Source organism: Schistocerca gregaria, chromosome 10, assembly GCF_023897955.1.
Source record: "Schistocerca gregaria isolate iqSchGreg1 chromosome 10, iqSchGreg1.2, whole genome shotgun sequence".
In the NCBI taxonomy this organism is placed as follows: Eukaryota; Metazoa; Arthropoda; class Insecta; order Orthoptera; family Acrididae; genus Schistocerca; species Schistocerca gregaria.
The window spans coordinates 215,023,173-215,167,351 of record NC_064929.1 but is presented as its reverse complement, the minus strand read 5'-3'; the positions used below and the strand labels follow the sequence as shown (position 1 = coordinate 215,167,351).

The 144,179-nt window shown below is 44.0% G+C and overlaps 1 protein-coding gene across 3 annotated transcripts; it reads right to left on the bottom strand.

Moving 5' to 3' along the window:
• Positions 1-73,949: 73,949 nt before the first annotated feature.
• LOC126293692 (synaptic vesicle glycoprotein 2A-like) lies at positions 73,950-143,942 on the bottom strand. Of its 3 annotated transcripts, none has more exons than XM_049986993.1 (12): positions 143,780-143,942; positions 142,493-142,603; positions 135,070-135,231; positions 129,913-130,075; positions 124,600-124,721; positions 116,653-116,894; positions 104,574-104,737; positions 96,404-96,568; positions 91,986-92,236; positions 88,453-88,612; positions 76,021-76,148; positions 73,950-74,145 (listed from the first exon to the last, which is right to left on the bottom strand). In XM_049986993.1, the coding sequence occupies exons 1-12, from the start codon at positions 143,823-143,825 to the stop codon at positions 74,084-74,086; spliced, it is 1,776 nt and encodes a 591-aa protein (XP_049842950.1). In that variant the 5' UTR covers positions 143,826-143,942; the 3' UTR covers positions 73,950-74,083. The 3 variants fall into 3 exon arrangements, with proteins under 3 accessions (XP_049842950.1, XP_049842949.1, XP_049842951.1); XM_049986992.1 differs by having other exon boundaries at positions 129,913-130,138; positions 143,780-143,889; XM_049986994.1 differs by lacking the exons at positions 124,600-124,721; positions 129,913-130,075 and having other exon boundaries at positions 143,780-143,889.
• Positions 143,943-144,179: the final 237 nt, after the last annotated feature.

Sequence of the window (144,179 nt, the reverse complement as noted above, 5' to 3'; positions counted from 1 at the left end):
GCTCGGCCTGACACTGACCGACTGCCTCGACTCCTACCGCAGTTTGGACCCCAACGCTGTGTACAAGGCATGTCTGCAGAGGAATTTTGGCCAGCTGGCTTTTCCTTCTTTTACAGATTTTACTGTCCTAGCATTAAGTATTTAAATTTTATTAATAATTACATGAATTATTGAAAGTCAAATATTTCTTGCCCCTATGCTGCATTTGGTACTAGGTTCTGGGATAGCATTTTAATAATATACAAGGCGGAATCCAAAATTTTCGGGACTGGTGCTGCCATCTGGAAAGTAGGAGTAGTAGATCTTTACACCGCTAGGTGGCGAGAGCTGCATATCTGATGAGTCAGTGTGCGGTGTGGCATTCAGCTGGGAGGACGTGGTGTTTGGTGTGTGGCGATTTTGCAGTGGATCCGCGAACAGAACAGCATGTGTGTATCAAATTCTGTGCGAATCTCGGAAAAAGTGCTACGGAGACCCTTGCAGTGATTCCTCAAGTGTTTGGAGGATGACCCAGAGACAAAGGAACAATCGCCCCAGTGGAAGAGCCCGGGCTCTCCAAGACAGGTGAAGAACATTATTATTGTTTTCTTTGATACCGAGGGAATTGTGCACAAAGAATTCGTCCCACCTGACCAAACAGTGAATTCCACGCACTACTGCGATGTTTTGCGACGTCTCCATGAAAACGTGCGGCGACGACGGCCCAAACTTTGGGGTCAAGGGAACTGGCTGCCGCATCACGACAACGCGCCGTTACATGTCCTTGCTCACCAGGACTTTTCTCGCAAAAATCAATTTGGCAGTTGTACCCTACCCTCTGTACTTGCCATATTTGGCACCTTACGATTTAGAAACTCGAGTCAAAAGTATGTCAGTTCGACACTCTAGAGAGGATTCCATAACCGTCACTGGCAGTGATAAACACCCTCAAAGAACAGGACTTATAGAAGATGTTAGATCAGTGGCAGAAGTGCTGGGACCAGTGTGTACATACGGATGGGAACTACGTCGAGGTCGATGGTGACCGTTAGTCCAAAGGCAAGGTTTTCAACAGATGGCAGCACCAGTCCTGAAAATTTTGGATAGCACCTCGTAGATATCAGCAGCCCTCTTAAGAATCTTTTAAATGCTTAGGTTTGTCAGAGCAGACCGTGTTTTAGTGTCCTGTGCACATCTGGTCTGCAGTATTCAGTTCACATTTACACCTCCCAACCACAATGCAGTTTTTGCACAGTCACGAATTGGCAGTCCGAGAGAGCACAGTATTTCCTTGCTGTGACCAAGTAAGTAAATATGCTTGTGAGATAATTATTCTGTCTCGTAGTGTTACTTTGGCAGTTATAAAAGGAAAAAGATCAGCAGGAGAAGATGGGTAAAAGAATGGTTTCTAAAACAAATAACTCTTCTCGAATGAGAAGTGATGCTGAAATGAGAAAATCAGTAAGTGCTAATCAGATACTTTTAGTAACATTGAGGTGCACAGCAAATCGCATAAACAGTGCTTTTCTGAAATATTCTGCTGTAAGATCACCTTCATCGGTGAGCCTCGTAATTTTGGAAACATGTCGTGCCAGTTATGAAGTAATGAAACACTTCATCAGGTCCACACATCCAGTCTGTATCGATTCGAGTGCCGTCAGACTTCACACGAGCCAAAAACAAACAGTAATGCAGACCAATTTTTCATTCGCATGCAACAATTATGCTGTGCAGACACTGTCTGTCAAGACGAGCTGGTGCAAATATCTAAGTGTGTAAAGGGCATTATAGTTTTCTGCAGATAATTCTTTTGTTTACTGTCTAGTAATGTCATTACAAGACCAGAATGATCTGTAAAATGATTCAGACAAGATATCTGTGTGGACTGAAAAGTGATAGTTCACTCGAAACAATAAGAATTGGAGGTCTTTCAAATGAGTAACACAAAAAAAGTCACGGGGAATGTGAACCAAAGACTGCATTGGCAGGATACTTAGAAGGTGCAAGAAATCTACTAAAAAAAAAGAATGCTTACAGTACTCTTTTTAATCCTCCTCCGGACTATAGCTGCACTCCAAGGGATCGCTACCAGATAGGATTGATGGAGGACACGGTAAAAAGGTTCAGAGGTTGGCAGCTCGTGTTGTAGTACCACAAAATGGGGGAGAGATTTGATAAGCTAGTAGGATCGGCAGTCATTAAAATGGAGGCATTTTTTGTTGCGGTGATTTTTTCACAAAATTTCGATCACCAACTTTCTTCTCCAAATACAAAAATAATTGTGTCAGTGCCCACCTACACAGAGAGAAATGACTCTCGAATAAAGTAAGAGAAATCAGAGCTGACACAGAAGAATTTTAGAATAGAGCGAGAGAGAAATAGTCTGAAAGTGTTGTATGAACCCTCTGGCAAGCACTTAATACTTAATTGTGATTTCCAGAGTAGTTATACAGGTGAGGGCTGAGGCTCACGTTCTGTCCGGGCGTCCTGACTTACATTTGCTGTGGTTTCCCTAAATCCCATCAGATGTGAGCTGAGGTGGTTCTATCAACAAGGCCACAGTAAACCACTTGTCCCTCCCTCAGTGAGTAAGTATGTCTGTACATTCAACTTCTACCACCACCACCACCACCACCACCACATGATGACATTTGCAGCACAACATCTGGTATTGCTTGTGTGTCCACAGGTCAGACGAAGAGAGTCCCGACGTGCTGTACCTCACAGCAGATGCCACCGCCAGCTCTGAGGACACGAACCCGTGGCCCGGGCGACGGGAACCGGAGCAAGCCGCTCCAGTAACTGCCGACTCCACCGGCCAGAGCAGACTCGACGTGGAGTCGGCCAGAGTGGCCGCTCCCATGAGACACACGAGTGGCGCACTGCAGTACAGCGCCACCTCTCACGCCAGGAGCTCCGCGCTCGGCCTGACACTGACCGACTGCCTCGACTCCTTCCGCAGTTTGGACCCCAACACTGTGTACAAGGCATGTCTGCAGAGGAATTTTGGCCAGCTGGCTTTTCCTTCTTTTACAGATTTTACTGTCCTAGCATTAAGTATTTAAATTTTATTAATAATTACATGAATTATTGAAAGTCAAATATTTCTTGCCCCTATGCTGCATTTGGTACTAGGTTCTGGGATAGCATTTTAATAATATACAAGGCGGAATCCAAAATTTTCGGGACTGGTGCTGCCATCTGGAAAGTAGGAGTAGTAGATCTTTACACCGCTAGGTGGCGAGAGCTGCATATCTGATGAGTCAGTGTGCGGTGTGGCATTCAGCTGGGAGGACGTGGTGTTTGGTGTGTGGTGATTTTGCAGTGGATCCGCGAACAGAACAGCATGTGTGTATCAAATTCTGTGCGAATCTCGGAAAAAGTGCTACGGAGACCCTTGCAGTGATTCCTCAAGTGTTTGGGGGATGACCCAGAGACAAAGGAACAATCGCCCCAGTGGAAGAGCCCGGGCTCTCCAAGACAGGTGAAGAACATTATTATTGTTTTCTTTGATACCGAGGGAATTGTGCACAAAGAATTCGTCCCACCTGACCAAACAGTGAATTCCACGCACTACTGCGACGTTTTGCGACGTCTCCATGAAAACGTGCGGCGACAACGGCCCAAACTTTGGCGTCAAGGGAACTGGCTGCCGCATCACGACAACGCGCCCTGTTACATGTCCTTGCTCACCAGGCCTTTTCTCGCAAAAATCAACATGGCAGTTGTACCCTACCCTCTGTACTTGCCAGATTTGGCACCTTACGATTTAGAAACTCGAGTCAAAAGTATGTCAGTTCGACACTCTAGAGAGTATTCCATAACCGTCACTGGCAGTGATAAACACCCTGAAAGAACAGGACTTACAGAAGATGTTAGACCAGTGGCAGAAGTGCTGGGACCAGTGTGTACATACGGATGGGAACTACGTCGAGGTCGATGGTGACCGTTAGTCCAAAGGCAAGGTTTTCAACAGATGGCAGCACCAGTCCTGAAAATTTTGGATAGCACCTCGTAGATATCAGCAGCCCTCTTAAGAATCTTTTAAATGCTTAGGTTTGTCAGAGCAGACCGTGTTTTAGTGTCCTGTGCACATCTGGTCTGCAGTATTCAGTTCACATTTACACCTCCCAACCACAATGCAGTTTTTGCACAGTCTCGAATTGGCAGTCCGAGAGAGCACAGTATATCCTTGCTGTGACCAAGTAAGTAAATATGCTTGTGAGATAATTATTCTATCTCGTAGTGTTACTTTGGCAGTTATAAAAGGAAAAAGATCAGCAGGAGAAGATGGGTAAAAGAATGGTTTCTAAAACAAATAACTCTTCTCGAATGAGAAGTGATGCTGAAATGAGAAAATCAGTAAGTGCTAATCAGATACTTTTAGTAACATTGAGGTGCACAGCAAATCGCATAAACAGTGCTTTTCTGAAATATTCTGCTGTAAGATCACCTTCATCGGTGAGCCTCGTAATTTTGGAAACACGTCGTGCCAGTTATGAAGTAATGAAACACTTCATCAGGTCCACACATCCAGTCTGTATCGATTCGAGTGCCGTCAGACTTCACACGAGCCAAAAACAAACAGTAATGCAGACCAATTTTTCATTCGCATGCAACAATTATGCTGTGCAGACACTGTCTGTCAAGACGAGCTGGTGCAAATATCTAAGTGTGTAAAGGGCATTATAGTTTTCTGCAGATAATTCTTTTGTTTACTGTCTAGTAATGTCATTACAAGACCAGAATGATCTGTAAAATGATTCAGACAAGATATCTGTGTGGACTGAAAAGTGATAGTTCACTCGAAACAATAAGAATTGGAGGTCTTTCAAATGAGTAACACAAAAAAAGTCACGGGGAATGTGAACCAAAGACTGCATTGGCAGGACACTTAGAAGGTGCAAGAAATCTACTAAAAAAAAAGAATGCTTACAGTACTCTTTTTAATCCTCCTCCGGACTATAGCTGCACTCCAGGGGATCGCTACCAGATAGGATTGATGGAGGACACGGTAAAAAGGTTCAGAGGTTGGCAGCTCGTGTTGTAGTACCACAAAATGGGGGAGAGATTTGATAAGCTAGTCGGATCGGCAGTCATTAAAATGGAGGCATTTTTTGTTGCGGTGATTTTTTCACAAAATTTCGATCACCAACTTTCTTCTCCAAATACAAAAATAATTGTGTCAGTGCCCACCTACACAGAGAGAAATGACTCTCGAATAAAGTAAGAGAAATCAGAGCTGACACAGAAGAATTTTAGAATAGAGCGAGAGAGAAATAGTCTGAAAGTGTTGTATGAACCCTCTGGCAAGCACTTAATACTTAATTGTGATTTCCAGAGTAGTTATACAGGTGAGGGCTGAGGCTCACGTTCTGTCCGGGCGTCCTGACTTACATTTGCTGTGGTTTCCCTAAATCCCATCAGATGTGAGCTGAGGTGGTTCTATCAACAAGGCCACAGTAAACCACTTGTCCCTCCCTCAGTGAGTAAGTATGTCTGTACATTCTACTTCTACCACCACCACCACCACCACCACCATCACATGATGACATTTGCAGCACAACATCTGGTATTGCTTGTGTGTCCACAGGTCAGACGAAGAGAGTCCCGACGTGCTGTACCTCACAGCAGATGCCACCGCCAGCTCTGAGGACACGAACCCGTGGCCCGGGCGACGGGAACCGGAGCAAGCCGCTCCAGTAACTGCCGACTCCACCGGCCAGAGCAGACCCGACGTGGAGTCGGCCAGAGTGGCCGCTCCCACGAGACACACGAGTGGCGCACTGCAGTACAGCGCCACCTCTCACGCCAGGAGCTCCGCGCTCGGCCTGACACTGACCGACTGCCTCGACTCCTTCCGCAGTTTGGACCCCAACACTGTGTACAAGGCATGTCTGCAGAGGAATTTTGGCCAGCTGGCTTTTCCTTCTTTTACAGATTTTACTGTCCTAGCATTAAGTATTTAAATTTTATTAATAATTACATGAATTATTGAAAGTCAAATATTTCTTGCCTCTATGCTGCATTTGGTACTAGGTTCTGGGATAGCATTTTAATAATATACAAGGCGGAATCCAAAATTTTCGGGACTGGTGCTGCCATCTGGAAAGTAGGAGTAGTAGATCTTTACACCGCTAGGTGGCGAGAGCTGCATATCTGATGAGTCAGTGTGCGGTGTGGCATTCAGCTGGGAGGACGTGGTGTTTGGTGTGTGGTGATTTTGCAGTGGATCCGCGAACAGAACAGCATGTGTGTATCAAATTCTGTGCGAATCTCGGAAAAAGTGCTACGGAGACCCTTGCAGTGATTCCTCAAGTGTTTGGGGGATGACCCAGAGACAAAGGAACAATCGCCCCAGTGGAAGAGCCCGGGCTCTCCAAGACAGGTGAAGAACATTATTATTGTTTTCTTTGATACCGAGGGAATTGTGCACAAAGAATTCGTCCCACCTGACCAAACAGTGAATTCCACGCACTACTGCGACGTTTTGCGACGTCTCCATGAAAACGTGCGGCGACAACGGCCCAAACTTTGGCGTCAAGGGAACTGGCTGCCGCATCACGACAACGCGCCCTGTTACATGTCCTTGCTCACCAGGCCTTTTCTCGCAAAAATCAACATGGCAGTTGTACCCTACCCTCTGTACTTGCCAGATTTGGCACCTTACGATTTAGAAACTCGAGTCAAAAGTATGTCAGTTCGACACTCTAGAGAGGATTCCATAACCGTCACTGGCAGTGATAAACACCCTCAAAGAACAGGACTTACAGAAGATGTTAGACCAGTGGCAGAAGTGCTGGGACCAGTGTGTACATACGGATGGGAACTACGTCGAGGTCGATGGTGACCGTTAGTCCAAAGGCAAGGTTTTCAACAGATGGCAGCACCAGTCCTGAAAATTTTGGATAGCACCTCGTAGATATCAGCAGCCCTCTTAAGAATCTTTTAAATGCTTAGGTTTGTCAGAGCAGACCGTGTTTTAGTGTCCTGTGCACATCTGGTCTGCAGTATTCAGTTCACATTTACACCTCCCAACCACAATGCAGTTTTTGCACAGTCTCGAATTGGCAGTCCGAGAGAGCACAGTATATCCTTGCTGTGACCAAGTAAGTAAATATGCTTGTGAGATAATTATTCTATCTCGTAGTGTTACTTTGGCAGTTATAAAAGGAAAAAGATCAGCAGGAGAAGATGGGTAAAAGAATGGTTTCTAAAAGAAATAACTCTTCTCGAATGAGAAGTGATGCTGAAATGAGAAAATCAGTAAGTGCTAATCAAATACTTTTAGTAACATTGAGGTGCACAGCAAATCGCATAAACAGTGCTTTTCTGAAATATTCTGCTGTAAGATCACCTTCATCGGTGAGCCTCGTAATTTTGGAAACACGTCGTGCCAGTTATGAAGTAATGAAACACTTCATCAGGTCCACACATCCAGTCTGTATCGATTCGAGTGCCGTCAGACTTCACACGAGCCAAAAACAAACAGTAATGCAGACCAATTTTTCATTCGCATGCAACAATTATGCTGTGCAGACACTGTCTGTCAAGACGAGCTGGTGCAAATATCTAAGTGTGTAAAGGGCATTATAGTTTTCTGCAGATAATTCTTTTGTTTACTGTCTAGTAATGTCATTACAAGACCAGAATGATCTGTAAAATGATTCAGACAAGATATCTGTGTGGACTGAAAAGTGATAGTTCACTCGAAACAATAAGAATTGGAGGTCTTTCAAATGAGTAACACAAAAAAAGTCACGGGGAATGTGAACCAAAGACTGCATTGGCAGGACACTTAGAAGGTGCAAGAAATCTACTAAAAAAAAAAAGAATGCTTACAGTACTCTTTTTAATCCTCCTCCGGACTATAGCTGCACTCCAGGGGATCGCTACCAGATAGGATTGATGGAGGACACGGTAAAAAGGTTCAGAGGTTGGCAGCTCGTGTTGTAGTACCACAAAATGGGGGAGAGATTTGATAAGCTAGTCGGATCGGCAGTCATTAAAATGGAGGCATTTTTTGTTGCGGTGATTTTTTCACAAAATTTCGATCACCAACTTTCTTCTCCAAATACAAAAATAATTGTGTCAGTGCCCACCTACACAGAGAGAAATGACTCTCGAATAAAGTACGAGAAATCAGAGCTGACACAGAAGAATTTTAGAATAGAGCGAGAGAGAAATAGTCTGAAAGTGTTGTATGAACCCTCTGGCAAGCACTTAATACTTAATTGTGATTTCCAGAGTAGTTATACAGGTGAGGGCTGAGGCTCACGTTCTGTCCGGGCGTCCTGACTTACATTTGCTGTGGTTTCCCTAAATCCCATCAGATGTGAGCTGAGGTGGTTCTATCAACAAGGCCACAGTAAACCACTTGTCCCTCCCTCAGTGAGTAAGTATGTCTGTACATTCAACTTGTGCCACCACCACCACCACCACCACCACCACCATCACATGATGACATTTGCAGCACAACATCTGGTATTGCTTGTGTGTCCACAGGTCAGACGAAGAGAGCCCCGACGTGCTGTACCTCACAGCAGATGCCACCGCCAGCTCTGAGGACACGAACCCGTGGCCCGGGCGACGGGAACCGGAGCAAGCCGCTCCAGTAACTGCCGACTCCACTGGCCGGAGCAGACCCGACGTGGAGTCGGCCAGAGTGGCCGCTCCCACGATCACACGAGTGGCGCACTGCAGTACAGCGCCACCTCTCACGCCAGGAGCTCCGCGCTCGGCCTGACACTGACCGATTGCCTCGACTCCTTCCGCAGTTTGGACCCCAACGCTGTGTACAAGGCATGTCTGCAGAGGAATTTTGGCCAGCTGGCTTTTCCTTCTTTTACAGATTTTACTGTCCTAGCATTAAGTATTTAAATTTTATTAATAATTACATGAATTATTGAAAGTCAAATATTTCTTGCCCCTATGCTGCATTTGGTACTAGGTTCTGGGATAGCATTTTAATAATATACAAGGCGGAATCCAAAATTTTCGGGACTGGTGCTGCCATCTGGAAAGTAGGAGTAGTAGATCTTTACACCGCTAGGTGGCGAGAGCTGCATATCTGATGAGTCAGTGTGCGGTGTGGCATTCAGCTGGGAGGACGTGGTGTTTGGTGTGTGGCGATTTTGCAGTGGATCCGCGAACAGAACAGCATGTGTGTATCAAATTCTGTGCGAATCTCGGAAAAAGTGCTACGGAGACCCTTGCAGTGATTCCTCAAGTGTTTGGGGGATGACCCAGAGACAAAGGAACAATCGCCCCAGTGGAAGAGCCCGGGCTCTCCAAGACAGGTGAAGAACATTATTATTGTTTTCTTTGATACCGAGGGAATTGTGCACAAAGAATTCGTCCCACCTGACCAAACAGTGAATTCCACGCACTACTGCGATGTTTTGCGACGTCTCCATGAAAACGTGCGGCGACGACGGCCCAAACTTTGGGGTCAAGGGAACTGGCTGCCGCATCACGACAACGCGCCCTGTTACATGTCCTTGCTCACCAGGACTTTTCTCGCAAAAATCAATTTGGCAGTTGTACCCTACCCTCTGTACTTGCCATATTTGGCACCTTACGATTTAGAAACTCGAGTCAAAAGTATGTCAGTTCGACACTCTAGAGAGGATTCCATAACCGTCACTGGCAGTGATAAACACCCTCAAAGAACAGGACTTATAGAAGATGTTAGATCAGTGGCAGAAGTGCTGGGACCAGTGTGTACATACGGATGGGAACTACGTCGAGGTCGATGGTGACCGTTAGTCCAAAGGCAAGGTTTTCAACAGATGGCAGCACCAGTCCTGAAAATTTTGGATAGCACCTCGTAGATATCAGCAGCCCTCTTAAGAATCTTTTAAATGCTTAGGTTTGTCAGAGCAGACCGTGTTTTAGTGTCCTGTGCACATCTGGTCTGCAGTATTCAGTTCACATTTACACCTCCCAACCACAATGCAGTTTTTGCACAGTCACGAATTGGCAGTCCGAGAGAGCACAGTATTTCCTTGCTGTGACCAAGTAAGTAAATATGCTTGTGAGATAATTATTCTGTCTCGTAGTGTTACTTTGGCAGTTATAAAAGGAAAAAGATCAGCAGGAGAAGATGGGTAAAAGAATGGTTTCTAAAACGAATAACTCTTCTCGAATGAGAAGTGATGCTGAAATGAGAAAATCAGTAAGTGCTAATCAGATACTTTTAGTAACATTGAGGTGCACAGCAAATCGCATAAACAGTGCTTTTCTGAAATATTCTGCTGTAAGATCACCTTCATCGGTGAGCCTCGTAATTTTGGAAACATGTCGTGCCAGTTATGAAGTAATGAAACACTTCATCAGGTCCACACATCCAGTCTGTATCGATTCGAGTGCCGTCAGACTTCACACGAGCCAAAAACAAACAGTAATGCAGACCAATTTTTCATTCGCATGCAACAATTATGCTGTGCAGACACTGTCTGTCAAGACGAGCTGGTGCAAATATCTAAGTGTGTAAAGGGCATTATAGTTTTCTGCAGATAATTCTTTTGTTTACTGTCTAGTAATGTCATTACAAGACCAGAATGATCTGTAAAATGATTCAGACAAGATATCTGTGTGGACTGAAAAGTGATAGTTCACTCGAAACAATAAGAATTGGAGGTCTTTCAAATGAGTAACACAAAAAAAGTCACGGGGAATGTGAACCAAAGACTGCATTGGCAGGACACTTAGAAGGTGCAAGAAATCTACTAAAAAAAAAGAATGCTTACAGTACTCTTTTTAATCCTCCTCCGGACTATAGCTGCACTCCAGGGGATCGCTACCAGATAGGATTGATGGAGGACACGGTAAAAAGGTTCAGAGGTTGGCAGCTCGTGTTGTAGTACCACAAAATGGGGGAGAGATTTGATAAGCTAGTAGGATCGGCAGTCATTAAAATGGAGGCATTTTTTGTTGCGGTGATTTTTTCACAAAATTTCGATCACCAACTTTCTTCTCCAAATACAAAAATAATTGTGTCAGTGCCCACCTACACAGAGAGAAATGACTCTCGAATAAAGTAAGAGAAATCAGAGCTGACACAGAAGAATTTTAGAATAGAGCGAGAGAGAAATAGTCTGAAAGTGTTGTATGAACCCTCTGGCAAGCACTTAATACTTAATTGTGATTTCCAGAGTAGTTATACAGGTGAGGGCTGAGGCTCACGTTCTGTCCGGGCGTCCTGACTTACATTTGCTGTGGTTTCCCTAAATCCCATCAGATGTGAGCTGAGGTGGTTCTATCAACAAGGCCACAGTAAACCACTTGTCCCTCCCTCAGTGAGTAAGTATGTCTGTACATTCAACTTCTACCACCACCACCACCACCACCACCACATGATGACATTTGCAGCACAACATCTGGTATTGCTTGTGTGTCCACAGGTCAGACGAAGAGAGTCCCGACGTGCTGTACCTCACAGCAGATGCCACCGCCAGCTCTGAGGACACGAACCCGTGGCCCGGGCGACGGGAACCGGAGCAAGCCGCTCCAGTAACTGCCGACTCCACCGGCCAGAGCAGACTCGACGTGGAGTCGGCCAGAGTGGCCGCTCCCATGAGACACACGAGTGGCGCACTGCAGTACAGCGCCACCTCTCACGCCAGGAGCTCCGCGCTCGGCCTGACACTGACCGACTGCCTCGACTCCTTCCGCAGTTTGGACCCCAACACTGTGTACAAGGCATGTCTGCAGAGGAATTTTGGCCAGCTGGCTTTTCCTTCTTTTACAGATTTTACTGTCCTAGCATTAAGTATTTAAATTTTATTAATAATTACATGAATTATTGAAAGTCAAATATTTCTTGCCCCTATGCTGCATTTGGTACTAGGTTCTGGGATAGCATTTTAATAATATACAAGGCGGAATCCAAAATTTTCGGGACTGGTGCTGCCATCTGGAAAGTAGGAGTAGTAGATCTTTACACCGCTAGGTGGCGAGAGCTGCATATCTGATGAGTCAGTGTGCGGTGTGGCATTCAGCTGGGAGGACGTGGTGTTTGGTGTGTGGTGATTTTGCAGTGGATCCGCGAACAGAACAGCATGTGTGTATCAAATTCTGTGCGAATCTCGGAAAAAGTGCTACGGAGACCCTTGCAGTGATTCCTCAAGTGTTTGGGGGATGACCCAGAGACAAAGGAACAATCGCCCCAGTGGAAGAGCCCGGGCTCTCCAAGACAGGTGAAGAACATTATTATTGTTTTCTTTGATACCGAGGGAATTGTGCACAAAGAATTCGTCCCACCTGACCAAACAGTGAATTCCACGCACTACTGCGACGTTTTGCGACGTCTCCATGAAAACGTGCGGCGACAACGGCCCAAACTTTGGCGTCAAGGGAACTGGCTGCCGCATCACGACAACGCGCCCTGTTACATGTCCTTGCTCACCAGGCCTTTTCTCGCAAAAATCAACATGGCAGTTGTACCCTACCCTCTGTACTTGCCAGATTTGGCACCTTACGATTTAGAAACTCGAGTCAAAAGTATGTCAGTTCGACACTCTAGAGAGTATTCCATAACCGTCACTGGCAGTGATAAACACCCTGAAAGAACAGGACTTACAGAAGATGTTAGACCAGTGGCAGAAGTGCTGGGACCAGTGTGTACATACGGATGGGAACTACGTCGAGGTCGATGGTGACCGTTAGTCCAAAGGCAAGGTTTTCAACAGATGGCAGCACCAGTCCTGAAAATTTTGGATAGCACCTCGTAGATATCAGCAGCCCTCTTAAGAATCTTTTAAATGCTTAGGTTTGTCAGAGCAGACCGTGTTTTAGTGTCCTGTGCACATCTGGTCTGCAGTATTCAGTTCACATTTACACCTCCCAACCACAATGCAGTTTTTGCACAGTCTCGAATTGGCAGTCCGAGAGAGCACAGTATATCCTTGCTGTGACCAAGTAAGTAAATATGCTTGTGAGATAATTATTCTATCTCGTAGTGTTACTTTGGCAGTTATAAAAGGAAAAAGATCAGCAGGAGAAGATGGGTAAAAGAATGGTTTCTAAAACAAATAACTCTTCTCGAATGAGAAGTGATGCTGAAATGAGAAAATCAGTAAGTGCTAATCAGATACTTTTAGTAACATTGAGGTGCACAGCAAATCGCATAAACAGTGCTTTTCTGAAATATTCTGCTGTAAGATCACCTTCATCGGTGAGCCTCGTAATTTTGGAAACACGTCGTGCCAGTTATGAAGTAATGAAACACTTCATCAGGTCCACACATCCAGTCTGTATCGATTTGAGTGCCGTCAGACTTCACACGAGCCAAAAACAAACAGTAATGCAGACCAATTTTTCATTCGCATGCAACAATTATGCTGTGCAGACACTGTCTGTCAAGACGAGCTGGTGCAAATATCTAAGTGTGTAAAGGGCATTATAGTTTTCTGCAGATAATTCTTTTGTTTACTGTCTAGTAATGTCATTACAAGACCAGAATGATCTGTAAAATGATTCAGACAAGATATCTGTGTGGACTGAAAAGTGATAGTTCACTCGAAACAATAAGAATTGGAGGTCTTTCAAATGAGTAACACAAAAAAAGTCACGGGGAATGTGAACCAAAGACTGCATTGGCAGGACACTTAGAAGGTGCAAGAAATCTACTAAAAAAAAAAGAATGCTTACAGTACTCTTTTTAATCCTCCTCCGGACTATAGCTGCACTCCAGGGGATCGCTACCAGATAGGATTGATGGAGGACACGGTAAAAAGGTTCAGAGGTTGGCAGCTCGTGTTGTAGTACCACAAAATGGGGGAGAGATTTGATAAGCTAGTCGGATCGGCAGTCATTAAAATGGAGGCATTTTTTGTTGCGGTGATTTTTTCACAAAATTTCGATCACCAACTTTCTTCTCCAAATACAAAAATAATTGTGTCAGTGCCCACCTACACAGAGAGAAATGACTCTCGAATAAAGTACGAGAAATCAGAGCTGACACAGAAGAATTTTAGAATAGAGCGAGAGAGAAATAGTCTGAAAGTGTTGTATGAACCCTCTGGCAAGCACTTAATACTTAATTGTGATTTCCAGAGTAGTTATACAGGTGAGGGCTGAGGCTCACTTTCTGTCCGGGCGTCCTGACTTACATTTGCTGTGGTTTCCCTAAATCCCATCAGATGTGAGCTGAGGTGGTTCTATCAACAAGGCCACAGTAAACCACTTGTCCCTCCCTCAGTGAGTAAGTATGTCTGTACATTCAACTTGTGCCACCACCACCACCACCACCACCATCACATGATGACATTTGCAGCACAACATCTGGTATTGCTTGTGTGTCCACAGGTCAGACGAAGAGAGTCCCGACGTGCTGTACCTCACAGCAGATGCCACCGCCAGCTCTGAGGACACGAACCCGTGGCCCGGGCGACGGGAACCGGAGCAAGCCGCTCCAGTAACTGCCGACTCCACTGGCCGGAGCAGACCCGACGTGGAGTCGGCCAGAGTGGCCGCTCCCACGAGACACACGAGTGGCGCACTGCAGTACAGCGCCACCTCTCACGCCAGGAGCTCCGCGCTCGGCCTGACACTGACCGACTGCCTCGACTCCTTCCGCAGTTTGGACCCCAACACTGTGTACAAGGCATGTCTGCAGAGGAATTTTGGCCGGCTGGCTTTTCCTTCTTTTACAGATTTTACTGTCCTAGCATTAAGTATTTAAATTTTATTAATAATTACATGAATTATTGAAAGTCAAATATTTCTTGCCCCTATGCTGCATTTGGTACTAGGTTCTGGGATAGCATTTTAATAATATACAAGGCGGAATCCAAAATTTTCGGGACTGGTGCTGCCATCTGGAAAGTAGGAGTAGTAGATCTTTACACCGCTAGGTGGCGAGAGCTGCATATCTGATGAGTCAGTGTGCGGTGTGGCATTCAGCTGGGAGGACGTGGTGTTTGGTGTGTGGTGATTTTGCAGTGGATCCGCGAACAGAACAGCATGTGTGTATCAAATTCTGTGCGAATCTCGGAAAAAGTGCTACGGAGACCCTTGCAGTGATTCCTCAAGTGTTTGGGGGATGACCCAGAGACAAAGGAACAATCGCCCCAGTGGAAGAGCCCGGGCTCTCCAAGACAGGTGAAGAACATTATTATTGTTTTCTTTGATACCGAGGGAATTGTGCACAAAGAATTCGTCCCACCTGACCAAACAGTGAATTCCACGCACTACTGCGATGTTTTGCGACGTCTCCATGAAAACGTGCGGCGACAACGGCCCAAACTTTGGCGTCAAGGGAACTGGCTGCCGCATCACGACAACGCGCCCTGTTACATGTCCTTGCTCACCAGGCCTTTTCTCGCAAAAATCAACATGGCAGTTGTACCCTACCCTCTGTACTTGCCAGATTTGGCACCTTACGATTTAGAAACTCGAGTCAAAAGTATGTCAGTTCGACACTCTAGAGAGTATTCCATAACCGTCACTGGCAGTGATAAACACCCTCAAAGAACAGGACTTACAGAAGATGTTAGACCAGTGGCAGAAGTGCTGGGACCAGTGTGTACATACGGATGGGAACTACGTCGAGGTCGATGGTGACCGTTAGTCCAAAGGCAAGGTTTTCAACAGATGGCAGCACCAGTCCTGAAAATTTTGGATAGCACCTCGTAGATATCAGCAGCCCTCTTAAGAATCTTTTAAATGCTTAGGTTTGTCAGAGCAGACCGTGTTTTAGTGTCCTGTGCACATCTGGTCTGCAGTATTCAGTTCACATTTACACCTCCCAACCACAATGCAGTTTTTGCACAGTCTCGAATTGGCAGTCCGAGAGAGCACAGTATATCCTTGCTGTGACCAAGTAAGTAAATATGCTTGTGAGATAATTATTCTATCTCGTAGTGTTACTTTGGCAGTTATAAAAGGAAAAAGATCAGCAGGAGAAGATGGGTAAAAGAATGGTTTCTAAAACAAATAACTCTTCTCGAATGAGAAGTGATGCTGAAATGAGAAAATCAGTAAGTGCTAATCAGATACTTTTAGTAACATTGAGGTGCACAGCAAATCGCATAAACAGTGCTTTTCTGAAATATTCTGCTGTAAGATCACCTTCATCGGTGAGCCTCGTAATTTTGGAAACACGTCGTGCCAGTTATGAAGTAATGAAACACTTCATCAGGTCCACACATCCAGTCTGTATCGATTCGAGTGCCGTCAGACTTCACACGAGCCAAAAACAAACAGTAATGCAGACCAATTTTTCATTCGCATGCAACAATTATGCTGTGCAGACACTGTCTGTCAAGACGAGCTGGTGCAAATATCTAAGTGTGTAAAGGGCATTATAGTTTTCTGCAGATAATTCTTTTGTTTACTGTCTAGTAATGTCATTACAAGACCAGAATGATCTGTAAAATGATTCAGACAAGATATCTGTGTGGACTGAAAAGTGATAGTTCACTCGAAACAATAAGAATTGGAGGTCTTTCAAATGAGTAACACAAAAAAAGTCACGGGGAATGTGAACCAAAGACTGCATTGGCAGGACACTTAGAAGGTGCAAGAAATCTACTAAAAAAAAAAGAATGCTTACAGTACTCTTTTTAATCCTCCTCCGGACTATAGCTGCACTCCAGGGGATCGCTACCAGATAGGATTGATGGAGGACACGGTAAAAAGGTTCAGAGGTTGGCAGCTCGTGTTGTAGTACCACAAAATGGGGGAGAGATTTGATAAGCTAGTCGGATCGGCAGTCATTAAAATGGAGGCATTTTTTGTTGCGGTGATTTTTTCACAAAATTTCGATCACCAACTTTCTTCTCCAAATACAAAAATAATTGTGTCAGTGCCCACCTACACAGAGAGAAATGACTCTCGAATAAAGTACGAGAAATCAGAGCTGACACAGAAGAATTTTAGAATAGAGCGAGAGAGAAATAGTCTGAAAGTGTTGTATGAACCCTCTGGCAAGCACTTAATACTTAATTGTGATTTCCAGAGTAGTTATACAGGTGAGGGCTGAGGCTCACTTTCTGTCCGGGCGTCCTGACTTACATTTGCTGTGGTTTCCCTAAATCCCATCAGATGTGAGCTGAGGTGGTTCTATCAACAAGGCCACAGTAAACCACTTGTCCCTCCCTCAGTGAGTAAGTATGTCTGTACATTCAACTTGTGCCACCACCACCACCACCACCACCATCACATGATGACATTTGCAGCACAACATCTGGTATTGCTTGTGTGTCCACAGGTCAGACGAAGAGAGTCCCGACGTGCTGTACCTCACAGCAGATGCCACCGCCAGCTCTGAGGACACGAACCCGTGGCCCGGGCGACGGGAACCGGAGCAAGCCGCTCCAGTAACTGCCGACTCCACTGGCCGGAGCAGACCCGACGTGGAGTCGGCCAGAGTGGCCGCTCCCACGAGACACACGAGTGGCGCACTGCAGTACAGCGCCACCTCTCACGCCAGGAGCTCCGCGCTCGGCCTGACACTGACCGACTGCCTCGACTCCTTCCGCAGTTTGGACCCCAACACTGTGTACAAGGCATGTCTGCAGAGGAATTTTGGCCGGCTGGCTTTTCCTTCTTTTACAGATTTTACTGTCCTAGCATTAAGTATTTAAATTTTATTAATAATTACATGAATTATTGAAAGTCAAATATTTCTTGCCCCTATGCTGCATTTGGTACTAGGTTCTGGGATAGCATTTTAATAATATACAAGGCGGAATCCAAAATTTTCGGGACTGGTGCTGCCATCTGGAAAGTAGGAGTAGTAGATCTTTACACCGCTAGGTGGCGAGAGCTGCATATCTGATGAGTCAGTGTGCGGTGTGGCATTCAGCTGGGAGGACGTGGTGTTTGGTGTGTGGTGATTTTGCAGTGGATCCGCGAACAGAACAGCATGTGTGTATCAAATTCTGTGCGAATCTCGGAAAAAGTGCTACGGAGACCCTTGCAGTGATTCCTCAAGTGTTTGGGGGATGACCCAGAGACAAAGGAACAATCGCCCCAGTGGAAGAGCCCGGGCTCTCCAAGACAGGTGAAGAACATTATTATTGTTTTCTTTGATACCGAGGGAATTGTGCACAAAGAATTCGTCCCACCTGACCAAACAGTGAATTCCACGCACTACTGCGACGTTTTGCGACGTCTCCATGAAAACGTGCGGCGACAACGGCCCAAACTTTGGCGTCAAGGGAACTGGCTGCCGCATCACGACAACGCGCCCTGTTACATGTCCTTGCTCACCAGGCCTTTTCTCGCAAAAATCAACATGGCAGTTGTACCCTACCCTCTGTACTTGCCAGATTTGGCACCTTACGATTTAGAAACTCGAGTCAAAAGTATGTCAGTTCGACACTCTAGAGAGTATTCCATAACCGTCACTGGCAGTGATAAACACCCTCAAAGAACAGGACTTACAGAAGATGTTAGACCAGTGGCAGAAGTGCTGGGACCAGTGTGTACATACGGATGGGAACTACGTCGAGGTCGATGGTGACCGTTAGTCCAAAGGCAAGGTTTTCAACAGATGGCAGCACCAGTCCTGAAAATTTTGGATAGCACCTCGTAGATATCAGCAGCCCTCTTAAGAATCTTTTAAATGCTTAGGTTTGTCAGAGCAGACCGTGTTTTAGTGTCCTGTGCACATCTGGTCTGCAGTATTCAGTTCACATTTACACCTCCCAACCACAATGCAGTTTTTGCACAGTCTCGAATTGGCAGTCCGAGAGAGCACAGTATATCCTTGCTGTGACCAAGTAAGTAAATATGCTTGTGAGATAATTATTCTATCTCGTAGTGTTACTTTGGCAGTTATAAAAGGAAAAAGATCAGCAGGAGAAGATGGGTAAAAGAATGGTTTCTAAAACAAATAACTCTTCTCGAATGAGAAGTGATGCTGAAATGAGAAAATCAGTAAGTGCTAATCACATACTTTTAGTAACATTGAGGTGCACAGCAAATCGCATAAACAGTGCTTTTCTGAAATATTCTGCTGTAAGATCACCTTCATCGGTGAGCCTCGTAATTTTGGAAACACGTCGTGCCAGTTATGAAGTAATGAAACACTTCATCAGGTCCACACATCCAGTCTGTATCGATTCGAGTGCCGTCAGACTTCACACGAGCCAAAAACAAACAGTAATGCAGACCAATTTTTCATTCGCATGCAACAATTATGCTGTGCAGACACTGTCTGTCAAGACGAGCTGGTGCAAATATCTAAGTGTGTAAAGGGCATTATAGTTTTCTGCAGATAATTCTTTTGTTTACTGTCTAGTAATGTCATTACAAGACCAGAATGATCTGTAAAATGATTCAGACAAGATATCTGTGTGGACTGAAAAGTGATAGTTCACTCGAAACAATAAGAATTGGAGGTCTTTCAAATGAGTAACACAAAAAAAGTCACGGGGAATGTGAACCAAAGACTGCATTGGCAGGACACTTAGAAGGTGCAAGAAATCTACTAAAAAAAAAGAATGCTTACAGTACTCTTTTTAATCCTCCTCCGGACTATAGCTGCACTCCAGGGGATCGCTACCAGATAGGATTGATGGAGGACACGGTAAAAAGGTTCAGAGGTTGGCAGCTCGTGTTGTAGTACCACAAAATGGGGGAGAGATTTGATAAGCTAGTCGGATCGGCAGTCATTAAAATGGAGGCATTTTTTGTTGCGGTGATTTTTTCACAAAATTTCGATCACCAACTTTCTTCTCCAAATACAAAAATAATTGTGTCAGTGCCCACCTACACAGAGAGAAATGACTCTCGAATAAAGTACGAGAAATCAGAGCTGACACAGAAGAATTTTAGAATAGAGCGAGAGAGAAATAGTCTGAAAGTGTTGTATGAACCCTCTGGCAAGCACTTAATACTTAATTGTGATTTCCAGAGTAGTTATACAGGTGAGGGCTGAGGCTCACTTTCTGTCCGGGCGTCCTGACTTACATTTGCTGTGGTTTCCCTAAATCCCATCAGATGTGAGCTGAGGTGGTTCTATCAACAAGGCCACAGTAAACCACTTGTCCCTCCCTCAGTGAGTAAGTATGTCTGTACATTCAACTTGTGCCACCACCACCACCACCACCACCATCACATGATGACATTTGCAGCACAACATCTGGTATTGCTTGTGTGTCCACAGGTCAGACGAAGAGAGTCCCGACGTGCTGTACCTCACAGCAGATGCCACCGCCAGCTCTGAGGACACGAACCCGTGGCCCGGGCGACGGGAACCGGAGCAAGCCGCTCCAGTAACTGCCGACTCCACTGGCCGGAGCAGACCCGACGTGGAGTCGGCCAGAGTGGCCGCTCCCACGAGACACACGAGTGGCGCACTGCAGTACAGCGCCACCTCTCACGCCAGGAGCTCCGCGCTCGGCCTGACACTGACCGACTGCCTCGACTCCTTCCGCAGTTTGGACCCCAACGCTGTGTACAAGGCATGTCTGCAGAGGAATTTTGGCCAGCTGGCTTTTCCTTCTTTTACAGATTTTACTGTCCTAGCATTAAGTATTTAAATTTTATTAATAATTACATGAATTATTGAAAGTCAAATATTTCTTGCCCCTATGCTGCATTTGGTACTAGGTTCTGGGATAGCATTTTAATAATATACAAGGCGGAATCCAAAATTTTCGGGACTGGTGCTGCCATCTGGAAAGTAGGAGTAGTAGATCTTTACACCGCTAGGTGGCGAGAGCTGCATATCTGATGAGTCAGTGTGCGGTGTGGCATTCAGCTGGGAGGACGTGGTGTTTGGTGTGTGGCGATTTTGCAGTGGATCCGCGAACAGAACAGCATGTGTGTATCAAATTCTGTGCGAATCTCGGAAAAAGTGCTACGGAGACCCTTGCAGTGATTCCTCAAGTGTTTGGGGGATGACCCAGAGACAAAGGAACAATCGCCCCAGTGGAAGAGCCCAGGCTCTCCAAGACAGGTGAAGAACATTATCATTGTTTGATTTGATACCGAGGGAATTGTGCACAAAGAATTCGTCCCACCTGACCAAACAGTGAATTCCACGCACTACTGCGATGTTTTGCGACGTCTCCATGAAAACGTGCGGCGACGACGGCCCAAACTTTGGCGTCAAGGGAACTGGCTGCCGCATCACGACAACGCGCCCTGTTACATGTCCTTGCTCACCAGGACTTTTCTCGCAAAAATCAATTTGGCAGTTGTACCCTACCCTCTGTACTTGCCATATTTGGCACCTTACGATTTAGAAACTCGAGTCAAAAGTATGTCAGTTCGACACTCTAGAGAGGATTCCATAACCGTCACTGGCAGTGATAAACACCCTGAAAGAACAGGACTTACAGAAGATGTTAGATCAGTGGCAGAAGTGCTGGGACCAGTGTGTACATACGGATGGGAACTACGTCGAGGTCGATGGTGACCGTTAGTCCAAAGGCAAGGTTTTCAACAGATGGCAGCACCAGTCCTGAAAATTTTGGATAGCACCTCGTAGATATCAGCAGCCCTCTTAAGAATCTTTTAAATGCTTAGGTTTGTCAGAGCAGACCGTGTTTTAGTGTCCTGTGCACATCTGGTCTGCAGTATTCAGTTCACATTTACACCTCCCAACCACAATGCAGTTTTTGCACAGTCACGAATTGGCAGTCCGAGAGAGCACAGTATTTCCTTGCTGTGACCAAGTAAGTAAATATGCTTGTGAGATAATTATTCTGTCTCGTAGTGTTACTTTGGCAGTTATAAAAGGAAAAAGATCAGCAGGAGAAGATGGGTAAAAGAATTGTTTCTAAAACAAATAACTCTTCTCGAATGAGAAGTGATGCTGAAATGAGAAAATCAGTAAGTGCTAATCAGATACTTTTAGTAACATTGAGGTGCACAGCAAATCGCATAAACAGTGCTTTTCTGAAATATTCTGCTGTAAGATCACCTTCATCGGTGAGCCTCGTAATTTTGGAAACACGTCGTGCCAGTTATGAAGTAATGAAACACTTCATCAGGTCCACACATCCAGTCTGTATCGATTTGAGTGCCGTCAGACTTCACACGAGCCAAAAACAAACAGTAATGCAGACCAATTTTTCATTCGCATGCAACAATTATGCTGTGCAGACACTGTCTGTCAAGACGAGCTGGTGCAAATATCTAAGTGTGTAAAGGGCATTATAGTTTTCTGCAGATAATTCTTTTGTTTACTGTCTAGTAATGTCATTACAAGACCAGAATGATCTGTAAAATGATTCAGACAAGATATCTGTGTGGACTGAAAAGTGATAGTTCACTCGAAACAATAAGAATTGGAGGTCTTTCAAATGAGTAACACAAAAAAAGTCACGGGGAATGTGAACCAAAGACTGCATTGGCAGGACACTTAGAAGGTGCAAGAAATCTACTAAAAAAAAAAGAATGCTTACAGTACTCTTTTTAATCCTCCTCCGGACTATAGCTGCACTCCAGGGGATCGCTACCAGATAGGATTGATGGAGGACACGGTAAAAAGGTTCAGAGGTTGGCAGCTCGTGTTGTAGTACCACAAAATGGGGGAGAGATTTGATAAGCTAGTAGGATCGGCAGTCATTAAAATGGAGGCATTTTTTGTTGCGGTGATTTTTTCACAAAATTTCGATCACCAACTTTCTTCTCCAAATACAAAAATAATTGTGTCAGTGCCCACCTACACAGAGAGAAATGACTCTCGAATAAAGTAAGAGAAATCAGAGCTGACACAGAAGAATTTTAGAATAGAGCAAGAGAGAAATAGTCTGAAAGTGTTGTATGAACCCTCTGGCAAGCACTTAATACTTAATTGTGATTTCCAGAGTAGTTATGCAGGTGAGGGCTGAGGCTCACGTTCTGTCCGGGCTGTGGTTTCCCTAAATCCCATCAGATGTGAGCTGAGGTGGTTCTATCAACAAGGCCACAGTAAACCACTTGTCCCTCCCTCAGTGAGTAAGTATGTCTGTACATTCAACTTCTGCCACCACCACCACCACCACCATCACATGATGACATTTGCAGCACAACATCTGGTATTGCTTGTGTGTCCACAGGTCAGACGAAGAGAGTCCCGACGTGCTGTACCTCACAGCAGATGCCACCGCCAGCTCTGAGGACACGAACCCGTGGCCCGGGCGACGGGAACCGGAGCAAGCCGCTCCAGTAACTGCCGACTCCACTGGCCGGAGCAGACCCGACGTGGAGTCGGCCAGAGTGGCCGCTCCCACGAGACACACGAGTGGCGCACTGCAGTACAGCGCCACCACTCACGCCAGGAGCTCCGCGCTCGGCCTGACACTGACCGACTGCCTCGACTCCTTCCGCAGTTTGGACCCCAACGCTGTGTACAAGGCATGTCTGCAGAGGAATTTTGGCCAGCTGGATTTTCCTTCTTTTACAGATTTTACTGTCCTAGCATTTTTCTGAATAGGGAAAGTACAGAGAGGTTAAATTACCCACCAACCCCTTTACTCACTAAAAGCGACAGCATCACTGCTACGTTAGATGTAGTATGTAAGATGTCAAATATTAGGGTTAGTCATAAAGTTTTAATTATCGCCCCAATAAAATTGAGCTGGTGCCACGAAATGTGCCGATAGTGTGAGTCCTCCCCTAGATTCCTGTATTTTGGCTGCTCGGGAGATATTTCTACTTGAAAATTGTTCATATTCGTACCAGAAATACCTCCCGCACTATGATTTTTTATCCCCGGAGAGAGGAAGAAGTCACTGGGAACCACGTCAGGAGAATATGGGAAGCGAAGCAAAATTCGACAGTCCGAGGGGATTGGCGTCCCGTGTCACTCAGTCTCGACAGCCTCCGATAAACTTGTCAGGTGATTTTGGTACACGCTTCTGTGACGGTTTGCATATTACGAGCATTATCTGCTAGCACCACACAGTGGCAGTCCCAGAAAAAACCTTTTTTTTGGCAGTGGTAAACCCACACGTTCCTGTTGCTCTCTCTGATGTTCGGCTTCGGGGTCACATTAATACACTCGATACTCGTCGACAGAGATTGGATACTCGTCCACACAGATTGGGCGGCTAAATAACTCATCGGGATGTACCCGTCACGGCTGCAAAATTTCCACTGTCGACACTGTTCATTGGGCTTTTCGAGCGTGTGTGAGGTGGCCATCTCTGTCTCATTCGAAACGGCGCGTGAGATGTTTGAAAACTGATCTCAGAGTGATTTCCACACTCCCCACTATCACCTGAGTTGTGACAGGACGGTCTTCGAGCTCTGGGTGCCCTACTTCTCTTCCAGTTTACGGGTCTAGGTGGCCAGGCGGTCTGCCACTCAGTCTTCGGCCGTTCGGGCTCTGACTGCCGTGGAAGTGTCTGCGCTACCTGACCACTGTGTCATATTGCTGCACTCTCCCTATGACTCTACACTGATTGCTGCAGCATAGTTTCCCTCCAAATGCAGAGAACAAATTGCTGCAGGATGCTCCACTGTATCAGTGGTCTGTGCCATTTTGTTTCAGTTTCACTAGTGACACTCTTCAGCACTATAGTGTGAGAATGTCGCTTTGAACAAATAAAAAAATTGACTACGCAACTTCATACTTAAAACTTGATGACTAGCCCTAGTAGATAATTGTTAGTTTATTTTAGTGGCTTTTGTTTTTGTTCTCATGCTATAAAAATCCCTGATAATGAGCAAAAATATTGCAGCATTATAAGTGAAAATGACATATATAGTGAGAGTGGTAGCAGTACAAAACAAAATTCCTCTCATCCCAAATCCAAATTCTGTTGTACATGTATGATGGAGCAGACACTGCACTGTTGTTGATGCAGCAGCTGTAAATATCAAATTTCAAAGGAAAGACCGCTACCAGCCATAATTGGGCGTAGAAATTATTTCACAGTGAACGTAGGAAATGTGTGCCAGACAGGGACTCGAACGCAAATCTTCCACATAAATGCGAATGTTTGCCTTTACTATCTGCGGACACAATTCTCGCCCATTCCAAATTCTCAACTTGTCACATACTAGTAGCGTCTTCTGTCCATTCGGTGAGGCCTGTATTACCGTGAAAGGCTCGGATCTTGTTGTGCATCTGCACTGTCACACATGCAGGTATACTCTGTATGTATATATGTGGGTGTCACATTAAGCAGGAGATCAGGGTTCGAGTACTGGTCCGGCAAAAATTTTCAACTTTCACCATCAAATTATTTTGATGCCCAATTGTAGCTAACGTCGGACTTTCCTTCAAAATTTGATATTTATGGCTGCTGTACCAATGGCAATGTCGTGACTGTTCTGTCAGACATGTCCAACAGAAAACACACACACACACACACACACACACACACACACACACACAGAGAAAGAGAGAGAGAGATGTGTGTGTGAGTAGTAGTAGTAGTAATATATCTCTCAGAGTTGGAGTGTCTTGCTGCAATATAGGACTCAATGTGAGCTTTTGGCCAGTAAGGCCAACATTTCAGCTCTCTAAATCAAACATAAATTCACAAATATAGCTTTCGAACAGTAGGGCCTCTGTCAAAATTAGACGACAAACACACACGTACACACTCACGCATATGTGACCCACACACACGTGACTGCAGTCTCAGGCAACTGAGGCCACATTTGCTCGCAGTGTGGCCCCAGTTCCTGAGACTGCAGTCACGTGTGTGAGTTGCATTTGCTTGTGTGTGTACGTGTGTGTTTGTCGTCTAATTTTGACGGAGGCCTTACTGTTCGAAAGCTATATTTGTGAATTTATGTTTGATTTAGAAAGCTGAAATGTTGCAGTTTATTCAGGTGATGTTTCAGAACACCACAATTACAAAAGAAAGTTCTTTCCTCTATGTACGGTAGATTTACGAACAGGTAGCATTACACAGTGCAACAGGAGATTTTTGTATTATTAACACGAGTCTCTACTAATATTTTTCGGTGCAGAAACAGCGCACTTCCTTATAGCGTTCCTCATTGTCTTTCTAACTGGCACGCATGCTAGAAAATACAGTGAAACAGAGAAGATCATTAACATTTGACTAGCAACTTGACTTTCCAGATCTCTCTTCTATATCTGGGCATTACTTCTGAATCGTTTATTGTGAGTTTCAGTTCGGATGCAAATGTACTTCAGAGTAAATGCGTGTGCCTCAGATAAGATAATTGGCACAGGAGTGTCAGTCGTAGGTAATGCTTTACGCCTCGAAGAATAAAACATTTGTGAGTGCAGAGTCAGCAAATCCACAGTGCTTACTAATTTGTAATTAGTTATTAAAATAGAGGGTGTGTGTTGGAATGGCAGACAACTACGACTCAGAACAATAATTCTTCTGAGAATGCAGACACGAAATGAGTGGTATCCGTGATCTGATTTTAATGATGCACCTGCCTTCTGCAGCTCAACAAATGTGCAGTGGCTGAACATTGTGTTTCCAGTGGCCATTTCCAAAGATGAAGGAAAGGGTGCATACTGGCCACAGCCGTATCGTGTTGGGGTTAAGGGTTCAACAAAGCTGTGAAAATATAATTAGCAGGCAAACTGCTCATTCAAGGCAAGGATGTCCGACACGATAAATAGTGGAAATCTCTCATGTGATATCTTCTCCCTCAGAAGAATTGTTATTAGTCTTCAGTATCTGCCATTGCGACACGTGCCCTTTATTTTAATTATTAACCGTGCAATTCATAATCACTGTGAATGTGCTGACTCAGCACTTGCAAAATTTTTCTCTTAAAGTAACTCATAAAGTTTTGTCTGTGATTGATGCTCTTGTAGCGATCGCCTCATCTGTGACACGTGTGGACTTGCTCCACAATATATTTGTGTCAAATGGTTCGAATTCAGGCACTGATTAATTTCAAAGATGGCTGTATACTTATCAGCCGAAATATCAGAAGAAGAAATAATTTCATACTAAAAGCAAGCATGAGAGATGATTTGGGGATGGGGGGAGGAGTTTGAAACCCCACCCCCCCCACTTCGAGTTCTGTATGTTCTACCAATGAAACAGTGAAGAAAATTCAGTTTTGTTGTCCTCTGAATTGTGTATCATTCTGTTTGTGGATGCTTCACTACTTTCACTGGTGTTCGGTGTAGAACTCATTGTTGCAGGCTTGTGGCCACGAAAGAATATGTTCACATTCATCCCAAACATGTTTTGATGACCCACCCTTGGACACACACACACACACACACACACACACACACACACACACACACACATCTAACAGCTGCCAAGTATATACAACATGCTGTACCCAGTGGTTATAAATAAGGCTGCAATCATTGTATGGCAGTGAAAGTTGATATATATGTTAATGCGTTAATGTGGAACTGATTTACTCTAGGAAGAAATTAGTTCCAATTTTGACCACCAGCTGCAAATCTGGTGCCATATGTATGACATCGACACTCTCATTTGATGAGCCATAACATGAGTGAACAGCTACTAGTGAAACTGTTTTATGTGAACGATAGCAATTACAGTGTTGCGTTGAGAAGGTGACACTGACTGGAAGGTCTGAGGTGTGGCTTGATGTCGTTACAGTAAATGGTTTAAAGAAGATGATAATAAAATTTGAGAACACGGGTGAGTTTGGTGTTGCACCTAGAAGACGGACGTGTCCTATCCCGGTGGAAGTTATTGACGAGGCTGCTTTCGCTCTAAGTGAAAATTCAGCATGTGCCACAGATAGTGTTAGTGCTCGTTCAGCATCCCAAGAGGTCCAACCCGTGGTGAACAGTACGGAAAGTTTTGCGGTCTATTTTACACTGCTACCTGTACAAGCTCCAGAAGATGCAGCATCTGAAACATCATGATCGGCAACAGCATTCCGAATTGGCTCTTCGATTTCTGGCACAGATCAAAGTTGACGACATGTGGCCGGGCAGTACTCTTTGGAGTGACGAGACACATTTTACACTACAGGGTGTTGTAAATACGCAGAACTGACGAATCTGGGGTCCTGTTATACCACGTGTTGTGGACGAGGAGCCATTTCACTCGGTGTAAGTGCCTGTGGTGTGGATCCGCAAACTCCTTTATCCTCAGTCTGCTCTTCTTTGTAGAGAACTACCCAGAGGGAATTCGGCTGTACCACAACATTGGCATCTTTTCGAGACCTCCTCGTACGGCACCCGATTCATGCTTTTTAAGTGTGAACTGTGTGCAAACCACTGGATTTGTGTCGCTCCCCCAGTGAAAGATCTGTTTAATGCATCCTTCCACAAATATGTTTTCTCCAGAGGTTTTTCAGATGTGTGGCCCGCAAGATGTCCGGGTCTTAATGCGTGTGACATTTTACACTGGCGATACCTAAAAGAACACGTATGCCGAGGACATGTTCAGTCTCTACCTGATTTAAAGACCAGTATACAGTAAAACACTGCTCAGGTTCCCCCAGAACTGCTGCAAGCAACTGTCGATCACACCATTTTATGCACGCAGCGTCTCGTCGACGTCTCCAGTAAGTGGCGGTTAATAATGAAATCGACATTACACCTTTCTCTTTTGTTTGAACATTTCTGCCCGTGTGCCATTCCTGCTCCATCATATACGGAATCATTTCTATACTTCTTTCTTGCTTTCACACTGCCAGATTTGCACATGGTTACAAAAATTTGAACTCCCCCCCCCCCCCCCCCCCCCCAGCATAAATCAGTTCCACATTAAATCAAACATATCTGTCGAGTTTCTCTACCGCACAACAGTTACAGCCCAAACTTGACCTCCACGAGTAGATGACTTTAATTGTAATCACCCAGCACCCAGTACAATCACAGATTAAATGTATGAGGTACTTCAATTCTATGTTAATAACAACAGTACTAGTAAAATATGAAATATGTGGAAAATTGTAGGGATTGTTTTTGGTGCAGTGTTTATTTATGTTCATGATACTTTGGTTTAGAAACATTATTAGTGTTACTAATTTCCATAGCGACTGCACAAACACACGAAGTAGAATGAGCATATAAAGTCATTAGTGCGCAACGTGAATGGCCGAGTGAAATTTATAGGAGACATTTGGGGAAGTGTAGCCTGCTTGTACACTGGCGTCACAGGATAGCGATGTGCACACGTCTAGATGGCGGCGGTATCACGTACACGACGTATAAAAGGGCAGTGCATTCGCAGAGCTACCATTTATACTACGTGATGCACGTAAAAAGGTTTCCGATGTGATTATACTTGCACGAGACAAATTGACAGACTTCGAAAACGTAATGGTAGTGGGAGCTAGACGCGTGGGATATTCCATGTCTGAAAAAGGATTCCGATATTCTAAGATTCGCAGTGTGAAGACTGGCTGATAACACCAAATTGCAGACGTTACCTCTCACCACAGACGACACAGTGGCCGACGGTCTCCACTCGACGACCGAGAGCGGCGGCATTTGCGTAGACTCATCATTGCTAAGAGGTGAGCGACACTACGTGAAATAATCGCGGAAATCGGTGTGGGACATATGAAGAACGTATCCGTTAGGACGGTGCAGAGAAATTTGGCACTACTGGGCTACAGTAGCAGATGACCGACGCGAGTACATTTGCTAACGGCACGACGTCGCCTGCAGTGCCTCTCCCGGGCTCTGGACTGTACAAGTGGAACCCTAGATGGTTGGAAAACCGTAGTCCTGTCAGACGAGTCCCAATTTCAGTTGTTATTAGCCAATAGTATGGTTGGAGTGCAGCACAGACCTCTCGAAGCCTCGGAACCGAGTTGTGAACAGTGCACTGCGCAAGCTGGTGGTGCCTCCACAGTGCTGTGGGCCGAGTCTACATGGAATGCACCGGGTCCTCTGATCCGACCTAACTCTACCACTGACGGGAAGTTGTTACGTTCGACTTCTTCGAGACCATTTGTAGCCGTCCACCGATTTCACGTTTCCGAGCGACGACAGAATTTTTACGGATGTCAGTGCGCCACGTCGCTGGGCTGCAGTTGTCTGCAATCGATTGGAAGAACCTTCTGGACGATTCGAGCAAACAGTTTGGCCACCCAGATTGCCCACCGTCAATCCTGTCGAACATTTATACGACGTAATTGAGAGGTCAGTTTGTGCACGACATTCTACACCAGCAACACATTTGCCATTACAGGCCGCTACAGACGTAGCGTGGCTCAGTATAACTGTAGGGCACTTCCGACGACTTGCCCCACCAGGTCAGATAAAGAAGCATAGGTGCAATAGTTTTATCTCACTCACTTTGAGGGAGGACCAGAAAAGAGAATGACTACTGATGGCACAGAGTACCCTCCACGATGAACTGTGCGATGGCTTCTAGAATGTTTACATTGATGTTATTGTAGAACCTCGTCTCGGCTGCCACCTGTTTGTATACATTGAGGATACCTCCTACACTGGTTACCTACATTGTAAGAATATTTTTACTTCTGTTCACTAAAGCACGTGCTCCCCTCGTGGCTCGGCAATACGAATTGATTTTCGAAGGTGACAGTGTGGTGTGCACGTGCGTGCGCCTCGTGACTAAAGTGTATCCCTACCCGTGATTCTACTTCTATCTGTTTCTGTGCGACAAGTGTAATAAAATTATTGTGACACTGTCAGTTAGTTCACCAATCTAGTTTTCAGTTGGCAACTTTAACAGCTTCTAAGAGAATGAATTTAGTTCAAATGCAAAATTTTCTGTGTTTGGTCACAGTACGCAGTTTGCTTGCTGTGAGAATACAGGGTGAACTGAACGAGGAGTGTATGTGAAGCATAGTGGTTAAGTATGTATGAGTGTGAACCTAATGTTGTGGAATCATAGATTGGTATTTGTATTGAAAAAGTAATATCTTTACTCTGGTCTGTGAGTGTAGTCAAGTTTGTGACCACAGGCGTAAAGTAAAGGAAATTTAGAATACTGTCTTTCTTACTACACGCTCTAACACCGCACGGCAGTGTTGTGCGGACTTCACTTAGAGACATTTACTCAGTAATAATAAAGAAACTGTGTAATATTTTTGTGAGTGTAATTAATCACTGTATTCTATACAGCCACTTTAACACGGCAGGTTTAGGCTCGGGGGCTGTACTAGGGTCATGTAAGATACCGAATAATGTCGGGCCTCAGCTGCCACCTTTACAGCAGTGCCGACCTCGGCAAACAGTCGTGCTGTAGGAGTCACGGAATTCTCTGTGTAATCTGCTTTACAATGTGTTATTCGTTGCCCGTTGTTTCTTTTCTTATTTTGAAGTGAGTGAGGAGAATAATCCTGATACGTTGAGAGGTTCGAGTACGGCTGTCATAATACTGGAAGAGATTGACGGTCCTCGGGACCGCACGTGGGTTCTGCCTTTGCAGGAGTGCGGGACACGGACGTGAGCTGCCAGCCCTGTGAGAAGCAGGTCGGGCTCCACTCTCCATCCGTCAGATTGCCCCAGTTCTCGTCTGCTTCCACACACTGCTGACTTGCCACGATATAGTCTCCAAACTGAACCGTGCGAACATTAGGCTGTTGATAAATTCATTACATCCATTGTAAATTGACCACTTATGTAGCTGCACCAGAGTCATAAATATGACAGTGTAATGGCGTAGTGAATCGGTTAGCGCATTTAAGTGACGCGTGGAAGGTTGTAGGTTTTAAGGTCATCAAATGCAGTGAATTTTTTTTATTAATGTAAATCTAGTCAAAAGACTTTAATTATTGTTTTTGTTCACTTACTTGCTTTAAGTGTAATTTTTTGTTTCTAATACAGGGTTGGCAAATGAAAGGTCCCACAGAACAGAGTTCCAGGGTAGAAAGGAACACAGCAGAGGAAAGGAAATACGGTACTAACTAACCTCACTGTAGCAGATGTTGCGAGTGCACTTGCACTTCTGGGCTCTGGTCAGCAAGCTGCTCAAGGTGGATTTAAGCTGGGCTGCTGGAATTGCTGAAGTCTCATCCAAAATGTTCTGGTGCAGTTCTTGAAGACAGTGAAGGTTGTTGCCATACAACTTAAGACTTCATAGCTCCCAACACAAAGTAATCGCACACTGACAGATCGGGTGACGTGGGTGGCGAGCTGGGGCCGTGACTGGACTGACCTCTACTAATGACTCCATCAGGCGTGAAGCTCGTGTAAATGTGTTTCGAGGTTCAGCAGGCTGCACGGGCAGTTGCTCCATCCTGCTGGATGTAACTGTAGGTCTTTTCCTCATCTGTTAATGTCGGCAACACAACGCGCCGAAGTCGGCGTCCGACGGAAGGAGGTGGGACGGGTAATGCGGTGTGCAGACACCGCACGCCGAACCTCAATCCTCCGACTGTGCGGTGGTGTTTTGTGGAAGTTATGCAGATTCTTTGCTGCCCGGAACCTGTCATTCTGTAAGTTGACGTAACCGCTCAGCTGAAACCGGCCTTAATCGGACACAAAGAACAGAGGCTTGTCCGGGCCATTAATTGTTATCTCAGTTAACAGCCACTCACAAATGTGGAGACACTGCGTAACATCTGCCGGTTTTGATGCACGAACAGCAGACACTCGGTGTCAGGTGGAGTATTCGTCTGCACGATCAATGAGATATGCGTCGAGAGGCGTCGGGGTGATTTAGTAGGACTCTGAAGCATTTTCTGGACGAAGTGCGGCCACACTTTCCCGTGTGTGGGCACGTTTTGGAATGTTTTTTGACTAGCTCAAAACGGATCCTGTCTGACACCATTTTTTGACTGAGCGTTGCATTGCACTCTTTGTTGGCACTTTAACACCGTTAAACTTTTCATCAAACAACTGACCACACCGGTTCCACACAATTTCAACAACGAACACGCATTGCTGCACTGTGAGTACTATTGTCCACTTTGCACTGCTCCACTCACGCTGACACAGCCCGCACTACACTCAGAATCTGTGTGGGTCACATAGGTGCACACGTGGTGTGCACGTCAGGGGATGTGGTTATATGCATACGTATGAGTCCGATCGTATTGACTCATCCTGGCCACCTTTATTTGCCCCACCCTGTACCTTGCAGAGTCATTTTCGTCATTGTACTGACTTTTTTTTCTTATTTTCTTTCCTATCATTTCTTTTTTCATTTGTAATTTGCTTGTGTCACCTATAATCTGCGATCGAGTACCAGCAAGGACTGCTCATCGGTCGGTAACACGGCAGCCTGTGTAGCCAGTGCGATAATAGTTTCAGGTAACCGATGAGAGTGAGAAATTACATTTTACTTTCACCACTGAAACTGGTATTCTTCTCTCTCGAGTTTGCTCGTAGAGGTTGGCCTCGAACACCGTGAACAAAGCGATTGTGATTTTAGTTCCAGTACAGAGTGTCGATCGCCATTTTCTCGGATGTGTTGCCTGTCACGAGATTGTGGTTAGGTTAGAATACAAGTTTAAATTCAGGGCTACAAAACACACCATGTGCCACAGTTCAACCATCGGTCACTTAAAATCAACTGTCAGCAGAGTGTCTCCAATTTCTGTCATACATCGTGGCGGCCTTTTACACCATTGCTCCGTGTTATGCGTTAAAAAAATTTGTGAAGTGATCTGCTGTGTATCATCTGTAACCGAACGATAGCCGACATCAGATGTTACAACAGCGAGTGGAAGATGTCAACTGTCGATTAATTTTAATTGGACTATAGTTAATGCTCCAATAAATCGTATTAAGTTAAAAAAAGTGACTGCATAAACTGACAGTATCAGTAAACTGACTTTCTCGTGCTTTCTTGTCAGAAGATCATCAGTTCAATGTAGATACTGAAAGTTTGTTTCATATGTATGAAGGAACTGAAGAATGGAACAGTGGCTCAGAATTAACTTTTGTAGTCTACACTGTATGTCAGAAACGTACATGTTTTTCAATACAGTCTTCCTGTCTGTTTTTCTTCGTGACTTTTCTATTTGAAAATATGGAACAGATATCTTACAGAACACTTCACCATTTAATTAGTGAACCTAGACTCAATGTTCGGAACAAAATTCAGTAGCTTAATAGTTTAGAGGAGGCAGTCCGGAGACACGTAAGATTCAATCAGTTCTCAGAAGTTTTTCTCAGTTTACGTACATTGTGTGTCATCCCAGAAGAGAGAGAGATTCTTGGAGGTTACCGAGGTGAACGAGGGACGAGCCAAAGTGTGTCGGCACTGCCGCACCGTTACGGGTCGTCCGCAGTATGGATCGGGGGACACCGAGAGGGCGGCACAGTAGCAGTCGATCTACCGCTTTGCAGGTCGAGTTCGTCGCACCGATGCCGGCGCGGTTGACGTTTACCAGAGTGGAGGTGCCTGCGCTGCCTCCCCTGCCCCCGCTCTTCCCTTACGGCATCCCCGGGGAGCCCCTGCCGAGGTGCCGTGGCTCCCGTCAGCCCGCCGCCGCCGACCTGGCGCGTCCCGTGGCCTCGGCCAGAGAGACGCGGCCGGGCGTCCGACGGCCCACGAGCGCCACCGGCGACCCGCCCCCGACCCCGACCCAGAGACCTCAGTGCGGGACAGACACGTGGCCCCACGGACCGAACCGGTGTGTACCTCTGCCTTCGGTGCTGCCACCCGCCGTGAAATACGGCAGGGACGCGCAGACCAACACGGTCAGGTGAGTTCCCATTCTGGCGTACTTTTCTGTGGCCGTGGGATTATTTTACCTCGATAATTTGATTTGCCGTGTCCCTTCGAAGTTTTAAATTCACTTGCCTCAGAAATTAATTTTTGGACTTACACACTTCTCATACTCAACAAAATATCAAGACATACTGTCAAGGAAAAAGATGCTGTTGGGGGTGGGGGGGTTATATTTTCAGCAAAAGAACTTTATAACTGTTCAAAAAATTGGGATTGTGTATTCATTATTATTACCATAAAAAAGCTTCATAATATAATACTCTTTTAAAGTGGACGAAAATTTATAAAATAATTTTGGTGTGACTTGCAAAAGTAACCCAAAGTGTGTTATATAGATTTTTGAATCCGTAGTCTCCAGGGCTGCAGAGATGATCAGTGAGGCTGGCCGTAAGAAGGAAAGATTTCAGAGCAGGCTGGGTACATATATGCCTCGCTATCTGAAGAGCATCATAAAGGGAGACAAAAGATGTGGGGCTAAGTTGGATGTCTCTAGAGAAGTGAGGGCCTCACATTAATTTGTGATGTCTGAAGTTATGTACCTTCAGTTGGCAAAATATTTAGTAATGCAAATGGATATGTATAAAAGTAAAAGTACACAAAACTATTCTAACCTTCAAAACAATGACGGTCACTCTAATAAAAGAAATGTACAACGTTTTTTTTTTAAACTCAGGTAATTTGCTCTACACCTTTGCTATTAACAGTGATCGCAGGAACAATATTTCTGCTCGTATTCGAGCTTAATTCGACCTATTTCTGAGAGTCGTGCCGTCGTAGTGTTCCGTCGAGACAGCTAATGTACTCACTGTTTGCCTGAAGTGACGTGCATTACAGATTTCCCGCGTTGTGAAGTTACGGAAGTGGAAAGCATCCACAGGAGGCGTACGGGGACGGTGCTGCTGACTGCAGTGGAATTAGCCGCCTGGTTAGCAGACTGGTGGAAACGGCGATGTGCAGCATATTCACAGTCTGATTGTGACTGACAGATGCGTAATAGTGAATGAACTGCCAGTGCGAGTCATAGTAGGAGAAGCGAGTGTGTGCAGTATATCGAGACAGTTGGAGTCGAAACAGATTTGTGCCAGGTGAGTTCTGAGAATGCTGATGTATCCCCACAAAGAAGGGCAGTATACAGTGTGCAGGAAGCTTCTACAACTGTGCGAGAATTCTGGAGACCATTTTCTGGAGAGAATAGTGATGAGAGATGAGATACAGCCCCATCACTTTGAACTGGGGACAAATCTGCAGTCGATAGAATGGCATTCTGCAAATTTGCCAAAGAAAGAGAAATTCAGAAACGTGCACCTAAAAGCAGGGAAAGTAGCGGCTGCTTTGTTTTTTTTTATTTTAGATCAATTTTGCTCTCAGACATCGTGCCACTCGAAATGACTGTAGATTCTGATGTGTACATAAAACCCTTTAAAAAGTTCACACTGGAACGTGTCACATTTGACATCGGCGAATGTGCGATTGTGCTCGGCCGTGTGTCACTGAGAAAATCACCACCGAGATCACAGAGCTTAGGTGGTCGATATTGAGACCCTTCCTACGGCCTCAATCTGTCACTGTTCTGCTGCCCCCACTTTGATATACTGAAGGAATACTTCATAGAAAGAGATTTAATAATGACGACTCGTGTGTGAAGGCTGCTACACTCCGGCCCGAATGTGCCAGTCCCAACTTAAGCCTTCACGTCTAGAGGTGTCAGTTCTGTTGTGGCATAAAGCAGCTGAAAGAGATGGGGATTATGTGGAAAAGTGATGTATTTTTTAAAAAAGTTATTGGTTTCTTTTGGGGTAAATGTAAATGTCGTGTGACTAGGGCCTCCCGTCAGGTAAACTGTTTGCTGGGTGCAACTCTTTCAACTCGATGCCACTTCGGCGACTTGAACGTCGGTGGGGATGAAATGGTGACGATAAGGGCAACACAACAATCAGTCCCTGAGCAGAGAAAATCTCCGACCCAGCTGGGAATCGAACCCGGGCCCTCGGGATTGACATTCTGTCGCGCTGACCACTCGGCTATCGGGGAAGGACTTGTTTTGGAGTGACCCTCAGAATAATTCCTTCATTAAGGGAGGAGAAAGAGTTAGGTTGAGGAAAATTAAAAAGAAGGGCAGCTCACTCAAATCGCTGGAGGAAGGGTCACCTGTTGTGAGGATGAGGGTAGGCCAATAATTAATTCTCACTTGAATTTTCCTTTTAATGTATTTAATTTGTGGTTAATTTTTTTGTATTTATACCTAAAAAGATGTAAATAATGTTTGTTAACACTAGACAGATTTGATGCTTTATCCTGTCCCTCACAAGATTTCAGCATGTCAATATAGCCCGTAGGGAGTCTATATAGCCTGTAGAGAATGTGCGGTTGTGAAGAATGCTAAATTTCCAGTTATTGTCACAGTGTGTAAATACCTGTATCTAAGCTCAGATACCAGATGCTAGAGGTGTCAACTCTAGACTACCATTCCAGTGCTAGGGGTCTGCATCGAGTAGGAGTGATAGCAGGTGTGGTACGAATTTGGAGGCACCATGCTGGAATTTTAACTGGTGATCACAGTCGACACGAAAGTGTAGCCCCTACGCTCCAAGAATATAACGAGAATGTTGGAAGAGAGACTGTGTTTTCACAACTAAACCCTATCGGATAAACTCTGAGAACTCTTACTCGAGCAAAACTGTGAAAAAATTCAGCTGCAACCGTCTTATATTTCGTGTAGAGACCACGAAAATAAAATGTGAAAGACTGGTGCACGACAGGTTCATTTTTTCCCATTGTTGTTGTTGTCTTCAGTCCTGAGACTGGTTTGATGCAACTCTCCACGCTACTCTATCCTGTGCAAGCTGCTTCATCTCCCAGTACCTACTGCAACCTACATCCTTCTGAATCTGCTTAGTGTACTCATCTCTCGGTCTCCCTCTACGATTTTTACCCTCCACGCTGCCCTCCAATGCTAAATTTGTGATCCCTTGATGCCTCAAAACATGTCCTACCAACCGATCCCTTCTTCTAGTCAAGCTGTGCCACAAACGTCTCTTCTCACCAATCCTATTCAATACCTCCTCATTAGTTACGTGATCTATCCACCTTATCTTCAGTATTCTTCTGTAGCACCACATTTCGAAAGCTTCTATTCTCTTCTTGTCCAAACTAGTTATCGTCCATGTTTCACTTCCATACATGGCTACACTCCAAACAAATACTTTCAGAAACGACTTCCTGATACATAAATCTATATTCGATGTTAACAAATTTCTCTTCTTCAGAAACGCTTTCCTTGCCATTGCCAGTCTACATTTTATATCCTCTCTACTTCGACCATCATCAGATATTTTACTTCCTAAATAGCAAAACTCCTTTACTACTTTAAGTGTCTCATTTCCTAATCTAATTCCCTCAGCATCACCCGATTTAATTTGACTACATTCCATTATCCTCGTTTTGCTTTTGTTAATGTTCATCTTATATCCTCCTTTCAAGACACTGTCCATTCCGTTCAACTGCTCTTCCAAGTCCTTTGCCGTCTCTGACAGAATTACAATGTCATCGGCGAACCTCAAAGTTTTTACTTCGTCTCCATGAACTTTAATACCTACTCCAAATTTTTCTTTTGTTTCCTTTACTGCTTGCTCAATATACAGATTGAATAACATCGGGGAGAGGCTACAACCCTGTCTCACTCCTTTCCCAACCACTGCTTCCCTTTCATGCCCCTCGACTCTTATGACTGCCATCTGGTTTCTGTACAAATTATAAATAGCCTTTCGCTCCCTGTATTTTACCCCTGCCACCTTTAGAATTTGAAAAAGAGTATTCCAGTCAACATTGTCAAAAGCTTTCTCTAAGTCTACAAATGCTAGAAACGTAGGTTTGCCTTTTCTTAATCTTTCTTCTAAGATAAGTCGTAGGGTCAGTATTGCCTCACGTGTTCCAACATTTCGACGGAATCCAAACTGATCCTCCCCGAGGTCTGCATCTACCAGTTTTTCCATTCGCCTGTAAAGAATTCGCGTTAGTATTTTGCAGCCATGGCTTATTAAACTGATAGTTCGGTAATTTTCACATCTGTCAGCACCTGCTTTCTTTGGGATTGGAATTATTATATTCTTCTTGAAGTCTGAGGGTATTTCGCCTGTCTCATACATCTTGCTCACCAGCTGGTAGAGTTTTGTCATGACTGGCTCTCCCAAGGCCGTCAGTAGTTCTGATGGAATGTTGTCTACTCCGGGGGCCTTGTTTCGACTCAGGTCTTTCAGTGCTCTGTCAAACTCTTCACGCAGTATCGTATCTCCCATTTTGTCTTCATCTACATCCTCTTCTATTTCCATAATATTGTCCTCAAGTACATCGCCCTTGTATAAACCTTCTATATACTCCTTCCACCTTTCTGCCTTCCCTTCTATGCTTAGAACTGGGCTGCCATCTGAGCTCTTGATGTTCATACACGTGGTTCTCTTATCTCCAAAGGTCTCTTTAATTTTCCTGTAGGCAGTATCTATCTTACCCCTAGTGAGATAAGCTTCTACATCCTTACATTTGTCCTCTAGCCATCCCTGTTTAGCCATTTTGCACTTCCTGTCGATCTCATTTTTGAGACGTTTGTATTCCTTTTTGCCTGCTTCATTTACTGCATTTTTATATTTTCTCCTTTCATCAATTAAATTCAATATTTCTTCTGTTACCCAAGGATTTCTAGCAGCCCTCGTCTTTGTACCTACTTTATCCTCTGCTGCCGTCACTACTACATCCCTCAGAGCTACCCATTCTTCTTCTACTGTATTTCTTTCCCCCATTCCTGTCAATTGTTCCCTTATGCTCTCTCTGAAACTCTGTACAACCTCTGGTTCTTTCAGTTTATCCAGGTCCCATCTCCTTAATTTCCCACATTTTTGCAGTTTCTTCAGTTTTAATCTACAGGTCATAACCAATAGATTGTGGTCAGAGTCCACATCTGCCCCTGGAAATGTCTTACAACTTAAAACCTGGTTCCTAAATCTCTGTCTTACCATTATATAATCTATCTGATACCTTTTAGTATCTCCAGGGTTCTTCCACGTATACAACCTTCTTTCATGATTCTTAAACCAAGTGTTAGCTATGATTAAGTTGTGCTCTGTGCAAAATTCTACTAGGCGGCTTCCTCTTTCATTTCTTAGCCCCAATCCATATTCACCTACTATGTTTCCTTCTCTCCCTTTTCCTACACTCGAATTCCAGTCACCCATTACCATTAAATTTTCGCCTCCCTTCACTATCTGAATAATTTCTTTTATTTCATCGTACATTTCTTCAATTTCTTCATCATCTGCAGAGCTAGTTGGCATATAAACTTGTACTACTGTAGTAGGTGTGGGCTTCGTATCTATCTTGGCCACAATAATGCGTTCACTATGCTGTTTGTAGTAGCTTACCCGCATTCCTATTTTCCTATTCATTATTAAACCAACTCCTGCATTACCCCTATTTGATTTTGTGTTTATAACCCTGTAGTCACCTGACCAGAAGTCTTGTTCCTCCTGCCACCGAACTTCACTAATTCCCACTATATCTAACTTTAACCTATCCATTTCCCTTTTTAAATTTTCTAACCTACCTGCCCGATTAAGGGATCTGACATTCCACGCTCCGATCCGTAGAACGCCAGTTTTCTTTCTCCTGATAACGACATCCTCCTGAGTAGTCCCCGCCCGGAGATCCGAATGGGGGACTATTTTACCTCCGGAATATTTTACCCAAGAGGATGCCATCGTCATTTAATCATACAGTAAAACTGCATGTCCTCGGGAAAAATTACGGCTGTAGTTTCCCCTTGCTTTCAGCCGTTCGCAGTACCAGCACAGCAAGGCCGTTTTGGTTAATGTTGCAAGGCCAGATCAGTCAATCATCCAGACTGTTGCCCCTGCAACTACTGAAAAGGCTGCTGCCCCTCTTCAGGAACCACACGTTTGTCTGGCCTCTCAACAGATACCCCTCCGTTGTGGTTGCACCTACGGTACGGCCATCTGTATCGCTGAGGCACGCAAGCCTCCCCACCAACGGCAAGGTCCATGGTTCATGGTTTTTTTTTTTTTTTTTTTTTTCCCCCCCCCCATAGAGTAGGCGAACGAAATAGGACAGAAAACTGCAGACGTTGTACGGAGGCTCACAGAGTGTATACATACTTGTAGATATAGATTGGGGTAAGTACATTACTGAAAAATATCTTGCAATCGGGTAGTTTCTCTACAGTGACCACGATTTGTTAAAGGATTTCAATGCAGCACTCTTTTTCTAATATGTTCACGATTAAATGCTTCAGAAAGAACAGCACTGTACAGGGATCGTAAGCTATGTCGAATGCTGTATGTTAACTTACCCAGTGGTAGCTCAGTGCTGTGGGAGAAGAGACATTGCAACCGACTGCAGACGATTGGGAAAGTATTGTCAGCTCACACATCATATCTGTGCCCATTTGTGTGTACTGATTGACACACAGTTTACTGTAGACATAGGGAAGATTTCTAAAATAACTTTTGTGAATAACGGTTCAAACTGAAAGTGGTACTCTGATGTTCTATGGTGTCTATAATTACTCGGCAGTGAGCTGTATACAAGAGACGGACATCGGGAATTGGAGTGGCTACATCAGAATGCCACACGCTGAGTATTTTCCGTTTGCCCGTCACCTTTACGAGGTCGATAACAGTGCCGGTGTCCGCAACCGTAAAGCTGTAACTGCCGGGCTTGAGGGACATTCGAAAGCAGTTGAGTACCTACATTGGTCTGTAGTGCTAGGCACAGAATTCAGGCTGTCGCCGTGGCAGCAGCATCGGTACACGGTACTCAGTACCGATTGTGTAAGTGTTACGGTCAATAACATTTCGCGAGGCTATATCGACAAGTAACTGGCACTCTTATTTTATATCGTGAAATGCTAAAGTGACAGTCAAAATTCCGTCTCGTGTCAATTTTATTCAGCAAAGCTTTCTATTTGTGCCTGTGATTGCTTTAAAAAGAGGCACATTTTTTCGCCGACAGTCTTAAAAACCTGAGAATGTACTGGAAATGTAATTGGCGTATCTGTGTCGACTGTTAAAAAGAGATATGAATAGTGGAACTGAGCTAAATAACAAAAGGAAAATGTAACATTGCCCAAACACAGGACTAAAGAAATCCTATTAGTTGAAGAAAACAAATTGTGTTAAAGCACGAGCTATAATGCAGAAGACAGGTACCGAGACAAACAAACAAATCTGCTGTTAAGAGACATATTCCCATTGAAACACTGTTTGTGAACCTGACGAGCACAATACCAATGTGTACCCATTCACACCAAACGATTACCTACATTTTACAGTCGAATGATGGGAACCCCACTAACTGTGCCATAACATCACTGAAATATGTACTAATAAAAACAGAAAAACAAAAAATTGCATTTTGCTTGAGATAGAATCTTCGAAATATGTTGAATTCCAGTTTGGTGCTTTTGTCAAATCTTCCTGTACACCAGTTGACTACTGTGACAGGTTTCGTTTTACGAAATGACTTGACATCACTGTGCCACAGAAAAGTGTGTTGCAAATTTTATGAATTAACTTTTTTTTCAGCCGGCCGTTGTGGCCGAGCGGTTCTAGACACTTCAGTCTGGAACCGCGCTGCTGCTACGGTCGCAGGTTCGAATCCTGCCTCGGGCATGGAAGTGTGTGATGTCCTTAGGTTGGTTAGGTTTAAGTAGTTCTAAGTTCTAGGGGACTTATGACCTCAGATGTTAAGTCCCATAGTGCTCAGAGCCATTTTTTAACTTTTTTTGGTATTTATAAAACACATTAATCTATTCACTTTTAGGTACAGATTTTCATTTTTGATCACAAATTCCAGCCCACAATTCCACCGATACAACTGTGTACCGGAACCTGACACTCTCGACATGTGCTCTCTGAACGTATAATGTACGACTGTAGTAAAATACAGAGGCACGTGTGAACTGGCTCGAAGTACTGGGGGTGGGTCGCGAGTCGTGTTCTGATAGCTCAGTCGGCTGAGCACTCGTTCACGGATGGCAGAGTCCCGGTCTGACATACAATGTTAATCTACCGTAAAGTTTCAAATTGGTGCACACTCCTCTGTAAAGTGAAAATTAATTCTGTAAAAAACTTGAGTTTCATTTTAAGATTTTTGTGAGATTGTTACAATAATTTGATTTTTGGAAATTAGTTATATAAACTGAAAGAATTTTTTAGAATATTAAAACTACACAATGTGATTTAACACAAATATAAAAATTCACTATGTTGTCGATTTGAGTGTTACAGAAACAAGTGGACAAGCAGGGTTGCCACAAGATCTGGAAATCCGGGAATATCTGGGAATTTCAAACATGTCAGGGAAATATCACGGAAATTTAAAAAACCTGGAAAAATATCATTTTTGTCTCAGTAGATGAAATGGTTTGTTTACTGAGATGCCACGCATCATCGCTGACTGGGTGCTGCGGAGTATGTGGGCCACTTCCCTGCTCCCACATTCTTACTGCTGCTCCCCTTTCTACCTCTCCCATCAGCTTGCAATCAGTGCTGCCACCACTTATTGCCACTAACCTATCAGCCGCCGACGAGAGGCAGGGAGATGTGAGGAGTGGTTTGTTTGGATCTGATACCCGGAGACTGCTGACACAGCGGCCAGAGATAGCGGCCGTGTATGCGTCAGATGTGCCCGAGTGATTGTGTGAATGTTTGAGTGCTCTCATTTTTTGACAAAGGGTATGGCCAAAAATTTTGTTGTGGTAGTGTGACTGTTTTATGTTCCCATGTGTGGCTCAGCGATCATCTTTACGGTGAGTTTCTACGTATCCTGATTCTCAGAGTGTTCTTGCAAGTTATCTGCTGCACGGATCGATCGTCGCAGTCTCATTTCGTTAACACGGTGTCTGTGACACGTGGATAGCTGGCCACACAAGCGGACTTCCATGACGGGCCAAAGCCGCAGGCTCTCCAGGGGCTAGGCATTCCGTTGCCGGGTACGGGCTCGGTCATCCTGGGTTCCCGATCTGAGGATCGGTGAGCACTGTCAGTCCTCTGTTATCAGAAGCTTCGAGCACGCTTCAGTGACCACTACATGGTGCGGCGGTGGAATGTCGCGTCTTTCGGAGAACGGGGACCGCGGCTTCACCACCTGGACCGTGAGGAAGGTACGTGCCTCTGTAAAGAACCCCTCGAACTCGAGGTGTGGTACGTGCTGATGAGGTGAATGGCTGTTGAGGTGAAACAGTCGCTAGCAGCCAACCTCTGGGGCACCTGCCACCTTCCTGTCATTGAAGGCTCACTCGTACACAGAGGGCTCGGCCCAGGTCGTATGTCGAACGAGTAAAACTCTCGGATGCACGATCAACTGCTGTCTCATCCGGCTGCTCGAATCCCGATGTCACTCGAGCTACTCCCAGTACAATTCCACCCTCGACAACTTAATTCTACCGGAGACGGCGATACGGAAGTCCGAAACTGTTTAGTCTGCGTATTTTTTTGTCTCGAAAAAGTGTACGACACAGCTCGTAGGTATAACAACCCTTCCCAACTCCGTGAATGGGGAATGTGTGGATGCCGACCGTTTCTTATCCGATCCTTTCTCGAGAACCGACGTTTTCGATATTGCGTGGTGATACCTTGTCGGATTGCTTTATTCGAGAAAATAGGGGCTCTCGAGGCAGTGTCAGTGTCACATTGTTTGCCATCATTATGAATGGTATTTTCTCCACAGTCAGGATTCCTGTCACATGCCCTTTGTTTGTGGATGACTTTGCAATCTTCTACTCATCGTCTGATCTTACAGTGATCATGAGGCAGCTACAGCTGACTGTTACGAGGCTGGGAACGTGGGCCAGGACAACTGGTTTTCACTTCTCACCATAGAAGACTACACGTGTCAATTTTCACCGTGCTCGTCAAAATTTCAACTGCCAGTATTCAAAATGGGGGGATGTAATTTAAATATTTTCAAGAAACTGTTTGCTATTTGGGTTTATTATTTGACTCAAAATTAATCTGGCTCCCACACCTGAAAGACCTACAGACAAAGGGCTTCCAGTCGCTGAATACTTCGAAATGCCTTAGCGGAAAAGCAAGGGATGCCGACACATCCTGCTTCCTGCAGTTTTGTAGGGCATTTCTTTCAGTCGCGTTTAGATTGTGGCAGCTCAGTCTACTGATCAGCCCATACTTCCTAAATGGCTTCCTAACTGGCCCGATGTGACCCAGCCGTGGATCTGCCAGACATCAAAATACACAGCCAGGGATGGAACAGATTGCCGCTTCGATGTTTTCGGAGCTGCAAAGTGATTTAAGATTGACACAGTACAGGAAAACTTACAACTTGTTTCATCTATTTCAAGTATGTGCCACAGTTTTATCATTGTTTATAGAGATGGATCCTGGCAAGAGACTGTCCTTGGTTGTTCATCTGTTTTGCCCGATAGGGTTTTTAGAGTGAATCTTCTGGAACAATTTACAAATTATTATGTGGAATTATTTCCGACGCGCTTAACATTCTACGAGCACTTCAGCAAATGCATCCCGTAGACCAGCTGATTTAGCTCATCCCTGACTCCTTGCAGTGGCTCCCTGGAAAGGAGGCTATCTTTTGCTGGGTACCTGGCCACATTTAGGATGCAGCGAAACGACACGGCCGACAGAGCCGCCGAGGAAGTGTGTCGGGATGGTGCTGTCCGTCAGTGTCCCAACTCGATGCACACCGTCATCTCATTTTCTGACAGACTCGTCGTGTTTCGGTGGGAGACGGAATGGTTGCAGGTGACAGAAAACAAACTGCGGTCGATGAAATTGACCACACGGGCACGGCAGACTTCACGTCAGCCTCGCCGCTAGAAGCAGGTTCTACTTACCAGACTGTGCATCAGACAGCACATTAATCTGGCTCCCATACCTGAAAGACCTACGGACAAAGGGCTTTCTCCTCTGCTGGGAGGATCCGCCATTCGGTGAAGTTTGCGGCGTGCCAGTTTCAGTTCAGCATATTTTGGCAACGTGTGTTCTGTATACCGATATTTAGGGCAGCCCTCAGTCTCGATGGAGGTCTACTCGCCATTCTCGTAGATGCTGATTCCAGTGTTGCAATAGGTGTTATATTTTGTGCAGGCCTCGTCCCTAAATTGGTGGGAATGTGAGGCAGACTTTCATACATTATTAACTGCTCTGCATTCCAGTACAGACCTCATCCCCACCCGTGAGAGTGGCATGCTGACTTTTCGTCAGTGTGCTGATGACCGTGATGTTGAGCACCCCTCTAATCGAAACATCATCATTATCAACAATAACAAAACTGCAGGCCATTTCTGAGGGCATCGCTAATGGATTGGGCCCGCCTGTCCAAAGCCCCTTGTTTCTCACTAATGTGCAGGCTCTGCCCATCAGATCTAGTCTCACCGATCTGCGGCAGGCTGGGTCTGTTAGTGTGTGGTGTAACACGGGGGATTTTCGTGGTTTATCCACAGACCGAGGGTTGTGGTGCTCGTCATCAGGCCAGAGGCCACGGCGATGGATTTCAGGAATTGCGACTGTCTCACCACAAGTGCATTGTACAGTGCAGCATTTTATGGACATTTTATGTATTCAGTTACATTTTTGATACTTCGAAATTAGTTTATATATTAGAAAGTATGGGTGATAAGAAGAAGAAAATTGTGGCATTCGCTGGTAGTGTGTATGCTGTGTACTCGTGTATTTCTCGAAGAAAAATCACACTATTCTTGTAGAATAATAGACAGAACACAGTGGGTAATAATCGACAATAACAAACGTAGTAAAACCAACATATTATTGGCAGTCACCTACAGTGTTGGTTTACACAGGTCTTCCCTGCCTTATATGCTTCTTTTAAGATGCCTACTTTTTTCTGAGGTTATTTTTGAAATCTGTGAAGCTATTTTAAATCTGTCTTGCAGCTTCAAAGAAATGCGTATTTTTATCACTAAATCTATTTCGTTTTACTGAAAGAAAATAACATTAGTGGACTTAATGAAACATCCACTTAAGTGCCAGAGAAACTGGTACACCTGCCTAATATCGTGTAGATCCCCATAAGCATGCAGAATTGCCACAACATGACTTTGCATGGACTTGAATAATGTCTGAAGTAGTACTGGACAGAATTGACACCACGAATCCTGCAAGGCTGTCCATAAATTTGTAAGAGTACGAGGGGATGGAGATCTCTTCCCAACACCATGTTCCAAAGCATCACAGATATGCTCAACAATGTTCATGTGTGGGGAGTTTGGTGGCCAGCAGAAGTTTTTAATCTCATAAGAGTGTTCCTGGAACCACTCTGTAGTAATTCTGGACATGTGGGGTGTCACATAGTCCTGCTGGAATTACCAAAGTCTGTCAGAGTGCTTAATGGACATGAATGGATGCAGGTGATCAGACAGGGTGCTTACATATGTGTCACCAGGGTGCCTACATACGTGTCATACGTAGATGTATCAGGGGTGCATATCACTGCAAATGCACACCATTACAGAGCCTTCACCGGCTTGAACAGTCCCCTGCTGACATGCAGGGTCCACAGATTCATGAGGTTGTCTCCATAACCGTACACATCCGTCCACTCGATTCAGTTTGAAACAAGATTCGTCTTGTCAACGCAACATGTTTCCAGTCATCAACAGTCCAATATCAGTGTTAACGGGGCCACGTGAGATGTAAAACGTTATGCTGCGCAGCCATCAAGGATTCACAAGTGGGCCTTCGGCTTCGAAAGCCCGTATCGACAATGATTCATCAAGTGGTTCGCATGTTGACCCTTGTTGGTAGTCCTGCATTGAAATCCGAAACAGTTTGTAGAAGGGTTGCATTTCTGTCACGTTGAACAATTCTCTTCAGTTGTTGTCGGTCATATTCTTGGAGGATCTTTTTCCAGATGCAGTGATGTCAGAGATTTGATGTTTTACTGGATACCTGATATTCACAGTACACTTGTGACATGGTCATACGGGAAAATCTCCACTTCTTCACTACCTCAGAGATGCTGTGTCCCATTGCTCGTACGCCGACTGTAACACCATATAACTCATGATAACCTGCAATTGTAGCAGCAGTAACCAATCTAACAACTGCACCACACTTGTCATCTTATATAGGTGTTACTAACTGCAGAACCACATTATACCATTTACATATTCCTGTATTTAAAAATGCTTGCTTATTCCAAGATCTTTGCCAATAGCCTTTTCGCAATGGATACACCGTTTCCCATCAGATCACTAAAGTTAAGTGCTTTCAGGCAGGGCCAGCACTGGGACAGGTGACTACCCGGGCCGCCATGCACTCTTGCCATTTTTCGGTTTACACTCAGCCTCGTGATGCCAATTGAAGAGCTACTCGACCGAATAGTTGTGGCTCTGGTGAAAGAAAACCGTTATAACCTCTGGGAGAGCAGTGTGCTGACCACACACCCCTCCTATCTTCATGCTCAGCTAAGGGTGACACGGCGGTCGGATGGTCCCGATGGGCCACTTGGCCTGAAGACGGAGTGTCACTGTCATACCAGTTTCGTTGGTGTTTCAGTGTATATACTATTTAGCATGCTTTTCCATCTGAAAACAGTTCATTAAATTATGTTGATGTTAGTACGTAGGATTTTTGTTCACATGTTTAGAACTACAGAAGTCCTTACATTTTTTTGTCAACTTATGTCTTTACTTGTCCTTGAGATCTCAAAACTTGTCAGGTAAAAGTGCTAAAACTTGTCTGTAAATCAGGGAAGTATCAGGAAATTTCACTTGGGACAACTCTCGGCAACCCTTTTCTCCGAAAAGGAATCTACATACGATTTACCTGAACTCCATGTCAGAGATGACAAAATGAACTGGCCGATATCACATTGCAGTGACAAATAGGAAGTCGGGTATTCCCATACCTCTCGAAATGTTACAGTGTTTATACATATCGACCAGAGCCACTAAAATGTGAATTGCTGCTGATTTTCTGCACTATTAGAAACTAGAGAGAGAGTTTTTTTTACATGACATTGTTACAGTTGTTATTTACCGGTTTTCCTTCCTCAAATTTTATACCCAGGAGGTAGTTTACAAAGTGGAGTCTCACAGATGCAGTCATAAGTAAGGAACACAGACTTGTGCTGTGACAGAGTGAAGGTGCTTAGTGCTCAAGTAGCTAGAGGGAGGAGGATCAGATTTTTCCCATGTATCACAAACTTAAATTTTCCCAACTTCCCTAAACGATTCAGGCGAATGGCAGTCAGCTCCAGATGTTGCCAATTTTGTGCTTCATTCTCGCCTGACCCGAGTCCGTGACCAGGCTCTGATGACGAGTGGTTGATGCGATGTAAACCTTTACCTCAGTCGGTAGCAGAACTGTTACAGGATAATGTTGGTGTCACATACTAAGAGCTACAGCCCCTTACTGGTATAAAAAATTGAAGCTTCTAAGTACATGCAGTCAAAGGATATGGCTATTTATGTCACATATTTTGATGCTTACAAACTCACTCATCAAAACCTATAATGTTCTTCCTATTGACCTAGAATTGTGAAATTTGCTAAGAAGCAAGGTTCCATAGTTCAACCGAAGGAAAAACCTGAAAATTGTTAATTTATAATTATGTCATTTGCTGTCAGACTGTCTGTCTGTCAGTGTTTTATGACCTTTCTTTTCAGGAAGTGGTAGACGTATCACATTGAAATATGTCACATACTGAGGTCGGTGGTCCATAGACAGTATAATAAATGCTAGCTTCTAAGTCAGTGCAGTGAAGATGTACTACCATTTATGTCACAAATTTTGGTACCCTCAAACTCACTCATTAAAACCTAAAGGGTACTTCCTGTTGATGTAGAATCGTGAAATTTGGCAAGAAGCAAGGTTTCACAGTACAAGTGAAGGAAAAGAATTGGGAAATTTTAATTTGTAATTGTCAAACAATGGAAACTCCAAGTAGGAATATCAACAATTTAGTGAACAACAGATTGCTACTTACTGTAAAGATGCCACAATAAGTTGCAGACAGGCACATTTAAGACACTTACACATAAGCTTTTGGCCACAGCTTAAGGCAGAAGAAGAGAAACACACAGTATCCATTCACATGAATGAGCACACCGCACGGACACGTGGGCGCCAACTCTGGCAGCTCGGGCCAGAATGCAGACTGATGGACTTGTCGGTCGTGCGTGTGGGAGGTGTGAATGAATGGTGCGTGTTTTTGTTTTTCTGACAGAGGCTGTGGCCAAAAGCTTATGTGCAAATATCTGTTAATTGTGCCTGGCTGCAACTTAACATGTTATCTTTACAATAAGTAGCAAACTATCTTTTCCTAATTTGTAATTAGATTACATGAAAGAACTATTCCCTTTGCATTTGTTATGCAACTTCAGAATTAAAATTAAAACATATTCAAAGGCCCCAGATTTCTGAAGACTGATATCTTGTGAGTGTCAGTGCCAGTAACAGGTAGAAATAGTCGAGATTCACGATTCCCGGGTCGGACAAACTGTCCGTATACTTAATGAAATTTGTACGGAACCTCCAGAGCACGTGCCCCGCTCGTACACAGCCAACTTTATTTTTGCTGTGAGTAAGAAGTGGTGCCGTTTTCACCACTGAACAAGAACTATCAGTGGACTCTTTTAATTAAAAGTAGAAAACTGCATCTAGTTTCCAGAAATGTTAGTTGCTGCCCAGGAAGGAAAGGAGGACAGGTTTAGGAAACACGGTCAAGTCACTGAGGTGCCGGGATATGAGGGATGCACCTGTAGTGAGATCGAAGGTAGACAGAGACGGAGGGGGAAGCATCAAAGAGCTTTCGTGGTCAGAGACGGGGCACGAGCAACGTGCCGACTCATCTGGGGCGACTTGAGGGAGCTGAACACCTGCCGCTTCCACACCTCACAGAACACTCGGATGTCCATGCCCGGTACATTGGAGATGGGCCTCGCCCTCCGACACGTCCTTACATCCTGACAATCTCCTTGACTTAATCTCCATTTGGTGCCCCCCTGCCTCCCTCCCCTCTTCCCTTAAATAGTAGTTTTCATTACTTAAGCAGCCCTTAGATCGTCAATATTATGCTTAATATTTCCTGTTGTGCAGTAATATTGAATGTGTGCAGACTAGTTTGAGAGGGTGTGTAATTTTATCGAACATATTAGAAACGTTTGAAATATATCGCACAACACGAGAAATTTCGTGCCATCTGTTAGCGTCTCAATAACATCGTCGGACAGTCACTCTTACGCACTGTTGAAGTACGGTCTCTCGGCTCCTTTGAGTTATCTGTTGTGTTTTATCTACTAAAATAAGTCAAAAACAGAAAGAAAGGTCATTTGCATTAGGCTGTATCAAAATCTGCATATATTTGCCAGTATTACGGAATATGAGGGAAACGAGTTCGTTTGCACTGTAACACAGATGGAATATATGCAGACAAAGATCGAAGCATGAGAGGTGCACCTCTGAAAATCAGTGTCGTAAACAGTACTTACTAAATTACAACATCTGTTGGTTTTAGAATGCTCACTGCTCATAGAAGAGACTTTCGTATGCCAAATGTAAATATGACGAAATGTGGAATGTAACAGAACCAGATTTTTTCAATATCTTGAAAAGCTTAGGTAAGTTACACATACACACAAGACAGTTAACAAGCGACTGCCATCTCGGGCTTCACCAATGATTGTATTATAGATTTTCTTCTGTGTTTACTCTCTATTCATCGAGGGGCAGAGGCCCGAGATGGCAGTCGATTGCTAACTGTCGCTGCTGTATGTGTTAACTCAGCTAAGCTTTTCAAGATGTTGTCAAAATCTGGTCACGTTGCAATCTGCATTTTGTATTCTTACATTTGGTATATGAACATGTCTTCCATGAGAAGTATGCATTTTAAAACCAACAGACATTATAATAAGTACTGTCTATGATGTTGACGTTCAGGGGATCTTTGTGTACAGTACATATTTTGTACTCATTTTTCAGTCTTCCAGCTGATGATGGTTGAAACAACCAAAATCTGTCAAGAACAAATATATTTTTTACAGCTGATTACAAATAAAAATGCTTTTCTATAAATATCTCACAGTTTTAGCCAGTTACCTACACAAGTTTTTAAAAATGTGTTGGTGCATTGGAACTACTGAAGACCTGACAAGGGACTGCCATAAAGCATGGAGACTTTTAAGACATCTGAGCAATGATCCATCCGAGACCACTAAATATTATAACATCACTACCAACGAAATAGCACATCAGCACTGCTAAATGGGAAGGCCATCCGTAGTCGGAAAAATGCCCGAGCCTTGTAAAGAACGTGAAGAGGAGAGTAATGATCTTACAATAGTGTTCACAGAAACAGAGTGAAAAAGAACAATCAGCTCAGCTGAATGATATTTTAAGAGAGAAAATTTCTAACAACAAAGAAATAGTCCTCCAGCTCTTCAAGAACTGTATGAGCAGACACCAAATTCCAAAGATATGGCAGCCATGCTGAAACATGGAAAAAAAGAACACAACCTGAAGAATTTTAGACCAGTTATACTACTGTGTCACCTCTACAAACAGCTAGAAAGATTTATCTTAAATTTCCACATACCTATAATTGACCTGTATTTATACATCACAAAGCTGCGTATTGTCCTGGTAAGACTTGTATTGGACAACTTCTCAATCTCACATAGTTAATAGAAGATGATTTCGAGGCTCATAATGTGGTCAGAGTGGTGTTTGTCAGCTCACTGGCAGCATACGATCCTATCAACTGTCAGCTGCGTGTAACTGAGCTCTGCAGCCTGACTGAGCTCTTCAACCTGACCTGGTTCATCACCATACTTCTGCACAAGTGGAGCACTGATTCAGAAGGCTGTTTACTTGAACAAGTTAATGAATGGTGATGAGTCTTTTAGTGCGATTTACCGTGATGTCCGTTGTGTTGTTATATTGTAAGGCGCCACCTATACTGTTTGTATATGTATACGTGTAATTTGCGTTGTCGTCTCTTCTTTCCCTCGTCAATGTCAGAGCGTGAGAAATGTTTACGTTTGTGTTTACATATTTGTTGTCGACAACACACAACTACTCGGCTTCAGTATCACCTGATTCTGGAACAGGTAGCTTCCTTAGAAAAAGGTAGTGGGTTTCCATGCTGCATTATTTACGTGTGATATTATTCTTCACTTAACCTCTGAGACTTTAAGAACCAGCTACTCTTAATCGGACTGAAAACTCGAGTTGTAACGAGAGCACTTGTGATCAGTCTGTCGCAATATTAATAATACGTAAGTTTCTACACCACTATAAGAAAATATCACTGTTCATGAAATAACAAAATATAAAAATAAACTTCTTTATATTTTCCCTTTGTACGTAATCAAATGCTTTCAAATGTTTATTTCGCACCCACAAATCATCCACTTCTCGATATAGAGTGTAAACTTGTGCATGAAATATAGTACACTGTTTCTGCTGATAACCACATATGAGCTTTTGGCTTGCTAGGCTACTTCGATCAACAGGATTTATATTGGATTTTGAAAATGATGTTCCTATCCAAACTTAGGTCCTCCACTATGGCTCATCAAATATTCTACACTTTTGTGATAATTAAGAATTTGTGTAAATTGTATTTTCGTGAGTTTAAAGCAAACCATCGGCGACACAAAAGCAGTCTTGATACCGCAAAACACTTGCGACGCCTGTCACAAAATTGACCTGCCTACATCTACAACCCATTTCAAGGTCATAATTCGCCCTACACGATTGTGTGCAATTGAACTTCGTCCAATCAATTATTCCTGGAATCGTAATCACTGATCCCGACACTGACCATCCAGAAACGCACAATTAACACTCTTCCCCCCCCCCTCTCTCTCTCTAAGAGTAAAAGAATGACTTCACGTCATCTACATAGTTATTAAAATGTTATTCCAAATTATCTCAAACATTTATCGTCATTACATTTTAACAGTAATCAGAAAAAAATATTATTTATTATCGGAAAGTAACACATAACATATCTCAAATCGCACGTAACTAAATGACAGCTTTGCATAGTGTCAGGACTTAATCACACAAAACTACATTAAATATATGTATATATATATCAATTTCTCAATACCAACTGACAGATCCAAATAAGATATTCAAGACCTCATAGATCAGTCCCGACCTGTAATGTTATACGGCCCTGTAATGTTATAGCGAGTACGGGTTGGTTGGACAGATTCAAAAAACGTCATGGAATCTGTCAGCTAACAATTACTAGAGAGAAGCTTTCTTCTGCCTGTAATGCAGCAAAGGAATACTTGGGTGAGTTTGAAAAAATGATAAGAGAGGGAAAGTACATATTCTCCCCAACTAATTTATAACGCTGTTGAGACTGGCCTTAATTTTAGGGCATTGCCAACAAAGAGCCTGGCACCAAAAGCAGAAGACCATGCTCCTGGTTTTAAAATATGCAAAGACCTTATGAATTTTTTAGTGTGCAGCAATGCTGCTGGTAATCACGAGCTGCCTTTAATGCTGATTGGCAACTGGAGACCATCAACCAATAAGCCAGAGAGCATACCTTGTGTCAGCAACGGAACGTTGAATAATTCGTGACGAGGTAGAGAAAATGATGAAGAAAACATCATTCAGCCTTCGCAGAGCCCATGGTCGTCACCAGTGGTCCTCGTCAGGAAGAAGGATGGCAACTGGTGCTGTTGTGTTGATTATAGGAAGCTTAATAAGATAACTAAAAAGAATGTATACCCTCTTCCATGAATTGACGATACACTAGATTGAATGAACGTGGCTAAGTTTTTCTCAACCATGGACATGTAGTCGGGATACTGGCAAATCGAAGTAAGTGAGGCTGATGGTGAGAACACTGCATTCATCTCCCCTGAGGGCCTGTGTGAGTTTAAGGTTTGTGTAATGCACCAGCGACTTTTGAAGGGATGATAGATAATCTTCTATATCACCTGAAGTGGATGACATTATAGTGTTCTCAGAGACATTTGATGAACATATAAAAATACTGAGGGCCGTTCTTACATGTCTCCAACAAGGCGGGCTGAAACTTAATCCAAGAAAGTGTTTCTTTGGAGCAAAAGAAATCAAAATACGTGGACACCTTGTGTCAAACGAAGGTGTGCAACCAGACCCAGAAAAGGTGAGTTCTATAACGGAATTTCCTATTCCTAAAAGTATTAGAGATGTGAAAAGCTTCCTCGGATTATGTTCTTATTACCGTCTTTGATAAGACTTTTGCATCAAAGCCAGGGCACTCCCAGAGTTGTTAAAAGCTGATGCTAAATTTATATGTGGTGCTCAACAAGATTCTTTCGATGTGCTGCGGAAAGCTCTGACGACTGACTCTGTATTTGGTCTGTATGATGAGAGAGCACCTACAGAACTTCACACGGATGACAGTGGGTATGGGCTTGGTGCTGTTCTTTTGCAAATTTTGGATGGAAAAGAGAAGGTTAATGCTTATGCTTCTAGGACATTTAGGAAAGCCGAGGAAAACTACTCAACTACAGAAAGAGAATGTCTTACTGTGATGTGGCCCCTGTGCAAATTTCGACTGTATCTCTATGGAAGGCCGTTCACAGTTGTTTCAGACCATCATTCACTTTGTTGGTTGACAGGTCTTAAGGGTCCAACAGAACGACTCGCCAGATGGGCTCTATGTCTTCAAGACTATGAAATTACCATAGTGTACAAAAGTGATAGAAAACACCAAGATGCCGACTGTCTCTCAAGAAACCCTGTGCAAGACCATCAGGATTTTGATGAAGATAGTGACTCTCACTGCACTCCAGGATCTCTCTGCTGAGCAGAGGAAGGACGCCAAGATATCTCAAATTATGCTTGCCTTGGATCGGTCAGAGGATGTGAAAGGACAATTTAACGTAGTTAATGGATTACTCTGCAAGAAAAACTTTGATTCGTTCGGAAAGAGTGATTCCTAAACACATGCGCTTAGATGTTCTACAGAAATTCCTTGACACACCTGAGACCGGACATTTAGGATTTATTGAGACGGTAGAATCCGCAAGGGAATTTTCTGGCCAGCTTTATTTGGGAGTGTCCGTCACTATGTGTTGCAGTGTTGAGAATACCACAGGAGAATGGCAGTTCCCCTGGAACCACCTGGCCGACTCATACCAATTCCACCAGCCGAAACGCCGTTCCAGCATATTGGGACTGACCTCCTCGGACGATTTCCAAAGTCTGCCAGTGCCAATAGATGGCTTATTGTTTGCACTGATTATATGACACGCTATGCCAATACAAAAGCCGTGAAACAGCCGAAGCATCCGAGGTAGCCAAATTCATCGTGGAAGACTTTGTATTAAAACACGGTGCCCCAACGTCGTTAATTATAGATCGAGGGAAAGTTTTTCCTTCGAATCTCGTGACAGAGATAAAGTGTCGGTGCAATATTACTCATCAAATGACGACTGCCTACCATCTGCAAACTAACGTGCTTACTGAACGCCTTAATAAGACCTTGGCCGACATACTATTTTTCCTGGTGCATGGGCGTGAGGCGACTACGACGATGGACACCGTGTTTCCATTACATCCTTATGACGTGGACGACGACTACATTCGCAAAGTGTTAACCAGAGCTCCGGAAGCTCGGCAGTTAGCTCGATTCCGCATGCTGCAGCCTCAAGAAAACTGTATCCGAAGGTATGACTCGAGTCACCACCCTGTTGTCTACCAGCCTCGTGAACTCATCTGGATCTTCATTCCTGTTAGGAGAGTTGGTCTCTCAGAGAAGCTCCTCAGGCGCTACTTTGGACCTTATAAGGTTGTAAGACAGCTGTCTGATGTTACTCATGAAGTTGAAGATTTCGACCCCGACACAAGACGACGAAAGATCAGAGATACGGTTTACGTCCTTCTAGTGAAGCCCTATAAGGATCCTGCAACCCAGGGTAAATTCGAAGGTCCAGCAACAGGCAACAAACGGAAAGAAGGCTTTCACGACCGGGTGACATGGCTGTTGATATACTTTCTGGCATGTGAGGTCGTGGTCCAAGAACTTTTCTGCTAAGCGGAGCAGCGCCTCTGAGAAAGTCCAGCGCAGTCCTGGAAGAAATGTAAGGAGCAGAAAAGTTCTTGGACCACAACCTCACATCTCGGAAAGTCTTATCAACAGCAACAAGCGGAAAGGCGACGAAGAGCGTAGCGGCAAAGGAAGTTCTAAGAAGATCGCTGCCAGGGCGGACGTCAGTCGGGGTCGGAATATGCAGGACCGGCGACTCGTTCCTAGACTAGGACGAGGTAACACCGTGATGCTGTTCTCTTAAGGAGAGAGTAATGTTGCAGAAGAAGCTCAGTAGTACTGTGGTGTAGTGGTTATGATACTGTTGAATGGAGGTCGTGAGTTCAAATCTCACCTCGACTGTACCATTTTAATTTCTATATTTGTTTCGAGTACAATCTAGAAGTATCCACAAATGTCAAGAATCACTGTTCTGGAATGTTCTGTAGCTGTATATATACTGCATGTGTTCTGATCAGAGGCAGTTCACTCCACGCTCTTGTATGTGCACATGCTGAATAAACCTTCATTAAGTGAAGTCAGTGTTCGTCATTCATCTAAGTACACCTTTGTCTACGTGACCATATATTCAGACACAATACTGTAGTAGTCTACAAAACAGCTCTTCGCCAAAAATGTGACATAGCTTGCTCTGAAGTTAATTATATTATGAGATACTAGAGTGTATGTCTCTGTGACTTCAACAGACTCAGCTTAATAAATGTTGCCACAGATCAGATAATTTCTTATGTAGATCAGCAAAACATGCCAACTGTAATGCAAATTTGCTTTACTGTCTTAAAACGATAGAATGTTCTACGTGAAGTGTAAATGTGACTGTGTTGCTTTTGTTTATAGTTGCCAGGTATGTCCAAAACACCATTCACAACAGAATAAATGTTAAATAAAATACTGCATGCACTCTTCAAAGTATTTTTAATTTTCTTACTGGACTTAAGTGCTGTGGCTAATTTTGCGTTGTTGGATACAAGTATATATTTGATGGATTCTTCCCAACAGCTTCCCTGACCAGATCTCAGACGTAGTTAAAATGAGAATTATTTAACCAGAAGATTTCACAGAACTTTGTCTTTGTTAAACAATTGATGATTCTTAAGTGTCATAAAGAAACTTTTATCAACCTTGTCTTAAAGATGCAGAAAACAGAATAATAATTCGCAGTCGCTAATTTGAAAAATGTGTGTCTATTTAAATGAACTGTTCACGATTGAGCTGCAGGATACAGTACCTGCCCATGGCGTGGTCAGTCTGTGAGCTCAGCGCAACCGAGCACAACTGATTTACTTCTATTTCATTCCAACTTTATAAACAATTTCATTATGTTTAACTATATTTTATATTCATCAATATATCACCTAAAGTGAATGTAACATGAAGTAGCCAGCGAACACATCTCTCATTGCAGACCTTCCAAAATTTATGATACACAATACTTAGAAAATAAGTAACACAATAACTATTACCAGTATAAAAAAAAAATACACTTCGTCAGCAAGACACAGCATGAAACTATAAGTCACAAAAAAATAAATTTTATTTGCTAATTAGTTTCCTCAGACTTGACTGAGAAGTCATCATCACGATCATCATCATCATCAGTTCCTTGAGGCTTTGTCCCACTTCAACGTGGGATCAGTCTTGTTACTACGGATTTGGCATTGTTACTGTCAGAGGATGTCTGGATGCCTGTCCTGTTGCCACCTCGTACCCCCTGGGATGGAATTAGTGTACCCCAGCTGTCTGCGTAAAGTGTAAGGCATGAAATAGTGTTTACATGTTCAGATGTCCGTGAGTCGTCTAACTGAGGCGGGACGTGGGGACCAGCCCGGTATTTACCTAGTAGGGTGTGGAAAACCGCCTAAAAATCACATCCAGGCTGGGTGGCACACCAGCCCTCGTTGGTAATCCCTCGAGTGGATTCGATCTGGGGCCGGTGCGCCTACCCGTCTCAAGTAAGCAGCGCATTAGTACTCTCGGGTAACCTGGTAGGTCACTTGAATGAGAAGTGTGAAATAGTAAATCCTCAATGAATCAATTACAATTTTTTAAAGGAAAATGTGAACTTCTACTGCCAAACTAACTGCAGGAGTTGGTACAGCTTTGCTTCATTTACGTACAGTATTTTTTTACAGCAAGAAAATCTGAAAACTAATTTTTCTCGTGTGCTGATATCAGACACGCCACGGGAACTACTTCCCATGTGGCGTCCCTTGCCGCCGAAAGCCACTGGCACATAAACTGCACTGCCAGGTCTTTAGAGGCCTTGAATGTACTCTTTCCACCTATCAGCTCTCTCCTCTGTGCTTAACAGTGGAATTTCCATTGCACTCTGAACATTGATGCACTCGATGTGCATTTTCAACTTCTCGCGGCGTAATGAATAGTCCATTAAATTTCGGGCATGCAGACGCGCAGATAAAATTTCCTCCACTGATATTTCGGCCGCGTATAGTCCGATCATCCTCAGAGTGAGTCACAAAACCGACAAGATGCTAAGCGCGACCTTATATGCTCCACCGCGGCGGTACTGCACATGCGGGTCACAGATGCTGGTCGGCGGCAGAGGAATACGCTCACACATGCGCCGCCTGTGGCAAAGGAGTAAGACATTCGATTCGCTTATCGATGTATGATTGGTGGCGGTGACGCCATGACGACTTCTCTGCAGTTTAATTACTCCAAGAGCCGGATTCCATGCCTTGTCCAAATTAAAACCGTTATCTCTGTTCATTAAATTATTAGCTAATCTAATCTCTATAGCTTCCTTGAAGACAGATTCCCAAAAAGAAGACATGCATGTTAAACCTTCACATCACTGTAATTCATGGAGTGCTCTGTATCAATAAGCGTGTGTATCTTCGATGCTCTACACACCTCTCATGAACGGTGCGTGTTGTTTGACCTATGTACGACTTCTCACAATTTCCGCATGGAATCTGATACACACCCGCTTTATGAAGCAGTAAATTGTCCTTTACAGAGCCGAGTAAAGCTGCAATCTTCGTTGGGGGTCCGAAAAACATCTTAACTCAGTGTTTCTCAAGAATACGGCCTATTTTCGAGGAAAGAGCACCCACTTAGAGCAAAAACGCACTAGATCTAAAGGAATTACTATCTTCTTCCCCATCACATACCTGCATTTTAGGTTTTGCATCGAATGCTCTACGAATTTGTTGCGGAGAAAATCCATTTGATTTCAAAGTGCTCTTGAGGTATGTGAGCTCTTCTTGCAAATTGTCTTTATCTGATATACAGTGCGCCCGATGCACTGTCTTAAGGACACCTATCATCTGTGAAGGGTGATGACAGCTACTGCCATGAAGATGTAGATTTCAGTGTGTTGGTTTCCGATATACGGCATGTCCTAATGTTCCATCACCTTTACGGCGAACGACAACATCCAAAAAGGGGAGGCAGACATCTTTATCTATTTCCATAGTAAATTTAATGTTAGCATGGATGGAATTCAAATGCTCAAGAAATCGATGTAATTCGCCCATCCCATGGGGCCATACCACGAATGTGTCGTCCACGTACCTCCAGAAAACCGTTGGTTTAAAACTTGCTGAGTCCAGTGCCTTGTCCTCGAAGTCTACCATGAATGAATTAGCTACCAGAGGGGAGAGGGGACTTCCCATGGCAACGCCATCAATTTTCTCATCAAATTCACCATTAAACAAAATAAGATGATAAAAGCTCATGTTCAAATAAAGCCGTAATGTTCTTATCAAAATGTTGTCCGATAAGAGATAAAGAGTCCTTTAAAGGTACCTTGGTGTATAATGATACCACGTCAAAACTAGCAAGCACATCTGTACTATTTAGCCTGACAGCAACTAAGCCTCTGAATAAAATCCATAGAATTACGAATGTGGCGACTACATTTTCCTATCAATGGTTTTAATAAGGAAGCTAAATATTTGGCAGAAAAATTAATTGGTGAACCAGTAGTGCTCGTTATAGGTCTCATAGACAAGTCCTCTAGACGCTCATCCTTAGCCATCTTGTGAACTTTAGGAAGACCACAAAATCTCGTACTTTTAAACTTCGTAAGCGTATTTCTCTGCCACCGACCAGCATCGCATCTGTGATCCGCATACGCAGTAACGCTGCGGTGGAGCATGTAAGGCCACGCTTGGCATCTCGTCGTCAGTCCTGTGACTCACTTTGAGGATGGCCGGACGATACGCAGCCGAAATATCAATGGAGGAAATTTTATTTGCGCGGCTGCATGCTCGAAATTTAATGGACTATTGATGCACTCACTTTTAATTTTACCGAATGCTGCTTTTACTTTTCTGTATGCTGAATCAGTCCTTCTGACAACAATTTTTTTTCAGTTACTTTACGTTCTTTCTACAGCCATTTCACCTTAACTTATTTTCCCTTTGTGTTTATTTCATTCCTAAGAGACTTGTATTTCCATTTTCCTGAACTTCCTTGAATATTTTTCTATTTCCTTGCTTCATTGATAAGTTGAAGTATTTCCCATGCTACCCAAGGTTTCCTTGCCGTTGCTCTCATTGTACCAATATTCATCTCTCTAACTTCTGTGATTGTCCTGTTTAGGGATCTATCTCCAGCCGAGCTGCCAAGTGTGTTATCTGTTACCACTGTTTTCACAGCCTTAGAGAAAGTCAAGTGCATCTCATTGTTCCTCAGTACCGCAATATCCCACCTATTTCCACATCATTTCTTCTGGATGACTTTCTTAAATCTAGGCCTACGATCATTGAATTATATAAATCTGATCTGGTCCTGGGTATACCTTACAATCCACTATCTGATTCCGGAATCACTGTATGATCATGACGTAATCTAGCTGGAATCTTCCTGGATCTCAATGTCTTTTCCAAGTATACCTCCTCCTCTTGTGATTTTTAGACATGTATTCGCCGACATTAGCTGTACGTCTTTCTCCTCCCTCCAAGCCGATACTGTCCCACAACCCTGTCTTCTGCTCCTTCCCCTACTAACAAATTCTGTCCCCCATAATGATAATGTCTTCCATCCAGTCACTTGTTGATCAGTCTGGTGTGGCAGTTGAAGATAGCAACTTCAAGATACCATTCATGCACGAAAATCAAACAAAAAAACTGTCTCCAGAATGAGATTTTCACTCTGCAGCAGAGTGTGCGCTGATATGAAACTTACTGGCAGATTAAAACTGTGTGCCCGACCGAGACTCGAACTTGGCACCTTTGCTCTAGAGCACTTACCCGCGAAAGGCAAAGGTGCCGAGTTCGAGTCTCGGTCGGGCACACAGTTTTAATCTGCCAGTAAGTTTCAAAAAAACTGTCATTTGACCATAAAATAGACTCCTGTATGGATGAGATAATAATAAGCATCCCTGGCATAGAGAAACAACTGAAGGAGTTGAAAACAAATAATTCCCCACATCTGTATGGAATCCCATTTCGGGTTTTCAAAGAGCAGTCTATGGCATTGACCCCTTACTTACCTTGCATTTATCACAAATCTCTCGCCCAGCCCAAAGTCCCAAGTGACTGGAGAGAGGAAAAAAGAAAACCACGCAGTTAACTCCTGTGTATAATAAGGGTAAAAGAATGGACCCGCAAAAATACAGACCAATATCCCTAACTTCAGTTTGCTGCAGAATTCTAGAACATATTGTCAGTCTGAATACAATAAATTTTCTTGAGACCGAGAAGCTTATGTCCATGAGTCAGCATAGTTTTAGAAAGCAATATTTCTGAGAAACTCAGCTTACCCTTTTCTCGCATGATGTACTGTGAACTATGGATGATCGGCAACAGACAGATTCCATATTTCTAGATTTCCGGAAAGTGTTTGACACAGTGCCCCATTGCAGGCTGTTAAAGAAGGTATGAGCATATGGAATAGGTCTGCAGATACATGAGTGGCTCGAAGAAGTTACAAAACGCAGTATTTCGTCCTCAACGATGAGTGTTCATAAGAGAGAGAAAGACATCGTCAGGATTGCTCCAGGGAAGTGTGACCAGACGGCTATTATTCTCTGTATACATAAAGGATTTGGCGGACAGCAATCTACCGTTGTTTGCCGATGATGCTGTGGTTGAGTGACTGTAGGAGGAAGCAAGACAACTTGGACAAAATTTCTAGTTGGTGTCATGAATGGCTGCTTGCTCTAAATGTAGAAAATTTCTAAGTTTATGCAGATCGGTAGGAAAAATAAACCAGCAATGTTTGGATACAGCATTAGCAGCATCTTGCTTGACACAGCCATGTCATTTAAATTTCTGGGCATAACGTAGGAAAGCAATACGAGGTGTAACTTGCATGTTAAAACTATGATAGGGAAGGCAAATGCGGAGACTTTTAGGAAAGAGTGGTTCACCTGTAATGGAAATTACATATAGGATGCTGGTGTGACCAATCCTTGAGTACTGCTTGAGTGTTTACGATCCGTACCTAGTCAGATTAAAGGAAGACATCGAAGCAGGAAATAAAGAATGTACATGTAAATAAACAGCACAGTACATGTAAACTTGTACGCATGTTAGTTGCAAATAAACTGCAAAGACAGCAATGCTAGACTAAGTGGTAGACAAGTTCACTTCCATATCTCCTTAAGCTGGCTTCTCCAAACCTATGTTCTCTGCATCAAATTGTTCAGTGGAGCATTCTCTGTGTCATGTTAGATTTTTGCGTGTTCTTACGGAAACACCATGTATAATAGTGTTTTCAATCATCACCCGATCTGCGGTTTCAGATGGCGTTATCCAATCAAATACTTGTTATTTATTAAAACAAACAGCCCATTTAAGTAATGAAACGTTATTGTACATAAAGCCATTGTCTCTTCCGCAAATTTCAGTCAGATTAATTATTTTGTGGTTATGGTTCTCATTCTTTAATTTGTTCAAACTCATCTTGGTTTGTATGCCAGTAAAATGGGGACAGTCTTCCTTTCTTTCAGATATGCTTGAGAGTCGATTAATGTATTTCTTGTTACAATTATTGAGACTTTATTCTTCTCCGAGATTTATAAAGTTTTTTTTTCAAGCAAAATCAAGTTTAACTGCACAAAAATGAAGTAAATTTCACTGATCAGTCTGCTGAAAGGAATCTGTAATTATTTTAGGTGGCCTGTCGGCAGCGTCAAAAAATTATTTTAATGGAATCCAGAGCTTAATAGTTCTCTCAATTACAATCATTAAGGACACCCATCTTGTTTTTGAGTCGGATGATTGACATCAACGTATAAGCAGAACTCTTTCCGTTTTTTCCGTCCTTACCGTATATATTGAATAATAATCAAATATTGTCATGACGATTATTTAAATGTCGACAGTTAAGGCTCCAGCAGCGCTTGGTATAGTATTGTGGAGAATATGGATAGCTCATTCAGTGCCTTTTACATTTTTCCATAGTTCTGTGATTTGGTGAAACACATTTCGCTGGCCGCTTCGATGAAACCCTCCGAAAATGGTATTGGTATTATCTTCACATAAAGCGATTCATTTATCTAACGGAATTTGCAGTTACCTTAAAATATCTAGGCAAAACTTTGCAGTTGGGTCCGGTGTTCTATTAGTCAGCAAATCAGACTTCAACAGCTTCTGTTGGATTCCGTCAGCTTCGGTAAAGCACTGAACAACGGAAGGAAACATCTTTTAAGCCTTGTGGTTTGGTGCGTCGGTTCCCATGCCGTAAAATGAAACTCTAAACAATTGTTTTATGCATTTGGACACAAAATGTGGTGGGAGAATATTTTTTCAATCGCTGTAGTTTTGGTCTTGGCGGTAGACTGATTTGCGGCGACTTTGGAGTCAGGGTACATTTCGGCATTCAGTTTTACGGTACAGTCAAGGTAACTGAAAGATTGATGATGCTTGACAACTTTACAAGCTGCTGTTATTTCTGCAGCAGCAACGAGCAGTTTCTCGTGGGTATCTTCTTTGATGATGAATGTGGAAATAGGCTTTGATGTAGATGCTACCGTGACTCTATTGTATGATTGTTCGTAGAAATGCGACGCCTCATATCTGTGTTACTTCAGCGAGTCACCGAGATGAAACAGCCACTGATCTCACACAACGCTCCCTGATCCGTACCTCCTTTCTTGACAAAAGGCCATTCTTTCGTGCAGATGGTAAAGACTCTACAATAACACTTTAGTCGTCGAAGTACACTTTACTATACACTTCACGACCTACATACCCGCAGTAAAGACTTGAAACATTATTAACTTGTAGTCGTTGTTCATATTACGTTTTCAAAGAATGGTCTTACCATATCACTGTTCAAATGACAACTACCCGATTCTTCCTCGTAGCGCTTCTTAAATAGTTTCAGCCCTGTACTCCTGGAGAAGTCTGGCATTTTCTCGAATGATGGCGCTAGATCTACATGGCGATATATGCAACGTCATCTGTGAGACGCCTTTGTCGACGTAATCTTGTTGACATAAGTAAAACTAACAACGTTTACGTGTTGCGCTAACAAAAGACGTTACTTCAGTACTTGATCCAAGCTCGTAACAGTATTTTGCAAAATGGGGACATGTCGGGACAAGAAGGTCTATAATGGCGACGATGCTGATATATCGGCACGGAAGGAAATCCTATAGAAACGCATTCCGAGGTGAAACATAATGAGGTATATCGAACAAAATTGTGTGTTAGTTAGGGATGTGCTCTTACGACCTTTTTATAAGCCACAATACTATCACGTATATCAAAAATAGTTAGAATGCCGACCGGGTTTCGTGGCTGCTTTCAGTGCTGAAGGGCACGAGTTTGACTGGCACGCTGGCTCAGCGTTTTGGGTCAGGAGAAAAGGTCACCCTCAGAAGAAAGAGAAAGCGCGGTGGGCCAACCGCGAGTAGGGCTCGCGCACTGGGGGTTCCATACAAACTTAATTAGCCTATACAGTTCATCCACTTCGAGAATCTCTACGATTTTTGCCTGTTATCGATTACTGCAAGATATCGATCCCAGGATACCAAACCTCTACAGTAGTTTCTCAGGCTAGCTCGGACACACACACACACACACACACACACACACACACACACACACACAAAGTGTGCAGTTACTTCAGTTTACTTATGTAGAGACAGGAGATTTAATAAAATATTTTTATTTACTTACCGAACCATGTCTAGAACTTACATTTTACTTTGAGATTAGATTAGATTTACCTTCATTCCAATTGATCCATAGCGAGGAGGACTTCAAGGATGTGGAACATGTCAGAAAAACAACAATACATGACAAACATTTACAACACAAACAAATAAGCCAATGCACCACTCCACAGGTCCCAAGTGGCATGGTCGTCATTTTTAATGAATGCTATAGGAAAGAATCATTTTAAAAATACTAGTGCATTGAATTTAAAATGAAAAAGATTTTTATTTATTTATAAGGTAGTAAACATGTAATACAACTACTAAATACTTATTTACAATGAACACATTACTGCACTGAACTGGTGCAGAAGTTAGATTGTACTTATACACACACACACACACACACACACACTTATTTACAATGAACACATTACTGCACTGGAATTGTGCAGAAACAGGCTTACGCAAGATGTTCTTCACTTCACTGCGCGTTTTTGTGCCCAGAAAAATTTAGCTTGGCTTGATAAATTACCCGAAAAATAATCCCATATGACATTATGGAATGAAAGTAAGCACACTATGCCAGCTTTTTCATTTTTATATCCCCTATGTCTGACACAATTCGCATCGCAAATAGAGATTTGTTAAGACGCTTCAGCAGTTCTGTGGTGTGCTCCTCCCAGTTGAATTTATTATCAAGCTGTAATCTCGAGAATTTAACACTGTCCGCTTCTTCTATCTGCTTGTCATCGTATGTTAGGCATATATTCGTGGCACCCCTTACAAGTTCTGAACTGCATGTAGTGTGTTTTTTCAAAGTTTTGTGAGAAAGAATTGGCTAGGAACCAGTCATTAATGTCCACAAATATTTTATTAGCGGATCTTTCTAAGACTACACTTGATTTGCTATTTATTGCAATGTTTGTATCATCGGCAAACAAAACGAACTTGGCTTCTGGTAATGTTACTGATGAAACGTCATTGATATACACAAGAAAAAGTAAGGGCCCTAAAATGGAACCTTATGGGACCCCACATGTAATTAGTTCCCAGTTGGATGATGTCTGATAGCTTGATACATCTCTCTTTCCTAATAACAGCCTTTGTTTCCTGCCAGATATATAAGATTTGAACCTTTTTGCATTCAGTAACATTCTTCTAAATTTTAAACACGGCTGCGAAACAGCAACTGTGTAAATTTGAAGAGGCTGAAAACATCTGCCAACCAGTCTCCAAACATAGGTTTGTTATCTCATGATCTAGGTTTCGATATTTCTAAAAATGTCTTCTTCAGAGGGAGTCGGCCCTAAAAATATATGCAACCAGCTACAAAATTAATTTTACAAACATAGCAAAATATTCTTACAGTAGAAAAATATTTGTTTTTGTAACGTTATCTCACAAATATTCTTCTATTAATATTTTATTATGTTTGTAAAAGTAATTTTGTAACTGGTTATATACATTTTTAGGAACCACTCCTTCTGAAGAAGATATTTTTAGAAATATCAAAACTAGATCAAGGGCTAATAATCCTTTATTTGGCAACTGGCTGGCAAATTTTTTTTAACCTCTTGTAATGTTGATGTATTTTGCTTTTGGCAGATGATGAGTGCAGAAACAAATACGAGGCGTGTTTTTTAAGTAAGGTCCGTTTTGTTTTAGATACGCGCATGCTGCAACGAGCGCGTGCGTCGTGTACCAGCTAGAGAGCCTGTATACAGTACCAGCTTGCCTCGGGAACAGCTGTGCTCAGTTTCAGCTCTGTACCTAACCTCTATGGTTCTGTTCTGTGCTTTCAAAATGTTCAAGAAAGTCAACTCGCCCGCCGCGTGTGAGGTTCGCTCAGTGGCACGGTTTTTGTCAGCAAGGAACCTGTCTGCTGCGGAAATTCATCGAAAGATTTGCGAAGTGTACGGTGATACTGTTATGAGTGAAAGCAAAGTGCGTAAGTGGGTACAAGAATTCTAAGATGGCCGTGACAACGTCCATTATGAGGAGCTCTCCAGTCGCCCTTCTTTGATTACAGGCGATTTGGTGGCTTTAGGTGAAGCGAGAATTCGTGAGAACAGGCGCTTCACAATAACAAGTCTCTCACAATAACAAGTCTCTCAAACGAATTTGCTGACGTGTCGAGATCAGTGCTTTACAACATTGTTTCCGAACGCCTAAAGTTTAGGAAACTGTGTTCCCATTGGGTCCCAAAACTCCTAACAGAGGACCACAAAAGCCAAAGGTAAAGTTCTTGACTCATTATCACGAAGAAGGTGACGACTTCTTGAATCAGATCGTAACTGGAGACAAAACGTGGGTTTCGCATATCACGCCCGAATCGAAGCAATAGAGCATGGAATGGAGACACACACACTCACCTGTAAAGCTGAAGGCCAAACAGACTCTGTCCCAGTGCAAAATCATGGCGTCGTTGTTTTGGGATAGACATGGTGTTTTGTTGGTCGACTTCACGCAACGAGGAATCACTATCAATGCAGAAGCATACTGCCAAACCGTGAGAAGGCTACACAGAGTGATTCAAAACAAAAGACGCGGCATGCTGACAAAGGGAATTGTCCTTCTCCATCACAATGCATGACCACACACTCCCGGTGAGACCCGCGATTTAATGCAGTTTTGACTGGGAAGGTTTAGACCACCCACCCTGCTGTCCTGCTCTTGCGCCGAGCGATTACCATCTGTTCCTCCACCTCAAACAACACCTCAGTGGCAACCGTTACACTGATGACGACGACGTGAAACCGGCAGTGAACTCTTGATTATCGGAGCAGGCAGTTTTTATGGAGAGGGTATTTTAAAATTGATTGAGAGGTATGATGCATGTTTCAACAATCTTAGCAACTATGTCGAAAAATAAAGTGAAGCATGTACTATATGAAAATAAATTTACTTTTTTGAAATAACCTTTTAATGCGTACTTATGTTCAAACGGACCTTACTTGAAAACACGCCTCATATATTATGTGATATAGTTACAATTTAACAGTTTTATGATTTTTTTCCTTACTTGAACCATGAAACCATGTTTCCTATTAAATTGCATGATTATAGATCAACGGGAGGTAGCCTAGAGGTTTAGGCCAGTGAGTTTTCTAGTATCAAAATAACTTATCTAAATGACAGAATTTTTTGATTGCATTGACATAGAAGCTTAAAATTTTTGCACTGCCAAGAGATCGTAGGCCTTATTATCTGATGCAAATTTCAACTTCCCACGTCTACCTGTTCCTGAGAAGAAGGGTTCTTAGCAGTCGAACAGACAGACAAACAGGCAGATGGACAACACAGTGACCCTATAACAATTCTGGTTTTACAGATTGTTGCATGGAACCCTAAAAAGTAAGTGTGAATTAACACATGTCGAAATAGGTCCTTTACTTCAGCACTAAGCCTAACCTCAATTAACTGTAAGGAATCATATAAACGAAAGTGAGTGAAGAGAGAGACCACGTTGAAACTTACCAAAATGAAGTAACTCCCTCCAATCGACCCAATAAATCTCCCAGGTTTTTAAATTGACACTCATATCGCAGCTTTACTGTATGATTAAATGATGATGGCATCCTCTTGGGTAAAATATTCCGGAGGTAAAATAGTCCCCCATTCGGATCTCCGGGCGGGGACTACTCAGGAGGATGTCGTTATCAGGAGAAAGAAAACTGGCGTTCTACGGATCGGAGCGTGGAATGTCAGATCCCTTAATCGGGCAGGTAGGTTAGAAAATTTAAAAAGGGAAATGGATAGGTTAAAGTTAGATATAGTGGGAATTAGTGAAGTTCGGTGGCAGGAGGAACAAGACTTCTGGTCAGGTGATTACATGGTTATAAACACAAAATCAAATAGGGGTAATGCAGGAGTAGGTTTAATAATGAATAGGAAAATAGGAATGCGGGTAAGCTACTACAAACAGCATAGTGAACGCATTATTGTGGCCAAGATAGATACGACGCCCACACCTACTACAGTAGTACAAGTTTATATGCCAACTAGCTCTGCAGATGACGAAGAAATTGAAGAAATGTACGATGAAATAAAAGAAATTATTCAGATAGTGAAGGGAGACGAAAATTTAATAGTAATGGGTGACTGGAATTCGAGTGTAGGAAAAGGGAGAGAAGGAAACATAGTAGGTGAATATGGATTGGGGCTAAGAAGTGAAAGAGGAAGCCGCCTAGTAGAATTTTGTACAGAGCACAACTTAGTCATAGGTAACACTTGGTTTAAGAATCATGAAAGAAGGTTGTATACGTGGAAGAACCCTGGAGATACTAAAAGGTATCAGATAGATTATATAATGGTAAGACAGAGATTTAGGAACCAGGTTTTAAGTTGTAAGACATTTCCAGGGGCAGATGTGGACTCTGACCACAATCTATTGGTTATGACCTGTAGATTAAAACTGAAGAAACTGCAAAAATGTGGGAAATTAAGGAGATGGGACCTGGATAAACTGAAAGAACCAGAGGTTGTACAGAGTTTCAGGGAGAGCATAAGGGAGCAATTGACAGGAATGGGGGAAAGAAATACAGTAGAAGAAGAATGGGTAGCTTTGAGGGATGAAGTAGTGAAGGCAGCAGAGGATAAAGTAGGTAAAAAGACGAGGGCTGCTAGAAATCCTTGGGTAACAGAAAAAATATTGAATTTAATTGATGAAAGGAGAAAATATAAAAATGCAGTAAATGAAGCAGGCAAAAAGGAATACAAACTTCTCAAAAATGAGATCGACAGGAAGTGCAAAATGGCTAAACAGGGATGGCTAGAGGACAAATGTAAGGATGTAGAAGCTTATCTCACTAGGGGTAAGATAGATACTGCCTACAGGAAAATTAAAGAGACCTTTGGAGAGAAGAGAACCACGTGTATGAATATCAAGAGCTCAGATGGCAACCCAGTTCTAAGCAAAGAAGGGAAGGCAGAAAGGTGGAAGGAGTATATAGAAGGTTTATACAAGGGTGATGTACTTGAGGACAATATTATGGAAATGGAAGAGGATGTAGATGAAGACAAAATGGGTGATACGATACTGCGTGAAGAGTTTGACAGAGCACTGAAAGACCTGAGTCGAAACAAGGCCCCCGGAGTAGACAACATTCCATTAGAACTACTGACGGCCTTGGGAGAGCCAGTCATGACAAAACTCTACCAGCTGGTGAGCAAGATGTATGAGACAGGCGAAATACCCTCAGACTTCAAGAAGAATATAATAATTCCAATCCCAAAGAAAGCAGGTGCTGACAGATGTGAAAATTACCGAACTAACAGTTTAATAAGTCACAGCTGCAAAATACTAATGCGAATTCTATACAGACGAATGGAAAAACTGGTAGATGCGGACCTCGGGGAGGATCAGTTTGGATTCCGTCGAAATGTTGGAACACGTGAGGCAATACTGACCTTACGACTTATCTTAGAAGAAAGATTAAGAAAAGGCAAACCTACGTTTCTAGCATTTGTAGACTTAGAAAAAGCTTTTGACAATGTTGACTGGAATACTCTTTTTCAAATTCTAAAGGTGGCGTTGGTAAAATACAGGGAGCGAAAGGCTATTTACAATTTGTACAGAAACCAGATGGCAGTCATAAGAGTCGAGGGGCATGAAAGGGAAGCAGTGGTTGGGAAAGGAGTGAGACAGGGTTGTAGCCTCTCCCCGATGTTATTCAATCTGTATATTGAGCAAGCAGTAGAGGAAACAAAAGAAAAATTTGGAGTAGGTATTAAAATTCATGGAGACGAAGTAAAAACTTTGAGGTTCGCCGATGACATCGTAATTCTGTCAGAGACGGCAAAGGACTTGGAAGAGCAGTTGAACGGAATGGACAGTGTCTTGAAAGGAGGATATAAGATGAACATCAACAAAAGCAAAACGAGGATAATGGAATGTAGTCCAATTAAATCGGGTGATGCTGAGGGAATTAGATTAGGAAATGAGACACTTAAAGTAGTAAAGGAGTTTTGCTATTTAGGAAGTAAAATAACTGATGATGGTCGAAGTAGAGAGGATATAAAATGTAGACTGGCAATGGCAAGGAAAGCGTTTCTGAAGAAGAGAAATTTGTTAACATCGAATATAGATTTAAGTGTCAGGAAGTCATTTCTGAAAATATTTGTTTGGAGTGTAGCCATGTATGGAAGTGAAACATGGACGATAACTAGTTTGGACAAGAAGAGAATAGAAGCTTTCGAAATGTGGTGCTACAGAAGAATACTGAAGATAAAGTGGATAGATCACGTAACTAATGAGGAGGTATTGAATAGGATTGGGGAGAAGAGAAGTTTGTGGCACAACTTGACTAGAAGAAGGGATCGGTTGGTAGGACATGTTTTGAGGCATCAAGGGATCACAAATTTAGCATTGGAGGGCAGTGTGGAAGGTAAAAATCGTAGAGGGAGACCGAGAGATGAGTACACTAAGCAGATTCAGAAGGATGTAGGTTGCAATAGGTACTGGGAGATGAAGAAGCTTGCACAGGATAGAGTAGCATGGAGAGCTGCATCAAACCAGTCTCAGGGCTGAAGACCACAACAACAACATCGTTTAACTAGTGAGCTCAACAGCGTAGGAGAGTGGTTTGGAACACTGTATTTTGGCGCTCCATTGTTAGTGGAAATAGACCTAAGAGAAGTACCTTCCTTTTCGATCTTCAGAAGGCGACATAATCTAGATAGAAGAGTACAGTAAGCAGTAACAAAAAAGGCTCTTGATAATCTCTCGCAACAAGGAACTTTTACTTAGGAAATTGTAAATCTCCTCAATCCTTTTTGTCAGATCAGCACTGAACATGCTGTACGCTGGATCAGGTAGTAAACACAGCATATTTTGACGTAATTCTGCTTGTCCAACACCACAGTAGCATAGCATACCCCTTGCCCATGAGTAAGATGAAAATGTCAGTATCCCCCTTGAGTGAACTAAATCATCTCTCTCGGCTGTTACGACGTGCTCTAATGCAACATCACAAAAATCAGTGGATGGCCATATGTGCTTAACTACATGCTTGTCATAAGGTGGTTTGTTAACAACACTGACTGTTCCTATCTTGTATCCTTATTAGTGGTGATAAATGATGTCTTTATGCTATCACAAGGAAAAGGAAGGAATGGTTGAGCCCAAATAAAGCAGCAACTCCCCATACAAAAACCTGCGTGCATCTGCTAGAGATCACGTCGTGCATCTGGTGGAACAGAGACGGGCAGGTTTACTAGAAATTGCTTCCCCAAAGTGTAACATCACTGCTGCCATTTATTGCCAACAACTGAGACGTCTTACAGACGCAGTCCAAGGACAACGACCGGGAAGACCGCGTGAAGTGATGCTACTCCACGATAATGCCTGCCAGCATTGTGCTGGGCTGACAAGAAACACTATACCGGAACTGTTTTGGGATGTCATTCCGCACCCACCTTATTCACGTGATATTGCGCGCTCAGATTTCCGCTCTCTGTCGAACAACTTTAAAGGAACTTCCTTTCTGGATTAAAATGTGCCCGAAACATTGCTCTACGACTTCTTTGCATTAAAACCACTTGATTTTTACAGTCGCGAAATCGAAAAGTTACCTCAGTGTTGGTAGACTGTTGTAAATAGTGAAGGAGACTATATTGTTGCTGAACAAAGTCTCTGTTTTCTGTACTGTTGTGCTTAAGGAAACACGCTACAAACTTATCCATAAACCCAATATTACTCTTGGGCAAACGTAACACAGTCAATAAACAACATGCTTCTCTCCTAATCTCGACGGTAGCATCAGGAGGAGTTTAAAGACAGCGTGTTCGACAGCATTTTTAAAATCAACAACGAGAAAACGCTTGGGCGTCAGTGAAAAATTTAAACCTTTCTCTAGAACGGGTAAACCTGCTCAGTGAGGCTGATCGAGATGTAGCATTAAACTCCGAGCGAAATTCCAGGCAGTTACAAAAAGAAATTCCTTGTCAAGAAGCATCGTCCAGCCAGTCCCAAGTACCGTCTTTTCTCGAAAGAAGAAAATGTACCGTGGCGGGCATTTTCAGAATTACAACATTCGTGGTGAAAAGTTGCCTCAAAAGTCAACATGAAGACTTCTGCAGCGAACATCTCAGCCAGGGGAAGCCAGGTTATTCCTCGTTGCAAAAAATGTGTTCCATTGAGGGCTGAACACCCAGAGAAGTACTAAAACCATTATCGTATTACATGGTTCCAACTTGTACCTCTTCGAGGTGATAATTAAGATTGTGTATACCCGATGGCCAGATAAATGTACAGTTGTCTCTTCAGTTGCATAGTCCGTCAGTGTAAGGATATGAAAGCTTCTCCAGTGGCACACAAAAAATGAGACGAACACTTTCGTAGGAATGTTTTATTCCATAGCTACAGCAGTAAAGTTTTGGATCTGGCGAGAGGGCGCACATAACAAAGACTTAGGATACAGACAAGGTGTTCTTAATCGTATGGTTCCAGATGGAGATCCAGTGTTTGTCATTGGCGAAGTTTCTTCATCTTTTCTTCAGATGGCAGCAGCAGCGACAAGAACCCACACACTGCGAAAGAAAATGAAAAGATTTAGAATTAGTGTCTGGAAATGCCCAGCAGAAATATGCTTCGCGCTAAGAGCGGTACGGTGATATAGTTAATATGCTGCTATTGGATAACGCATTCAGACGCTTCATTGATAGTATTTAGTTGAAATATTGGATTTTTAAATTTTACAAATTCAACTTCAGACATGCCAGTGGCAGTCCAACTCAACCTCAACGATGAAGTGCTCTAATCTCCCGTAACGATAATCCAGGCACGTAACTATAGACCAAGCTGCAAGCCTTGAACTACACTTAAGAGCCAAAGAAACTGGTACACATGTTTAACATCGTGTTGGGCCCCAGGCGAACACACGGAAGTTACGAGACATGACGTGGCATGGACTCGACTAATGCCTGAAGTAGTGCTGGAGGGAACTGACACCGTGAATCCTGCACATCTGTCCATAAATCCGTAAGAGTACGAGGGGGTGAAGATCTGTTCTGAACAGCATGTTGCAAGGCATCCCAGACAAGCTCAACAGTGTTCATGTCTGGAGAGTTTGGTGGCCAGCGGAAGTGTTTAAACTCAGAAGAGTGTTCCTGGAGCCACTCTGTAGCAATTTTGGATGTGTGAGGTGTCGCATTGTCGTGCTGGAATTGCTCAAGTCCGTCGGAATGCACAGTGGACATGAATGGATGCAGGTGATCAGATAGGATGCTTAGTTACGTGTCTCCTGTCAGAGTCGTATGTAGATGTATCAGGGGTCCCATATCATTCCAACTGCACACGGCCCAGACCATTACAGAGCCTCCACTAGCTTGAATGGTGCCTTGCTGACATGCAGGTCCATGGATTCATGAGGTTGCCCCCATATCCGTGCACGTCCATCCGCTCGATACAATTTGAAATGAGACTCGTCTAACAGGCAACATGTTTCCAGTCATCAACAGTCCAATGTCGGTGTTGATGGGCCCAGGCCAAGAATAAAGCTTTGTGTTGTGCAGTCATTAACGGTACACGAGTGGCCCTTCGTGTCCGAAAGCCCATATCGATGATGTTTCATTGAATGGTTCGCACGCTGACGCTTGCTGACGGCCCAGCATTGAAATCTGCAGCAATTTGGGGAAGGGTTGCACTTCAGTCACACTGAACGATTCTCTTCAGTCATTCTTGCAGGATCTTTTTTCACGTGCAGTGATGTCGGAGACTTGATGTTATACCGGATTCCTGATGTTCACGTACACTCGTGAAATGGTCGTATGGGAAAATCCCCAACTCATCGCTACATCGGAGATTCTTTCCCCCATCACTGGTGCGCTATAACACCACGTTCAGACTCACTTAAATCTTGGTGACCTGCTGTTGTAGCAGCAGTAACCGATCTAACAACTGCACCAGACACTTGTTGTCCTATATAGGCGTTGCCGACCGTAGCGCCGTATTCTACCCGTTTACATATTTCTGTATTTGAATAGACATACCTGGACCAGTTTCTTTGGAGCTTCAGTGTAAATGAAACTGTATTGTTTAGGCGACATGTTTTCACATGTATCACCTGAGTATAAATGACAGTTTCACCAGTGCACTGCTATTTTAAACCTCTTGTAGGCGATACCGCCACCCCAGTGTAATGTATACTGTTGACTTACAGTGACTACTCAGACTGCTAACTCAGAAGTGTGTGGTGTATTATACTGGGCGTTCAGTTAGTGTAAACAATGTTTTATGACAATATTGCCGACAATATCTAGACGTCCCTAACCCCTCTCCCTAGTTCATGCAATTTCAGTGTAAGCGACTGTGCTCTGTGGTTAGTAGCGCTTCGTTCAGGATTCACACAGACCGGCTGTTAAAGCGCCGTTGCAGCTGCCCAGACGGGGTTTAGTTTTACTCACACACAACGTATCCTCCCAGGACGGAGACGGCGACGACGCAGCTGGAGTCTATGAGGGCGCCCAGCATGAGGGACGTGACGAAGGCGCCCAGGCGGCCGAAACACAGCGACAGGCACACCGCCATGCCTCTGCAGAAAGGTCAGGAAGTGAAGTCAGTGTAGGACCCGCTGAAGAACTACAAGTATTGTGCGGCTTCTCCTATTTCAAAGACTTGTTAAAACTAATCTATTCAAAGAACTGAGACACCCTGCAGAAAGGTCAGGAAGTGAAGTCAGTGTAGGACCCGCTGAAGAACTACAAGTATTGTGCGGCTTCTCCTATTTCAAAGACTTATTAAAACTAAGCTATTCAAAGAACTGAGACACGCCTGAACAACAGGGACTTACATCCATTGACACAGAAAATAGTGCATTGAGAATGGCTAGCTACTAGCCGAAATATGTATTTGCGTAATCTAAAAAGGACGACTGATTGCTGCACTCTGTAATTTATAAACTAAACTCCATCCGAACAGACCTCAGAACGCCCGACTGGCCGTAGGGTCATCCTCCGACGGTTGGCATCACTGGATGCCGGTATGGAGGGGCATGTGCCGAGCACGGCACTCTCATGGCCATTGACAGCTTTTGAGTGGAGCCGCTACTCCTCAGTCAAGAAGACTCAATTGGTCTCACAAGCGCTGAGCGTACCCTGCTTACCCACAGCACTCGGCAGATCTGGACGGTCAGCCTTCTAAGTGCCAGCCAAACTGGACAGTTCTTAACTGTGGTGATCAGATTGGAACAGGTGTTATATCGCTGCAACACAGCCATTGGCTCCAAGGACATATTGCTGTCCTCCATTTCTTCCTATACTTTGCCAATGCATTCGTCAAAATCCTCTGCAATGTGTTTTTTGCATTCTAATCGCTGTTTGTCTCAACTATTTTTCGCTTCTGCTGTTGCTTCCTACGCCTGGAAAAGCACTATGGGACTTAACATCTGAGGTCACCAGTCCCCTAGACTTAGAACTGCTTAAACCTAACTAACCTAAGGACATCACACACATCCATGCGAGAGGCAGGATTCGAACCTGCGAGCGTAGCAGCAGCGCGGTTCTGGACTAAAGCGCCTAGAACCGCTCGGCCACAGTGGCCACCTGATGCTGTAGCAGATGCACCACAAATCTGCCTTCTGATAACAGGCTTCGATTGACTCCTTTCCTCATCTATTCTTTGTAGTACTCCCTCATTTCGTACTTTGTCTGTCAACGTAATTTTAACATTTTTCCATAGCTCCAAATTTCAAATGCGTGCAGTTGCTTCTTTTACTAGAGGAACATCTGTTTTTCTTTTTCTCTCAAGGGAAGCTTAATGAGCTTGGTGATTTTTATGTCGGAATTAACCGTCGAAAATATGGATGTTCAGCTCTCTTCTGAGCTGGGTGGTGAAAACTACGTGCGTTTAGATATAAATCTGTGGGACTCTGTCATCAGGGAAGCAGTTGAAATTAGACTTTGTGAAAATAATTGCAACAGAGACTCCGAATATGCACTCAGCAAAGCATGGAAACACGCATTTGGTAAGGAAAGAGCACATAGGGCGACTTCTTACATTCCTCGCAGTTCTCCGCCTGTTGCCTGGGATGGCGCTGCAAGCAACGCTGGATAAAGCGCGCAAACAAAATCTATGGACATTGAGGCCGCCGCCTCCGTGCGCGCCGTGTTCACCGTGACGTCATATAGCTGAGAAGCCGTCCACTGCTCATAAAAGCGGAAGCCTCACCGGTCCAAGACAGTCACTTTTACCCATGACGGAGGTAGTCATCGAAAGCTCGGGATTTTATCCAAATTTGACGCGGCAAGTAAACCGAGAACTATTTACATCCTTGAGTTCTTCGAGGTCCGTCTCTTTTGTACTGAACATGCGCTCCTTTATCGTGCCCAATAATCAGAAGTCACAGGTTGTGAGATCCGGAGATTGGAGAGGTCATAACAATGAAACGAAATGAGCGTATGGCATCGTTGGCTGGGAGGCCCCATGCGGGGAAGTTCGGCCGCCAAGTGCAAGTCTTATTTCAGTCGAGGCCACACTGGGTGACTTCCGCGCCGGTGATGAGGATGAAATGATGATGAGGAAAACACAACACCCAGGCCCCGAGCGGAGAAAATCTCTCGCTGGGCCGGGAATCTAACCCGGGCTCGCTTGCATGGGAGGCGAGAATTTTACCACCCAGCTAATAGGTGGGCGGCCGTAAGAATGACTCGTCGCGAGTAATCCAACCTCTGGGACCGTTTGACAAAGGTAAGCACGGAAGGAATGAGCAAAATGGGGCGGTGCGCCACCATGTTGGAAATACCCTTCTCGTCGAAGTTGCCGGCAGTTGTGGCCAAGCGGTTCTAGGTCTTCAGTCTGGAACCGCTCGACCGCTACGCTCGCAGGTTCGAATCCTGCCTCAGGCATGGATGTGTGTGATGTCCTTAGGTTAGTTAGGTTTAAGTAGTTCTAGGTCCTAGGGGACTGATGACCACAGATTTTCAGTGCCATAGTGCTCAGAGCCATTTTGAACCGCGTAGAAATTGTATGGGCACATTATCAACGGGAAACTCTTCCAGTATTCGCAAGCAGTCATGAGCATTCACCATTCGTAATGTAACGCAAAAAGGGGCCAAGTACACAAGCAGCGGTCAGGCCGTACCAGAAGACTGTTCACACATTTTTGACTGAACCTGTATATAACTGAATTCTCAGTCACTCTTCCTTAGCCAGAGTAGGTAACGCAAGCATTTGCGTTGACACTCGACTCGGAAATCCGCCGTTTCGAATACTGGTGGTGTTGGGCCGGACCAGTGTCTCATGAAGGGCATGTTGGTGATCCGTCCGTCGCTGTTGGAGAAGAATAAACTGCGTGCAGCCACCAGGTTTCAGCACTCTCCCTTCCCTTCCTCCATGACAACACAACCTCACCACTACGCTGGACGTGCCCTACGTCGCAGCCACCCACACGACGAAGATACACACCTGACACTTCATAGCAGTGTGGAGAGAGCTGTCTGCAAACTACCTGCACCAGGACGCTACAGGAATCCAGCATCTGCTCTCCAAAACTCAGTCGTTGATTATAAGACTCGCTGTCGTGTTATTCATTTCTTATCTGTATAAACGAATTGGGAGACAATCTAATAATAATGTCGTGTGGCGAGGGCGTCCCGTCGGGTAGACCGCTCACCTTGTGCAAGTCTTTCGATTGAGCAGCCGTCTTCGGTTGTTTGCAGATGACGCTGGCGTTTATCGACTAATAAAGTCATCAGAAGACCAAAAGAAACGGCAAAACGATTTAGAAAAGATATCTGAATGGTGCAAAAAGTGGCAGTTGACCCTAAATAACGAAAAGTGAGAGGTCATCCACATGAGTACTAAAAGGAACTCGTTAACTTCGGTTACACGATAAATCAGACTAATCTAAAAGCCGTAAACTCAACTAAATACCTAGGTATTGCAATTACGAACAACTTAAAATGGAAAGAGCACACAGAAAAGTTGTGGGGAAGGCTAACCAAAGGCTGCGTTTTATTGGCAGGACACTTAGAAAATGTAACAGATCTACTAAGGAGACGACCTACACTACGCTTGTCTGTCCTCTTTTAGAATACTGGTGCTCGGTGTGGGATCCTTACCAGGTACGTCTGACGGAGTACACGGAAAAAGTTCAAAGAAAGGCAGCACGTTTTGTATTATCGCGAAATATGGGAGAGAGTGTCACAGAAATGAGAAGGGATTTGGGCTGGAAATCATTTGAAGACAGGCCTTTTTTCGTTGCGACGGAATCTTCTTACGAATTTCCAATCACCAACTTTATCCTCCGAATGCGAAAATATTTTGTTGACACCGACCTACATAGGGCAGAACGATCACCACGATAAAATATGGGAAATCAGAGCTCGTACGGAAAGATATAGGTGTTCATTCTTTGCGCGCGCTATACGAGATTGGAATAATAAGAGGATTGTGAAGGTGCCTCTGCCAGGCACTTAAATGTGATTTGCACAGTATCCATGTAGATGTAGATGTAGACTACCGAAAGTTGCATACTGGCAACACAACTGGTCGAATCTCCCGACTAAGGTACAGCTGTGCAGTCAGGGTGCGTGGGATAATCACTAGAGCGCTCCTGCTGTCGTACGAAATCGCATCCCAGATCATAACTCCAGGTGTAATTCTGGTGCGTCTAGCACGCAGACAGGTGGGTTGCAGGTCCTCAACTGGCCGCTTTCTAACCAACACATGGCCATTACTGACACTGAGGCAGAACAAAATCTCGTTAGAAACCACATTAGACCTCCACTCTGCCCTCCAGTGAGCTACAGCTTGACACCGCTGAAGTCACAAATGGCGGTGATTTGGGGTCAGTGGAATGCATGCTACATAGCAGCTATCCTTCAAGTAACCGATTTGTCACAGTTACACTACTGGCCGTTAAAACTGCTTCACCAAGAAGAAATACAGATGATAAACGAATATTCATTGGACAAATATATTATACTAGAACTGACACGTGATTACATTTTCACCCAATTTGGGTGCATAGATCCAGAAAAATCAGTACCCAGAACAACCACCTATGGCCGTAATAACGGCCTTGATACACTGGGCATTAAGTGAAACAGAGCTTGGAAGGAGTGCTGATCATGCAGCTTCAACTCGATACCACAGTTCATCAAGAGGAGTGGCTGGCGTACTATGACGAGCCAGTTGCTCGCCCATCACTGACCAGACGTTTTCAGTTGGTGACAGATATGGAGAATGTGCTGGCCAGGGCAGCCGTCGAACAGAAAATGTATCCAGAAAGGCCCGTACAGGACCTGCAACATGCGGTCGTGCATTCTCCTGCTGAAATGTAGGGTTTCGCAGGGATCGAATGAAGGATAGAGCCACGGGTCGTAACACATCTGAAATATAATGTGCGAACAAGAGGTGACCGAGACGTGTAACCAGTGGCACTCCATACCATCACGCCGGGTGATACGCCAGTATGGCGATGACGAATACACGCTTCCAATGTGCATTCACTGCGATGTCGCCAAACACGGATGCGACCGTCATGATGCTGTAAACGGAACCTGGATTCATCCGAAAAAATATCGTTTTGCCATTCGTGCACCCAGGTTCGTCTTTGAGCACACCATTGTAGGCGCTCCTGTCTGTGATGCAGCATCAAAGGTAACCGCATCCATTGTCTCTGAGCTGATAGTCCGTGCTGCTGCAAACGTCGTCGGACTGTTCGTGCAGATGGTTGTTGTCTTGCAAACGTCCCCATCTGTTGACTCAGGGATCGAGACGTGACTGCACGATCTGTTACAACCATGCGGATAAGATGCCTGTCATCTCGACTGCTAGTGATGGAATCCAGCATGGCGTTCCGTATTACCCTCCTGAAACCACCGATTCCATATTCTGTTAACAGTCGTTGGATGTCTACCAACGCGAGCAGCAATGTCGCGATACATAAACCGCAATTGCCATTGGCGACAACCCGAGCTTTATCAAAGTCGGAAACGTGATGGTACGCATTTCTCCTCCTTACACGAAGCATCACAACAAAGTTTCACCAGGCGACGCCGGTCAACTGCTGTTTGTGTATGAGAAATTGGTTGGAAACTTTCCTTATGTCGGCACGTTGTAGGTGTCGCCACCGACGCCAACCTTGTGTGAATGCTCTGGAAAGCTAATCATTTGCATATCACATCTTCTTCCTGTCGGTTAAATTTCTCGTCAGTAGGTGTCATCTTCGCGGTGTAGGAATTTTAATGGCCAGTAGTGTAGTTGTGGTGCCAACTGCTGCTTATATTGCTGCTGCAGATGCGGTACGACGCACCAGAGCCACAGGGCGAACACGGTGGTCTTCCCCCTCGGTAGTGCCACGCGGCTGTCCGGAGCCCGGTCTTCTTGCGACCGTACAATCCCGCGACCTTCGCCGCCAGCGATCAGGTATAGCGGCTACATTCCTGCATACTCTTACTGCAATATCGAAGCTTCTCTTAGTCCTATTAAGCGACATCGTTCAAACTCAGTGCGATGCTGATAATCGCGTCTTTGTAGCCTTAAAGGTATACTTGATTAACATCAACTCATTGCCTCCATTCTCAAAAAGTAACGGTCACCCTACCGTTAGAGCAGTCATAAGCGTCAGGAAGTCGTTTCTGAAAGTATATATGGGGTGTAGCCATGTGTGGAAGTGAAACATGGACAATAAGTAGTTTGGACAAGAAGAGAACAGAAGCTTTCGAAATGTGGTGCTACAGAAGAATGCTGAAGATTAGATGGGTAGATAACATAACTAATGAGGAGGTACGGAATAGAATTGGGGAGAAGAGGAGTTTGTGGCACAACTTGACAAGAAGAAGGGACCGGTTGGTAGGACATGTGCTGAGGCATCAGGGGATCACAAATTTAGCATTGGAGGGCAGCGTGGAGGGTAAACATCTTAGAGGGAGACCAAGAGACGAATACACTAAGCATATTCAGAAGGATGTAGGTTGCAATAGGTACTGGGAGATGAAGAAGCTCGCACAGGATAGAGTAGCATGGAGAGCTGCATCAAACCAGTCTCAGGACTTAAGACCACAACAACAACAACCGTTAGAGCGTGTATTTAAAGCAAACCTGTTGTGTTTCCTCATAGTAGCGCCACTCTTATGAGAGAGGCACGAAATTTGGATACACATCATCTTTCATATGTAGAAACAAGCCTACCAACTTTCGTTTACGTCGCAACACCAAGCGTACTGTTTCTCCTGGGTGGGCTTGGGTTTAAAAAAAAAAAAATGTGAACTAAATATTACGATAAATTTTATGAATAACCGACAAGTACGTCAAAGAAGAGAAGATAGAACTACAATGGACATGGTATTCCAGGGACTCTAGCGCTGCTATGCATGAACTATCTTTCCTTTGTAATTCGCTTATCTTATATGCTTGGATTCGGACCTAAGAGGACGTTCTTGTGTAAAGCTCATCTTGCTGTACCAGCTGTTAATGTAAGTTGTACTTAAAACCCGAAAAATATAATGGTTATTTTGTCAAAAGAATTACTGTATGTGGTCAATTAATTGATCGACTGATATCTAGACTGTCTTAAGTAGATATGGGCCTTAACAAAGAATTTTCATTGTTGGGCGCCTTCTTAGTAAAATCTTTAAAATTCTTCTTTTGGCTCATCTACGAGACGTATCGTTGGTTAGGACAATTAACTGTATTTCAGATTCCACGAGACCGGAGGCAGCTACTAATAATTTAACAATTTTATTTACAGGTTTTCTTTATATAACGAGATAACATCCCAGGCAGAAAAGGTCTGGTCACAGGATTCCAGTTCCATTATAGGATTTCATTTGTAGATGCTACTCTTGTTATCTTACATTGGGGAATCGAGACGATACCATCATAAGTTACGTAACTACCCTGACAACTGAACTAGTTTACTGAGCACTTATACACGTAGGGCTAAATTAAACAACATATTACTCTGTTAATAATATTCCTACATTAGTTATTTCTCTTTTATGCTGAACCATTGTATTAATGTGTGTTTCTTTTTTGTGTAAGTCACGGATCATATTTTATTTTATTACATTACACTAATAGTCACAAAATAAATAAAAAAAATTATTTTATCACATTACACAAGTACCACTCCTGCTTGGTGTTACGAGTTCTTTTTTCCATCAATGTAATAACAAACTGTAAAGCACAGTTGAAACTGGTATATGCGAAGAGGCACAACACGCCTAAATGAAATTGGCAGTGACGGACGCATTTCCAAGTAGCGGTCTCCAACCGATCTGAACACCAGCTCCAGGAAATAACATTGACAACAATAATGAAACACGAGTGATCTACTCAAGCACCGACATCATCGCACTTACTAGCAATTAGTGTCACATAAACTGACGAGCCAAAATATGAAACCGCCTGCGAAGGGGGAGGAGGAGGAGGAGATTAGTGTTTAACGTCCCGTCGACAACGAGGTCATTAGAGACGAAGCGGAAGCTCGGATTAGGGAAGGATGGGGAAGGAAACGGGTCATGCCCTTTCGAAGGAAACATCCCGGCATTGCCTTGGGGCGATTTAGGAAAATCACGGCAAGTCTAAATCTGGCCTGCCAGACGCCGGTCTGAGCCGTCGTCCAGTGTGCCAACCGTTGCGCCACCTCGCTCGCTATGAGCACTTGCCTAATAGCGTTTTGGGTTACTTCTCGAATGTATTACATCACTGATTCTACGTACCACGGATCCGACAGTTTGCTGGTAGAATGTGGAGATGTGTGGCTCCAGACTTCTACGCGTAAGTCATGTAATTTCCGTAAACAACGGGCTGGTGATTTGTGGGGTCGGCATTGACGCCCGATAGCGACGCAGATGGATTCCATAGACTTCACATCTGGCGAATTTTGAGGGCAAGATGTCAAGTGAGTTCACTCTCATGTTCCTCAAACCTCTGCAACACAGTTTTGGTTCCGAGACATGGACAATTATACACTACTGGCCATTAAAATTGGTACACCAAGAAGAAATGCAGGTGATGAACGGGTATTCGTTGGACAAATATATTATTCTGCAACTGACATGTGATTACATTTTCACGCAATTGGGCTGCATAGATCCTGACAAATCTGTACCCACAACAACCACCTCTGGCCGTAATAACGGCCTTGATACGCTCGGGCATAGAGTCAAACAGAGCTTGGATGGCGTGTACAGGTACAGCTGCCCATGCAGCTTCAACACGATGCCACAGTTCATCAAGAGTAGTGACTGGCGTATTGTGACGAGCCAGTTGCTCGGCCACCACTGAAAAGACATATTCAGTTGGTGAGAGATCTGGAGAATGTGCTGGCCAGGGCAGCAGTCAAACATTTTCTGTATCCACAAAGGCCCGTACAGGAACTGCAACATGCGGTCGTGCATTATTTTGCTGAAATGTAGGGTTTCACAGGGATCGAATGAGGAGTAGAGCCACGGGTCGAAACAGATCTGAAATGTAACGTCCACTGTTCAAAGTCCCGTCAATGCGAACAAGAGGTGACCGAGACATGTAACTAATGGCACCCCAAACCATCACGCCGGGTGATAAGCCAGTATGGCGATGAGGAATACACGCTTCCAATGTGCATTCACTGCGATGTCGCCAAACACGAATGCGACCTTCATGATGCTGTAAACAGAACCTGGAATCGTCCGGAAAAATGACGTTTTGCCATTCGTGCACCCAAGTTCGTCGTTGAGTACATCCTCGCAGGCGCTCCTGTCTGTGATGCAGCCACGGTCTCCCAGCTCATCGTCCACGCTGCTGCAAACGTCGTCGAACTGTTCGTGCAGATGGTTGTTGTCTTGCAAACGTCCCCATCTGTTGACTCAGGGATCGAGACGTGACTGCACGATTTGTTACAGCCATGCGGATAAGATGCCTGTCATCTCGACTGCTAGTGATACGAGGACGTTGGGATCCAGCACGGCGTTCCGCATTACCCTCCTGAAACCACCGATTCCATATTCTGCTAACAGTCATTGGGTCTCGACCAACGCGAGCAGCAATATCGCGATAGGCTACAATCCGACCTTTATCAAAGTCGCAAGCGTGATGGTACGCATTTCTTACCCGAGGCATCACAACAACGTTTCACTAGGAAACGCCGGTCAAGTGCCGTTTGTGTATGAGAAATCGGTTGGAAGCTTTCCTCATGTCAGCACTTTGTAGGTGTCGCCACCGGTGCCAATCTTGTGTGTGAATGCTCTGAAAAGCTAATCATTTGCATATCACAGCATCTTCTTCCTGTCGGCTGTAGCACGTCATCTTCGTGGTGTAGCAATTTTAATGGCCAGTAGTGTACTGCTGAAAGATGACTTCGACGTCGGGGAAGGGACGCAGGCGGTTTGCAGGTGTTAGTTTGTTTTGATTACTACCACAGGTCCCACGCAAGCGCAGGAGAATGTCTCCCATAGCATAATACGGCTCCCATCAGCCTGCGACCTTGGCGCTGTGCACGTTTCGAGCCCTGTTCGCGTGGATGACGGCCTGTTGGAGCAAAAACATAACTCATCCGACGAGCTGACGCGTTTTCGTTGATCCACGGTCCAGTCTCGATGTTCCAGTGGACACGGCAACCGTGGTTAATGCTATCGTTGGGTCTACATGTGAAGACGTATGGGTGGTCTGCTGTGGAGCTCCGTGCGATCAACGGCCTGCTCCGAAACACTTGTGCACGCACCAGCACTGTGCTCTTTCGGAAGAGATGCCACAAATCGCCACCTGTCCTGCATCACAGAGCAGACAAGCCTATGGAGCCCACGTTCTGTGAAGAGTCGTGGACTTCCAACGATTTTAGGCCTAATGCTAGTTTCGCTGTCCTGCCTCTTTCCGTAGATGCTGACTACATAAGCATGTGAACACACGACCAACTATGGCGTTTTCGAGATACTTGTTCATGGGCTCTGGTTAATAATGATATCACTTTTGCTAAACGGCCTTGCCGTAGTGGTTACACTGGTTCCCATGCGATCACCGAAGTTAAGCGCTGTCGGACGTGGTCGGCACCTGGATTGGTGACCATCCAGGCCGCCATGCGCTGTGGGCATTTTTCGGGGTGCACTCAGCCTCGTGATGCCAATGCAGGAGCTACTCGACCGAATAGTAGCGGCTTCTGTCAAGAATACCATCGTAACGACCGGGAGAGCGGTGTGCTGACCGCACGCCCCTCCTATCCGTATTCTCCACCGAGGATGACACGGCGGTCGGATGGTCCCGGTAGGCCACTGGTGGCCTGAAGACGGAGTGTTATCACTTTTGCCAAAGTCGCTCATGTCAACAGAGATTCCCCATCTGCGGCCTGTGTCGTCGCTAGAATGATTCCCCATTTGTCATTGATCCACTTATACATTTTCTTACCGCGTCATGTTCCCGTAACACCACCAGAGGACATCCCACCTCGTGGTGGAGAATGGTCAAATGTTTTGGCATATCAGTGTATATGTAACAATAAGAAAACGTGATAATATCAGTAGGTGTACTTCAACAATATAAATTATCAATGACAGTGCAGTGCTCCAGTTTCTTTCTGTATATAAACGGCAACTGCGTGTAGTGCAACACCAAACATCTTCACTAATTTTTTGAGTGTTGGTGGTGAACTTAACAATCAGGTTCTGTTTTTACAGCAGTTCTTGAGAGTAAATAGATAGAGGGCAGAGTCAGGTCCGGTCGATCAAACAGCTAGGCGTAACGTTGCAAAGCAATGTGAAATGGAACAAGCACGTAAGGACGGTAGCAGGGAAGAAGACTGATCGACTTCGGTTTATTGGAAAATCTCTAGAAAGGTGTAGCTCCTCGTTGTGGGACACCTGCATGGAAAACCAGAGCGACCTATTTTTGAGTAGTGCTGAGTGTTCGGGATCCCCACCAGACCGGATTAAAGAGACATATAGAAAGAATTCAGAGGCGAACTGCTAGATCCGTTAGCGGTAAGTTGGATCAACATGCTAGTATTTTGGGAACCCTCCTCGAACTCAAGTGGGAAGTCCACTTTCTTTCAGCGAAATACTATAAAGGAAATTTTAGACTACAGGTATTTGCGGCTGACTGCGGAACGATTGTACTAGCGCCAACGTAAATTACGCTTAAGTACCACAAACATAAGAGAAATTAGGGCTTGTAATGAGGCAGGGGTTGGGAACTGCCCCAAAAAGCGCAAAAATCAGCAGTGGTCAGTGCTATGAAGATGCAGAAGGCAGTGGAAACCACAGCATTAAAGACACATTGTGTGTATCCTCAGGACATGTGGCGTGTAATCGAAAAAAATGTCATGATGATCTCTTTATTGGCGAAAGATTCCAGGCAAGGCCCCATTTGGATCTCTGGGAGAGGACTGCCAAAGGGGAGTTACCATGAAGAAAACATTGAATAAACAACTAAAGGCTAACGTTCTACGAGTCAGAAGTTTTGACGGAGTAGGGAAGCTAGAGAATCTGAAAAAGGAAATTCGAAGCCTCAATCAAGATATAGTAGGGGTCAGGGAAGTGAAATGGAAAGAAGAGAAGGAGTTGTGGTCAGACGAGTGTAGGGTAATATCTCAGCATCTGAAAATGGTATAATGGGAGTAGGATTCGTTACGAATAGGGTGGCAGGACAAAGAGTGAGTTACTGTGAGCAGTTCAGTGATTGGGTAGTTCCCACCAGAATCGACAGCAAGACACTAGGTTGTCAGAAAGTGACAAGAGTTGCAGTTTTGTTGGTCATGCAAACGCCGCTTCACATCCATCTTTCCAGGCCATATTGTTTGTGCTGAAGTATTACACAAGAAAAATTGTTAATGCAAAGTTACCTTCAATAAATATGCACCGCTCCTTCTACGTCAGAATGGAAGGAAGGTGAACAGCGCACGGACACATGGAGCATCTCACCTGAGGTATGTGGGGACAGCATCGACGACGACGATATTGACGACGGACACGCACGCTCCGGAGAGCACCACGAACGCCATCGGCAGCATCAGGATCTGCAGCTCCGTCTGGGCCCAAAGCACGGCAACACCACACAGCCCCGATGCTATCAGGCTGAGGGCTGAAACACCAAAGTTCGTGTGTGTATACGGACGTGTGGGAGTAAGCTTTGTGCATGTTTGTTTTCCTGAATAGCTGCTGTGGAACATGCGGAGCAATCTCAGCTGTTAATGGGGCACCTGTGACTTTACCATAACATGCGACTCACTACAGGGTGTCCCACAGGAAGCAAGTTTTCAGTCGCCACCCTCATGATACGTAGTTGGGCTCGCACCGCGCGGTGGTTGGACCCACATAGCTGGCCAGTGCAGGTACAAACTCAGGCAGTGGACGAGTTCTGTCACGTGCAGAGCATTGTGGTTGTACAGTGCGCAATACGCCGTGGAAGAGACCGCCATTTCCGTGATGCAGGCAGAAGAACGATATCCAGACGGATAGGACACTGGATCTGACGGGTTCTGTACCCAATGTGAAGCATAAGGGACCTGAAAAGACACTCCAAACGCCGGAAAATACCCAATTATTTCGAGCACCTGCACAATGGAGACCGCAGCGACCTGTCTGCCGCCATTCCAGACTGTTACACTCCAAATCCCTCCCACTTCTTTGCAGAGGCTTGTGAAACAGGATTTAAAGTTTCATCCTTATATGCTGGAAGTGACTCAACAGCTAGGGCTGGGAGACGAAGTGAGCAGGCGCAATTTCTGCACAACGTTACTGGACAGAACTGACGAGCCCTGTGATGTGTGGTTGGGTTCATGTAAGTGGGTTTGCCCGCATCTCGTGGTCGTGCGGTAGCGTTCTCGCTTCCCCCGCCCGGTTTCCCGGGTTCGATTCCCCGGGGGGTCAGGGATTTTCTCTGCCCCGTGATGGCTGGGTGTTTTGTGATGCGCTTAGGTTAGTTAGGTTTAAGTAGTTCTAAGTTCTAGGGGACTGATGACCATGGATGTTAAGTCCCATAGTGCTCAGAGCCATTTGAACCATTTTTGAGTGGGTTTGTCAATAAACAAAACTTCCGATTAATTGGCGACTCCATAGAGTGTTCTGTGCGCCACGACCAAATAGTGGATAGTATTGGAAGGAGAATAAGCATTGGTCGTATTTTTTTTTTTTTTTTGTTTTATTATCCGCAAAATCGATTTTAGGTCACTTAGTGACCATCCTCAGTGCTGTAATATACAATAAAAATTGGTAGGCACTGGTATCAACAAGCTTAGAGCGATCTCATAAATCGATTTTGCGGGTAATATATATAAAAAAAGAAAACGACCAATGCTGATTCTCCTTTCAAAACTTCCGATGTTACTCCCACACAGACTCGCAGCTACTTAGTGTGAAACCCAAGGGTAGCCCGAAGGTCGTTGTCTGGCGTGCTACTGGTCAGCCCATTGTACCCCTTTTTTGTTTTGTTTTTCGGACAACAAAGGCCGGCCAGTGAGCATCAGTTCTGAGCGATATGCGGACACGATAACCATTTCTTCATTAGACAAAATGTATTCACAGTTGTCTATGCGAACTACCATCAGTTGGGTAAGGGAATGACTACAATGAAAATTTGCACCGTACTGGGACGCGAACCCGGCTTTACGCGAGCGGTCGCCTTAACCGCTTTGGCTATCAAAAAAATGGCTCTGAGCACTATGGGACTTGACATCTGAGGTCATAGGTCCCCTAATACTTAGAACTAATTAAACCTAACTAACGTAAGGACATCACACACATTCATGCCCGAGGCAGGATTCGAACCTGCGACCGTAGCAGTCGCGCGGTTCCGAACTACAGCGCCTAGACACCTTTAAGGTTTTGAAGTAAGGAGTTACCACTGATATGATAAAGTTGTTTTACCGTCACAAGAATGTAAAAACAATGTGGCAGCAGGAAAGGAAAGGTATCTTCAACAGATGCTTATGTATTTGAACGTAGTTTTATGCGCTATTGAATTAAGAGAAGAATTAAAAATAATTCAATCACAGGACAGTGTAACTGTAAAATGTTATTATTAAAAAAACTGGTAAATACTTGCGCTTTGTTTCATTGGCAATTACCAATAACTGCCGATAACCGCGTGCCAACGAGTGAGGTGGCGCAGCGGTAGCACACTGGACTCGCATTCGACAGGACGACGGTTCAATCCTGTCTCCAGCCACCCTAATTTAGGTTTTCCGTGATTTCCCTAAATCGTTTCAGGTAAATGCCGGGATGGTTCCTTTGGAAAGGCACGGCCGATTTTCTTCCCAATCCTCCCCTAATCCGAGCTTGAGCTCTGTCTCTAATGACCTAGTTGTCGACGGGACGTTAAACACTAACCTAACCGCGTGTCATTAAGCAGGTTCTGCGTTTTTCAAAATAAAGTATTTATTTTCATTGAAAAAAGGAAGCGAATTTAAAAACTTTTTGCAATAGTTGTGTGACTTACTGGAGACAATAAGCAAAAAATCATGTTCCGGTTTTTTCTTTAAAATATTTCTGTCAAAACAAATTGAATAACTCGGGACCAGGTTTTTGTCACTTACACCCCATACCACCAAATGGCAGACACTCAGATCGGCAGCAAACATTGTGTGTCGATAGAGTATCAACAAAACCACCGATTTAGTTCCTACTATGTGCTGTCGTCCAGTAGAACATGAGTAAATCGTAATGAAATGTAACACCAGAGCTACGGAGTGTAGGATAAGCGTATCTGTGCGCTTTGAATCCGAAAATCAATAAATCAATGGAACGTGACTAGGTAGAGCGTCAGGCCATCGTGCGAAAGGTCACTTGTTCGAAACACCCTGACAGCGTGGTTTCTTTTCTTTTCTTTTTTTTTTTTTTTTTTTTTTTTTTTTTGAACGGTTTACGCTTGAAATTGTTATATAGAGTTCGTAGCAAAGTTTTCTTGGCAATCTGCTTTCTCTTTGCTAGTTGAAACTAGCAAACCAGTAGCGTACATTTGTATACATAGGTGCTGTCTGTACAAATGTACGCTATAGGTTTGCTAGTTTCAGCTAGCAAAGCGAAAGCAGATTGGCAAAAGAACGTTGCTACAAACTCCGAAACGTCCTTTAATGTGACAGAAAATTGTTCTCCCATATAAAAATTTAACGTGTAAACTGATAAAAGTCGCCCATCAGTGGGTTTCGATAGTGAGACCTTTCGCACGATGGTCTGACGCTCTACCTACTCACCTGCTAGTGATTTTAAGATTCAGAGAGCACGGATACGGTTTTCCTATACTCCGTAGCTCTGGTGTTACATTTCATTACAATTTAGACATGTTCTACTGGACGACAGCACACAGCAAGAACTAAATCGGTGTTTTGGTTGATACTCTATCGACACACAACGTTTGCTGCCGATCTGAGTGTCTGACATGTGGAGGTTTGGGAGCCAGCCCGTTATTCGTTCGCGCTCTGCAGTTATTTGTTTGTGTGAGGTGTCGGGCTGCTCACCCAGCAGGAGCCTCTTGCTGACAGCCTTGACGAGGGGGATGATGGCGACGTAGGCGATGGCGAAGCCCGCGCCGTTGATCATCGAGTTCTGGAAGCTGACCTCGCTAACTGTCGCCACGCACACCTCGGGCCCAGAGGTAGAGCTGTCCAGTGCGGTCGCTGTCCAGTTGGCACCACTGTCGGCGAAGCCGTCCACGGTGGTCCAGTTGGCGAAGGCAGTTACTTCGGTGGTAGTGTATTCGGCTGTTGTGCTGTAACATGTTGATTGTTTCTGTATGTCCGTCTTTTCAGAGATGTTTGCGTGCTTCGGCTGTTCAGTACAAATAAAACAACAAGTTTACTTTCACCAATCACTGTTTTTTTATCTCCACAACCCGTTTCAACGGTTTAAACCTCCATCAGGTGGATTTACATTTGTTGGTATGACAAGTGTGTGTGTGTTGCGTTACAATTTTTTGGAGTAACTAACTGTCTAGTGGAGAAATAAAACATTATTCCAGAACGTGGTTTTGGGTTTATTTTGACAAAAAACTAAACTATATCTAATGGCAAAAATAAAATAACTGAGAGTACCTCCAGTGGTCACAGGTTCCTTTCACTATCATAACCAAAATGGTTCAAATGGCTCTGAGCACTATGTGACTTAACTTCTTTGGTCATCAGTTCCTTAGAACGTAGAACTACTTAAACCTAACTAACCTAAGGACATCACACACATCCATGCCTGAGGCAGGATTCGAACCTGTGACTGTAGTGTCGCGCGGTTCCAGACTGTAGCGCCTAGAACCGAATGGCCACTGCGGCCGGCTATCGTAACCCATCACATGTATACTGTCATATTTTGTGAATAAATATGGCGTTTGGAAACTATTTGGTGCAAGAATCGTATAGCAGAACACAAACATTATCGTAAAGCACAAATAATATACATTGTAACAACATTATTACTTGATAAGTTTTAATGGATTTTGGAGATCTTTGTTTTGAAGTGTTGAATAGATGTATTGGAATAAATGTTTCAGGTGGTATATAGATCCGATTTTGTCAAATTAGTAGAGCTTAGACTTCATGTTCGTTTCTACAATCAGGTGACGTGTTGCAGACTTTAATTAGAATAATTATGATGTCTACAGCGCTAAAACTGGTTGGGATTCACAGATAGGAATGAAACGGTGGAGACAGAGGGAGAGGAAGAGAAAGAGAAAGTGAGAGGGAGAGAGAGGGTAGAAGGAGTAGTTGGATGAGAGCAAACTTTCCAAAGCAGGGGACTCCTAAGATTATGTCTGTTACATATAATAACTGCCCAAAGGTTGGCGTAATACATTGGTTAGTGCTTTAAAATATGCAGATGGGTGTACAATTTATGCCAATAGTTACCATGACATACCCGAAATGTACAAGGGATTGACCTCATTTACAAATTTACCTTCACACCAACAGCTTGTACCCCTGTCAGTTTAAAACTATATGTACATCCGTATGCATATTTTTAAGCATTAACCATTGTCTAAATTATAGAGCACAGCAATCAGTCGTCCTTTTTTTTTGTAGGTTTTATTAGGCAAATCCAGATTTTGGCTAATGCCTAGCCATTATCTATTCATGTCAGCTCCCTGTTGTTCTGGCGTCAGTCACAGTTCTTTGAATATTTCTGTATTCAGTAGTATTCAAAGAACTGTGACTGACGCCCGCTGTGCGTAAGACAATAGTTTACGAGTAGCATACACTTTTCACAGAGGGTCGAGAAGTCGCCGCAGACGACGACAGCGCTGGATGCCTTAAGACGTCAATAACTGACGACAATGTGGAAGGAGTAAAGAAGATTACGCTTGAAAATCGCCGAATCACCATCAAAGGGGTTGCTGATGGCGTCGGCATATACTTTGGCTCACGCCAAGCAATTTCTTTTACTTTCCTTTTTTTTTTTTTTTTTTTAATACTTTGAACATGAAACTTGTAGTAGCAAAATTTGTACAGGAATTGTTAAATTTCGGCCAAAAATGACTTCACTTAGACATCGCTCAGAAATTGTTGAATGAAATCGACGATCAAGAACATCTGAAGAAGGTTACAACTGGTTGTGAAACAAGGGTATATGGGTATGTCGACGAAACTAAGGCCGAGTCGTGCCAATGGAAACTGCCTGAAGAGCCAAGACCGGAGAAAATCAGCAAGTCCAATCGCATGTAAGGGTTCTTCTCACTGTTTTCTTCGATTACAGTGAGATAGTGCATCATGAGATCCTGCCTTATGGTTGTACGGGCATTAAGGAATACTACCCGGAAGTTATGCGCCGTTTGCGTGGAGGAATCCGAAGAAAACGACCAGGATTGTGGCGAAACTACTCGTAAAACTGCATCACGATAATGCTCCCGCACAGAGCTCAATGCTTTTTAGCAAAATTCAAAACCGTTATGTTGCTTCAGCCGCCCTATTTGCCAGACGTAGCTCCTGAGACTTCTTTCTATTCCCAAGGCTCAATTCGATTGTGGTGCTGCACTTTATTCCATTTTTAAGCAAAATTTAATGAAAATTTATTGATCCAGATTTTCGAAAGTAAAAGTTCGCTGAGCACTCAAATACGCATATAGCCTTATCTACTGTCAACAATAAACTAAATCAAATGGCTCTGAGCACTATGCGACTTAACTTCTGAGGTCATCAGTCACCTAGAACTTAGAACTAATGAAACCTAACTTAACCTAAGGACATCACACACATCCATGCCCGAGGCAGGATTCGAACCTGCGACCGTAGCGATCGCTCGGTTCCAGACTGTAGCGCCTAGAACCTCGCGGCCACTCCGGCCGGCAATAAACTAAATATTCAAAACAGTTGAGTGTGCAACCATACATCACGAACATCTGTACTAACAAGATAAAAACAATTTTGAAAATCGGATGTACAAATCCCCTGAAATCAAAAAAATTCCCATTATTTCTTTGGTCACACCTCGTACGGGATGTTTATGTTATTATGATGATCGTTTCTTGCTACGGATGTCGGCGTGAACAAAATATTTTCGCATTCGGAGGAGAAAGGTGGTGATTGAAATTTCATGAGGAAACACGCCATTCCTTTAATGATGCCTGCCCCAAATCCTGTATCACGTCAGTGCCGAAGTAGCTGGAGGGCGGATAACGGCTGGGTGAGCGGTGTGCTGCCCATACTGCCCCTCCATACTGCACCCATTGACGTCACTGACGGAGGATGACATCTGTCGGTCGATGACTGGTCCGTCAGGACCAAGAGCTAGATGGCTGATTGCTTTCCATCTTTTGGAAATTTGGTTCGAGTCGTTCTTTCTTTTTTCTTTTTTTCGTCATTCTTCTGACTTACCTGATGTGGTCCACCATACTGTATCAGAGTAGCGTTTAGACCCACCAAACTCGATAATTAGTTGTACATATCCCGGTATACATCTTTCTTTGAAATACCATCGAGGTTACTCGCTGACGTCATAAGACTTTCTGGTCCTTCTTCTTGTCGGCGTTCTCAACAAGTTCCTCTCCTCGCAGATTCCGCAGAAACCCGCCCCCCCCCCTCCATTTCCTAGTTTATCAGTCAAACTTTCAACAATCTTCTCTAGAGCCGGCCGGAGTGGCCGTGCTGTTTCAGGCGCTACAGTCTGGAACCAAGCGACCTCTACGGTCGCAGGTTCGAATCCTGCCTCGGGCATGGATGTTTGTGATATCCTTAGGTTAGTTAGGTTTAATTAGTTCTAAGTTCTAGGCGACTGATGACCTCAGAAGTTAAGTCGCATAGTGCTCAGAGTCATTTGAACCATTTTTTGAAATCTTCTCTAGCAATACGTCTCAAACGCTTCGAATGCGTCTTCTTCTGATTCTCTCAAAGTCCCCTAAACACTTCCATACAACGCTGTTCTCCAGACATACGTTCTCAGAAATCTCTACCTTAAATTAAGTCGTACGTTTGATACTGGGAGATATCTCATTGTGAGGAAATTTCTCATCAGCTTGTGAAATTCTTCTTACTTTGTACATCACGTTTTATTTTGCTTGCAAACTGGTACAGTTCACTTACATTGTCTACAATGCCGCTCTCTGTTTTGATGTTCACTTTATTGGTAAATTTATTTCTGCTGCTCTTCGCTACTTAGGTCTTTCAGTTGGTATTGTATGCTCATTCCAATCAATAACTCTCGTATTTGAAAAGGAAAGCTCAAACAATCAGACTGTACGCTATTTATTCATGTGGCAACATTTTCGAAATGAATATTTGTATCTCTTTGATGGTAAATATTTCAGCACTCGCTGTTGCGTTGGCGGCTGTGAGAAAAACACAGAAACTACAGTCTTAAGGAAGACTGAGCTGAGCGGCTGCCTTCTGAGAGGAAGAGGAATCACAATTCCCAATTGTTGTACTACACTGTGGGTACTTTCCCCTGGAGAACTTACTTGGAGTAGTTGGCTTGGAAGCGTTCCACAGCGACTGGTGGCGACATCTGGCCTGCCAGGATGGCGATGACGTCACACACGGCAGTAGGGTGCTCTGGGTAGGCGTGGTTGTACTGGCCCACTCGGTTCAGCAGCTCCGGCAACCACATGGAGAACCCATTGGAGCTGCAAAGCCATCACACCGAGCATGTAAAGACCACCAGACTGTAAAATAATCTGCCAGAAAAAAATGAGTATACATGGAAAGACGACGTCGATTCTGATCCACTGGTGGCGTATGCCACCTGGCAGATAGTACATTTATTGATAATTGTTTCAACATCATCCTCCAACAGATAGTGTGGTGGCACAACTACTAGAGTACTATCTGTGACCGCCCTTTAACAAGTAATGCTCAGAGCCAGAAGGCTCAGCATGCTGGAAAGCTATGAAGCAAGCAGGACGCACTCGTGCTTCCTATAGCCAACTGAGCAACTTTGAAAAAGGTCATACTGTGGCCTTGCGAGTGGCGGGATGGTCCTTTCAGAGAACTGCCACACATGTTGGACGAGCTGTGTCAGGTGTGCAATCATGCCGGTATCAGTGGTCACACGAACATTCGCACATCTGTAGATGAGTTTCTGGATGTCCACGCAACACAGACGACTGCCAGGATAGTTGTTTCATAAAGGCAGCAGTGGCAGATCGCACAGCTACCACTGCACAGATAAGAGGACTTGTGAGCCAAACCTTCAACATGAACTGGTGCAAACCAGTTATTAGCAGTGGGACTACAGTCATGCTCATCTCTAGCCCGTCTTCCACTCACACCACAGCATCAACATGCACAGCTTGATTTGTGCTGTCAGAGCATCAATTAAAAAATGGAATAAGGCACTGTGATCTTCAGTGATGAAAGCAGATTCTGCCTGCACGTTAGTGAATGTCATCTGCATGTATGATGTAGACCTGATGAGCGTTCTCTCGTAGAGCACATTTGTCCAAGACTCACTGGCTCCACCCCAGTTCTTATGGCCTGGAGTGCGATTACCTACAGTTCTCTTTCACCTTTCTGGAGGGGACGTAAACCAGCACTCGGTATGTGCAGAATGTTGGTAGACCATTCTTCTGCCATTATTGCGACAGGAATGTGATATGTTGTTGCACCAGGATAACGCTCATCTAAACATAGCCTTTGAAACTCAGCGTGCTCTGCAAGATGTGCAGCAACTTCCCTGGCCAGCACATTCTCTGGTCGCCAATTGAGCACATGTTTGATATGATGGGATGTGAAGTGACTTGAGAACAACTCTTAGAGAACCACATGAACAGGTCAATCAGGCATGGCATAGAATATCCTAGGACAATATTCGCCATCTGTGTGATTGACTGCACGCCAGAGTCAGCGCCTGCATTGCCACCCATGTAGACTACACCACATATTAATATAGACGACTTTGCACGGGTCGATATCTGCCACGCGGAGTGGCCGTGTATTTTGAGGCATCGTGTCACGGACCGCGCGGCGCGTTCCGCCGGAGGTTCGACTCCTTCCTCAGGCATAGATGTGTCTGTTGTTCTTAGCATAACTTAGTTTAAGTAGTGTGTAAGTCTAGGGACCAATAACCTAAGCAGTTTGGTCGCTCAGGAATTCACACACATTTGAGCATTTTGTTGATATCTGGTACTGCTTGTGCTGTTGGTCTGTAAATGTAGTCATTTCATGTGACAGTGAAGCTATCCTCTGCCACTAATGCAAGCCATCACAATGGAATGATGGGTTCGATGAACCCTCTTCCAAGTTCTTAAGTATTAAATGCAGAGTAGTGATGTAGATGCAGATGTAACTGTCGGCTGTATCAAATTGGCACGGTAACATTGGTGGACATGTAGACATGACAGAATGGCAGAAAGCAACTGTCATGATAGAGGTGCCCAGAAGCACCCCATTGATGATGATGTCTGATCTGTTGGTGTATCACCACAGACTGTCCAATGCAGCTACACTGTGTGGTGTTACACTCACAGGCATGCAACATAGGCTAAGAACAATGGTCGTAAAAAGGTGCTGACTGACAGGTGTAGGAGGCGAGTGTTCTGCCTTGTCAATGAGAGTCGCTTTCCAGCCCCAAAGGAACTGCTGCCATCAGTGAATGCGTATGCATGTCGATGAGTTTCTAAACTAAGAGTGGGAAGGGAACTCCTGTTGTCATCTTGAAAGATGAGAATGTGTGTGAAGAGGCAGAAGAAATGGTAACATGGAGTCATAAGGAATGTCGAAATAAATGTCCCACTCCATGTTCACACTCACCCGCATCAGTGGGCTCAAGCCAAGATACGAAAAACACATAAACAGTTTTGTTTTGAACCATGCCCTCCAACAACTGCGGAGGCGTGGTTCAAAATGGAGGTGTTTACATGTTTTTCGTACCTTGGCTTGAGCTCACTGACGCGGTTCAGGCCAAGGTTATTTTTTCTGTCTTGAGCCTCAACAGTGGGCTCAAGCCAAGGTACGAAAAACACGTAAACACCTCCGTTTTGAACCATGCCCTCCAACCTCTGCGGCTGAACCACCTTATTGGGTCAACAATGCACTCGACACCTATCATTCGAAAAAACAGGGGCAAAATAGGTATTAGTTGGAAAACACTGCACACCTGTTGTCAGCTACTAGTTTTTTGTTCATTGGTCAATTCAAAATGAGCAGCTTTATTTGCCATTGTAAATAATGGCATTTCGCGAGGCACCCAGCAGAAAATGTCCATTACTTGCACCTCCCGTCAATACCTGCTCTGAAACTGGTTGAAATGAACCTATGTTCACTTAGAGCACCAATTCCAGTTCGATGTGAAACTGGTTGTCGTTGACAATGTGTGAGACTGGACTCTTGTCCCGGTCAGTTAGGGTCTCTTAATGACCACTCTTCTTACGCTGTGAATACCACATCAGTCCTTGTACTCACACGGGATACTTTGCAGTGATACACTAACAAATTGTGCAACTTCATACATGAAATGGTCATGGTGGCGTCCAGACACAGTAGCTCCTTTCTATCATATTCCGTCATCATCTGGCTGTGCTTGTTACACACACACACACACACACACACACACACACACACACACACACACACACAGAAACGCGCGCGATACTTCATTGCCATGACTTACGTCACCAGTGGGGCATGACATGACTGCCTCGTATCAGTCCTCCACCACTTACAGCACTCGAAAGTTGATTTTTAAGATGGTAGGACAAATATTTTGGCCACTGAGCTTATTTTTTGGAAACTCGTTTGTAAATAGCATTTTCGAACTTTACCCGAACACAGGATTCATGTTGCTGTTGTGTGTTTAGTCCCAGTTGGCGTTCACTTGTACTGAAGTCAGCTTGGCGCCAAATTTGAATGTTGTTTAAGTTTTTACCTGCCTCTGTGTGTGTGTGTTTAGCTGTTTCTGTTGTCTTTTTTTCTATGTAGTTTATTTAAGAAGTTAAGTAACATGCCATTGCATAATATAAGGTAGTCGTTTATAACACTCTGGGTGTCCCGAATGGAGATACGTCCAATCGTCTGGAATGTATTGGGCAAGCTGTAGAGCATCTTTCAGTGCTAATAAAACATGATTAGTAAGTTAACGTTTATTCGTTCAGAGTTACTCCTTGGTGTCTTCTCATTAGCCTTAGCTGATGTGTCGCACTAGTGACACAGTGAAATCCCACTGACTACTGTTCTCAGCGCAGCTGGCTGGCCACCAAGTCCACTGCTCTATCAATTCAGTCAGAGTCTTCTGCGCTGCTGTGTGGCAGTTTGTAGCCGAAGTCATACTATGAAACTATGCGTCCACTCCGTTAGAGCACCCTCCATTTAGTTCTGGACCCATCGGGATGTATCAATCTGATGGAGATTGTGTAGTGAATTGATCCTGGCCCCACCAGACAGGTAAGCCCTTGGCACCCTGAAGTGACTGCAGGAACAGAGGCACCAGATGACCCCCTCACCCAGCTGTGATGATGATGTTGTTAATGTGACAAGCACCACGAGACGCATCACTACTGGAAGACTGTCAGTCTCCCAACTAGCAATATGGTACATGGCAGCCAGTGCAAGTATCATGAGCGGCAGGTTGTAGTTACTTGGATGTTGTCACTTCAGGAATGGCAAACAGTTTGTCCACGAGAAGTGCTGGAACATCTAGCACATGGGTATCACTGTACTATAATAATCATTGAATTGAATGCTTCGGTATGAACGCCACCAAACCTCATGACCAACTGAATTCAGAACTAGAGGACAGCAGTATTCATAGAGACAGTGGGAGGTAATAACTTGAGGCTCTGTTTGTTACGACCGAATGTAGACCACTATTTTTGCTAGTGTTGAATGGTCCTCATTCTGCTGTGTTTCTTAACAATTTGTTACTGGCTCTTATTGCGCTGTTAAGTCTCTGAAATGTTCTGTTGCATCTGAGGTAGTGTTTGTTGCTTCACATAAAAAGAGCTAACGGATCTCTCTCTCTCTCTCTCTCTCTCTCTCTCTCTCTCTCTTTCTCTCTCTCTTGGTTGAGTTCTTATTGAATGTGTAGCTTGTGCCTGGTAATTGGTGCTGATATGGCAACGTGTGTTCATAAACGTAACCAACTTGCAGTGTTGATTGTTCCTTTCTGCTGAGTAGCTACATCACCAGCTTTGCCTGGTGTCATCTATGCAATGCTTGAATAAACATAAGAAAAATTTTAATTTCTTCCGCATTTCTACTCTGTGATGTAACAATATCTTTACCTTCTGATAATATCCTCTGTATGTGGAAGTTTTCTTCTATAGATAGTTTATGAAGTTCATGCTGGGTCTTGTGACTGGATTTTACCGTTTTTAAAACTCTTTCTACTTTAGCACAAACTTGCTGAAACATGTTTGGGGTTTTTTGTTTGCAGAGCAGGCGGACCTTATATCTAGTAATTTTATCTGCAAACGCTGCCACTGGAAGTGCAGCAAAGCCAAATTGAAATCCCATGTATATGTGGAAGTTCCAGAGACTAACTTGATGCAGCTCTCCATGCTACTCTATCCTGTGCAAGCTTCTTCATCTCCCAGTACCTACTGCAACCTACATCCGTCTGAATCTGCTTAGTGTATTCATCTCTTGGTCTCCCTCTACGATTTTTACCCTCCGTGCTGCCCTTCAGTACTAAATTGGTGATCCCTTGATGTCTCAGAATACACTCCTGGAAATGGAAAAAAGAACACATTGACACCGGTGTGTCAGACCCACCATACTTGCTCCGGACACTGCGAGAGGGCTGTACAAGCAATGATCACACGCACGGCACAGCGGACACACCAGGAACCGCGGTGTTGGCCATCGAATGGCGCTAGCTACGCAGCATTTGTGCACCGCCGCCGTCAGTGTCAGCCAGTTTGCGTGGCATACGGAGCTCCATTGCAGTCTTTAACACTGGTAGCATGCCGCGACAGCGTGGACGTGAACCGTATGTGCAGCTGACGGACTTTCAGCGAGGGCGTATAGTGGGCATGCGGGAGGCCGGGTGGACGTACCGCCGAATTGCTCAACACGTGGGGCGTGAGGTCTCCACAGTACATCGATGTTGTCGCCAGTGGTCGGCAGAAGGTGCACGTGCCCGGACCCCAGCGACGCACGGATGCACGCCAAGATCGTAGGATCCTACGCAGTGCCGTAGGGGACCGCACCGCCACTTCCCAGCAAATTAGGACCACTGTTGCTCCTGGGGTATCGGCGAGGACCATTCGCAACCGTCTCCATGAAGCTGGGCTACGGTCCCGCACACCGTTAGGCCGTCTTCCGCTCACGCCCCAACATCGTGCAGCCCACCTACAGTGGTGTCGCGACAGGCGTGAATGGAGGGACGAATGGAGACGTGTCGTCTTCAGCGATGAGAGTCGCTTATGCCTTGGTGCCAATGATGGTCGTATGCGTGTTTGGTGCCGTGCAGGTGAGCGCCACAATCAGGACTGCATACGACCGAGGCACACAGGGCCAACACCCGGCATCATGGTGTGGGGAGCGAACTCCAACACTGGCCGTACACTTCTGGTGGTCGTCGAGGGGACACTGAATAGTGCACGGTACATCCAAACCGTCATCGCACCCATCGTTCTACCATTCCTAGACCGGCAAGGGAACTTGCTGTTCCAACAGGACAGTGCACTTCCGTATGTATCCCGTGCCACCCAACGTGCTCTAGAAGGTGTAAGTCAACTACCCTGGCCAGCAAGATCTCCGGATCTGTCACCCATTGAGCATGTTTGGGACTGGATGAAGCGTCGTCTCACGCGGTCTGCACGTCCAGCACGAACGCTGGTCCAACTGAGGCGCCAGGTGGAAATAGCATGGCAAGCCGTTCCACAGGACTACATCCAGCATCTCTACAATTGTCTCCATGGGAGAATAGCAGCCTGCATTGCTGCAAAAGGTGGATATACACTGTACTAGTGCCGACATTGTGCATGCTCTGTTGCCTGTGTATATGTGCCTGTGGTTCTGTCAGTGTGATCATGTGATGTATCTGACCCCAGGAATGTGTCAATAAAATTTCCCCTTCCTGGGACAATGAATTCACGGTGTTCTTATTTCAGTTTCCAGGAGTGTATATCCTACCAACCGATCCCTTCTTCTGGTCAATTTGTGCCACAAATTTCTCTTCTCCCCAATTCTGTTCAATACCTCCTCATTAGTTATGTGATCTACCCATCTAATCTTCAGCATTCTTCTGTACCACCACATTTCGAAAGCTTCTATTCTCTACTAGGTTAAATATTTATCGTCCACGCTTGACTTCCATATATGGCAACACTCCATACAAATACTTTCACAAAAGAGTTCCTGACACACTACACTCGATGTTAACAAATTTTTCTCCTTCATAAACACTTTCCATGCCATTGCCAGTATACATTTTACATCCTCTCTACTTCAACCCTTCTCAATTATTTTGCTCCCCAAACAAGAAAACTCATTTACTACTTTAAGTGTCTCATTTCCTAATCTAATTCCTGCAGTATCACCCGATTTAATTCGACTATATTCCATTATCCTCGTTTTGCTTTTGTTGATGTTCATCTTATATCTTCCTTTCAAGACACTGCCCATTTCGTTCAACTGCTCTTCAGATGCTTTGCTGTCTCTGACAGAATTACAATGTCATCGGCGAACCTCAAAGTTTTATTTCTTCTCCATGGATTTTAATACCTACTCCAAATTTTTCTTTTGTTTCCTTTACTGCTTGCTCAATATACAGACTGAATAACATCGGGGAGAGGCTACAACCTTGTCTCACCCCTTCCCAATCACTATTTCCCATTCGTGTCCTCGACTCTTATAACTGCCATCTGGTTTCTGTACAAATTGTGAATAGCTTTTGGCTCCCTGTATTTTACTCCTGCCACCTTCAAAATTGGAAAGAGGGTATTCCAGTCAACATTGGCAAAAGCTACAAATGCTAGAAACGTAGGTTTGCCTTTCCTTAATATATTTTTTAAGATAAGTCATAGTGTCACGTGTTCCAATATTTCTACGTAATCCAAACTGACCTTCCCCGAGGTCGGCTTCTACCAGTTTTTCCATTCGTCTGTAAAGAATTCGTGTTAGTATTTTGCAGCCGTGGCTTATTAAACTGATAGTTCTGTAATTTTCACATCAGTCAACACCTGCTCTCTTTGGGATTGGAATTATTATCTTCTTCTTGAAGTTTGAGAGTATTTCGCCCGTCTCGAACATCTGGCTCACCAGATGGTAGAGTTTTCTCAGGGCTGGCTCTCCCATGGCTGTCAGTAGGCCTAATGGAATGTTGTTTACTCCCGGGGCCTCGTTTTTACTTAGGTCTTTCAGTGCTAGATATGGAATAAAGACCAATAAAAAAGGAACAAATGGTTCAAATGGCTCTGAGCACTACGGGACTTAACTTCTGAGGTCATCAGTTCCCTATAACCTAGAACTACTTAAACCTAACTAATCTAATGACATCTCACACATGTATGGCCGAGGCAGGATTCGAACCTGCGGCCATAGCAGTCACGCGGTTCCAGACTGTAGCGCCTAGAACCGCTCGGCCACACCGGCCGGCAAAAAAGGAACGGGAGGGATACTTATTTATACGAAGGTCAGTGCCGTTTTGTGTAAAGTGTTTTCTTCAACATACCGCAGTCCGGAGCTCACCTGGCGTACAGTCCGAACTGTATGAAGCAGGCGACGGCGGTGTAGAGCAGGTACGGCGGTCTGAACAGTGGCGCGGTTTGCCTCCACATGTGGCGGACCACGGCCAGAGGAGACTTAACCCCGGCCGGCGAGGTCTGCAGGCCGTCCTCCTGCAGGGCCACCACCTGGACAGCCGCACAGAGGATTCAGAGGGCTGGGAGGCGTCCCAGCAGTCGACCATCAGGAACAGTCTCTGGAGCGAGCTGGAATCAACTTCCAGACAACAGAAGCGTCATCTCTGCGAACCAACGTCGACTCCACATGCTGCATGCAGTCTTGTGAAACGCAGGTCACTCTGTACGTCCAAGAACCCAAGCTGATAAAGTGTTCTTTGACTAATGGGACGATTGCAACTGAGTTCCGCGCTGTCTGCCAGTGAACAAAATATGCTGCTCAGAAGCACTATGGGACTTAACGTCTGAGATCATCAGTCCCCTAGAACTACGTAAGCATAACTAACATAAGGACGTCACACACATCCATGCCCGAGGCAGGATTCGAACCTGCGACCGCATCAGCCTCGTGGTTCCACACTGAAGCGCCTAGGGCAGACGGCTGACAAAATATGGACTGAGAGATTGGTAGAGTTATTTTTTAAGGACTCTCTACAAGATGGAAATCCAACATTGCTCCCAGGTGAACGACATCGTCCGAAATAAAAGTAACTGTGGCAGTTGCTGAAAACCGTTTTTGAAGGTATGTGTAAGGGATCCGTGAACCCACGAACATTGATGCTAGTATTCGACGTTCAGGTCGATAGCGGACAGGAGTCGATTTTCAAGCGCTGCAGGAGGCAGTGAGACTACTGTCGAGTGAGACTAGTGTCGAGCGGGCGGTGGTGCTGGAGAGACGGGCAAGAATGGTGGTCGAGTGAGTTGTAAACGGTAAAATTCACCGGAGTATGACGTGTGAGCACGTCCCCCAAATCGTCGTGGGGTTGACCCTCACTAATACCGATTCGCGAGTGATATGAAACAGAAAGTGACAAGTGCCGAATTACGTGTTTCGCGTCAACCGCGTCGGCCAGTAACAACCATGGATTGCAGTGAGGATTGTTGTCAATGTTAACTATCAGCATTGCGTCTGATGAAGTACTGAAAATCAGCAACCAATAAAAAGATATAATTGTAATTAGACGTGTAAGGCGAAGGTAGAGACTGCCTCAGAATTTGTGTGTTAGTAGGAAATATATATCAGTTTGTACATCGCAACCTTTATGGTACTTAATAATAGACAAACTTTCAATCATTCCACTATTCAGTCTCAGAACAGCCGCACTCAGTTGAAGTACCCCCGAGACCACAGCAGAAAAACCGATAGTCTTTCATCCATTAAGCACGTGGTCATATAATCATAATAATTGTTTGGCGGCTTCGATAAATTACACAAAATCCAGTACAGGAATTAAACGGGGATGTTTCATATGACACAAGGGAAATGAAAAACTGGTAAGCAGCAGGAATGTAGAAACGCTTCCAGTCACGTTGTGGTGTATAACTGAAAAGCACACATGTCGTATAATTCGTGGATAAAACAAAATTATCTTCATAGTGGTCTGCAGGTATGAAACCATTCGTCTAAGACAAAACAGGTGGGGAAAAAACAGAAAAGTAAAATGGGATTGGAGAGTAGTAAAAGCTGTGACACTGTGGTTCCAATACAGAGCCCATGTTGAACTGCTGTCATCGTGGATGCAACACTTACTTTTCGAAAGGAAAGGAAGTCGCGTGATATATCAGACACACAGAGAACTACACGAGAAAAATAAGAGACGAAAATATGTGGAGAAGGAGAACACAGAGATGTGTGAGAATTGAGTGGAGTACCAGACATACTAGCGCAAATTACGAATAAACAAAAGTGGTTAACTTGATACCAGCATGTAATGCGAACAGGCAGAAGTTGTTCTAGCGGCTGTGTTGAAAGGTAACGTGGATGGGATAAGGTAAAGGAGAGGACTAACACAAAAACTGGTAGGTGACATGGTCTGCTTCCAAGTGGTCCAACAATTTATGAACCAGTCCGTTTCTATGGTGTATAAAACCGCCATGGTAATTGAGGCGCTGGCCAGAGTGGCCGTGCGGTTATAGGAGCTACAGTCTAGAGAAGAGCGACCACTACGGTCGCAGGTTCGAATCCCGCCTCGGGCATGGATGTGTATGATGTCCTTAGGTTAGTCTGGTTTAATTAGTTCTAAGTTCTAGGCGACTAATGACCTCAGAAGTTAAGTCGCGTAGTGCTCAGAGGCATTTGAACCATTTTTTTGTACTTGAGGCTTTCCAGCCTTAAGATTCCCATTCCTTACAGAGCTGTCTTAAGCTTACCAAATAATACATAAAGAATAGCTCATAGTTTTTGCAGACACAAGAGTTATAATTAATCGTGTTAAAGACGGTAACAGAAGAAATTGGTAACGAAAAAACAGTTCATGTATCTCCTAAACAAGAAGCGATAAGTTGAGTAGAATATTCAAGCTATTTGGGTGTTGGTACTAATGAAATGCGAACTGGAAGAAACATATTGCCGGACTGATGAAACAACTAACCCCAGCAACTGTTTCTCCTCGCATACTTGGTAATTTGGAAACAAACAAATATACGTCTTAAGATATTTTGCATATTTCCACTCATTAATGGCTCATGAGATATTTTCCTGTGGCAACTCATCACTTAGGAAGAAAGTACTGGTTGTACAAAAACGAAATAGGGGAAAGAGTGTCACTGAAGTGATAAAGGATTTGGGGTGGGCATCATTGAAACAAAGGGATTTCTAACTGCACAGGCGTCTTCTTACGAAATTTCAATCACCAACTTTCTCCTCCGAATGCGAAAATATCTTGTTGACGCCGACCTACATAGGGAAAAACCATCGTCATGATGTTGTTGTTGTTGTGGTCTTCAGTCCTGAAACTGGTTTGATGCAGCTCTCCATGCTACTCTATCCTGTGCAAGCTTCTTCATCCCCCAGTACCTACTGCAACCTACATCCTTCTGAATCTGCTTAGTGTAGTCATCTCTTGGTCTCCCTCTACGATTTTTACCCTCCACGCTGCCCTCCAATACTAAATTGGTTATCCCTTGATGCCTCAGAACATGTCCTACCAACCGATCCCTTCTTCTGGTCAAGTTGTGCCACAAACTTCTCTTCTCCCCAATCCGATTCAATACTTCCTCATTAGTTATGTGATCTACCCATCTAATCTTCAGCATTCTTCTGTAGCACCACATTTCGAAAGCTTCTATTCTCTTCTTGTCCAAACTATTTGTTTCCCACGTTTCACTTCCATACATGGCTACACTCCACACAAATACTTTCAGAAATGACTTACTGACACTTAAATCTATACTCGCTGTTAACAAACTTCTCTTCTTCAGAAACGCTTTCCTTGCCATTGCCAGTCTACATTTTATATCCTCTTTACTTCGACCATCATCAGTTATTTTGCTCCCCAAACAGCAAAACTCCTTTACTACTTTAAGTGTCTCACTTCCTAATCTTATTCCCTCAGCATCACCCGACTTTATTCGACTACATTCCATTATCCTCGTTTTGCTTTTGTTGAAGGTCATCTTATATCCTCCTTTCAAGTCACTATCCATTCCGTTCAACTGCTCTTCCAAGTCCTTTGCTGTCTCTGACAGAATTACGATGCCATCGGCGAACCTCAAAGTTTTTATTTCATCTCCATGGACTTTAATACTCCGAATTTTTCTTTTGTTTCCTTTACTGCTTGCTCAATATACAGATTGAATAACATCGGGGAGAGACTACAGCCCTGTCTCACTCCCTTCCCAACCACTGCTTCCCTTTCATGTCCCTCGACTCGTATAACTGCCATTTGGTTTCTGTACAAATTGTAAATAGGCTTTCGCTCCCTGTATTTTACCCCTACCACCTTCAGAATTTGAAAGAGAGTATTCCAGTCAACATTTTCAAAAGCTTTCTCTATGTCTACAAATGCTAGAAACGTAGGTTTACCCTTCCTTAATCTAGTTTCGAAGATAAGTCGTAGGGTCAGTATTGCCTCACGTGTTCCAACATTTCTACGGCATCCAAACTGATCTTCGCCAAGGTCGGCTTCTACTAGTTTTTCCATTTGTCTGTAAAGAACTCGCGTTTGTATTTTGCAGCTGTGACTTATTAAACTGATAGTTCGGTAATTTTCACATCTGTCAACACCTGCTTTCTTTGGGATTTGAATTATTATATTCTTCTTGAAGTCTGATGGTATTTCGCCTGTCTCATACATCTTGCTCACCAGATGGTAGAGTTTTGTCAGGACTGGCTCTCCCAAGGCTGTCAGTAGTTCCAATGGAATGTTGTGTACTCCGGGGGGCCTTGTTTAGACTCAGGTCTTTAAGTGCTCTGTCAAACTCTTCACGCAGTATCGTATCTCCCATTTTATCTTCATCTACATCCTCTTCCATTTCTATAATATTGTCCTCAAGTACATCGTCCTTGTATAGACCCTCTATATACTCCTTCCACCTTTCTGCATTCCCTTGTTTGGTTAGAACTGGGTTTCCATCTGAGCTCTTAATATTCATACAAGTGGTCCTCTTTTCTCCAAAGGTCTCTTTAATTTTCCTGTAGGCAGTATCTATCTTACCCCTAGTGAGATAAGCCTCTACATCCTTACATTTGTCCTCTAGCCATCCCTGCTTAGCCATTTGCACTTCCTGTCGATGTCATTTTTGAGACGTTTGTATTCCTTTTTGCCTGTTTCATTTACTGCGTTTTTATATTTTCTCCTTTCATCAATTAAATTCAATATTTCTTCTGTTACCCAAGGATTTCTATCAGCCCACGTCTTTTTACCTACTTGATCCTCTGCTGCCTTCACTACTTCATGTCTCAAAGCTACCCATTCTTCTTCTATTGTATTTCTTTCCCCCATTCCTGTCAATTGCTCCCTTATGCTCTCCTTGAAACTCCGTACAACCTCTGGTTGTTTTAGTTTATCCAGGTCCCATGTCTTTAAATTCCCACCTGTTTGCAGTTTCTTCAGTTTTAATCTACATCGTCATGATAAAATAAGGGAAATCTGATATCGCGCAGGGAGAAACAGGTGTTCGTTTTTTCTGCACGCTGTACAGGACTGGAATAACAGGGAATTATTGTGAAGGTGGTTCGATGAACCCTCTGCCATGCACTTAAACGTGATTTGCAGAGTATCCATGTAGATCTAGAGCAGTGGGAATAGTGTGTGGTGTGGTACTGACAATAAACCTGTGGACACCTCTTCAAGAAGTGATGCATATTAATAGCTGTTTCCTCATACGTATATTCGCTAGTAAAATTAGTCATAAATAATTCATCATAATTGGGAAAGAATGGTGCTGTCAACAGCTAAACAAGTAAAAGAAAAAATACGGACTTGGCTAAGTAGCAAAGTCGCTCTCAGGGTTCCGTACATACTTAATTATGTACATAGATGGTTCATCTACGGGTTCTGGTGAGTGAATTTGCGAGTATCAATATATGAAACTTAAATGGCTTTATTTTTTGATTGGGTTGATGTAGAAGCTTAAAGATTTTACACCGACAAGGGACCGTAGACTTTAGTATTTGACATAAATTTTAACTTGATCTCTGCATCAATCCCTGAGAAAAGCAGTCCTAATAGACGGACAAACAGGCAGACGGACAACAAATAAAAAAAATTAAGTGATATAAATGCAAAGTAACAGTTCTCAGATTTTTCCCTCGATTCTACAGTGAAACCTCGCTTCTTGCCAAATTTCATGAGTCTAGGTCAACCCTATACGTTTCCATGAGTGAGTTTCAGAGTATCAGAGTTGTGACATAAACACCCGTATGTTCTGACTATGTGGAGTTAGAAGCTTAAATTTTCTATGCCGCCAAGGCATGGTAGAATTTGGTGCGTGACGTACATTTCAACTTCATACCTCTACCTGTTCCTAAGAAAAAGGGCTCTATAAGGGTTCCGTTCTTACCGGTTGAGGTACCAAAGGAATGTTCTCGTTTTTGCTAAGAGTGTCAGTCATTCAAAAAAAGAGACCAGTATGGGACTGCAAAAATGTTCGATCATCTGATCAGCAACATGAGAAGTGTAACAAATAGGGAAAAAATTTAATTTTGGCTTAAAATCAGTTCTTTTGGACAACGGCCAAAAATGTTTGTTTTTAAATCTGTATTAAATATTTTTTGTTGTATCAGTAGTTACATGAGTAAAGTTAAAGACTAAACTGCTCATTATTATTACTTTTACACCACTCCTCACAACCAGTAAATTTTCAGCATGTAGCCGTAGGTGACGTATAACGTACGACCTACATGTTCCGAAGCCAGAGACTTTCAACATGTTTTCCACAGGAGAGGAAACTGCATGCTTTTTCAAATAAAGAAGTAGACACTGTGCTGTAGGTGACTTTTCCACCCGCCTGGATGGCCGCGCGCGTTAACACCCCGCGTTCGGGATTCTGGGAGGGGCACCGGTGAGAATGGAATCTGCCCAGAGAATTAACGACTGTGTGATGGCTAGTGTGGATGTGGATTTTGGAAGGTTTCCAACATCTCACAAGGTGAATACCATAAGGTACACAAAATGCGTCCCAGGGGGCGAGAGGAGGGCATGTGGCCACCCTCTACCGAATCCAGTAATTAGTTTACCGACCGCGTGAAGATATGGGATAAGGCCAAGGACAAAAGAAGAAACACTGTAAGCCCCCTTTCATTTTATTATTAAAAAAAAACCTGCGTGAACTACTTAAATCTAACAGCCGGTATATAACAACGAAAAATCGCATATCATATTGCAGGACATCCAATAAAGATAACTTGTTGAAAAGGCCAAGTACATCAAACATTCATGTGCATTATAGTGAACATATTAGTGCTACATAACCTGTGAGCAGATCAGTTGGTGATAGCTGACAACTCTACAGTTCCGCGTTTCTGCGCGTGAGCAGGCTTCAACAAACTCATGATTGTAGAGTTCTACATTGGACACACTCGACTGCCCAGTAACGTCAGCAAGTTCCTCGAGATGGCGATGCGTCTGGTTTAGACGCACCAACCTCACGCGCAGCCACCACCATCGGAAACAAAGAAACAGGAAACGTAACACGAAATCACACAGCCTACAATACCCACCGAGGTGTGAAAAGTCATGGGACACCTGCTAATATCGTGTCGGACCCCTTTTGTTCCGAGATACTGCAGCAACTCGACGAGGCATCAACTCAACAAGTGGTTGGAAACCTGCTGCAGAGATACTGAGCCGTGCTGTCTCTATAGCCGTCCGTAATTGCGAAGGTATAGCTGGTGCAATATCTTGTGAACGAACTGACCTCTCGATTATATTCCATAAAAAATATTCGATGAGATTCATGTTGGGCGATATCATTGCCCTGAACTGTCCAGAATTTTCTTCAAACGAATCGCAAGATACTGTGGTGCGGTGGCATGGCGCATTGTTATCCATAAAAGTTCCATCGTTGTTTGGGAAAATGAAGTCCACGTATGGATGCAAATAATTTGGAATTTGTGGTAAGTTCCTATGGGACCAACCGCTGAGGTCATGTGTCTCTAGTCTTACACAGTACTTATTTTAACTCACGCTAAGGACAATACAAACGCCCATGCCCGAGGGAGGACTCGTACCTCCGATGGGGGAAGCCGCGCGAAGCATGGCAAGGCATCTCGGACCGTGCGGCTACCCCGCGGCTGGCCGCAAATGGTCTCCGAGCAACCGAACATAATCATTTCCAGTCAAAGAACGGTTCAGTTGGACCAAAGGATCCAGTCCATTCCATATACAGGGTGTTACAAAAAGGTACGGCCAAACTTTCACGAAACATTCCTCACACACAAATAAAGACAAAATGTTACGTGGACATGTGTCCGGAAACGCTTAATTTCCATGTTAGAGCTCATTTTAGTTAGTTCCTCCTACGCTCAATGGAGCACGTTATCATGATTTCATACGGGATACTCTACCTGTGCTGCTAGAACATGTGCCGTTACATGTACGACACAACATGTGGTTCATGCACGATGGAGCTCCTGCACATTTCAGTCGAAGTGTTCGTACGCTTCTCAACAACAGATTCGGTGACCAATGGATTGGTAGAGGCGTACCAATTCCATGGCGTCCACGCTCTCCTGACCTCAACCCTCTTGACTTTCATTTATGGGGGCATTTGAAAGCTCTTGTCTACGTAACCCCGGTACCAAATGTGGAGACTCTTCGTGCTCGTATTGTGGATGGCTGTGACACAATACGCCATTCTCCAGGGCTGCATCAGCGCATCAGAGATTCCATGCGACGGAGGGTGGATGCACGTATCCCCGCTAACGGAGGACAATTTTGAACATTTCCTGTAACAAAGTGTTTGAAGTCACGCTGGTACGTTCTGTTGCTGTATGTTTCCATTCCATGATTAATGTGATTTGAAGAGAAGTAATAAAATGAGCTCTAACATGGAAAGTAAGCGTTCCGGACACATGTCCACATAACATATTTTCTTTTTTTGGGTGTGAGGAATGTTTCCTGAAAGTTTGGCCGTACCTTTTTGTAACACCCTGTATACACACAGCCCGCACCATTGTGGAGCTACCACCAGCTTGCATAGTGCCTTGTTGCAAACTTTGGTGCATGGCTTTCAGGGATCCGCGCCACACTCGAACACTACAATCAGCTCTTAACAACTGAAATCTGGGCTGATGTGGGCAGGCTACGGTAATCCAGTCGTCTAGCGTCGAGCCGGTATCGTCACGAGCCTACGAGCGTCGAACAAACGATGTCGTGCCGCCCGTGTAGGCCGTGCGGTTCTAGGCACTTCAGTCCGGCACCGCGCGACTGCTACGGTCGCAGGTTCGAATCCTGCCTCGGGCATGGATGTGTGTGATGTGTAATGTCCTTAGATTAGTTAGGTTTAAGTAGTTGTAAGTTCTAGGCGACTGATGACCTGAGAAGTTAAGTCCCATTGTGCTCAGTGCCATTTGAACCAGACGATGTCGTCCCGTAGCAAAAGCGTCAGTCGTCCAAATTTCGTCGCTCTGTCCTAACGGATACGTTCGCCGTACGTCCCACATTGATTTCTGCGGCTATTTCACGCAGTGTTGCTTGTCTGTTAGCACTGATAACTGCACTCAAGCCTCGTTGCTCTCGGTCGTTGAACGAAGGCCATCGACCACTGTGCTGTCCATGGGTGAGAGGTAATACCTGAAATTTGTTGTTCTAGGCACACCCATGGAATGTAGTCGAATTAAGTAGGGTGATGCTGAGGGAATTAAATTAGGAAATGAGACACTTAAAGTAGTAAAGGAGTTTTGCTATTTGGGGAGCAAAATAAATGATTAAGGTCGAAGTAGAGAGGATATAAAATGTAGAATGGCAATGGCAAGGAAAGCGTTTCTGAAGAAGAAAGATTTGCTAACATCGAGTATAGATTTAAATGTCAGGAAGTCGTTTCTGAAAGTATTTGTATGGAGTGTAGCATTGTATGGAAGTGAAACGTGGACGATAAATAGTTTAGACAAGAAGAGAATAGAACTTTCGAAATCTGTTGCTACAGAAGAATGCTGAAGATTAGATAACTAATGAGGAGGTATTGAATAGAATTGGGGAGAAGAGGAGCTTGTGGCACAACTTGACTAGAAGAAGGACGCGGTTGGTAGGATGTGTTCTGAGACATCGAGGGATCACCAATTTAGTATTGTATGGCAGCGTGGAGGGTAAAAATCGTAGAGGGAGACCAAGAGATGAATACACTAAGCAGATTCAGAAGGATGTACGCTGCAGTAGGTACTGGGAGATGAAGAAGCTTGCACAGGATAGAGTAGCATGGAGAGCTGCATCAAACCAGTCTCTGGACTGAAGACCACAACAACAACAGGCACACACTAGACACTTTCGATAGCGAAATATTGAATTCCCTAACGATTTCCTAAGTGAAATGTCGCATGCGTCTTTCTCCAAGTACAACTCCGAATTACAAATCCGTTAATCCCCGCCGTGCGGCCACAATCACTTTGGACACTTTTCACGTGAATGTTTCAAATAGCTCTGAGCGCTATGCGACTTAACGTCTGAGGTCATCAGTCCCCTAGAACTTACAACTACTTAAACCTAACTAACCTAAGGACATCACACACATCCATGCCCGAGGCAGGATTCGAACCTGCGAGCGTAGCGGTCACGCGGTTTCAGACTGTAGCGCCGAGAACCTTTCGGCCACTCCGGCCGGCTTTCACGTGATCCCATGAATATAAATGACTGCTCCGCCAATGCACTGCCCTTATATACCTTGTGTCTGCGATACTACCTTCATCTGTATATGTTCGTATCGCTACCCTTTGAGTTTTGTCACCTCAGTGAACAAGCCTGTGGCGTCATGTACACTGCAGTTCCCTGCGCCCGCCTTGTCCTTGCATCTGACACCGATCTAGTATGCCGATACGCCAAGTGGACTGTGCAAGCTCCGATTACAAACGTATTTGGATAACATCTTCTGGGTTTACAAGCCGCGTCAGCTGCAAAAGAATTCTCGCCCTTTCGACGGCTAGCTCTACCATCGTCGTCAGGAGTAAAACTACTGCCTGACCCGGCTGGCACTATTTCCCGCTTATACCAGGTGTACCGGTATGAAATGAGCGTTAAGATACAAATGTGTCGATAGAGAGTATTTGTTGTGAAGGAGCCTTAATTTTTTATTGTTTGGTTGGTATGACATCTGTCAAAGATATTTAGTATACATCAAGTCATGGAACAAACAACATCATATGTTTTCATCGTGTTAACAATGTCAAATGTTGTAGCTGAAAGGGATGATTTGCGGAAAGCCTTAATTTTTTGTTTTTGTTTGAGAAAAGTGCTGCAGTGTCGCATCGAATGCTTGTCGAGACATATGGTGATCATGCTCTATCACAAGCAACATGCAAAAGATGGTTTCAACGGTTCAGAAATAATGATTTTGATATAAGAAATGAAGTACGTGGAAGACCACCAAAAAAGTTGGAAGACGCTGAATTGCAAGCAATATTGGATGAAGATGATACTTTGAGTCAAAAGCAAATGACAGCAGTCCTAAATGTTGCACAAGAAACAATTTCTGACCGTTTGAAAGCTATGGGAAAGATCTAAAAGTGTGGAAAATGGGTGCCACATGATTTGAGTGAAAGAAGATGGAAAAGCGAAAAACCATTTGTCAAATTTTGCTTCAAAGGCATGAAAGAAAATCAATTTTGCATCGAAATGTTACTGGTGATGAAAAATGGATTTATTTTAAGAATCCTAAACGGGAAAAATCATGGGTTAATCCGGGACAACCATCAACATCGACAGCAAAACCAGATGGAATCGGCAAGAAGATAATGCTCTGTGTTTGGTGGAATCAGAAAGGTGTGGTGTATCATGAGCTTCTAAAACCCGGTAAAACTGTGAATACTAATCGCTACAGACAACGAATGACCAATTTGAACTATGCATTGATCGAAAAAAGACCAGAATGGGACAGTAGACGTGGGAAAATAATTTTTTTTACACGACAGTGCACCTGCACACAAATCAAAACACTTGGCTGGGAGCTGCTACCCCACCCCCCTTGCGACTACCATTTGTTTTGACCAATGGAACACGCATTGGCTGAGGAACACTTCGATTGGTTCGAAGAAGTCGAAAATTGGGTGTCTGACTGCTTTGCTTCAAAAGACGAACATTTCTGTTGGCGTGGTGTCCACAAATTGCCAGAAAGGTGGTCAAAATGTATACAAAGCAATGGTCAGTACTATGAATAAAATTTATTTACGTTTCAATTCAAAATTAGTGTTTCATTTTCACAAACAAACGCTCATTTCATACCGGTACACCTGGCATACCTACAATTACGGCCGCTAGCACCCATCGGAGGAGGACTGAAAGAAGCGTGCGCGGAAGGCGAGACGATTTTATGAAGCCACGCCGCCGCAAGAGACTCCGAGGATACGAAGCTGTTTGCTCACACGTTGAATTACGGTTGCAAAAAGATATAGCGAAGGTCGCCTTTGTGAAGCGGTCCCCGCCCGTACGTCTTACCGGGTACTGGTCCGGCGGCAGGCCGGTGTTGGCGGAGAACATCCGGCGGAGGACGTCGAGCGCCTGGTCGTGCCTGCCGGCGGCCAGCAGGAACTTGGGGCTCTCGGGCAGCAGGAACCACAGGCCCAGGAAGGTGGCGGCGCTGGGCAGCGCGCTGACCACGAGGAAGGCGCGCCACGAGCGCAGCGTGATCCAGCCGAGGGGAGCCGCCCACGGCTGCGGGATGATGGCCCAAGCCACACCTGCCGACACCCACACCCCACCACAGTCACCACCCCACTCACAGTGTCGCTCAGAAGGGCCGAGCCAGCCTTAAAAGAGACATCAGTGACCAATACCACACTCTGTGATCAAAAGTATCCAGACACTCCCAAAAAGATATGTATTAGGTGCATTGTGCTACCACCTACTGCCAGGTACTCCACATCAGCGACCTCAGTTGTCACTATACATCGTGAGAGAGCAGAATGGGGCGCTCCGCAGCACTCGTGGACTTCGAACGTTGTCAGGTAATTGCGTCTCATTTGTGTCATGCGTGTGTACGTGAGGTTTCCACACTCCTAAACATCCCTAGGTCCACTGTTTCCGATGTGATAGTGAAGTGGAAACGTGAAGGGAGACGTACAGCACAGAAGCGTACAGGCCGACCTCGTCTGTTGACTGAGACTGCCGACAATTGAAGAGGGTCGTAATCTATAATAGGCAGACATCTATCCAGATGTGACCGTACGTCACATAAATATTGACATTTTTAGCGGTTGTAAATCGTAGTTTACGTATTTCATGAATATAATTAGTGTAAAAGATATAGTTAATGTTCTCGAAACAACTGATATTTAGAGTAGCATCTTTATTTACTGTCTATGAAAATAAAAAAGGATCAAAAGAGACGCGATTGCACGGTCGAGGAGGAAGGACGTCTTTTGTGGTAGACACACACTGTTTTGTTTCGCTAAACGGAAGGCACTAATTGGGCGGCTACACATATTTTATGTAAGTTATTCGTATTTCTGCTTAAATAAACTTGTTACTATTATTACAAAATGAATTTCATTGTAATAGTTGTCACCTCAAATGCTCGCAGTGGCTAACTATTTTTAATAAGCATTTTTTCAGCAATTTGCACTGCGAGAAGCTCATCTTCCTATGCAGCCTCTGGTCGGTCATTACCCGTCGAAGTATTAATTTATTTTTCAGTGTTAACAGTAACTGTAAATGCGAGAGATTTCGTTATAAGAACCTTTTTAAATTGCAACAGATAATTAATTTACGTTAAAGTTCATGTTCTTAAGCTATACAGATTCCATGAGTTCAGTAAGTTTTATCTTGGCCGCTCCAAGGTAACAATCGAAATTCTCTCAAGCCTTGCTTTGCAATCAATAAACAGAAATTAACAAAATTACATTCAATTCAGTTAACGGCAACTCTATTTTAGTCATCACATTCAAAATCTAAAGTTGGTACATGAATAACTGAGGCCCTTCAAGAACCCGTTTCATATTTACTTATACACGTAAGTAAAAGTGATAAGAGAAGACAATATCCCTGAGAGAAAGAATCATACTGATAAATTAAAAAGAAAAGAATATAATATATATATGTAATAGAGGTGAGGAAAGAGGAGGGGGAGGAGTAACAACCTCGTTAAAAAACCAAGGTTCACCTGGCCCGGGTGATAGCACCTTGTAGGGGCTCCTTGCTAGGACTACAGTGAAGACCTCAACGGTAGTGAAGGCGGAGAGGACAGTTCTCGGCACGGCGGAACTAGAGGTAGAGGCAACCAGAGAAAAAAATCCTCTTGGCGTCTGTCTTGAAACAAGCGGCTGAGTGGTCAGCGCCTGTCCACCAGTGGTACGGCTGAAAACCATTCCTCGGAGCTAATAACCTCGAGTAGAATCCTTAGGGGACTAGTTCCCCTAACCTAACAAACAATCAACAATGGATTTACCCCAGGGAGTAACCAGTCTCCAATTTCTAAGGAAATTAAAAGTAGGCATTCGGATTCTGGGGGCCTACATCACTGTGCGAAGGATGAGTCGGAGCATCCTGAAACTTGCCTTAAGCAAGCAACAAACAAAATTAAACACAAAAATATAAACTACTTGGCAACGTTCAACGTAAACTCACTTCTAAAAACAGGAAAACTTAAAACGTTGATAAATTTTATAAAACAGAAAAATATAATGATAACTGCACTCAAAGAAACAAGGTATACTGATGAACATTCATTTGATTCAGAGGGATTCAGAATCTTCAAAGGGAAGCCAGGAAAAAGAGTTATGCAGAATGTACCCCAAATTGGAACAGGATTCATTGTAAACCAAAATGTATTAAACTCGATAGTAGAATTTAAATCTGTCAATGAAAGGCTTTCAACATTAACCTTCAAATCAGTAAACAAACTGTAAACCATTGTAAACTCACATGCACCAACAAATGAGAAAAACAGAACACAAAAAGAACAAATAGAAATTTTTTGGCAGGAACTGTCAAACACCTTAGACCAGATTTCATCCAAAAACACAATAATATTGTTGGGAGACTTTAATGCCCAAATCGGCAAAAAACGTCATCACCAATCCATAGTAGGCAAATTCCCTGCACATAAAAGAACCAATGAAAATGGAGAAAGACTTATTAGTTTATGCAGAGAACATGACATAGTTCTAAAGTCTACATATTTTAAAAAAATCCCTAGAAAACAAACTACATGGGTATCCCCGAATCCAGTCTGTGGGGAGAAACAACTTGACCATGTTGCTATAAGCAGACTGTCTGCATCAGAGATACTCAATGTAAAAGTTGCTAAGAGTGCAAGTTTAGATTCAGGTCACTATCTATCTGTCGTTAAATTCAAAATTAGACCAATATATAAAAGAAAGAGCGAATATCAACCTAGAAAGTTTGACAGTCAGAAATTAACCAAGGAACACAATTTCAGGACACTTTTGGAAAAGAAAACACCTAAAACATGGGAACAACTTCAAAAAGATATAGTACAGACAGCAGAAGAAACCATTCTCCTTACCAAAAAATGGAAACATGCCTGGTGGAATGATGAGTGTGACAAACTAATCCTAACAAGACAACGAGCTTGGAACATTTGGAATGCAAACAAAAATGATAAAAATAGGAACTCCCTAAAAGAAGCCCAGAAGCAAGGTTCAAAAGACCTTAAAAAGATTCAAGTTCAATACATAAAAGACCAACTAGCATCAATAGACTCCAACTTCAAACAGAACAATGCTAGGGACTTTTACAAAACTTTCAAAAGTAGCTTAAAGAAATACTCTCCTCCTAGTCTATTTTTCACAGACCCAAAAACGCAGAAAACTGCATACAATAGCATAGAGAACTGTAGAATACTTGCTGAATATTTTGAAGAACTACATAACTGTTATCCACCGAAAGAAAAATTTAATTTCAATGTTGTAAACCCAACACCACCAGACTCCAAGCCGCCAACCACAGAAGAAATAAAAGAAATCATAAAAGAGCTTAAAAATAATAAAGCCCCTGGAGAGGATAATATAGTACTCTAGTGACAACATGATACAGTGTCTATCAGAAATACTAAAAGAAATCTGGACAACACACATATTACCACCAGACTGGACATCTGCATTAATACATCCACTACATAAAAAAGGGAAGAAAACAGATCCTAGCAATTACAGGGGAATCTCCCTCTTACCAGTGACCTATAAGATCTTGTCTAAGGCGCTTTTAATAAGAGCGGAAGATATACTTGACAAACAGCTAGGAGAGTATCAGGCTGGATTTAGGAAGGGAAGGTCATGTGCAGAACAAATACTAAATTTAAAGAACATAATAGAAATGAGGAAAATCAGGAACTTAAAATATGTAATTACTTTTGTGGATTTAAAAAAAAGCCTGTGATTCAATTGACAGAAATACACTGCTTGATATATTAAAAGAATTGGGACTCGATACTAAAACAACTGCAATAGTTAAAGTAATTAAAGGTACTTTGACAAATACAAAATCGAAAGTAAAATTTAGGGGAGAGCTCTCAAAATCGTTTGAAATAAAGTCAGGTGTTCGACAGGGAGATGGTCTGTCACCTCTGCTTTTCAATTGCGACTTGGAGAAGGTAGTTCGAGAATGGAGGAAGGCCATCAATACTAAAGGGATTCAACTAGGGAGAAATCCAAACAAGATCACTGTCGACTGTTTAGCCCTCGCAGATGACATGGCATTGATTACAGATTCACTAGACAATGCCCAAGAACAAATAAGAGAACTACAAAAAGAAGCAGCCAAAGTAGGACTACAAATATCTTATGAAAAAACAAAGTTTATGACAAACATCTGTGATGCTCCTCAAAATATTGCAGTTGACAACAATACACAAAACAGATTCCTTTAAATACCTAGGAGAGTGGATTACATACAATGCCAAAGAAAAGATAGCTATAGAAACTAGAGTGCACAAAATGGAAAGAGTGTTTCATATGACCAAAAACGTTTATAATAAAAAATCCTTGTCCTGGAACACAAAATTAAGACACTAGAAAACAGTGGCCAGACCTGAAGCTCTCTATGCGGCAGAAACACTTAAACTAACAAGAAATGAAGATCTTGAGAAACTAGAGAAGGCCGAAAGAAGAATTTTAAGGAAAATACTGGCAGCTAAAAGAAACGATAATGCCGAATACAGGTTAAGACCAAACAGAGAGCTATATCTGAAAACGGAGAAACTAACTGATGTAATGAGGAAGAGGAGACTACAGTTTTTTTGGACATATATTCAGAATGGATAACAACAGACTAACCAAGTGGATATTCACATTACTCAATAGCTACAAATCCAAGCCAGCATGGTTCACAGAGACTGAAAAGGACATTGAAAATGCTGGAGTTTTCTATTCACATTTCAGAAAGGCAGTTCAAAAGGCAGAATTTCAGGAGAGAAAGAAAATAACTAGACGAAAGTGGACTCAAGAAGAAAGGGAACAGCACTCTAAAAGGATGAAGGAAATTTGGAAACTGAGGAAATCTAATACAATGAATATTAGCCAAAGTTGATTCATCGTACCCTCCAAATGGGTTATTCGAAAGAAGAAGAATATATGTGTAATAATTTTTTTTGTATGTGACGTACCGAATGCCACCCCAAAACGACGTCACACAGACCATCACACAGGAATCCCAAACTGCATCAGGATCCACGGCAACTACTATGACAGTTGGGTGAGAGGTGAGAAAACTTGCATTTCATTGCCGAGAGGCTGCTCATAAGCCACACATCACGCCGGTAAATGCAACACGACGCCTTGCATGATGTAAGAAGCGTAAACATCGGACGATCGAACAGTTGGAAAACGTTGTGTGGAATGACGAATTACGGTACACAATATAGCGATGAGATGGCAGGGTGTGGGTATGGCGAATGCCCAGTGAACGTTACGGTATTTGTTGGCACCAATTTATTTGCTCAACTGGAGTATCTTTTGGTTATGCCGCTGAGTGGGTCGTTGCCCACCCGGCCTGCTCAGCGTTACCATTGGTTCTGAAAGAATTCACGTAGGTAGTTCCTGTTACCTGCCAGGAGTTGCGTTCATGTATGGTTTATTTGCTATTTGATGTGTTAGGTAAAGTCTGCCTAAGAAAGGCCGTTTTGGACAGTATATGCATAGTGAATTACTGCTTGGTATATGTGGTCTTCTGGGACCGGAACAACACGATCTCGTTAATTTGGTTTGAGTAAGGGCATTTAGTGGTATGTTCTGTATTGTTATCGCTCTGTGTTATTATTAACTTGGTGGAATAGTCGCGTTTGGCGTCGTCAAGGCACTTCTAAGACTGTGGTTTAGCTATTCATGTGCGCTTGGCTTTCATTGTTTTGTTTTATGAAGCGAGAATTGTTTATTAAGATTTGTGTGTGTTGGTTTCCGGCACTTGTTAAGAGCCCCCGAGTTAACGGTGCCATGATTATCATGTGCTGTCAGGATGTTATATCGTTATTTGATTTTTGAATTTTATCTTGTGCTGATATTATGTGTCGTGTGTTACAGAACATAACCAAGGTGCGTAAGTGATGGGCAGTTGTGGGAGGCATGTCGGGGAGGTGGAAGCGTGCTGCGCCCATAACCCAGAGGTCCGTGGATCTGAACCACGCTCTGCTACCATTGGAAAGTGTGTTCTTATAGGACAACTACCCAAGGATTTCCACCCAGTAACGCAGCAACTAGTTGCCTCTGGGCCAGGGTATCACAGGGCCCCACCGGACCTCCTCATCAGACAGGCAGGCAGAACGAATACGCCGACTCCAATCAATCACCACCGCACGGCCAGCACAGCGGCGAGTCGCCTCCATCCGAGGCCACTCTGCTCATATTGCGAGGCACAACTATCTTAGCGCTAGTCACCAGCAGATCAGACAGAGCGAACTTCACGTTCCGCGCAATACCCGGAAACCGACTACCGTCTCTCTTTCCGCCTGCTACCGCAAACACACAACAGCGGCGTAATAGGAAATCACCACCGGAGCGCCACCCGCACCAGAACAGCGCATTATAATCGATTGTAGCGCTCGCTCTAAACAAGATCACAGGATAGCGGCGCGCGCCGTATCAGCCGTGTGTTGGTTAGGACAGGGCCAGTTGAGTGCCTGCAACCAACCTGTCGGCGTGCTACACTCACACACTGGATCTACACTGGGAGTTAGGGTCTGCGATGCGATTTTGGCGAGAGGAGCACTCTCCTGGTTATCCCACGCATCGTGACCTCAAATTTGTACGTCAGTCTGCTGACTCGACCTGTTGCGCCGCCATTCATGACCAGGATTCCAAGGGATGATTTCCAAGAGGATAACGCTCGCCCACATACCGCTGTTTGCAACCCAACACGCTTTACAAGATGTCGATGTGTTACGTTGGGCTGCTCGGTTTCCAGATCTGCCTCTAATCGAGCATATATGGTTTAGTAATGTGTGTTTGTCCTTAGGATAATTTAGGTTAACTAGTGTGTCAGCTTAGGGACTGATGACCTCACCAGTTAAGTCCCATAAGATTTGACACACATTTGAACCTCGCCTCGGAGAAGACAGATTAAGGAGATAATAGGAATAAAATCACACTGCTGTATACTTTTTTATTTACATTAATTACCATCACTGACACGATGAACGTACCATTTGTACTGATCTTACAAAGTGTGCTGAAACTTACGGCCATCAACCTCAACGCAAACATGACATCGGTCAACAAGATTCTGATTCATCCTGACAAATATCCCTGATGTGTTTCGAATCACATCATATGCACAATGTAAATGCGACACAACAGAGCCACGTTATGGTTCAAATGGCTCTGAGTACTATGCGACTTAACTTCTGAGGTCATTAGTCCCTTAGAACTTAGAACTACTTAAACCTAACTAACCTGAGGACATCACATACATCCATGCCCGAGGCAGGATTCGAACCTGCGACCGGAACGGTCGCTCGGTTCCAGACCGTAGCGCCCAGAACCGCACGGCCACTCCGGCCGGCAGAGCCACGTTATGGACAAATAAAGTAAACAAAGCGTGCATCATGACTTCCTTGTAATCAGGCTCGTCCTCCTTGTTTCCTTACAGGAAATGAAGAACGTACGTGTCAATAAACAGTACACTACGTGTAAAGTTGTACGGATGGTAGTTGTAAATAAACTGGAGAAGCGTAATGCTGGATAGAGCGGTAGACAAGTTTAATTCCATATCTCCGTAAGCTATCTTCTCCGACCTAGGTTTCCTGTCTCAAATTGTTCAGTGGAGCATTCTCCTGTTACATTTTTGCCCACTCTTACGAAAACACCCTGTAGAAGGAGGAAGGGCAGGTAGAAACTACAGTTTTAGCTTACCGCCACTCTTGTTGATATCAGTTCTTTGTGAAGAAAACTCACACTCGTATGAACAGTGGTTGTAGCCGGTGTCGGTACTGACCTGGCTGTACCACAAGTGCGGCGGCGATGAAGAGGCAGACGTAGACCATGCTCTGGGCTCGCGTCTTGTCCGAGTGGAACTCCCCCAGGTAGGCGTACGTCACCGCCGACGGCCCGCAGACCCTGGGGGGGAAAAACCCAACGTGTCAATCCAGGGTACACACACACGGCTGATCGCGAGGTAGTAGCCTGTTAGACTGGCACTTGGCATGTAACCACGAAAGGGAAAGTAAAACAAGTTTTTTCCTCTGTTTTTGTGACAGCCGAGTAGTAGCAATTTATCTCATTTCTATGTCACATAACAACAGGTCTCTACTGCATATTACCTTCTTACGCAGCGTTTGCTGTAGATGTGACATATGGCTAGACACTTAGAGACATAAACTCCAAAAATATCTACATATGATTTTGACAAGTAATAAGGCGATGATTGGCGATTACATTTTAAAAATGTTAAAATAGTTTCGAAAGAAGAATAATTGTAGTTCACAGGACAACTTTTAACTTTCCGTCAGATTTTAACATCCACAGAATATTTGTTATTTTCAAGAATGACTTGGTTTCCAATAAAACACTACTGGCCATTAAAATTGCTACAACAAGAACAAATGCAGATGATAAACGGGTATTCATTGGACATTTTCACGCAGTTTGGGTGCATACATCCTGAGAAATCTGTACCCAGAACAAACACCTTTGGTCGTAATAACGGCCTTGATACACCTGGGCATTGAGTCAAACTGAGATTGGATGGCGTGTACAGGTACTGCTGCCCATGCAGCTTCAACACGATACCACAGTTCATCAAGAGTAGTGACTGGCGTATTGTGATGAGCCAGTTGCTCGGCCACCATTTAGACGTTTTCAATTGGTGAGAGATCTGGAGAAGTGCTGGCTAAGGCAGCAGTTGAACATTTTCTGTATCCAGAAAGGCCCGTAAAGGACCTGCAACATGCGGTCGTGCATTAACCTGCTGAAATGCGAACAAGAGGTGACCGGGGCGTGTAACCAATGGCACCCCATACCATCACGCCGGGTGATACGCCATTATGGCGATGACGAATACACGCTTCCAATGTGCGTTCACGATGATGTCGCCAAACATGGATGCGACCATGATGATGCTATAAACAGAACCTGGATTAATCTGAAAAAATGACGTTTTGCCATGCGTGCAACCAGTTTCTTCGTTAAGTACACCATTGCAGGAGCTCCTGTCTGTGGTGCAGCGTCAAGGGTAACCGCAGCCATGGTCTCCGAGCTGATAGTCGATGCTGCTGCAAACGTCGTCAAACTGTTCGTGCTGATGGTTGCTGTCTTGCAAACGTCCTCATCTGTTGACTCAGGGATCGAGATGTGGCTGCACGATCCGTCACAGCCATGCGGATAAGATGCCTGTCATTTCGACTGCTAGGGATACGAGGCCGTTGGGATCCAGCACGGCGTTCTGTATTACCCTCCTGAATCCCATCGATTCCATATTTTGTTAACAGTCATTGGATCTCGACCAATGCAAGCAGCAATGTCGCGATACGATAAACCACTATCGCGATAGGCTACAATCCGAAACGTGATGGTACGCATTTCTCCTCCTTACACGAGGCATCACAGTAACGTTTCACCAGGCGACGCCAGTCAACTGCTGTTTGTGTATGAGAAATCGGTTGGAAACTTTCCGTTATAGGTGTCGCCACCAGTGCCAACCTTGTGTGAATGCTCCGAAAAGCTAATCATTTGCATATCACAGCATCTTCTTCTTGATGGTTAAATTTCGCGTCTGTAGCACGTGATCGTGGTGTAGCAATTTTAATGGCCAGTAGTGTATTTAAGGTTTGTAAAAGATGTTTTAGCACTTCAGTAGCTTTTCACAGCTTCAAAAAGAAGTAATTCTTTTCATCTTTCCAGACGAGTCCCAGTTGTGCGTCACGTTGGTGGTATCAGCGGCTCGTTTCGTCACAGGGTTATTTGGTAGCCGTGGTAGCGTCACGGATATGTTTAGCAAACTCAAGTGGCAGACTCTGCAAGAGAGGCGCTCTGCATCGCGGTGTACCTTGCTGTACAGGTTTCGAGAGGGTGCTTTTCTGGATGACGTATCGAATATATTGTTTCCCCCTACTTATACCACCCGAGGAGATCAGGAATGTAAAATTAGGGAGATTCGAGCGCGCACGGAGACTGTCCGGGAGTAGTTTTTCCCGCGAACCATATGCGAGTGGACACAGGAAAGGGAGGTAATGACAGTGGCACGTAAAGTGCCCTCTGCCACACACCGTTGGGTGGCTTGCGGAGTATAAATGTAGATGTAGATCAGTGCATGGAGGTTCAGAAGAGAAGAATTGCTCCTGGACTGACTTTGTCGTTTTCGTACCGTTCTGTCGTTGTTTAGTGTGACGTTGAGTACTCAACACGATCGCGTCGGGTTCGCATGGCTGGTAGTTCAGGGAGCAGCCGTTAGATTTAAGGCTGTGTCCAATCTTCAAGGACTCCGAGGGCGTTGTTCTTCAGCAAGAGAATCCAAGAGTATTACACGTAGTCTGTCGACCAGCATCGACACAGAGAGTGCTGTGAGTTGAATGTCTGTGGGCAAGTTGGATCACTTCCACTGGCCGGGAATCTTGTCACCATCACATGTGGTCATTAACACTGGACATATGTCAGAAGTGTCGGCATAAGCCACGCTTCCTATCTAGGATGGCATCATCGTCATGATTCAAGACATGCGCTGCTCTCGATGAGGCTACGGTGGCGGAAATTCGAATGCATGGTATTGTAAACTGGTGCTATGTTCAAAAGTATCTGTACGAGTTCAATTATTTATCAAAAATATGTAAAGATCTCGCTGATACTGTAGTATTTCGACGTCTCCTAAAAAAAAAAGTGTAAGCTTCAGCTGAATTACGTCATGGCAAGGACGGCATTTCTTGTGATGATGAGGTCATAGACAGGAACTTGGCTTCTGATGTCGCATCTGACGTCATGTGTTCAGGGTCACTGAATGGTGTGAGCCGGCCGCCGTGGCCGAGCGGATCTAGGCGCTTCAGACTGGAACCGCGCGACCCCTACGGTTGCTGGTTCGCCTCCTGCCTCGGGCATGGATGTGTGTGGTGTCCTCAGGTTAGTCAGGTTTAAGTAGTTCTAAGTTCTAGGGGACTGATGACCTCAGATGTTAAGTCCCATAGTGCTCACAGCCATTGAACCATTTGACTGGTGTGAGGTCATCAGGGTTCAAGACCAGTCAAAGTGATCCAGGTTGCTTCTAGCCATTCTAGTGTCGTGACCAGATGACGAAACTGTAATACACACCAGAGTGTAAATGACAGAGGGCAGCAATCACACGATAGTAACGTAAGGCCTGATAGTGGTCAAGGAGCACTCGGCAGGAAGCTCTTGGATGTGTGGGCAATTGTCGGGGCCACGAGACCGTGAAGGCTCGAGACCACCCATTTAGAAAGCGAACTGATTTCCATGAGTTTGCAGTTGTTGTTGTGGTCTTCAGTCCTGAGACTGGTTTGATGCAGGTCTCCATGCTACCCTATCCTGTGCAAGCTTCTTCATCTGCCAGTTCATACTGCAAACTACATCCTTATGCATCTGCGTAGTGTATTCATCTCCTGGTCTCCCTCTACGATTTTTACCCTCCACGCTGCCCTCCAATACCAAGTTTGTGATCCCTTGATGCCTCAGAACATGTCCTACCAACAGGTTCCTTCTTTTCGTCAAGTTGTGCCACAAATTCCTCTTCTCCCTAATTCTATTCAATACTTCATCATTAGTTATGTGATCTACCCATCTAATCTTCAGCATTATTCTGTAGCACCACATTTCGAAAGCTTCTATTGTCTTCTTGTCCAAACTATTTATCGTCCATGTTTCACCACCATACATGGCTACATTCCGTACAAATACTTTCAGAAAAGACTTCCTGACACATAAATCTATACTCGATGTTAACAAATTTCTCTTCTTCAGAAACCCTTTCGTTGCCATTGTCAGTCTACATTTTGTATCCTCTCTACTTCGACCATCATCAGTTACTATGCTCCCCAAATAGCAAAACTCCTTTACTACTTTAAGCGTCTCATTTCCTAATCTAATCCTCTCAGCATCATCTGACTTAATTCGACTACATGCCATTATCCTCGTTTTGCTTTTGTTGATGTTCATCTTATATCCTCCTTTCATGACACCGTCCATTCCGTTCAAGTGGTCTTCCAAGTCCTTTGCTGTCTCTGATAGAATTACAATGTCATTGGCGAACCTCAAAGTTTTTATTTCTTCTCCATGGATCTTAATACCAACTACGATTTTTTTTTTTTTTTTTTTTGCTGCTTTGTCATTATACAGTTCAATAACATCAGGGAGAGGCTGCAACCCTGTCTTACTCCCTTCCCAACCACTGCATCTGGTTTCTGTACATATTGTAAATAGCCTTTCGCTCCCTGTATTTAACCCGCGCCACCTTCAGAAATTGAAAGAGAGTATTCCAGTGAGCGTTGTCAAAAGCTTTCTCTAAGTCTACAAATGGTAGAAACATAGGTTTGCCTTTGCTTAATCTTCCTTCTAAGATAAGTAGTAAGGTCAGTATTGCCTCACGTGTTCCAACATTTCTACGGAATCCAAACTGATCTTTCCCGTGGTCGATTTCTACCAGTTTTTCCATTCGTCTGTAAAGAATTCGCGTTAGTATTTTGCAGCTGTGACTTATTAAACTGATAGTTCGGTAATTTTCGCATCTGTCAACACCTGCCGTCTTTGGGATTGGAATTATTATATTCTTCTTGAAATCTGAGGGTATTTTGCCTGACTCATACATCTTGCTCACCAGATGGTAGAGTTTTGTCAGGACTAGTTTTCCCAAGGCTGTCAGTAGTTCCCATGGAATGTTGTCTACTCCGGGGGCCTTGTTTAGACTCAGTTCTTTAAGTGCTGTGTCAAATTCTTCACGCAGTATCATATCTCCCATTTCATCTTCATCTACATCCTCTTCCATTTCCATAATATTGTCCTCAAGTACATCGCCCTTGTATAGACCCTCTATATACTCCTTCCACCTTTCTGCTTTCCCTTCTTTGCTTAGGTTTCCATCTGAGCTCTTGGTATTCATACAAATGGCTCTCTTTTCTCCAAAGGTCTCTTTAATTTTCCTGTAGGCAGTATCTACCTTACCCCTAGTGAGATAAGCCTCTACATCCTGACATTTGTCACCTAGCCATCCCTGCTTAGCCATTTTGCACTTCCTGTCGATCTCATATGTGTTACGTTTGCAGAACCCGTGTGTATTCCCAGGGAGGGGCACGTGGATGCGGGGACTCACCAGATGCCGCTGAGCAGCCTGAAGACGATGAGCAGCGGGAGGCTGGGCATGAGGCCGGACAGCACGGAGCAGACGAAGTCGAGCCCCAGCGTGAGCGACAGCACCACGTGGCGCCCCCACGTGTCGGCCGCGTACCCCCACAGGTGCGAGCTCACGATCATGCCTGCCAACACGGCGGGCGCCGTCAGCCAACACCTCGCCCTGGAACTTCGGTACCCGGGTCTATCTGTCAATTCCAGCCCCAAATTCACTTAGAAGAGTTTACATCTGTGTTAAAATTCTCACGCATAAGCAATCAGCATTACGTGGTAGCCACGCCTTAGAGCTGGCCAGTTGTTGAAAGTGATTTCTGAGTACTGAGAAGAAGGTCAGAGTTCCCAAATTGTGGTTGATAAGAAGACGAAATCGCAATAGAAAATAATGTAAGAGTTGTAGGATCGGCGATACAGGTCGATACTGCTGAAACGTCCCCTTAGAAAAATTATACATGACTGTGCTTAAACTGACACACAATATTTTTTAGCGCAACACAATCTGACTTTCAATAATCCCTACAAAAGATTCGTCCTGACTAACATTAACCTATACCTTTCACAAATCACTTACCTCACAAAAATCTTCGTTACTCGAACTACTGCAATACAGCGAGCGCCACTACTGCCAGCTAAATAAAAGATTCAAACTACTGAAGGCACTAACCACTGATAGGCATAGTTAGCAAATGAAAGGTTCTGATAGAGAACAATGTATTTACCTTAATAGTGTTCAAAAGTCATAATGTATATAGCAGTTCATGACATCCAGTCTTACAAATGTACTGTCTCTGACGGACACACATCCAGATCGTCCGCTCTCAAAACTCCGCCATCTCTCTCCCCACATCCACAACTGCTGGCGGCTCACCTCCAACTGCGCAACGCTACGCGCTGTTAACAGCCAACTGCCCAACGCTACAATAGGGAATATTACAACAGTGCCACCCAGCCACAGACTGCACACAGCACAGCCAGTGATTTTCATAGAGAGCGCTACGTGACGTTACTAATATAAAAACCTAAGCTGCCTATTTACACTGGAAACTAATTCGACAGAATCACGCATGAAAGGATTGTGTGGAAAACACTGAGAGAAAGAATGGACACGATGACAGGTTGTCTTTAGACATCAGGGAATACACTCAGTCGTGCTAGAGGGAGGTATAGAGGCCAAACATTGTAGAGGAAAACAAAGACTAGAACTCAGACAGCAAATACCTGAGGACGTCGTGTGTGATTAACACCCAGAGATGGAGGGATCAGCACAGCAGAGGAAGTCGTGGTTGGTCCTCTCAGAGCACTCAGAAGACTGAGACCTATCCTCTGCCCATTTATGAATTTTGGTTGCGACTTGAGAACCACACGTTCCTCTCGTTCATTAGCTGATTTTATTTATGAGTATATTGGAGATACCCTGGAACTTCCTCTTCGATGACCATATTTTATGACTATTTCTGCAGTATGAGATTTCCTACCATCATCATTTCTTCATTTTCATGTAGGAATTTCAGACTGATATTTACTAAGATTGTTGTTGTTGTTGTTGTGGGCTTCACTCCGAAGACTGATGTCATGCTACTGTCCGTGCTACTCTATTCTGTGCAGCACTTTTCATCTCTGAATAACTTTGAAACGTACATCAGTTCACGCTCACTGTATTCAACTATTGGTCTCCCTCGACGATTTTACCCTCCCCCCCTCCCCACACACTAACCACCAGTACTAAATTGGAGACCCCCTTGATAGAATATGTCCTATTAACTGATCCCTTCTTTGAAACAGGCTGCGCCAGACATTTCTTTTTACTTCAGTTCTGTTCATTAATTCCTCATTGATTACGTGATCTACCCATCTATCTTCAACTTCCTTCTCTAGCACTACATTTCAAAAGCTTCTATTCTCTTCTTGTCTAAACTGTTTATCTTCCGTGTTACATTTCCATACATGGCTACACTACATATAAATAATTTCAGAAATCATTTCCTGACTCGAGGCCTTCTGAAAAGCATATACTGATTTATTCTCAGGACTGTCAGTCCCATTGGGTGTGTTAGGATTTACGGGGATCTCCAGTTCTTACTTGGTTTCTATAATATCATTTATGGGTTTTGGGTAGAGTAAGTCCGGCACTTTTTTAGAAGCGGATGTAGCTATGTGAGAATTCCACAGAATTGTCTTCACAAGGCTATAGCCTCACTTAACGAGGTTGGGGACGACGCAACAACCCCAGATTCGAGCGTTTCAGGACTGGGAAGTAATTTACAAGTATTGGGAATAAAGCTAAGATTAATATTTCGATGCGGCTGAAAGCCCTGTTTCAAGTCTTCCTACTGGACGCCACTCCGGCGACTTGCGTGTCCGTAAACTACCCCAGTTATCCAACCAGGGAAAGGGGGCCTACAGTCTGACGTGAAATCAGAACCACGTGTCGTTCCTGACGATTCCACACACCTTTGGGAGCTGAACGAAAGGTTAAAGGCTTGCGTGATCATCGATTTTCAAGCATGCACTTTACCACCATGCCGCCACGGCGAATTTCAAGATCATGATTTCACGTATTAACTTTGGAGACGGTATGAGAAAACCAATGTTGATGCCCAAAGTTAATCGTTGATGAGTTTTGAGGACATTGCGAAACATTCTCTTTGCTTCAAAGTGGCTCTGAGCACTATGGGACTTCACATCTGAGGTCATCATTTTCATAGAACTTAGAATTACTTAAACCTAACTATCCTAAGGACATCACACAAATTCACGCCCGAGGCAGGACTCGAACCTGCGACCGTAGCAGTCGCGTGGTTCTGGACTGAAGCGCCTAGAAGCGCTCGGTCACAGCGGACGGCTTTCTCTTTAGTGATGTCGTTTTTGACTACTGGAGACAGTGTCAGAAACTGACATTAGCACGTGGGAAAAAAATCAATAATTTATTGGTATTTGTTGCTTTATGATATTCTCACAGTGGTTTCTTAGCAAGACTATAAACTCCTTTATGAGTACTGAGGACGACGGTTCAACTTTGGCCTCTGTTGCCTGCCTTGTGAATTCTAGGAATACACAGTCTTTTTCTTCTTTTTTTGCAGGTCTACGATATATGTAACTGTTGCAGCAATTTGAGAATTCACATATAGCTACTAGACTACATCATCTTTTCATTTGTGAACAATAGAACGGTCTGAAAACATTAATTTGTTCAATAACAAGGTCTGAATCTCACTTATAGGTGTTTGGTGGAAAAGGTAAATCCCACTTGTCTCACACAAAACCCAGGGTCTTATATGTCACCATTCCGTTGTCTAATTGTAAATTGATTAACCAAGCGTCCGTTCTTAATGTTCGTTTGGTCATGTAACGTGTATCTCTATTCTGGAATTGCCCTTTGGACATTCTTTCACACCACAGACGGATGTATACCGCAAACAACGCTTCTGCTACCGCGTTAACATCTGATTCACCTGACGTTGGAGACAAGGCCGAGTCTCTGTCACTACACGCTGTGCCAAGCGGAGACGGCCGTTACAGTTTTTCTTATTTCTATCTGAAATGAAGCACTGATTTTATTTATTTAACGATTTCTTATATTAGTATCACTCATGTATACTGGCGTGACGAGAGTCACGGGTTAGCGATATGCACACATACAGACGGCGGTAGTATAGCGTACACAAAGTGTAAAAGGGCGGTGCACTGGCGGAGTTGTCATACATACTCAGGTGAAGCATGTCAAAAGGCGCCCGACGTGGTTGTGGCCGCAAGAAGTGAACTAACAGACTTAGAACACGGAGTGATATTTGTAACTAGACGCATGGCACTCTCCATTTCGGAAACCGTCGTCGTCGTCGTCGTCGTCGTCGTCGTTCTTGTTGTTGTTGTTGTTGTGGTCTTCAGTCCTGAGACTGGTCTGATACAGGACTCCATGCTACTCTGTCCTGTCCTGTACAAGACTCACCATCTCCGAATAATTACTGCAACCTACGCCCTCCTGAATCTGATTACTGTATTCATCTCTTGGCCTCCCTCAACAGTTTTTAAACAGCTTTCCTATAATACTAAACTCGTCTCAGAATGTGTCGCATCAACAGACCCCTTCTTTTGTTCAAGCTGTGCCACAAATTTCTTGTCTCCCAAATTCTATTCAGTACCTCCCGATTAGTTACGTGATCTACCCATCTAATCATCAGTATTATTCTGTATCACCACATTTCGAAAGCTTCTGTTCTCCTTTTGTCCAAATTGTTTGTCGTCCATTTTTCACTTCCATACATAGCTACACTTCATACCAGTACTTTCAGAAAAGAGTGCCTGACACTCGATATCAACAAATTTGTCTTCTTGAGAAGTTCTAAGTTCTAGGGGACTGAAGACCATAGCTGTTAAGTTCCATAGCGCTCAGAGCCAAGTCAACCAATTTTCTTGAGAAACTCTTTCCTGCCATAACCAGTCTACATTTTATATCCTCTCTACTTCAACCATCATCAGTTATCTTACTTGCCGCATAGAAAAACTCATCTAATACTCTAAATGTCTCATTTGCTAATCTAATCCCCCCCCCCCCCCCCCTGATTTAAGTCGACTACATTTCAGCGTCCTCGTTCTGCTTTTGTTGATGTTCATCTTATACCCTCTTTTCAAGACACTGTCCATCCCATTGAACTGCTCTTCCAGATCCTTTGTTGTCTCTGAGAGAATTACAACGTCTTCGGCTAACCTCTAAGTTTTTATTTCTTTTCCATGCATTTTAATTCCTACTCTACATTCACATCGATATAACTGAAAAATGCTAAATTACGCCGAAAAGGAAAGGAAAGTGCAAATAAAATCCACCCTTTTTTGGTCTACAATGACCCAAAATGAATACATATGATTCAAACCCTACTCACAGTGTTATCGTAAAGACTACAGAATAAACTGCTACGTACGTAGGGTAGCACAGAGGGAAGACGGACGGGCTGGCTGGACTCCTGTCCTGTAGCCTGCTCGGGTTGGACACAGCTCGGTTGGGACGGGAGGAAAGCAGCCTGCCCATTTTGGCGATAACGTGCGGCAGTTTGCCTGCCTGGCTAACGGACAAACACGGACAGGTTAAAAAAGGGGAGCGTGTCCATCTGTGGCAGGTGACACTGACCTATGTAGATGGTTCCGCCGAGGAAGCCCTTCTCGAATGACGTCATGTCGAAGTCGCAGAGCACCGCCGGCGTGACGAAGGCGATGCCCAGCACCTCGAAGCACATGGCGACCAGACACAGGCCGCACACCGTCAGCAGCACCCAGTGAAACTTGCCCGAACCTGCAACACAACACACACACACACACATACACATGGAGCATTCTGCCTCTGCCTTCGTCGTCTCGTTGTCTCTGGTGTTGTCACTGGTCTGATGCGGGTCTCCACTCTATCCTGTGCAACGTTCTCCATGCCTCCGTAATTGCTTTAGCCTGCATCTTCGTCTCCCTAGAGGATTTTTACATCCCCCCCTTCCACCCTCCCCCCCCCCTCTCCTCGACCCTCGACACACACACTTCCTCCGTTAGCACATTCCCAATTTCATTGTACCTGAGGATCAGCATCTACATGGAGATTTTGCAAAACAGTGCATGTGAGAGGGGTTTGCTATGGCATCAAATGTTTGGGTATCTCCCCAATCCAATCGCGCATGGAGCTCGACGGAGATTCACTGGTTAAACGTCTCCGTGCAGGCTGTGGTATGCTGATTCTCACTTTATCTTACACACCACTATTACCAATTTCGTCTACCGCCATCCTCAGATTATGAAATATAGTATCATTGTCAAAGTGAACATGTTTACCTCGATGGGGACAGGTGAAAATGTGTACTACGACCGGGAATCGAACCAGGGATCTCCTGCTTACATGGCAGACGCTCTATCCATCTGAGCCACCGAGGGCACACATTAATAGCGCGACTGCAGGGACTTATCCCTTGCACGCCTCCCGTGAGACCCATATTGCCAACTGTTCACAATCTACATACGTAATAATAGATATTTGCCCATCCACTCATTACTCGCGCACACTGATGTGACGATTCCCGGAAGAGTTCGGGCAACCTGTGAGCATTCGCACAGAGGAAGGTAAATGGCTGTTCATGTGTGTTCTCGGTAGCTCAGATGGACAGAGCGTCTGCGATGTGAGCAGGAGATCCCGGTTCGAGTCCCGGTCGGAGCACACATCGAGGAATATCAACAACACCTGTCGGCAGTTGAGGGTTTCAATTTATTATTCTAGAGAAGCTGCATGGTCATCAATGGTATCTGTTCTTTCGAGCAGAGTTACTATCTTCATATACAAATATGTTTAATTTGAAGTTGATACTGCATCAGAATATTTTATGATCTGACGACGGCAGTAGCCTAAACCGGTAACAGTAATGTATAAAAGTTTGTGTGATCAAGACGGACCTGTAAGATAAAGTGCCAAAATACGGTCAAGGACTCATTTTCAGACCTTATGTCTTCAATTGATACGCTGATTTTCTCACTGTGAAGGAGCGATAGGATGTAGAATATCTCTGAATTCTTTCCTTAATATTGGCTCTTAAATACCCAAGAAAGGAAATAGGTGTAATACGCTGAATTACAGACCTACATTACTAATGTCGATTTGCAGTCGGATTTTGGAACATATACTGTGTTCGAAGATTATGATTTACGTCGAAGAAAACGATTTATTAACAGAAAGCCAACACAGATTCAGAAAATATCCATCTTGCGAAACACAACTATCTCTTTGTTCTTTCGAAGTAATGAGTGCTATCGGCAGGGAATATAAAATTGATTCCACATTTTTAGATCTCCAGAAGGTTTCTGACAGGATACCTGACAAGCGACTTTTAATAAGATTGCGTGCCTATGGAATGTCATCTGAGTTCTGTGACTGGATTCGTGATTTCCTGTCAGAGAGGTCACAGTTCGTAATAACTGACGCAATGTCATTGAGTAAAACAGAAGCAATGTCGAGGCTGCTGGCCCTCTGCTGTTCCTGATCTACATAAACGACTGAGGAGACAGTCTGAGCAGCTCTCTTAGATTGTTTGCAGATTATGCTGTCATTTGCCGTCTTTTAAACTCTTCAGATGATGGAAACGAATTGTAAAATTATTTAGACAAGATATCTGTACGGTGAGAAAGGGGCAAATTACTCTAAGTGATGAAAAGTGTGAGGTCATCCACGTGAGTAGTAAAGGGAATGCGCTAAATAATGGTTACACGGTAAATCGCACAAATCTAAAGGCTGTCAGTTCAGCTAAATACAAAATGACAGTTATTGAACTTTATGAAAAAAAGTAAAGTAGTTACAAACTACGGTGTGCACACACTTTATTCATCATGCTAACGTCACTACAGATATTCGGGTCTAGGTTTTGACATGTTCGCTATGCCTGCCATTACTGGCGACGATGTGGTGCAGACGAACAGCGATATTCTGGATGACCCGCTGAAGTGTCGGAGCATTGACGCTGTAGATGCCCCGTGAATGGCTGTTTTCAGCTCAGCAATGGTTTTGGGGTTATCTTTAATATAGACCCACAAACTAGGCGCATCCGTTGAGATCCACAGAGTAGGGCGACTCTTTACGAACCCATGAGCCAGAATGCAGTCCACAATGTTCTCCTCCAGGACATCAAACACTCTCCTGCTTCGATTGGATCGAGTTCTGTCTTGCATGAACCACATTTTGTCGAAATCAAGGTCTCTTTGGATAATGCTGATGAAATCATCTTCCAAAACCTGTGCGGTAGTCACCGTGCCATCGATGAATATCGCACAGATTATTCCGTGGCAGAACGTTGAACACCACACAGTCACCAGTCAAGGGTGAAGAGACTTCTCGACCGCGAAATGCGGATTCTCAGTCCCCCAAACTCGCCAATTTTGCTTTTTGATGAAGCCATTCAAATTAGGGTGGGCTTCGTCGCTAAATCAAACCATACGGCCATACTAATTCCTACCATCCCCCGCGGCCAATCGTGCAGTTTGAACGTCATAACGCAAACCGCTCAGAAGTTAAGACGATTTTATTTCATATAGTTCCATAACTGACACCCTGTACTTTGGGATTACAATTACGAGTGACTAACTTTGATGGATCACATAGATAATGTTGTGGGGAAAGCAAACTAAAGACTGCGGTTTATTGGCAGAACACTAACAAAATGTAACAGGACTGCCAAAGACACTGCTTATACTTCGTTTGTCCCCCTGTTCCACAGTATTGCAGTGCGGTGTAGAATTCGCGTCCGGTAGCATAGATGAAGGGCATCAAAAAATTTCAAAGAAGGCAAAGAGTACACGTATATGATACACGAATTGGGGCGGCAGGAACTTCTCATGATATTTAAACCACCAACTTTCTCCTCAAAGTGTGAAAATATTTTGTTGGAGCACACCTACATAGGGAGAAATTATCATTGTAATAAAATAAATCAGAGCTAGCACGGAAAGATTTAATTGTGCGTTTTTCACGCGTGCCGTTCGATAATGGATGGTAGATACATAACCTGAAGGTTGTTCGATGAACCATCTGCCAGGCACTTTGAATTACAAGGTAATCATGTACATGTAGAAAGTTTGTATGTAAGCTTTCGCGGCATATTTGCTGTCTGCCTTATAGGGTCTGCCAATTCAAGTTTCTCAGCATTTCTGTGATGCTCTCTCCCGAGTGTCTGCTCCAATATGAGCTGCTCGTTCTATTTGGTACGGGTCCCTCACAACCGAGCAGCACTCTACAATGGGTCGAACGAGTCTTTGCAAGCAATCTCGTTTGTAGACCGCCAATACCCTGTCAATGCCATATATCTTACCTACGACTGAGCCGATATGATTGTTCCATTTCATACCACCATCTACAATCTACAAGAAGATAATTCATGGCGTGTGCAGGGGGGGGGGGGGGGGGGTTACTTCTGTTATCACAGTCTACTGCCACCTTTTCCAGTTCTATTCCCGAATGGTGCGTGCGAAGAACGATTGTTCAAATGCGCGTGAATTCGTAAGGGACCAAACTGATGAGGTCATCGGTCCCTAGGCTTACACACTACTTAAAATAACTTATGCTGAGGGCAACATACACACCACGCTCGAGGGAGGACTAGTACCTCCGGCGGGAGGGGGCCGTGCAATTCGTGACATGGCGCCTCAAACCGCGCAGCCACTCCGCGCGGCTGCGAACGGTTGTTTCTGTTGTAGCCCTTTAAGGCATGTGAAACGGCGACGGTAAGTGGTACACACAAGAAGAGAATAGAAAGCTTTTTTTTGCAACTCATAAAAAATTACCGGAGTGGACTGAATAGTGAACGAGAAGGTATTGCATCGAATTGGGTAAAAGTGAAATATTTGACTCGACTAAAAAGGCGATCGGTTCATTGGAAACGTCGTGTGACAATAAGGAATAGTGTCTTTGGTGATGAAAGGAAGAATTGGGGGGGGGGGGGGGGGGGGACGAAATTATTGAGGAAGACGAAGGCTTAAATATAACAAGCACGTTCAAACGGATGTAGGTTGTAGTAGTTTTTCAGAGACAATGAGCATGTCTCATTATACTCATGCTATTGTTAATGTTAAACACTTGACCCACCAGATTCTGAGGTAACTTGTTATTAAGACTCCTAATGACCGCTTTAATTAATGTGTTTACTTTTAACGCACTTCCGCTTCTTACCTTCCGCCGGAATTTATCTCACTTGTTCAGTATAAGTTTGTTTGACTCGGAATTTTCTCTAGCTCCCGTCGCGCCATACTTTTCCAATCAACTATTGGATCCTATGTTGAGGCTTCTTGAAAACGCAACCGTATTTGGAAGTTCATTTGAGACTCAAAGAGGTTGTCGGAGAAACGTCAACGAAAGTAAAATTTGGGTACTGGAGTGTAAATTAGGTAATGCCGAGGAAATTAGACTAGGAAATGAGATACTTGACGTAGTAGACATGTTTTCGTACTGGGGAAAGAAATTTACCCATAAAGAAAAGTGTAGATGACACGAAATTTAAACAGATAACAAAGAATAAAGGTTTTCTGAAGAAACGGAGTTGTGTGTACATCGGTTATGTAGTTAAGTGTTACGAATGATTTACGGGAAGTATTTGTGTGGAGTGTAGAATTATATGGAAGTGATAGCAGACGAGATACATTGAACACAAAGAAAGAATAGCAGCTGCTTACAGAGGAATATTGAAATTAGGTTGGGCATTCGAGTGACCAATGAAAGGGACAGCAATGTAGATAAAATGAAGGAATTCTGCTATCTTATAAACAATATAATGCATGATGAGCGAAGTAAGGAAGGTATTTCAAGCGGATTAGCAAAGGCAGAAAGAGTGTTCTTCGCTGAAAGAAGTAGTAGGCCTGTGTCAAATGTAGGTCATAATTTGAGGAGGAAACTTATGAGAACGTGCGTTTGCAGCAGAGCATTAATGAAGCACACACTGTGGGAAAACCGGAAAGGAAGCTGATGGAAGTGTCTCAGTAGAGATGTCAGAAGAAGGGACAGGATGATAGTAGTAGTAGTAGTAGTAGTAGTACTGTAGTAGATAGAGCTGTAGAGGTGGAAAAGTAGAGGTACACATATCTGAATATGCACAAGAAATGGGCTATATACATGGTTCAAATGGCTCTGAGTACTATGGGACTTAACATCTGAGGTCATCAGTCCCCTAGAACTTAGAACCACTTAAACCTAACTAACCTAAGGACATCACACACATCCATGCCCTAGGCAGGATTCGAACCTGCGACCGTAGCAGTCGCGCGGTTCCGGACTGAAGCGCCTAGAACCGCCTGGCCACCACGACCGGCTGTATACATGGAAGAGAACTGGAGACAACAGAAAGTTTCAGGTAAATGATACGTGTAATGGAAAGGCAGAGATTCAGAAGCCAGATTCTTAACAGAAAGACAGGTACAGATATGGACACTGGCCAAAATTCATTGATTATGAACTGCAGATTAAAACCGAAAAAAAAAACAACGGGAAAAGGGTAGCTGGCAGTTGAAGCAGGTGGAACCTGGAGAAACGGAAAGAAACAGACGTTGTTGCGAGTTTGGTAGTTTCACAGGAAGCGCTGGGCACGGTGATTGCAAGATGTATGAGACAGGCGAACTACCGTCAGTCTTCAAAAAGGATGCAATAATTCCAGTTACGAAGAAGAGAGGTGCTGGCGGTGGCGAATATAACCGAAATGTCAGTTTAATAAGTCTTGATTCGAATATCCTGACACGGATTACTTACGGGAGAATCGAAAAACGTTGAATCCGACCTTGAGAATGACCAGTTTAGGTAGCAGAGAAATGTGTGAACGCGCGAGGCAATACTGAGCCTACGTCTTATCAGGTTAGACCTACGTTTACAGACTTTGAGAAAGCTTCTGACAATGTTGACTGGAATACGCTCTTTACAATTGGGAAGGTATCAGGGATAAATCACTGGGAACGAAGGGTTATTTTCAACTCATAGAGGAACCAGACGGCAGCTGCAAGGGTCGAAGGACTTCAAAGAAAAGCAGTGGTTGAGAAGTGAGTGAGACAGGATTGTAGCTTAACTTCCACGTTATTCAGTCTACACGCGGAGCAAGCACTAAAGGAAATCAAATAGAAATATGGAAAGAGTTTTAAAGTATAATAATAATTTTGAATTTGTCGATGACAATGTTGTTCTGTCAGAGACAGTAAACGACTAGAAACAGCAATTGAACAGAATGGATATTTTTCTGAAAATTGAGTGTGAGATGAAATTAAGTAAAAGTAAATCGAGAATAATATAATGTATTGGAATTAAATTAGGCAGTGCTGCGGGAAGTAGATTAGGAAACGAGACACTAAAAGTAGTAGATGAGTTTTGCTATTCGGGAAAAAAAAATAACTGGCGGTGGTCGAATTAAAGAGAATTACAAAATTTGGACTGGCAATGGCAAAAAAAGCGTTTCTGAAGAAGAGAAGTTTGTTAACATCGAATACTAATTTAAGAATTAGAAAATATTTTCCGCTGCAGGAGATTGCTGAAAATTAGATGGGTAGATAAGTTAATCAATGAGAAACTGCTGAATAGAAATGGGAGAAAAGAAATTTGTGGCCATAGCTCTACTAAAAGAAGTGATTGGTTGATATGACACATTCTGAGACATGACAGTGTTGTCAGTTTACTATTGGAGGGAAGTGGGTTAGGGGGCGGGAGAAGTAAAAATTGTAGAAGAGCAAGGCTTGAATACGATTAGCCGCTTGAAATGGAAGTAGGTTGCGGCAGTTAGGCAGAGGTGGAGAGACTTGCAGAGAGGGTAGTACAGCACGGAGACCGTTCTCCGAACTGAGGAACAAGAGCAACCAGCGAGGCAGACTGCTAACCAAAGGGGCCCGGGTTCGATTCCCGGCCGAGTCGTATATTTTCTCCGCACGGGGACTGGGTTTTGCGTTGTCCTGACGTTCGTATTGTCATAATTGAATTCTACTTTTGAGGTGGCTGTACGTCTTACACCTATTGCATTAGAGACAACGAAATGTGTTTACAGGTGATTTGATAGGACGGCCTCCTGACTCACCTGTCATGGCGACGGCCTCTTCAAACGGTGTGGCGACGCCACCTCCTCCTTCTGCACCGTTCGCCTCAAGTACCATCTCCGTACGGAAGCTATCTTCGCCGCTCTTCATACCTGCACGTGAATTGAAATAAGGACCACATGACCAAGAGCAATGGAGCAGTATTGCAAATGTATCACGACTATCGTGACGATGGGGGCACATTTTCTCATACTTTAGTTTTACGTAATTTGTTTTAAAAACAGGTCATTAGTGGCCATGTTAACAGTATTTAGATATATTGAAAGGTGTTGTAATGCAGCTAGAATTATTACACAGCTGTGGCAAAAAATAGACTATTCCTTACTCCTTGCAGCAGTGGGTACATAGATTTTAGTTACAGCATTTGTAAATACAGTTACATGTACACTGAAATGATAAAGCTCATGGGATAAAATGATAAAGCTCATGGGATAGCGGTAAGCACATACAAATGGTTCAAATGGCTCTGAGCACTATGGGACTTAACATCTGAGGTCATTAGTCCCCTAGAACGTAGAACTACTTAAACCTAATTAACCTAAGGACATCACACACATCTATGCCCGAGGCAGGATTCGAACTTGCGACCGTAGCGGTCGCGCGGTCCCAGACTGAACCGCCTAGAACCGCTCGGCCACACCGGGCGGCTGTGCACATACACATAGATCGACAGCGTCAAGAGCGTGTTGATAAAAGCAAATTTTAGGCATTAACTTTCACCATGGGTAATACAAACGAGAGCATTAGCGTTTGCGTATAGTTGTCAGTGCTAACAGACAAACAACACAGTACGCAGCCGGCCGCGGTGGCCTAGCGGTTCTTTGCGCTTCAGTCCGGAACCGCGCGAGTGCTACGGTCGCAGGTTCGAATCCTTCCTCGGGCATGGATGTGTGTGATGTCCTTAGGTTAGTTAGGTTTAACTAGTTCTAAGTTGTAGGAGACTGATGACCTCAGATGTTAAGTCTCATAGTGCTCAGAGCCATTTTGAACCATTTGAACAGCTCCGCCAGTGCACTGCTCTTTTACACCTTGTGTACGCGATACTACCGCTATCTGTATGTGTGCATGTTACTACTCCATGACATAAGTCAGTTTATGATCATACTGTGTTATGTATGGTTGAGACGAATTCATCTCTCAAACTGTTAAGTTACAACCGCGACCTGGTTCCCATCGAGACAAAATGAAAGCGAATACAGCAGTGCCGTACTCTGGCCGCTTGCAGCACTTGGTCGTGTGGGCAGCGCGTGTGGAGCCGAGCGACTGACCTGCCGCGTCCGCCCCCGCCGCCGCCGCCGCCCCCACTGCCCCCATGGCCACCGCTGCCGCCTTGGTCGCCGTCGCCGTCCTCTGGGTCTACGCCTCCTCTCTCGAGTGTTTCTGCCGCGACCGCAGCCGCCCTTTATACACGCAGCAAAGCCGACGGATCCTCTGATAAGCGCGAAAATACACGCGTCCGAGCGCACCATCCAGGCGAAGGACGATATCTTCCCGTGACCCGTGACGCAGCACCTCACCTCGTACACCGAATATCTGTCTACTCATCGTGAGTGTAACACGCGGTCCGCTGTGTGCTGCCCGACGAAAAAGGCGAAACAGCCAGATGAGACAGGCGGATGTCAACGTGACTTCGTGCACTGACAGGTCTCACTAGAAATGTGAACTATT

What these genes read in the sequence shown, in the direction of transcription:
- LOC126293692 (XM_049986992.1), bottom strand. Translation starts at nt 143,825, where the DNA reads ATGGGGGCAGTGGGGGCGGCGGCGGCGGCGGGGGCGGACGCGGCAG. An exon ending in AGGCTGCTCAGCGGCATCTG is followed by an intron (nt 124,722 to 129,912) that starts GTGAGTCCCCGC and finishes TTTCCCCCCCAG; the next exon opens with GGTCTGCGGGCCGTCGGCGG. An exon ending in TTCCAAGCCAACTACTCCAA is followed by an intron (nt 92,237 to 96,403) that starts GTAAGTTCTCCA and finishes AACATGTTACAG; the next exon opens with CACAACAGCCGAATACACTA.